At 46.7% G+C, this 117,659-nt stretch overlaps 2 protein-coding genes across 4 annotated transcripts; both read left to right on the forward strand.

The window, feature by feature from the left end:
- Nucleotides 1-2,549: 2,549 nt before the first annotated feature.
- Nucleotides 2,550-53,258, forward strand: TMEM87B (transmembrane protein 87B). 3 transcript variants are annotated; one of them, XM_036315849.1, is made up of 20 exons: nucleotides 2,551-2,826; nucleotides 6,318-6,378; nucleotides 13,493-13,584; nucleotides 17,126-17,257; nucleotides 18,104-18,157; nucleotides 19,523-19,613; nucleotides 21,018-21,079; nucleotides 21,304-21,487; nucleotides 24,145-24,244; nucleotides 26,948-27,041; nucleotides 29,048-29,119; nucleotides 33,521-33,629; nucleotides 33,712-33,770; nucleotides 35,260-35,363; nucleotides 44,369-44,442; nucleotides 45,574-45,647; nucleotides 48,465-48,517; nucleotides 49,101-49,131; nucleotides 50,244-50,335; nucleotides 52,691-53,258. In XM_036315849.1, exons 1-19 carry the CDS (start codon nucleotides 2,698-2,700, stop codon nucleotides 50,301-50,303), a joined length of 1,635 nt encoding a protein of 544 aa, XP_036171742.1. In that variant the 5' UTR covers nucleotides 2,551-2,697; the 3' UTR covers nucleotides 50,304-50,335; nucleotides 52,691-53,258. The 3 variants fall into 3 exon arrangements, with proteins under 3 accessions (XP_036171743.1, XP_036171742.1, XP_036171741.1); XM_036315850.1 differs by lacking the exon at nucleotides 29,048-29,119 and adding an exon at nucleotides 31,499-31,570 and having other exon boundaries at nucleotides 2,550-2,826; nucleotides 50,244-53,258; XM_036315848.1 differs by having other exon boundaries at nucleotides 50,244-53,258.
- Nucleotides 53,259-73,010: 19,752 nt separating this feature from the next.
- FBLN7 (fibulin 7) lies at nucleotides 73,011-109,554 on the forward strand. Its single transcript, XM_036315871.1, has 9 exons — nucleotides 73,011-73,588; nucleotides 89,026-89,058; nucleotides 90,032-90,191; nucleotides 93,924-94,094; nucleotides 98,151-98,276; nucleotides 100,127-100,261; nucleotides 101,131-101,268; nucleotides 103,366-103,504; nucleotides 105,152-109,554. The coding sequence occupies exons 1-9, from the start codon at nucleotides 73,505-73,507 to the stop codon at nucleotides 105,522-105,524; spliced, it is 1,359 nt and encodes a 452-aa protein (XP_036171764.1). The 5' UTR covers nucleotides 73,011-73,504; the 3' UTR covers nucleotides 105,525-109,554.
- The last annotated feature ends 8,105 nt before the right edge of the window (nucleotides 109,555-117,659 follow it).

The raw sequence follows: 117,659 nt of genomic DNA on the forward strand, positions 1-117,659 counted from the left end.
TTTTGCTAATTTCTTTTCACTCACTCTGAGACAGTAGGTTGCAATTTCAGCTCTTTTGTGGGCACCTCTTTCTGGCATGCTTTCATTCTCTGAAGGAATGCATTGTGCTCCATATTCTCTTTTATCTTGTAATAACTGTACACACACACACACACACACACACACACACACACACATATAACTTCACTATTGCTTATCTTATGTGAAATTAATTTTCCTGAACTTTTAGGAAGTACTGAACGGAATACAATTTCTAGCTTCATGCTCTACAGCTCCCTCTTGTTTTCATGAACTACTTTAAGAAAATGGCCTTGAACTTGCTCAGATCTCTTGGCTCTGTTCATCTCACCCACTTTTATCTGGACCTTCTCTTTCTTTTTCCCATATTGTCCCTGTCCTGCTGAATTTGAATTCTGCTTTCAACCGTTTGTCTTCTTTGTGGAGCATTGTTTGGGATGAAAGCGTCCGTTTGTTAGATTCAATGTACAAGACCCAGAGTCCTGCAGGACCTTGCAAACCTTTGCCCTCACTTGCAAATCAGATTCGAGGGAGCTCCCTGTCTGCTCTGGCTCTGTTCTTGGATTGGCAGTGAGTACCTGCTGGAGATTTGGGATTTTCCTGTCTCAGGTCCATCTGATATCCCATGGTTTCCCCTGCTTCCTCCCGTCCAGATGATGATAGCACCTACGTGTATTTGGAGTTTTATGGGGACACTTTGTCCTGATTGTGTTGTGTATACTGACTGTGCGTTTTGGGTTATACTTCCTTATGAGGAAAATCCAGGTAGACTAATAACTGCACCATCTCCACTTCCACCATCTTTCCAGAATGGTGACTGGGTCTTGTGTGTAGCTCTTCAGTGACTTTCCAGCACAGCCAGGGTTGAGTCCCAATTGTTCTGATGACCCTTTCATGACCCTTAATTCCTCAGGATTCTGCCTCCACTGCTCCTTTCCTCCCACTGTTCTGGTCTCCCTGGGCAGTCTCAACCTCTTCAAATTCTATCCGCATGAGGATGACCACAGAATCCCAAATGCTTTTCCTGACATCAGACTCATATCCGCTATATGGACATCCCCGGGGGAGCTTGAACCTAACTTGTTCACATTCTCTCCTCCTTCGGGTGTTCCACAGTTCTCTTGTGCCAGCCAGAAACCTTGATAGCAGGCTCAACCCCCCTCCTTCCTAAGCCCCAATATCTAATCAATCATCAGGCTAATCGATCCTCATGGCTACTTCTGAGGATACTATAACTTATTAACTGGTCATAAAAAAAAATTACAGTATTCTTAACTAGTCATTCCATTGCACACCTTAATGGCCTTTCTGGACACATCCTCTTCCTTGCTTAACAACCATGACTGCCTGTCTGATGTTCTTAGACCAAAGCACTATCTTCCTGACATGGCTTAGGAGGACCTGTATATTCTGGTTGTTTAAATATTGTCTTTCCCATGTCCATCTCACACCAAAATCTAATCATCTAGAAAGTCTTTCAATTCCCCCACGGCCTTGGCACAGGCTGTTCTTAATTAAAACATCTTTAAACCTACCCCTGGCTTCCCACAGCTAACTCACCTTTAACTTCTGTTGGTTTCTAATGTCACTTCATGTTCTCTCTTCCCACATCACCTACCCTCTAAACCTCTGACACCATTATTCCCACCCACATAGAAATGATCGCACTGCTTGCTGGGAAAGGAGGATGCATGTGCAATCTCAAGTACAGACTAGAACCTCAATAATTACGAGCTAAAAGTAGTTGGGGTGACTGATAAGGCAGCTGGGAGCTCTTGACTATAAATCAATCCTAGGTTACCTTAATGACTATGTTAATCGAGTTGTATTCTTCCTCTTGACGTATCTACATTCAATAATAATTTTTAAAAAATATTTACTTTTATCGATTTCAGAGAGGAAGGGAGGATAGACAGAAACCTCTATGATGAGAATCATTGATTGGCTGCCTCCTGCACACCCTCTACTGGGGATCAAGCCCACAACCAGAGCATGTGCCCTTGACTGGAACCCAATCTTGACCTACTGGTTCATAGGTTGATGTTCAATCACTGAGCCACACCAGCCTGACCAATAAGAATTGTTTAAAAGTAGTTCCCTTTGACGGCGAGACAGCCAAAATGCTGGGCAAAGTACCCAAGCCCAGCAACTTTATATGTTCTGGAAATTAACTATTCTGTACACAGCACAATGCCTTGGGTTCAACTGACCCTGACCTCAAAGTACTTTTTATGAATTTACAGACCATCTGTTTCCCCTAAGCTGAGAGGGTCAGGGTCGGGGCACGTGCAGAGGACTCTAGAAACTGAGACATCCACAGCAGACCTTGAACTTGGGACTCCGCCCCGTACACCCACTGGGAATCTTACCACAGCAAGACCGAGCCTGGGACCTGAGTTTTCCTCCTCCGGCCCCGCCGCTCCCGCCCTCCTCCCGGCCACGCCCCAACCTGGCCCCGCCCCCACGCTGCCTCTCCCCGCCCACCCCGCTTCCCACGCTCCCGTTCTTCCTCCAGCCCCGCCCCAACCTGGCCCCGCCCCACGCTGCCTCTTCCCCGCCCGCGCCGCTTCCCAGGCTCCTGCTCCTCCTCGGGTCCCGCTTCCCGGTCGGAGCAACGTCGCCTCCGGGCGGAGCGGCCGCCCAGCGGGCGTCCCGGACCCAGGTGGCTTCCGTGTCAAGATGGCTGCCGCGCGCCGCCCGCCGGCCGGGCCTCTGCTGCTGCGCGCCGCGCTCTGCCTGCTGTGCTGGGCCCCCGCGGCCGTGCGCGCCGTCCCTGAGCCCGGGCGCTGGACAGCGACGGTCAGCGAAGTAAGTGGCGCCTCTTAGCCTGGCATCCCCAGCAGCCGGTCGGGGAGTGGGGACGACGGGTCCGCCCGCGCGGGGTCAGCTGCCCTGGGGCCCCGACAGGCCTGGTTCGCCGACCGCGCCCTGCCGCGGCGACCCCACGGTCCCCGGGCTGCACCACGGAGTATCCCGGCTCAGTTCCGGGAGAAGGGGAACGTGCGCCACTTCCGCTTTTTCTGTAAAGGGGAGGGGGCCGCGCAGGGGCCGCCCACCTTCCTTCCTTCTCGGCCCGGACTCGCGCAGCCCTGGCAGCGTTAAATGGGGAGATGGAGCCTTTGTGCTGCCGGTCTGCGGGCCACAGTCCGGCCGTCTGAGCGCTTGCGACCCGCAGACAGAGGACGTGATGTGGCGGGATGGGCACGGGGAAGTGCCGGGGTAGCATTTTGGGAAATAGGGCCGGGGAAGGGAGGAGAGTCGTTACCTCCAGATGAGATGACTCGTCCCGTGCAGATTGACTTGAGTATTTTCCACACCAGGGGATGAGGCCCAAGTTCTAAAGGCAAAGCTGCTGTTTTGATGTTCTCAACCAGAAAAAGAAGGCAGTACCAGAGGCTGTGCTGCCTGTAACATAAAAGCTGACCGAGGCACGGAAGGCGCTATTTTTCTGGACCTTTACGACCCAGGGCAACCGTTTCTTCCTGGACCCTTGTGGTTGGTGCCCCCGTATGTGCGGCACATCCCTTGTATTGACTTTCTCGGATCGGTAAGAAGCAAAACTCAGAGGACCACACTCGGGGCTTCTGTAGCGAAGGGGCAGCGTCACAAACTAAGTAAACCAGTGGCTCTCAACCTTCCTAAGGCCGCGACCCTTTAATACACTTCCTCCTGTTGTGGTGACCCAACCATAAAATTATTTTCGTTGCTACTTCATAACAGTAATTTTGCTACCGTTATGAATCGTAATGTAAATATCTGATATGCAGGATGTATTTTCATGGTTACAAATTGAACATAATTAAAGCATAGTGATTAGTCACAAATACAATATGTAATTATATATGTGTTTTCCGATGGTCTTCAGCGACCCCTGTGAAAGGGTCGTTCGACCCCCAAAGGGGTTGCGACCCACAGGTTGAGAATGGCTGCAAGTAAACGATATTGGAAGTGAATCAGCTGCGTACAGGTGGTTATATGACCTGACCGTATCTCTAAAGATCTTTGCCACGTGTACTTTGGATGTGGAGACTCCAAAGGCTTTTTCCTTGGGTCCCATATAGTTTGTTGTCCTTGATGACACAGGCCAGGAGAAGTCCAGAAAGCCCTTCTTTGCAAAGAATGGGCTGATTTTTTGGTCCCCATTTCAAGTTGTCAGGACTTGTCCTTCAGATCAGGAGAGTGGGCTTTCTTTCATTTGTACTACAAACCCACCAAGAGACGGTTGTTTTGATTGTAAAGGTCAGCAAATAGTTTGAGCACCTACTGTGTGCCACGCACTGCACTGGCCATTGCCGTTGCAAAGGTGAATTTCAGACAACAGCCCCTTCTCTCAAGAAGCGTAGGCAGTAAGGACAGCAATTACCTACTGGCAGCATTCTTGGGATATTACTGGAGCTCTGAGGAGGCCCCCAACCCCACTTTCTGGAGTCCATGGCTGGCTGGGTCTTAAAAGATGAGTGGGTGTTACCTTGGTGAAGAAGGAGGGAGTAGAGCAGCAGCAGAGAAGGAAATCTGTAGTGTTTCTGCTGAGTGGTTCTGTCAGGAGTGTTACAGGGGACTCAGGCCACCATAAGCCTTCTGTCTGAGCTTGGCCTTGGGCCTGATGCCAGGGTCTAAACTCAGGACGTGTGGGGTCTGGGGCAAGTCATATCAGTGAGTGAAGTGAGCTGGGTTCCGGACTAGAGGGGGTGGTGGAGGGTGCAGTGGACTACCGGTTACGTGCCCTTTGTGAAGAGGGCAGTTGCCATTCGGCTCTGCTGGTGGATAGTCTAGGCACAGAATTGCCAGGTTTGCTTTTTTAAAAGTCAGAATCCATATTTTTATTATGTCATTTGGTTTAAAACTTAGTGGGCTAAACAAACCCCATTTATAAGTTGGATTATACCCCCAGGCCACTAGTAGCAACTTTTGGGTGTGAATAAGGGAGAGCCATTGAAGGATTTTAGACATAAATGCTAATCACTGTGGCTAGTATCTAAGGATGAATTCTAGGCTCAGATCTGGAGGCAGAGGTACCATTAAGTTATTGCAGAGATGTGGGCAGAAAACGTTGAAGGCCTGAATTAGGGCAGTGGTAGGAGGAATGGAGAGCAAGAGCTAAGTTTGGGGAGTGTTTATGAGATAAAGTAGGCATGTTTTGGGGGGTAGGTGATGGAGGGGAGAGGAGGTGACTGGAAGGAGCCGTGGCTTGGGTGACTGGATGGCATCACCTACAACCAAAGTGGACAGAGCAGGAAGAATTGGTGAGGAGCAGAGAGGAATGTGTCTGATTTAGGGAATGTTGGTGTGGAATGTGCATGGGACATCCCGGTAGACATGACCTTTAGGCAGTTGGGTATGTGGATCTGGCGCTCAGAGGAGGATCTGGGCTGTGGGTTTTATTGCTGATCCGGCCTGGGGGGTCTATTATTTATAGTTATTGTTGTTGACACTATGTTGGGGAGGGGGGAAGGGTTTTCAGATTGAGCTGCCTGCCCTATCTGCTTTCCTTTCATTCCTAACTACTTGTTCTTTAACACAGTCCCTTCACACAGCATTTTTATTCTTGGTTCATAGTAAACATATAATAACTAATTAATACATTATTTTGTTTTAATTGTGGGAAAGGCTGTGAAGAAGAATAGGTTCCAGAGACCCCATAAGGGAGGGTCTGGCCTGGTTTGGGATATGATGGAAAACTTCGCGAGGAAGGGACTTTTGAACTTGGCTTTAAAGGGTAAGAAGGAATCGATGAGGAGAAGACAAAGTAACAGGGATAAAGGCTTCTAAGTAAGTTTTCGGGTGGCAGGAGTATCATGAGGGCAAGGAGGAGTACCATGCTGTGGCAGAGCTGAAAGAAAGGTTCTAGAGAAGCAGGTGGCCTTGAGGATGGAGGGTCCTGTGAGCTGCAGTGAGAACTGGTATGCGCGCAGTGGTGAACCATCACAATGTAGAGAGAGGGCTGGTTGTTTTATCAGAAGCACATTCACAGAGTACCAACTGCAGGTGTGCAGGCAGGTCCTGTGTTGGGGCAGCATATGGTGCAGTGCAGCAGCCCTCACCTCCTAGGTATTGCTGGCCCCTGGCTAGGATGCTGGTGGCAGGGACAGTCTGGAGCCTCATAACAACTACAGGGAGGCAATACATAGGAAAGGGTTTAAGCAAATGAGTGATGTGATTAGAGTTATGGTTTTAAAAGATAATCACTCTGGTCAGAGGGAGGACAGCAAGGATTAGAGCTGTATGTTTTACAGGGTAAAGCTATACTCTTAAATAGTAGAGTATAATTTAACATGGTTTTTCTATATTTTTCATTTTAGAAATCAGGACCTTTGATATTTAGGAAAATTATGTTTAATTCCACTGACATCAAGTTTTCTGGTAAGTCTTATAAACTAATGTAATACTACCATAACAACGTATCATAAACGAGTAACATGTTATAAACTAATACATTAATTGAATGTAAGCTAATGTAACATGGTATTATATTTTATAAAACAGGAAAATGATTTTCAGTGGTTCTAACATATTAAGGGTTTCTTTTGTTTCTGTCAAGTCTTGCTTATTTTCAAGAATGGCTTTTTCTGTTTCAGAAAATGTAATATAATCATTCTTTAAAAACTATAATTAAAGTCTAATAAATTAGGCTTTAGCAAAAGGTATTTGACTTCTGTAAATTTGACTCTAGCTCTTAGCTTTTAAAACTAGATAAATTGCTTTTATGAATATATGAAATGTCATGATTGTGATAAAAACTTTTATGTCCCTCAATTTTCTAAGTATACATATGATCATAGTATAAATAAAAATTACAAGACACTAACATTTTAACTAATATTTTAAGGCTTATGAAAATGAAAATATCTGTTAGGGACTATGTTGTCCATGTAAATACTGCTGTGCAAGGATGACCAGGTCATAGATCTTGAGGTTTTCAATATCTTTAATGGGTTTACATTGGATCATATTTACTGTGGTCCAACTACTCTTGGTGTTTCCAGTAACTTGACTGGGTAAGTTTTTTGCCAGGGTTAAGTTTTGAGATAGGGAGTATTTTTTTGTTGGGTAACACAAATTGGCTTCCTGAGGATCCAAAGCCAGGACCCCATGCTCTGTCACCCCATGCTCTGATCATTTGTTGGGTAAGGGCCATACGTGGGTCTTTCCTGAGGGAACCGGGCCAGCCATCAGCTATAAAGCAGAGGTGGTTCAAAGCAGCCTGGTGATATCAGATCATCAGTGGTGATAAGAGCTTGTAAGAGGAAATTGAAGTGCAAGGGTGGGTGAGGAAAAAATTTTGGCATCTGATTGCTTTAATGAATTCATGTCTCAATGTCTAGACAAATAAGAAATTACGTGGGGGGGGGGGGAGTTACATGGACCAGTGAAACACAGAATTTTATTTATAAAAAAGACAATATGTAATGTCAGAGATCAGCCTAAGAGTAGACAGACACCAGTCAAGACATCTAAAGAAGGAATGAGCAGCAGGAGGAGTTAGGAGCAAAAGCATAAGAAAATGAGGGTTTAGTCAGGCAAAAAACCTGACAGTGTCCAATGGTATCAATGGAGAGAGGTCTTGGTGAACTCTGACTACAGCTGTGACATGTGGCTGGCAGGTGTGGATGTAGCATCCACCTGAGCCTCCTGCTCTGGTGCCATGCTCATCAGGACGCTTTCTCATCACCATTGGGCATCCAGGAAGGCATGCTGAAGGGAGATAATTAGTTGATTATTATCCATCCATTTTCAGTTACTATTCAGTTACCATTTTAAGTGAGTTACTGAACATTCTAGTTCAGCGGTCGCTAACCTTTCAGACCTCACAGACCACCAGTGGTCCGTGGACCACTGATTGGCGACCGCTGTTCTAGTTCATACATCTACATTGGTGGTGTGGTGAAGGTGTGAGATGAGACTGAGTCTGTGTTCTCACAGAGCCAGATTTTAGTGCCTGCAAGCTAAGAATTGGTACCTTTAATATGTGGCCATGCAGTTTGGTGGATCAGATGTCTGACTTCCCTCAGGTGACCACTTGTGTTGCTTTATTCAAGATGTAGTCATGAAGTCACTGTTGAAAATCTCTCAATGTTATTCACCAAATTAACAGAATGAAAGAAATACACCATATAATTATCTCAATATATTCAGAAGAGCATTAGAAAAAACTCAGTACCCATTCATGATTAAAAACTCTCAGAAAACTAGAAAAACTTCCTCAATCTGATAAAAGACATTTATGAAAAATCTATACCTAACATACTGTCAGTTCTTCCCAGATTGATCTATAAATTCAATTAATTCTAATCAGAATCAAAGTTGACTTTTATGTAGAAATCGACTGTTTCTAAAATTTATATGTAAATACAAAGGGCCTAGAATAGCTAAAACAATTTTGAAAAAGAGCAAAGTTGAAGGGATTTTACTATTCGATTTCAAAACTTACATAAAGCTACAGTGATCATAACAGTGTGGTACTGGCATAAGGATAGAACAAGGAATCGGACTAGAGGCCCAAAAATAAACCCACATGCATAAAGTCCATGGATTTTCAACAAAGGTGTAAAGATAATTCATTAGAGAAAGGATAGTCTTTTCAACAAATGATGCTGGAACAGCTGAGTATCCACACTGAAACACAGACCTTCGATCGTGAACTTAGAAGCTCTATCCCCATCTCTCTCCTCCCCTCCTGGTCCCATTTACAAATGTTAGACTGTTGATACTGTCCCACAGGTCACTGAGGCCCTGCTACATTTTTTTCTTTCTATGCTTCATTTTGGATATTTCTGTTGTTTTGTCTTCAATTTCAGTGATCTTTTTCTTCTGCAGTACCGAATCTGCCGTTAATCTCATACAATGAACTTTTTATTTTGGATATTGTATTCAATCTCTAGAAGTTTGGTTCTTTTTAAAAACACCTTATTTCTCTTATCGGTATTTTCATGTTTTTCTTTATATATTTGAGCATGTGGAACATATTTATAGTAGCTGTTTTTTACATTTTTATCTGCTAATTCTGTCATTTTTGTCATTTACATCATCTTTGTCATATGGACTGATTCATACCATGGATATGAGTTGAATTGTCCTGCTTTTTATATCTAGTGGTTTTGTTTGGATGCTGGATGTTGTGAATTTTGCATTCTTGAGTGGTGTGATGTATTTCTTGAACAACTTTGTTCTGGCAGAGAGTTAAGTTTCTTTTGGGTCAGTTCTATCCTTTCCAATTTTATTTTTAATTCTTTCAGGATGGGTCTGGAGTAGCCTTTACTTCAGGGCTGACTTAGCACCACTTCTCAGGTGTGACCCTTCTATGTCTCTCCCTGGTGCTTGGCGTATTGAATGAGGCCTATGAACTCTGGCTCGTGGAAACTCAAATAGTGCAAGCCCTATGTAAACTCAGAATTGTGGGACTTCTCCCTGTGCATGGGCAACTGGTATGCGGCTAGATCCTCAAGGGGATATTTGTGCAGAGTTCTTTTCTCCTTCTCTGAGTAGCTCCCAACTCTTGGGTGCTCTGCCCCAGAAATTCTACCAACCTGAGCCTCTGGAAGTCAGTTTCTGTATCAGTTTGGGTTTCCTTTGGTTGCCTTCATGAGGTTCACAGTGGTACCTGCCTCCTGGTATTCATGACCTGTGTAATCCTTGCATTATATCAATGTTGATCTGACCAGTAGAATATGGCAGAAGTAATGGCATGTCACTTATGATGCTAGGTCATAAAAGACACTGTGGCTTCTTTGCCCTCTCTCTGGTGATATGCTGCCATGTTGTGACAAAAAAGAGCTTTGTCTTATTCTAGACTTAATTCTTTTCCGTCTGTGTAGTATTGTTATCTTCCTTCTGGAAACTATATATATATAAAAGGCTAATAGGCTAAGTGTCCAACTCTCTGACCGGTCGCTATGACATGCACTGACTACCAGGGGGCAGACGCTCAACGCAGGAGCTGCTGTGATGTGCACAGAGAAACGACACCGTGGACCTGGCGCTCACAAAGCAACACTTGGCTTCCCCCAACTGGGACACAGGCCCCGCCACTACCCCAGAGCGACAGCCCACCAAATCGCAGCTGATGCTGCCAAGACCCCATGGTGCAAAATGCAGTCCACAGCACAGCACAGCCCAGAAATGGTGGCTGTGGGCACCAGGTAATGACATCACGTGGCAACACCCAGCTTCCTCTCCCTAGCGACAAGTCATTTAACAACAAATGGCACTACGGACCTGGCGCCCACAAAGCAACACTCAGCTTCTCCCAAGTGGGACACAGGCCCTGTCACCACCCCAGAGCAACACTCCACCAAATCACAGCCAACGCTGCCGAGACCCCATGGCACAAAATGTGACCTAGTGGCTGTGGGCGCCGGTAATGATGTCACGTTTTTGTTGACATTCTGAAGCCGAAATCATCAATAGTATATGCCTGAAGACCAACTATTGCCACAATGTATCTCTGAAGCCTAAAGAAGCCGGAGTCATCAACAGAATGTATCTGAAGAACAATTATTGGCACAACGTGTCTCTGAAGCTGAAAGAAAGCTACCTTTGGAAATAATGTATCTGTAGGTAATATTAAAACTAGAGGCCTGGTGCATGAAATTCGTGTAGTCAAAGGGGGTTCCTAAGCCCGGCCTTCGCCCTCTTGCAGTCCAGAAGCCGTTGGGGGATGTCTGACTGATGACTTAGGCCTGCTCCCCCAGACATCCTTAGTGCTGCCGTGGAGGCGAAAGAGGTTCCTGCCACCGCCACTGCGCTTGCCAGCCGTGAGCCCGGTTCTGGCGCACTGACCACCAGGGGGCAGCTCCTGCGTTGAGTGTCTACCCCAGCCGTGGGCAAACTATGGCCCGCGGGCCGGATTCGGCCCGTTTGAAATGAATAAAACTAAGAAAAAAAAGACCGTACCCTTTTATGTAATGATGTTTACTTTGAATTTATATTAGTTCACACAAACACTCCATCCATGCTTTTGTTCTGGCCCTCCGGTCCAGTTTAAGAACCCATTGTGGCCGAAACCGGTTTGGCTCAGTGGATAGAGCGTCAGCCTGCGGACTGAGAGGTCCCGGGTTCGATTCCGGTCAAGGGCATGTACCTGGGTTGCAGGCACAGGATGTGCAAGAGGCAGCTGATTGATGTTTCTCTCTCATCGATGTTTCTAACTCTCTCTATCTCTCTCCCTCTCTGTGAAAAATCAATAAAATATATTTTAAAAAAAAATAAAAAAGAACCCATTGTGGCCCTCGAGTCAAAAAGTTTGCCCACCCCTGGTCTACCCCTTGGTGGTCAGTGCACGTCATAGCGACTGGTCATTGTGCCATTTGGTCGATTTGCACATTAGCCTTTTATTATATAGGATATATCTAAATGTGCGATTCTTTGTCCTAAAAATGAGCATGTTCATAAATTAACTGAAGAAATTTTGGATATACTCAGTGGAGATTTTCACACCTATTTGAGTGGTGATTCCATCGATTCAACAAATGCTAAAAAGGAAATTTTCCCATCAAATTTCTTTTCTTTTTCTTTTTTTTTTTTTTACAGAGAGGAAGGGAGAGAGAAAGAGAGTCAGAAACATCGATGAGAGAGAAACATCGATCAGCTGCCTCCTGCACATCTTCTACTGGGGATGTGCCTGCAACCCAGGTACATGCCCTTGACCGGAATCGAACCTGGGACCCTTCAGTCCTCAGGCCGACGCTCTATCCACTGAGCCAAACCGGTTTTGGCAACCCATCAAATTTCTTAATACTGTTACTCCTTTGGGAATGCTGTATCATAAATTAAAGTTGAAATAAGGTGCAATCATCATGCTACTGAGAAATCTTAATAGTAAATGGGGTCTTTGTAATGGTACTAGATTTATGATCACAAGATTGTGACATAATTGAGGCTGAAATATTCACAGGATCTGCAGAAGGAGAGGTTGTTCTGATTCCAAGAATTGATTTCTCCCCATCTGACACTGGCCTCCCATTTAAATTAATTCGAAGAAAGTTTCCCGTGATGCCAGCATTTGCAATGACTATTAACCCCTAGGATGCCGGGGAGCACAATTGCGCTTCTCCTGTCTTTCGCCAAAAGTGCTGGGAGCGCTATCAGAGCTTCGAAATGGTGTCCAGTTCTAAGTCAGCTTTTATTAGTGTTGATGATATTGCTAAATATGTCAATGTAGTAAAGGTTTTCTTAAGTTTTTGAATATGTAACTTCATTTACTTGTGATTCATAATTTTTTTCCCTAAACTGCTGTAAAATCAGCAAAAATGCCTTGGCAATTTTAGCATAGTTCCTAGGATATTGGTTGGCACTCAAAGGGTTAATAAATCACAAGGTCAAACTCTAGACAGTTAGGAATATTTCTACTTGAACCCTTTTTTGGACATGGTCAGTTATATATTTCTTTCTCTCAAGTTCGAAGAGCGCGTGACATTAAAGTTGTAAATACTTCATCACAAGGGAAATTAGTCAAGCACTCTGAAATTGTTTTTACTCTTAATGTAGTATGCAGGGAGATATTAGAATAAGTTTAATCAATTTAGCAGTCATTGTATCAATGTTTTTATATTTTTGTTGTTTTTATATCGTCTTTTTGTTGTTTTTATATCATGCTTTTGTTGTATTTATGTCATGTCTGTTGTTGTAGCATGTTGTTATTTATTTCATAATCAGTTTATATATTATTTTCATGTACATTTTATTAATTTTCACCTCTGACACTTCTACTATAGAGAAAGGGCCAATAGCAATATTAAAATATTTCTTTTAATTTCCTTTCAGTGTGCACGAATTTGTACACCAGGCCACTAGCTTAAAAATAAAGGAAAACTCCCTAGCAGAACATAGGAGCCCTTATGAATTTTCTCCAGTTTCCCCAATCTGCACTCTAAGCATAGCACACTGTTTTTAGATGGGCCTGCTTATGCCATTCACTCACCTTTCCTGAGCATTTGCATGTACTCTCTCATCCTCCTCCTCACCTGGCTAACTCTGGCTACCCCTTCACATTACAGGCCTTCTCCTCCAGCAAGCCTGCCAGCACCCCAGTCTTCATACTCTCCTGGAGCCTGTTTAATTGTTAATCTGCTGTTTCCCCAATCCTCTATGTAAAGGAGAGGAACTGTTCTAGATTTTCCATTATGTCCCTTCTTGGCACACAAGGGGTGCTTGCTCAGTATTTTTTGAATTACTCAGTGAAGAGAACACCTAAAGTGAAGTAAGCAGTGTCAACATGTCTGGCCACTTGGTTGATTTTAACACCGGACTTAACATATAGATGAAATGAACAGTAGTATAGCAACTTTTGACTAACTGTGATAATTTAATTTAATGAATTTACTCTTTCATTTTGCAGTGACTTTTGGAGAAATTAAGTAATGTTTTACTCATTGTTTCATTGAAGTAGCCCATTTTAAATTATATTCTTAAAACCTGAAGTTTACATTGGAGTATGTATATTATTATTGAAAAATGAGACTTGTCTTTTTTTCAACAGTTAAATCATTCAAATGTCACGAGCCTATGAAGTTTACCATAGAGTGGTATTTGAAGCATTATACCTGTCAAAATGAATATGCTAAGCTGGATGTAAGTAAAACACAATTTTAAAAAAATTATATTTATTGAGGTAATATTATTAACATTATATACCTTTTAGGTATGCAACATTATAACTCGATATCTGTGTACTCTATTGCATGTTACCACCAAAGTCTGGTCTCCTTCCATTACCATATATTTGACCCCCTTTGCCCAATTTGCTCCTCCCACCCTCTTTCCCCTGTGGTAACCACCATACTGTTGTTTGTCTATGAGTTTCTTTTTGATTATTTTGTTAGTTTATTTGGTACTTTTTGGGGTTTATCCCATATATGAGTGAAAACATACAGTTTTTTTGTCTGACTTATTTCACTTAGCATAATACTGTCAAGATCCATCCATGTTGTCACACATGGCAATATTTCACTCTTTTTTATGGCTGAGTGGTATTTCATTGTATATACATACCACATCTTCTTTAATCAAATCATTCATTGAAGGACACTAGGTTGTTTCCATATCTTGGCTATTGTGAATAATGGTGCGATGAACACAAGGATATCTTTATGAATTAGTGTTTTCATATTTTTGTCAAATTACCCAGAAGAGGAATTGCTGGGTCATATTGTAGCTCTATCCTTAATTTTTTGAGGAACCTCCATACTGTTTTCCATAGTGGCTGTACCAGTTTAAAATCCCACCAACAGTGCATGGGCGTTTCCTTTTCTCCATATCCTTGCCAACACTTGTGGCTTGTCTTTTTTATAATAGCCATTTTAATAGGTGTTATGTGATATCCCATTAACACAAATTTTTGATGTATGTAAAGCTATGAAGGAAAATTATGAGTATAAAGATTTATTAGCTCATCAGGTGAAGAGGCTAGAAATATAGATTATAGTCTTAGAAGTGCCACAGATTAAATTTGGGCCTTAGGTAATACATGCTTTAATTCTATCAAAGCATATGCTTTCTGAGAAGAATACAGATCTTTTCATTTACTTGTATCTTATGAAAATGTTAGTAAATTTTAAATCGAACATGTAGGGTCACATGTAAACAAAAATAAATTTAGGAAAGTAATATAAAAGTTTCACTTCATTAAAAAATTAATAATAGGGCACCTAGAACTTATGTGAGTTACAGGTAGATTTAATTTGAGCAGATCTCAGAAAGAAGTGAGGAAGGGAAGGAACCATCAGGAAAAGGTGGGGGGAAAGTCAGGGGTGGAGGGAGGTGGTGGAGCTGTGAGAGAGGAAGAGAGGCCAGGCGGGATTTGTCCTGCCCTGGCCCTGCAGCCTGAGCCCCTGAGCCCTCATCCAGGTGTTTCTTTCAATGATGCCCTCCATGGTTTCTTTACAGATCTATGTGCTGTTGGCTCCTAGTTTTTTTGTTTTGTTTTTGTGGGTTTTTCTGTTAATCTTCACTGAGGTTATTTTTTCCATTGATTTTTAGAGAGAGTGTCCCAGTAACATCCTTTTTAGCAGGCTTTTTTGTTTGTTTGTTTGTTTGTTTCTGGTACAGGAGCCAATCTAGGATTGTGTTGCATTTCTGTAGCTGTGGTGTTTTTTTTTTTGTATTTTTGTTTTTTTAAAAAATATATTTGCATTTATTTCAGAGAGGAAGGGAGGGGGAGAGAGAGAGAGAGAGAGAGAAACATCAATGATGGGAGAATCATTGATCAGCTGCCTCCTGCACACTCCACCCTGAGGATGGAGCCCACAACCCAGCATGTGCCCATGAGGGGAATCAAACCCAGGACCCTTGAGTCATCAGGCCAATGTTCTATCCTCTTGGCCACACCAGCCAGGGCTAGTTGTGTGTGGGGTTTTTTTGGTCTTCCATGACGTGACATCAATATATTTGAAATGTACAAGCCATTTATTTTCACCAAATGTCCCTCAATTTGACTATTACTGATGTTTCCTCATGATTAAATTCAGGTTATTTTTTTGGCAGGCATACCAGAAAATCCTGGTTTGTCCCATTTTTTATTAGGGAGTTCCTGCAAGGTTTCTCCACTGTAAGATTACTACTTTTCCTTTTGTTATTAACAGTAATTTGTGAAAAATACTTGTATTTTTATAATATGTTTATTTATATAAATACTAGAGGCCCAGTGCACGAGATTTGTGCACTGGGGGGCGGTCGCTCAGCCCGGCCTGCGCCCTCTCGCAGTCCGGGACCCTTTGGGCGATGTCCACCTGCCAGCTTAGACCCGATTCCCCCAGGGATCGGGCCTAAACTGGCAGTCAGACATCCCTTTCACAGTCTGGCACTCTCATAGTCCAGGACCCCTCACTCCTTACAGCCTGCCTGCAGCAGAGGTGGGAGAGGCTCCCGCTACCACCACTGCACTCGTCAGCTGTGAGCCTGGCTTTTGGCTGAGCAGCGCTCCCCCTGTGGGAGCACACTGACCAGTAGAGGGCAGCTCCTGCATTGAGCGTCTGCCCTCTGGTGGTCAGTACGCATCATAGTGACCGGTCGTTCTGCCGTTTGGTTGATTTGCATATTAGGCTTTTATGATATAGGATGTATCCTCTTTCTTCATCAATCCTGGTTTTCACATCCTTGAGTCTTACCTAATAAATGGATTATTACTCTGATGTTTGCTACATGGTGATTTTCTGATCCATGTGTTCGTCTACGTTTATTATCATTCTGCTATGAGAATGAACTCTCTTTTCTCCTATCTTACCTATCTTTCAATGGGCTATAACCTATTATTTTGCTCAAATTGTCCCATATTTTGCTAGTGGAAGTCCACCCACCCTTTTCTTGATGACTGGGAGCTGCCATTAGGTTTTATTCCTACATCTAGGAGGGAAGAACCCTAGGTCCTGATGAGTAAATGAGTGTGTCCCCTGCACTCAGTCAGGTTTGCACCTTTGCTCTGTATTGCTAAGTGTCTGGTTTGTCTTTCCTCCTGATTAAATGCTGCTTTCTCTCTCTGAGATCTTTAACACTTGGGATAAGATGGAAGTAGCCCCAGGACAAAGTAATGTTGTGTATTTCAAAACACCTTAATCATCTTCATACTGTAAGATTATGGTTGTATTCTGTATTAGTATCTCTGAGCAAGCACATTGGAATGGCTAAGATATTATGATTCGTCAATTTTACTTAAAATTATATTCTGTATTTTGTTCTGCATATTTTCAAGTGTTCCAAACTGAATATATTTTAGTATTATTTAAATATTTACACTAATAAAAGAGAAAGATGTAAATTGACAGTATCTTTGCAACACCCACCAGCCAGTCAGGGGTGAGTATGCAAATTAACCCAACAAAGATGGCGGGTTAATTTGCATACGCAGGTGCCAAGCAGTGGGGGTGGGGGGGACGCTTGCATCATCGCCATGGCGACGGCACAGGCATTCCACACCGCCCCAGCCGCTCCAGGCCTCTGGGCAGCATGGGAAGGCGGAAAGGCGGCTCAGACCGGAGTAAAGGCGGTGCTGGCAGCCAGGGGAAGGAAGGCCCATTCTTGCACGAATCTTCATGCATCGGGCCTCTAGTTAAATTTTATTTGTCTTCTTGGTTAAGGAGTGTGGAAATAAATTATAACAAAATTTTACCTTGGGTAGGAGCAGTCACAAAAGCCTGAAAGTATTGACGAAGACTTTTGTGGTAATTATTTCAAGAACATTGAATGTTGGACAACAAAAAATGAAAACATAGATTGCAACAGCGACTTACAGGTGTTTCCCTCATTATATGTGAGTATCTTGTCTTGCCATGTTAACACAGAATTTATTTTACTCCCAGTGCGTACAAGTATCAGCCTAAATTCTGTTTGACCAAAATTTTTATTAAGGTGCTTGATTTGTTAAATTTTGGGCTTGGCTCTTTGTGAATGTGGTAGCACTTAGTAAGATGTAGGCCCCATTTTCTGTTTCTTTGTTCCCCCTTACAACAACGTCATTTCATGATCTGCTGTCAGTTCATCTCTTTTCTCTACACTCCATTGTCCCACCAAAACCCCACCAGTCAAGGTTACCAGTGACCACATTGTTCAATCCAGTGGTCTGCTCCTCTTACCACAGTCTGTCAGCATTTAACACAAGGGAATACTCTCTCCTTCTCTATGCACTTGCTCCCTCCCAGTGTGGAAGATCAGATTCGAAAATGTCACCCTCAATCATCTCTGGGAGACATTGAGGCTATGGGTCATTTTAACTTATTTTTTGCTCTGTGAATTCTGAAATGAAAATATGTCTAGTAAAAATTTTAAAGGGATTACTTAAAAATTTTATGAAGTGTAATAAACATACAATAAAGTGTGCTTATCAGAAGTATATGGCTTGACAAATATATTAGCACCTGGAGCTTCCTTTTAAGTTCCTAGTTCTGTCCCCTACCATGGCCACTATCCTGAGTAAGGGAGTAATTTTTCCAAAGCTGGACTTTGTCACTCATGTTTGGGCTACAGTGAAATTTGTTTTTTGATGTTCTGCTTTCAAATTTTTACTTTTTTTATAACACTTTTTTTATTAATTATTAAAATTATTTATCCCCATAGAAGTGCAGTAATATAAAATGGAATTATTTATTCTCCTTTCCAGAATAAAGAACTAATTTCAAATATCGGAAATGTTTCAAACCAGGAGGAACAAATGGTAGGTCATTTTATTTGTCTTTAAATCAAATTATATACATAAGCTATAGAGTAAGACTGGAAGAATCTGCTGATGGATGGAGCACTTGGAGAGTGATATAAAATAGGGTTATTAGAATTGGTAAAGGAAAAAGAACCTTTATTTAAAACAGTATATTTCCGTACATAGATCTATATGAATTTTATACAGACTTACTTCTGTGTTTGTTAAAAATCTCTTTAAAGTTATAATTTAAGCTTAACTTCTATGTAGCCTTGCTTTTTCTTTAAAAAATAAAATTTGCTTTCAAATGCCCAAGACAGCATAGTAATGGGCCGGTATGTATCGTCATTAAGGATGCAAAGAAATAGGTAGAAACCATGAGTAGGATGGAGGGGAGAGAAAATGTGGTCTTTTGGGAAATTGCTAAAAGTCAGAAGACCAAGAGGCCAAGAGGGTTAGAAGGAGTTGTGTATAGGAACTGAGCAGATTTAGGAGAGCTTAATGGCTGCTCACATTTCTTGTTTTCTTGCACCATCTTAAAAAGTAGCCAGATATTCACGCTGCAGGGCACACACTTGGCACTAACTGCCTCAGGAGAGGAGGAAGTGAAAGGGAAGGACAGGAAATGGTCAGCAAGGAGGAAGGTGAGAAGTTTGGCCCGGTTATGTGGGGCTTTGAAGGGGTCATAGACATTACAGCAGCAGTCATAGTCTCCAGTGGTACTGCTAGTAACAGTACCTTGAAGAATTTAAATAATTTAGCCTGTATATGGAATCTGAGTCATTTCTCATGATGTTATCTGACTTCTTCCTCCCACAGTTAATTAAAAAACACATTGAAAAACTGATTGGTGACATTTGGATAAAGTAAGGGAAGAGAAACTATTTGGATGGTGATAGTAAATAACCATAGAGTGGTAATATTAAGGGAAACCTGTAGAAATATAAAAAGTAGAAAACATTAAGGAGTGGAAATGACTCCTTTTTCCTCTTCCATCCCTTTGGGTCTGGAAGGATGGTGGTAGAAAACGGGGGATTGTTCTGGCCAGTGTGGCTCAGTGGGTTGGAGCACCCTTCCATACACCGAAAGGTGGGGAGTTTGATCCCTGGTTGGGGCCCATGCTTGGAGGCAACCAATTGATCTCTCTCTCTCTCTCTCTCTCTCTCTCTTTCTCTAAAATCAATTTTTAAAAAGCAGGGAGGGGGGATCCTTCCACTGCCCACTATTCCTTTTCTCTGTGTTACCTATTTGTGTTTTTTAAAAATGATCCATTTCACTTATTAAAAGTTATTTTAAAATATGGTAAACAGTTGTTTGGCTCTGTCTCATGGTATATAGCAATTTTAAAAAAATAACATAAAGGATATTTTTTTCCTGTTTCAGGATGTTGTTGCAAGAACACATAGAGATGGGTTTCACATCCTTATTGTTTCTATTAAAACGGGAAAACCCAATGCAAAATGGAATTTGAATGGTACAGTTAAACTGCATGCATGTTTATTATCTAATTACTGTATTCTGTATTTTTGTCATTGACCCAAATCTACATTCTCTGTTAAAACACATTGAAAAATGAATTTCTGTTAATCTCAAAAATGAATAATCTGTTTATTTGGGGGACTTAAAACTTTGTACTTATCTTAATGGGTTGGAAATTTTAAATTAAGTTAAATTTTAAACTTAATGGTGGGATAGAAAACCATTGTTCCAGATGTTAAAAAAAAAAACAAAAAAAACAAATGGGCAGGCAACATCTTAATTGTATTTGAAGTAAATTATATTCTGTTTGTTGAAAATGGCCATCGTCAAGGTTTGAAAATTATTGTTCTTTGAAAAGTTTTTTTAAAACATTAGTTTATAACTTAGGAGTAGAAGTAGCATATCTGGCAGCTGTGGCTGCTGGGGTCTGTGAGCTCCCCTTCCCCCCACACGCTAGCCCTTCTGTGGCTCATTAAGCCGTAGTTCTCTGTGCCCAGAGAAAGAGCATCCTCACAGCAAGCAGTTTTCAAGGGAATGAAGGCCTTCACACACCCTGCAATTGCTTTTGCTGTCGTTTTCCAGAGCGGCTGCTGGGCTGACAGGAGCCAACAGCCTGTGAGGGTCCTGAGGGTCATTCTGCTCTGCTTCATCCACTGGGGACACAGAGGGGAAGCCAGGCTCTGTCTCTGAGAGGCGCCCAGTACAGGGGAGGGGCAGAAAGCAGTGGGGTGAACAGGTATCACTGCAGAGAGGCACAGACTGGTGTCTTGTGGGGGAAGCTAATGACCCCTGGGGAGGGTGGTGGAGGGGCTCATCTGGAGGAATGTGAAGCAGGGCCTCCTCCTAGAGGTAATATGTGGGCCAGGCCATGCCACATAGAGGGAGCAGGGACCTTGCTACCATTCTGCTACCTTGCCGGTTCCCCTTCCTTCCAGGTGCTAGAGGCAGGGTTGAGGCCCTGCTAGTTAGAAACTGGAGCAGTTGCTAAGTCCAGTGAGTTCTGCACGGTTCTGGACACTCTGTTTCTTCTTAGACACCAACCCAGACTAGGTGCTTGAGGTCAGTCGTTCATCCCAGTTAGTGAAGGGAGACAAAGTCCTCAGGAGGTTGGTAACTCAGCAGGGGCCAGACTGTAGCCAGTGCAACTCTGCTCTCTGCATGAGGCGAGATTTGGCCCAGGTTTTACAACCGAGTGTGTACTAGTGAAGGTATTTTGAAAAGATCACATTATGTAACTAGCAACTATCCAATATCTGTGTGTGCTAGGGAAAGATTCAGCATTTGTTAGCTTGCTTTGTATTTTTGGAGTCTTCTGAGGAATGAGCTTACATTTAAAACTTAAGAGAAAACTGTTAATTTAACTGTTTACTTTCTTTATCCCCACCCTCACTTTCACCAGTTTCTCTTTCTATGATGGGGCCGAAAGGATATCTCTCTGCATCAGATTGGCCTCTCATGATTGTGAGTATGTTTTACCATTTAAAAAAAAAAAAGAATTTTGTATCCTAATTTGAAAATTAAAAATTCTGAGAGCTCAGTGATGGTAATCCCTTAGTAGCTAGTGCCCTGACATGCCCTCTTTGTCCAGAGTGACTGGAAAATAAAGGATTGAGAGTTGAATGAGAAATACTGATTTTCAAATGATAGTAAGTCTTAGGTGATTACAATTGCTTCTCTCCCTACAGTTTTACATGGTGATGTGCATTGTCTACATTTTATGTGGCTTGCTCTGGCTGATGTGGTCTGCTTGTTATTGGAAAGATATATTAAGAATTCAGTTCTGGATTGCAGCTGTCATATTCCTGGGAATGCTTGAAAAAGCAGTGTTTTATGCTGAATACCAAAACATCAACAGCACGGGGCTATCAAGTAAGTTGTGACTTTCCCCAAAAACACAGTATGATCTACGGGGCCTCGGTGTCTGAGCCCAGCTGTGAGAACAGCCACGTGGTAGGTGAAGAGGAGGGAGGCCGTGGGGAGACCAGGAGTGTGATTCTGATCTGGGTCAGCATGTGTGTCGTCTTCATTCTTTATTTTTCTTCTTGTTGCCTTTCCCTCCCTTTCCTCCGGGGGAGAAGAAAATCTTGTTCCCTTATGGCCAGTCACCTTGACCGGATTAAAAACACAATGTCTGGATGGGAAGCTTTGGGTGCTGTCAGTTTTGTATCATATTTCTCTGTTTCCCTCTCACCCTCTACTTTTTTCCTCCTAAAAAAACAAAACAAAACAAGAATATATGCCCCTGGCGAGTAAAATCAGTGGTGCCTGCAGCCTTCTTGCATTGTCCTGCCTCTTCTCGCAGGCAGAGGTCTCCATGTGAAGTTTGTGTGTGCAGCAGCAGGGGCGTGTGCTTGGGCATCCGCAGTGTATACCTAGACTTCTAGAAGGTAGGTAGATGTCAAGAAGCCAGAGAAGTCAAGGAACAGTTCATTCGGTTGCTGAGCCTGGGAAGGGAGAGGCCCCGAAGGGCTGACCGCGCTCAGGGACGTGCTGCTGAGGCGTCAGGGGATGAGCGTGGCTCAGATTGTCCAAGGGCGTGCTTCTGTCTGCTATTCATTTAAAATACTCTAGGGGAGAAAAACAGTTGGAATACAGATAAAACAAATTTGGCGTAATGCTGATAATTATTAAAGCTGAGTGATTGTACATGGATTTCATTTACTGTCTCTGCTAGGGAATATTTGTCATTTCCCCAAGTAAAAAGTTTAAAAGGACTCGTACAAGAGAATAAAGAAAGGACAGCATCCAGGGAGGCACGTGGGAGGTGCTATTAGTCCACAAGGAGTTCAGTGACATTTTTGTGTCTCTTACCTACTGGTAAAGAAGGAAGGAAGGAAGGATGGGGCTGCTGCTGATGGCTGGGATTGAAGTGTTCCTGAATGTTAGAAGAGGCAGGTGGTCATCTCTTACCTGTGGAGTGGACTGCGGCAAGGGCAGCCAGAGCCTGCGCCCCATCTGCTGTCCTCAAGCCCTCTGTCTGGGACGACACCAGCAGGGCTTGGGAGACAGACCCCAGACTGCTGTCAGTGTTGAGTCCTGTGGAGAGGAGAGTGCCAGGAGGCTGGGCAGGGGCTGATGTGTGGTTTCCCAGATGGGAATTCTGTTACCAACGCTGTCTTGCTCGCATTGATCCTGGAAGAAGAGACTTTAAAGGGGTGGGAGCAGTGATGGTTAAGACCCAAGGTGGGTTTTAACAGTAAGAATGGGTCATATCAGGTGGACTTCCTTCTGTTGTGCTTCTAGATTGGTCGTGGGAAAACGTATTAAACTGCGTGTATCTGTACCTCTTCAAGGTACTTGACAGGTCTCTTGTGATTTCTTGTGGACAAGGTGGAGAAAGGAGCTGAAAGAAGAATGAGGTGGTTCACACCTGGTTTCTGAATACTTTCTAATTCTCTCCATCTGCACTGCCAGCACTCTTTCCTGGACTTCGGGAATAGCCCCAAGCATTTCCTCACCTGCAGTCCAGCTCCTGTCTAAGCCATTAAGTACAGCACTCCTGTACTTATAAAGAATAAAGCTATCCATTTTATTTCAAGGGTCACCAAACTACTCTGCCGTATAGTAACTATTTTAGGCTTTATGGGCCATACAGTCTCTGTTGCAGCTGCTCAACCCTTGTTACATGAAAGCAGCCACAAACAAGAGCATGGCTGTGTTCCAATAAAACTTTATTTATAAAAACAGGCCTAGGAGCAGATCTGGCCCAGGGCTGTAGTTTACTGGTTCCTTTTTTACTCCCTCATTTATTATCGATTATGAGCTGCCCTTCGCTTCAGGTTGAGACTCAGAACGTGGCCTACAGCCCTGTGACTGCTTCTTCCTGTCCCGGCCTATTTCCTCGGCACCCTCCTTACTTATGCTCTGCTGCAGATAGGCTGAATTTCACTTCCCAGAGCACATTTAGCTTTTTTTCTTGTCTCCTCTCTGCCCTTGGATGTGCCATTCTTTTGCTTCTCCTGTCTCTCTCCCAGATAGTTTACTTCGCTGCGCCTTCAGATCCTGATTTAGATGTCACTTCCTCTGAGAAACTTATCTGGGCTCACATGCACCTCCCCACGAGTGGATTAGCTTGGCTTTCTTCACAGTCCAGGAGAGTGTGTTATCACTGTCACTTACCAGGCTGGGTTTCATCTGTTGACGTGTCCTAACCAGAGTACAGGCTCCTCGAGGCAGGGACCATGGTATCTCTGTTACTGTTGTAGCCACACATGAATAAATGAGGAAGACATCCTAAGAAAAGGCTAGGGGACAAGGGGAAGATTGACCATGGAGGGAAGTGCAGGGACACAGGTTTCATGCTGGTACAAGAAAGCTGTGCCCAGCAGAGCCGATGGATAGGAGTGAATCCTCCAGCAGGTCGTGAACCCCCTTCACTGAGGTTTCCGACACCAGCTGGGTTAGGTACCTTGGAGATCAAATGTGGCTAATCCACCTGAGGTCAGAGGTCGCTGTATGTGCTACATGTTTAGAATTGGTGGCCAGCCTCCAGATGTACACAGAGTGAGCTGATTTCTTCTCCTCAGCCCAAAGTTTGCTGATATTTGCGGAGTTGATATCTGCGATCAAGAGGACACTGGCCCGCCTCCTGGTGATCATCATGAGCTTGGGATACGGCATCGTGAAGTAAGTCCTGCTGTGCTGCGAAGTCATGGTGTCTGTAGTCCTGCGGCCAGCCACCCCCACTGTGACCTGTGAGGCTGGACACCTCTCAGTATCATTACACAAACCCCCTAGGAAGTCTCTGCAAGAACGCGTTCCTCGGGGATGGCCACGCACTAACTATTGGATATGGTCTTAAAATCAAGGCCCCGAGTTGGAATTCCAGTAGCTTTTTTCTATAGCTCAGTGAATAATCAACTTTGAGGATATGGAAAAATTCAAATAGTCCTTGAAGTTCAATCCATTTTCTATTTTCTAAACAGCATAGTTACGCTTTTATGACGATTTGGTCATCTTAAGAGAAGGATCCCCACCAAGTCAGCAAGATTTCTGACTGAAATCCTGTCCTCTCAGCCCCAGCTTCTTCCCAACCCTCTCAAGCAAGTCTTGCCTCTCATCACTGTGAGTCTAGGGGCCTGAATGTGAAAGAGCTTCTCCTCTTGATCCTCTTCAGACCATTCTTCCCTCTTCCCTAAAACCCCTGACCCCGGAGCTCAGGCGTTCAGGCTGGACCGCCTGCTCCATCTTGCTTTGGCCCTTGTCACTGTCCAGGTTTCTCCTCTCATCCCTTACCTCCCTGAGCCCTTATTCCCTGTCTCCACCAGAATTCCCTGTGTGTTAAGTAACCTGATCTCCTCACCTCATCACCTCTGCTGTCTTGCCCTTCACCTCACCTCTGCTGGGATTCAAGATTTTATGACTCTGTGCACCTGTACCCTCATCATCATCATCATCATCACAGTTTTAAATAATCCATCATTCAGCTCTCACTGCCTCTCTCCAGTTCACTTTCTCTGATATGTCAGCTCCAGTTACTCTTTGATCCTGGTGCGGCCTCTGGCCTTTGGCCCTCACCTTCCACTGGCCCTCCCCTGTCACGTGTCACCTACCCTTCAGCTGTACATTCCTGACCCTGCAGGGCACTGACATCTTGCAAACCCCTTGGGCCCTTGGCCTGGTCTCCCTGCCTCTGCCATGGCCTCCTGTCAGTCTGTTCAGACAGCCGCGGCTAAGGCAGTCCTTTTAAAATGTAACTCAGGTCTCATTATTTTCTGCTAATTTTTCTCAGTAAAACCCAAATTCCTCCTGTGGCTTTTCTGACGGCTGTCCTCCTCTCCTGCCTCCTCCCTTTTGAACATTGCTCAGTCCTCTCTCTGTATTGCTGTTGCTGTTCCTTAAACACGACACACTTCCTTGTAGTGGAGGGCCTCTTCCCCGACCCAGGCATGGTGTGCCCCCTCTCTTCCCTCAGTATCTATTCCTCTGTCATCTCCCCAGGAAGACAGCCCTGCCAGGATTCCTAACGCGGCACCCACCCTCCATTAGAGCCCCACCCCTATACAAGACCACTCGATGCATACGTTAGCATTGTTGTCTCCCCTGACAGGAGAGGAGTAGGAGTCTTGCCTGTTCTGTGTCCTGTGTTCCCTGAGGCCCCAGTGCCACCCCTGACACAGGTCATGCAGTAAATACTAGCACTGAATGTGCACATGCATGTGTGTGAGCTCAGGATTGGTATACTTAGCGAGATTTTAGCCAGGAGAGCTTCTTTTCATTGGGCTTTTATTGAGATTCCTTCTCAGATGCTTTGCTTTGAGGCTGGGGGCGTGATACAGCATACAGAGCACAAACCCCCCCGGTTGCATCTCAGGCACCTCCTTGCTCTCGTTATGAACATCAGGTGCCTCGGTGTGAGGTGAGCTGCTTCCAGGGAACAGGACGCTGCACTGTGTGTATGGGCATAGCCCTTGGTGAGCGCATCCCTTCATTGTCAGCCTGTTGTGTCAGCTCTCACAGAGTGAGGCCTAACACTCTGGCTGTTGGAGGGTTCCAGTTAGCTGGCTATCACGAGTCAGAACTCAGAGGACCTAAGTTAGATAGCTAGTCTTACATATGAGCTGTGGATGCTAGGTTAATTTTTACTTAGATAAAGGACAAATTTAAATATTTTTTCAAAACCATTTTTTTCTTCTAAACCCTGAGAAGAGGGTGTTTTGAGCTAATAAATTCTGACTTGCAACTGTCATGAAATTTCAGTTCTATTTTCACATTAATTGCAGAAATCACCATCTTTGCATTTTCCTAATTCACTTATATATTGAAAGACTCAGGCTGTTATTTTAGTTCTTTTGCAATGAAAGAATAAAAATTAAAATCTTAGCATTCTGGTTTCAGGTATTGAGAGAATTTGATCTCCGAATACCCTGCTCTTTCTCTGCCCAAGCCATAAATCAGCAGATTATCTCTACCAAAGCATATCCCTGAACAGTTTTTAATTAACATCAGTTAAAAGAGTTATGATTTCTGCCAGTGACACTCAGGAGTTGCCCTTTAGCTTCCCGGGTTTCTTCCATCTGCTCTTCTGCTGTGAACTCATACCTGGGCTGGGTGATAATGTGCGGCACACGCTGCCTTCTCGGCAGCACAACCCTCTGTCACTTCCAGTGCCAGAGAAGGAAGCCTGTTTTCTGAGCCCGTTGCTGCCTTGCTCCCAGGGAATGTGGTGTTTCCTAAAGCAAAGCACCTCAGGTGGGAATAAGACTGACCTGATTGGGCAGTCACTTCTCTGTATTGAAATGGGGCCAGTGACTGTGCTTAGATGCATCCAACTTACCAATGGTTTGTTTATTTGTTTGCCTTTTTCCCCTTTTCTCCTCCTTTTTCCAGGCCTCGCTTAGGGACAGTCATGCACCGGGTGATCGGACTGGGGCTTCTCTACTTCATCTTTGCAGCAGTCGAAGGCGTGATGAGAGTCATTGGGGTAAAGACTGCATAATTCACTACCACCCCTTTTGTTTTTGCTATGACTTTCTATCTCCCCAGATGACTTTTTTTTTAAATATACTTTTTATTGATATCAGAGAGGGAGGGAGAGGGAGAGAGAGAGAAACATTAATGATGAGAGAGAATCCTGCACGCCCTCCACTGGGGATCAAGCCTGCAACCCGGGCATGTGTCCTTAACCAGAATCAAACCTGGGACCCTTAAGTCCACAGACCAACTGAGCCAAACCAGCTAGGGCTGAATTTTTAAAGATAGGAAATTTATGAAAAAGGCCCAATTTAAGCTTTATTTTCTATGGAATATTTTCCTTGTTAATACTTCCTGGAAGTGAAAGGCAAGGCAGAGCACTTCCTAGAATGATGTGGGACTGGCTGCATCTCGAAGATGTTCGTAGTTACTCCTTTGGAGAGCATTTGTCTCTGTCGTTCAGTCTGTACACATTCATTTCTTCCTTACGCCTGGGCTTACACATGTATCAAGTCAGGAGAAAGTCGGTTGTAGCCCTTACGCACAGAGACTATATATCTCACTGTTAAGTCCCATTTGGTTGTAAGTTTTCTCTGACTCTGTAGATGTGCTATTTTGGGGATTCAGCAGAGCCCACTCTTTGAAGAGACAGAAGCAGATAGTGTTCAAGGGAACGGCTGGTGCTGCGGCAGCAATGCTTTCCTCTCGAGAGAAGTTATGTCTGTGATGAACCTTAGATTTTCGCTCTCAGTTTTTCTCACTATAACTGACGACTGAGTAATTAGGAAAGTTATTTTGTACTTGATTTAAAGAGCCTTGTAATTTTTGCCTGCAGTATTTTGGCTTAGATGTATAAATCAGGTTACTGCACAGAGCGGTTTATCCATATATTGTCTGTGAGTTCAAGTCACATGTTTGCTCTGACCCTTAAAACAGGACACTTGTCCTATAATGTTAAGTCTCATTCTTCTTCCTGTTGTCTTGATAGTCTGCATTCTGTGTTATATACCCCTGCTGTTTTCATCTTTAATTCTTGAAAGGGGTATTTATTTTTACCTTTATATAACAATGAAGAACTCTGCATTTATATATCACTTATGGGAAACTAATCTTTATAGGGGAAAAAACAAACAAAAGATATTCCAATGTAGATATAGTATATCCTATTTAATAAAAAGGTAATATGCAAATTAACCCTCAAGCTGTAATGCCATCACAAGATGGTGGCGCGCATAGCGGGGGCGGGGCTGGCTGGCGCCTGCTGCTGCAGTTCCCGTGGCCCTGTGGGGGGAGCAGGAGGCCTGGCCGCTGCTCTGTGCACCTGCCGCCCGAGTCCCCTCAGCCCCACCGGGGAGGTGGGGAGCGGGTCCCCACTGCTGCTCCCTACGGCTTCCCTGGGGAGTCAGACATCCCCCAAGGGGTCCCAGATTGGAGAGGGTGCAGGCTGGGCTGAGGGACAGACACTCCCCCCCCCAACCCACCCCCCACCCCCCCAGTGCATGAATTTCGTGCACTGGGCCTATAGTATGTTATATTTCCTTAAAACTTCACATAGTTAACATTGTAGATATGTGATTTGCATACACTTCTCTGTCAGCTCTCGATTAGAGTAAATGGCTAATAAATGGTTTGTTTTCCCCTTCCACTCAGTTCCTTTTCCTTATTTTACTTTCTCCACATCCTTTGCATGCCGTAGGAAAGAGGAGGGTCCATTTCCCTAGTAGCTGTGGCTGTAGGTTTGGTGTGGAGAGGAGAGGTTAACAGTTGCCCTGGAGGGCTGGGGACATGTACCTGCTATTTGCCATTCCATAGTTTAGTTGGACCTTGTCCTCAAACAAGTTGGTGACAAAACATCATCTTCATGTGCTTAAAGACAATTCTGTTGGGAAGTAAAAATCTTTTATGTGGCCTTTATAAAGTGATGCTATAAGCTGAATTGTTTTTTTCATCAGATAATTCCTGTAATATAATGAAACTTCTACTTTCAGTTTTTTTCTTCCCATTTTTATCTTTCAGGGTTCTAACCATTTAGCTGTTCTTTCTGGTGACATTATTTTAGCAGTTATCGACTCCATTTTTGTATGGTTCATATCCTTTACTATGTCCTTCTAAAATAGTTTATTATAGCATTAAAATCATATTACTTTAATTTGTATTATTAATAAGAGAAAGAAATATAGTTTTACATTATTGTTACCTCAACATAGGAATTTAGTTGAAGGGGAAAAAGTAACAACTCCCCCAAAAAGGAATATCTTGTTTTTTTCTATTTAGTTCAGCAAACTTAACGTACTTACTGTGTGCCCCATACTGAGGAGGCCTGGAAGAAAAAGGTATTATCTCTGCGCTTCAGAATCCACGGTCTGGTAGAAGAGACAAAAATAACTACGAGGACTATAGCAATAATCTTGGCCATTTAGGGGGGTGTCATGCAAACAGAAGAATGAGAGAAAGTAATTCTAGCTTGAAATCAGGAAAGACTTTATAGAGATGGTGATGTTTACATTGAAACTGGGAGGACAAATAGGTTTAGAAGGAAGAGAATTAAGAATCAGGGAAGAGGCATTCTGGGAAGAATTGAAGGGAACACATAGTTGGAATGCATGGACAGTGGCAGAGTGTCCCAGAGTAGCTGCCTGTGGGGAACGGGTGTGGGAGCCATGGAAAGTGGGGCAGAGGGAAGGGTAGAATGACCTGCTCAAGCAATGAGAGTTCCTTCTGCAGGTAGAAAGTAGAGGGAATCGAAGCTGCACAGGGGAAAAATATGAAATGTGTGTTAGAAAGAACTCAAGATGACCTAAAAAGATGACTTGGAAAATAAGAGACTAGAGACAGGAAGTCTAGTAAGAAGTCTTTTGCAGTGGTCCAAGGAAGAGACGGTGAGGGTTAGAAATAGGGCAGAGGAAATAAAGAAAAACTCCACATGATAGAGTTGGAGAAGAAGAGGAGAAGGCTCCAGAGAAGTCCTACGGGTCTCGTTCGGGTGGCTGGGGCAGTGTTGCCATTCTCAAGGTGGTGCCTTGGAGAAGGGACCATATGAATGCGGTTTGAGCTGCCGGGGAATAAGTATGAGAAAGAGAGTTGGAAATCCCAGCCTGGGTTTGCAAGAGGAGTCAGAACTGGTGGGGAAGGTTGGAAATCACCTTTGTTCGAGAGAAGGTTGCAACGTGCAAGTGGCCCAAGGAGAACACACAGAACAGCGAGAGGAGAGGAAACGGGGGGGGGGGGGTGCTTGGTGGGCGGGTTGTGCGCAGGAGGACCACCAGGTAAAGGGAGGTGGAAGAATCAGGAGTTGTTAGGGAGTGGAGATTGGGAGAGCTTCAGTGAGGGCGGGAGGTCTACATCGGCCTCAACAACAAATCAACAAACGACAAGTGCTGGAGAGGATGTGGAGAAAAAGGAACACTTGTGCACTGCTGGTGGGAATGCAGACTGGTGCAGCCACTATGGAAGACAGTATGGAGTTTCCTTAAAAAACTGAAAGTGGAACTCCCATTTGACCCTGTGATTCCACTTCTAGGAATATATCCCAGGAAACCAGAAACACCAATCAGAAAGGATATATGCACCCCTATGTTCATAGCAGCACAATTCACCATAGCTAAGATCTGGAAACAGCCTAAGTGCCCATCAGTAGATGAATGGATTAGAAAACTGGTACATCCATCTGGATTTGAATGAGGGTAATTTCTCACCTTTATGGACGGCATTGGCTTTGGTCTGTTCAATCACAGGAGCCAAATTGGGGTGGGGAAAAAGGAAAACAAGGTAACAAGGTGAAAGATTAGTAAGGCATAATGTTAATTATTCATATTTAGAATAAAAGTGAAATGAAAGTCATGAAGAAATCCATGGGGTGTTAATGTTTCATGGTGAGAGAAGGAAATTTACCTAAAAATAAAGGTGCTTTCTTTTAGAAGGCTGTTTGGTGATTTTTTTTTTTTTAATCCTCACCTGAGGATATTATTCCATTGATTTTTAGGGAGAGGGAAAGACAGAGAGAAATATCGATGTGAGAGAAACACATCGATTGGTTGCCTCCTGCACGAGCCCCGACCAGGGCCTGGTCCTGGAAGGAGCCTGCCTCCAAGGTATGTGTCCTTGACTGGAATCGAACCCGGGACCCTTCAGTACGCAGGCCAATGCTCTATCCACAGAGCCAAACTGGCTAGGTCTGTTTGGTAATTTTTATTACTGAAAGGTCTGCTTTCTCTGTACAAAAAGAGAGTGGGTTTCCCAAATGATACAAGTGACGAGCAAAGAAGCAGAGCTGCCTAGAGACTTGGGTGCTTGCATAAGGACCCTTGCTTCCTTTGCTTTTGGTGAATTCATTGCCGCTAATCCTGTACAAATCTAACTCTAAAGTGACAGCAGAAATAGCCTAAAAAATTCAAAGCCACAGGCTTTCTCACGAATCCCCCTCCTGTTTTTTCTGCTCGTTTTATTTTCTTTGCTGTTTTGCTGCAGGCCAGTGACTCTGATCTTGTGCTTCTGGCCAGCCTCCCTCTGTCTCTTCTTGACTCTGGCTTGTGCTGGTGGATATCCTTTTTCCTGCGGCCGTGGGCCCCCTGGATGCTCCTTCGGGATGGATGCTCCTTCAGGATGGATGCTCCTTCGGGATGGCGCCATCCGCTTTTCTAACACTTGGCTCTAATGTGCGAAATGGTTATGCTTCCCTCCTTTAGCAGTGTTTTGGTAAGTGCAGGCTTAGGCAGTTCTGAATTTGCCTTTGATCTTTTTGTTCCTTGGCTTTTAACCCTTTGAGTGCCAACCAATATCCTAGGAACTATGTTAAAATTGCCAAGGCATTTTTGCTGATTTTACAGCAGTTTAGGAAAAAAATGATGAATCGCAAGTAAATGAAGTTACATATTCAAAAACTTAAGGAAACCTTTACTACATTGACATATTTAGCAATATCATCATCACTAATAAAAGCAGACTTAGAACTGGACGCCATTTCGAAGCTTTGATGGCGCTCCCAGCACTTTTGGCGAAAGACAGGAGGCGCACGATCGCACTCCCCGGCACTCTAGGGGTTAAGAAGCACTTTTGAATTATTAAATGACACCAGATTTTTGACATAGAAAATTAATTTTAGTCAAGAATTTCTATAGAGTATTTGTCTTGATAACGTTTAACCATTTGTACGCCATAAGTGTCTATAGATGCAAGCAGCAGAACTTTTTAAATTCAGAATATCGTGGCAGTTAATTGGTTAAGGAATACAGCACACTTGCATGTTTATAAATTCTGAGAGTAGCTTAATTGTTTGGATTGTTATTTTAGACATTGATCTTTTGCAACTTTTTGCTCATTTAGAAAAGCAGTTTTGTTAGTTTTAGCTGCTAAAAAGAAGTTTTTGGTTAGTAAGTATTTGGAAAAATAGGCATAAGTGGGAATCTCCCGCTTGCATGCTCTTGCTCAGCGCTGTGATTTCTGGGTGTGGTTCATGGACAGCTGGTGCTGTGCTCCCGAGGAGCGGCTCCCACTTACAGACGGACTCTGGCTGCATCTCAGCCTCGCTGCTGAGAAGCCTGTGCAGAGGCCCTTCTCTGCTTCCCACCTGAGAGTGTGAACTTCACAGGAGCCTGAGCTCCTGGTGAACCGCTGTGGTGAGGAAAGCCCCGCCCTTCCACCTTCCGGGAATAGGCTACTACAGAGAACGCCCTCTCCCGTAGGACTTAGATGAGATTCCCACGCCCCCTGGCTTACCTGTGACAGGGCCATACTCAGACCTATGTACTGGCTGGCCCATGTGGACCACACTAAGCTGTCGCCTTCCCCCAGGTTCCTGAGCTTTCGTCCCCCCAAGGCCTCTGGAAAAGCCCCTCCTGGGAATCTGCAGGCCCCAGGAAAGTCGTTCCCTGATGCACTGTCCCATCACGCCACCCACTTCCCCACACCTGAGCACTCTAGTCCTGTTTCCTCCTCCCCGGAGAAGCAGAGCCCTCTCCTGTGTGACCATTGGGACTTTAAAGATCTTACAGTTGGAACAGTCTCTCTTTTGCAATCGTCCTTGAAAGGAAGTCTGTCCTTACCTAAGTCCAGATTTGTTTTATTTGACATATTTCAATTTTTAATTGATAAAGTGGAACTGCTAGATGATCCAGTTTCTTAATTACGGTCAGGGAATCGACTAGAGAGAGAGAAAAGCACAAGCCAAGTGGGAATCCCAGGGGGACCTGCAGAGCGGCTGGCCGGCAGGTCGTGTGCTGCTCTGGCCTGTGGGCTGGGACTCAACAGTGAGGAGGACGCCATGGGGCTTCTTGCTTGTGTGTTTTCCTACAGGTTCAGAAGTGGATTTTAAAGCAAAATCTGCAGTACCTCAGTATCATGATTATACAGCACCGGCTGAAATTCCATTTGCTGTGTTTCTGTTACCTTTCAGTTAATGGAACTATATTCAGCAGTACCAGTTTTGGACATGTAAAAGATTCTGATTTTAGTTTATTACTATTTTAAAATGTTTTTCCTTAACTTTTTCACATTTTTATAAGTGTGGCACAAACTATGAAGACCCTGAGGCTAAGAAAGAACATGGTGAAATTTTCTTTATACAGGCACTTTACAAATACGCTGATCTTTGCTGTGCTGGGTAAGTAATGAACTTCTCTAATTATAGCAGATTATTTCAGGGTCACATTTTCTTCAAAGCTGACTTTTTCGGTGTGTTTCAGCTTCTGTCGTGTTTATGGTGTGGACAACTACAACATTTAGATTTGCAAAATGTCGATCAGTAAGTACAATCTAAATAGATTTTGTTTTTATACTATTTTGTGTACTTTTGAAGAATTTAGTCTGTAAATCAAGGTAATTTCAGGGGAGATTTTTCTGTTTACCTTGAATTATTTGGTATAGAATTATATAAACTTTGGCCTCTTCCAGTGAATCTGAAAAAGTTTCTCCTAAATCTGCTTTTCCAGTTATGCCCTTTTCTCAACTTCCTTTCATAGATTTTGAATTATATATAATTCTCTCATATATAATTTAAGGTAACAGGAAATTCTTTTTTTCCTGCACACCATGAACTTGGGCTGTTTATATCTAATGGGATTGATTGTAAGCCTTAAGTCTGACATGTTTCTAGGGCGCTACACCCATTATGAACACTCAGGAGATGCTTGCCGTGAGTTCTTGAGTTGGAAGATATGTTTCTTGGACTGAAACCCTAAAAGGCCAGGACCTCGTCTCTAGTTCTTTATGAACAGTTACAACAGCCCTCTGACAGGCCTGGACTCTGGACTTCCGTTGCCTTAGGGATGAGATAAGAGACTGACTTTCTGGAATTTCTTTTCTCTCCTTCCCTCACCTTTGTTTTCTAAATCTTGCAGTTAACCCTAACATTTTATGGAAGGGAATGTTTATAATGTTAAACAACAGCCCTTCACAAACATTTCAAACAACATGATAAAATCCCCTGTCTCACTAAAAGCAGAACAACCTATTAGGAGAAGTACTGCATTGAGATTTTTGCATCAGAAATTCTGTCAAAAATACAGCAGCCCGCCACCCGACCCCTTACTTGAGGGGGATATATTCCAAGACCCAAGTGGACTGAAACTGTGGATAGTACTAAACCCTATATGTATAGTGTACTATGTTTCTTATGTTTTTTCCTATACATATATACCTGTGATAAGGTTTATAAATTAGGCACAGTAGAGATTAACAAAAATAAAATAGAACAATTATAACAGTATACGGTAATAAAAGTTATGTGAACATGGTCTCTCTCTAAATTTCTTTTGAATTGTTTATTTCTGGGCTTTGCCATTTAATATTTTAGGACTGCAGTTGACCATGGGTAATGAAACCATGGACAGTAAAACCATGGATAAGAGGGGACTACTGTACCCATTGTCAACTTGATTCTAATTCTGCAGTTAACCTGTCACATGTCTGTTCTCTTAAAGAAAATACATTAAATGATCTCTGAAGTGTCTTTAAACTAATTCTTCTTCTGACATGATACAATATAATTTATGTTAGGGTTTTATTCATCTGATTGGCTATAAGGCTAAAGTAAGCATTAATGTTGATTTTATAAAGATAGCATTTCATAGTTTTATGTTTTCTTAAAAAATGTGTACTTATTTATTTGGAAGACTTAACTGATTGGAAGGATTTCATTAGGACTTGTCATTGCACACTATTTGAATCGAAAATCTATATGTTTAAGTTTAATAGAAAATTAACTTTTCATGTTTGAATTGTTCTTACTGTAGGATTGGATGGAAAGCTGGGTTGATGAAGCATTTTGGAGCTTCCTTTTTTCACTTATCCTTATGGTAATAATGTTTTTGTGGAGACCATCAGCCAATAATCAAAGGTACCTAACAGAGGAAAATCCAGGTTTGGCAAGCATTTGTTGATAACCTGCTACCGTGTTAACACGTCTGTAGAGACTATGGGAGAGTAGTCCATGCTTATCAGGAGTATACGGTCAGGTGGGGAGACACCCATCACAGATGCAAGACAGTAAAGTCAGGCATGTCAAGTGAGTCCAGGGGCAGATGGAGGCAGGTGAGGAAGACTCCAAAGGCAGGATTCATGTTTCATCCTAAGGAAAGGAGCAGACCAGTGAAGGCCTGAGCTGGGAAGGAGTATACATTTCTGGGTAGTGGGGAAACCAGGTATGCTTTGGAGGTCATCAAGGCATGGAGTTTGGTTCATGCTACATACACTGGAGGAAGGCAAAGACTTGAATGCTAAGTTCAGAAGGTTGTGCTTTAGACAGTATGTGATGGGGAGCCCCACCTCCTCCACCTCATTCCTCTTCCCCAAGAAAAGCACTATGAGGAAAAGTGTATAAGTAGGTACCAGTGTGCAGCGGGGAGGGAGGCTATCTCTCTTTTTGAAATTACACAGTAACAGTAATACATATTTATATGTATACACTATTCTGCACCTGCTTTTTAAAACGTGTCCACATTAAAACAGTATGGAGTTTCCTCAAAAAATTAAAAATGGAACTCCCATTAAAACCCAGTAATCCCGTTTCTAGGAATATATCCCAAGAAATCAGAAACACCAGTCAGAAAGGACATATGCACCCCTGTGTTCATAGCAGCACAATTTACAATAGCTAAGATTTAGAAATAGCCTAGTGCCCAGCAGCAGATGAGTGGATTAGAAAACTGTGGTACATCTACACAATGGAATACTACGCTGCTACAAAAAGGAAGGAACTCCTACCATTTGCAACAGCATGGATGGAGCTGGAGGGCATTATGCTAAGCGAAATAAGCCAGTCCAAGAAAGATAAGTATCACATGATCTCATTTATGGAATATGATGAACAACATGGACTGGTGAACAAAAATGGATCCAGAGACAGAAGCACCCAACAGACTGTCAAACCTCAGAGGGAAGGCAGGGGAGGGTGGGAAGGGGGTGGGGGGATGTAAGAGATCAACCAAAGGACTTGTATTCATGCATATTAGCATAATCAATGGACACGGACATTGGGGCGCTAGAGCTTGTCCGGGGGGGTGGGAGTGGTCGGGGAGGGGTCAGTGGGAGAAAAAGGAGACATATGTAATACTTTAAAAAACAAACAAAAAAAACGTGTCCACATTATCTGGTGTGGATCTTCCATTCTGCCATGTTACTTTTTTTTTTTTTTTTTTTATTGCTTAAAGTATTACAAAGGGTATTACATATGTGTCCATTTTATCCCCCCGCCCTAGACAGTCCCCTAGCCTCCCCTATCCCCCAATGTCTTATGTCCACTGGTTATGCTTCTATGCATGCATACAAGTCCTTTAGTTGATCTCTTACCCCCCTACCTCCTGCCCCGCAACCCTCCCCGGCCTTCCTGCTGCAGTTTGACAATCTGTTTGAGGCAGCTCTGCCTCTGTATCTGTTATTGCTCAAAAGTTTATAATGATCTCTATTATCCATGAATGAGTGAGATCATGTGGTATTTTTCCTTCATTGACTGGCTTATTTCACTTAGCATAATGCTCTCCAGTTCTATCCATGACGTTGCAAATGGTAAGAGTTCCTTCCTTTTTAGAGCAGCATAGTATTCCATCGTGTAGATGTACCACAGTTTTCTAATCCATTCATCTACTGATGGGCACTTAGGCTGTTTCCAGATCTTAGCTATGGTGAATTGTGCTGCTATGAACATAGGGGTGCATATATCCTTTCTGATTGGTGTTTCTGGTTTCTTGGGATATATTCCTAGAAGTGGGATCACTGGGTCAAATGGGAGTTCCATTTGTAGTTTTTTGAGGAAACTCCATACTGTCTTCCATAGTGGCTGCACCAGTCTGCATTCCCACCAGCAGTGCACAAGTGTTCCTTTTTCTCCACATCCTCTCCAGCACTTGTCGTTTGTTGATTTGTTGATGATAGCCAGTCTGACAGGTGTGAGATGGTACCTCATTGTTGTTTTGATTTGCATCTCTCGGATGATTAGTGACTTTGAGCATGTTTTCATATGTCTCTTGGCTTTCTGAATGTCCTCTTTTGAAAGGTGTCTATTTAGGTCCTTTGCCCATTTTTTGATTGGATTGTTTATCTTCCTTTTGTTAAGTTGTATGAGTTCCCTATAAATTTTGGAGATTAGGCCCTTATCGGATATGACATTGGCAAATATGTTTTCCCACACAGTGGGTTTTCTCGTTGTTTTGTTGATGGTTTCTTTTGCTGTGCAGAAGCTTTTTATTTTGATGTAGTCCCATTTGTTCATTTTCTCTTTAGTTTCAAGTGCCCTAGGAGCTGTATCAGTGAAGAAATTGCTTCGGCATATGTCTGAGATTTTGTTGCCTTTGGATTCTTCTAGAATTTTTATAGTTTCCTGTCGTACATTTAAGTCCTTTATCCATTTTGAGTTTATTTTTGTGTATGGTGTAAGTTGGTGGTCTAGTTTCATTTTCTTGCATATATCTGTCCAATTTTCCCAGCACCATTTATTGAAGAGACTATCTTGGCTCCATTGTATGTTCTTGCCTCCTTTGTCAAATATTAATTGAGCATATTGGTTCTGGCCGATTTCTGGGCTCTCTATTCTATTCCATTGATCTATATGCCTATTCTTGTGCCAGTACCAGGCAGTTTTGAGAACAGTGGCTTTGTAATACATCTTGATATCTGGTATTGAGATCCCACCTACTTTGGTCTTTTTCAGGATTGCTGCAGCTATTCGAGGTCTTTTTTTATTCCAGATGAATTTTTGGAGAGTTCGTTCTAGATCTCTGAAGTATGCCGTTGGTATTTTAATGGGGAGTGCGTTGAATTTATAGATTGCTTTGGGTAGTATGGACATTTTAATGATGTTGATTCTACCAATCCATGAACACGGTATGTTCTTCCATCTGTTTATGTCTTCCTCTATATCTTTTTTCAACGTCCTGTAGTTTTCTGAGTAGAGGTCTTTTACCTCTTTAGTTAAGTTTATTCCTAGGTAGCTTAATTTTTTTGGTGCGATGGTAAACGGGATTGTTTTTATAATCTCTCTTTCTGAAAGTTCACTATTGGTGTATAGAAATGCCTCGGATTTCTTGGGGTTAATTTTGTATCCTGCTACATTGCCAAATTCATGTATTAAGTCCAGTAGCTTTTTGATGGAGTCTCTAGGGTTTTGTATGTATAATATCATGTCGTCTGCAAATAAGGACAGTTTTACTTCCTCTTTTCCAATTTGGATGCCTTTTATTTCTTCTTCTTGCCGAATTGCAATGGCTAACACTTCCAGTACTATGTTGAACAGGAGTGGTGAGAGGGGGCATCCCTGTCTTGTTCCTGTTCTTAGGGGAAATGGTGTTAGTTTTTGTCCATTGAGTATGATGTTGGCTGTGGGCCTGTCATATATGGCTTTTATTATGTTGAGGTATGATCCTTCTACTCCCACCTTGCTGAGAGCTTTTATCAAAAATGGGTGTTGAATTTTGTCAAATGCTTTTTCTGCATCAATTGATATGACCATGTGGTTTTTTTCTTTCAATTTGTTTATGTGATGTATCACGTTTATTGATTTGCGGATATTGTACCATCCTTGCATCCCTGGGATAAATCCTACTTGGTCATGGTGTATGATCTTTCTGATGTACTGCTGGATCCGATTTGCTAAGATTTTGTTGAGGATTTTGGCATCTATGTTCATGAGGGATATTGGCCTGTAATTCTCTTTCATTGTGTTGTCTTTACCTGGTTTTGGTATTAGGGTGATGCTGGCTTCATAGAATGAGCTTGGAAGTGTTCCTTCCTCTTGAATTTTTTGTAGTAGTCTGAGGAGGATAGGTTTTAGTTCTTCCTTGAATGTTTGGTAAAACTCCCCTGTGAAGCCGTCTGGTCCTGGGCTTTTGTTTGCTGGAAGCTTTTTGATGACTGCTTCAATTTCTTCCATAGTTATTGGCCTGTTGAGATTTTTAGATTCTTCCTGATTGAGTTTTGGAATGTTGTATTTTTCTAGGAATTTGTCCATTTCCTCCAGGTTGTCTAGTTTGTTGGAGTAGAGCTGTCCATAGTATTTTTTAACAATCATTTGTATTTCTGTGGGGTCTGTTGTTATTTCGCCTCTATCGTTTCTGATTTTGTTTATTTGGGTCCTCTCTCTTTGCTTCTTGGTGAGTCTGGCTAGAGGTTTGTCAATCTTGTTTATCCTTTCAAAGAACCAGCTCTTGGTTTCATTGATTTTCTGGATTGTTTTTTTGGTCTCTATGTCATTTATTTCTGCTCTAATCTTTATTATCTCCTTCCTTCTGCTCACTCTGGGGTTTTCTTGTTGCTCTCTTTCTAATTCTTTGAGTTGTAGAGTTAGATGATTTACTACCATTTTTTCTTGTTTGTTGAGATAGGCCTGTAGAGCTATAAACTTCCCTCTCAGGACTGCTTTCATTGTGTCCCATAGGTTTTGGATTGTTGTGTTTTCATTGTCATTAGTTTCCAGGATGTTTCGAATTTCTTCTTTGATTTCATTGGTAACCCAATCAATATTTAATAGCATGCTATTCAGCTTCCAGGTGTTTGAGTATTTTGGGTTGTTTTTATTGTAGTTTATTTCTAATATTATGCCATCGTGGTCTGCGAAGACGCTTTTTATGATTTCAATTTTCTTGAATTTGGGGATACTTTGCTTGTGACCCAATATATGGTCTATTTTTGAGTATGTCCCATGAGCACTTGAGAAGAACGTATATTCCCTGGCTTTGGGGTGAAGTGTTCTGAAGATGTCTATTAAGTCCATCTGATCTAGTGAGTCATTTAGGATTGCTGTATCTTTGCTGATTGTTTGTCTATAGGACTTATCCAGTGCTGTTAGTGGTGTATTAAAGTCCCCTACTATGATTGTATTGTTGTCGATCTCTCCTTTGATATCTTCCAGGAGTTTTTTTATGAATTTGGGTGCTCCTGCATTGGGTGCATATATGTTTACCAGGGTTATATCTTCTTGTTGTATTGATCCCTTTAGTATTATGAAGTGGCCTTCCTTATCTCTTGTTATGGCCTTCACTTTGAGGTCTATTTTGTCCGATATAAGTATTGCTACCCCAGCTTTCTTTTCCTTTCCATTTGCCTGAAAGATATTTTTCCATCCTTTCACTTTCAGTCTGTGTGAGTCCCTTCTAATGAGGTGGGTTTCTTGTAGACAGCAGATGTATGGGTCATGTTTTTTTATCCATTCAGCCACTCGATGTCTTTTGTTTGGAGCATTTAGTCCGTTTACGTTTAAAGTTATTATTGAAAGGTAGTTGTTTGTAGGCATTTCTGTTTTTGTGTGGCTGTTTTCTTTCTGAGCTTTTTATTTCTTATTTTTATACCAGTCCCTTTAGCATTCCTTGCATTGCTGGCTTGGTGGTGATAAACTCCCTTAGCCTTTTTTTGTCTGTGAAGCTTCTTATTTCCCCTTCAAGTTTGAATGATAGCCGTGCTGGATAGAGTATTCTTGGATTCAGTCCTTTGCTTTGCATCACTTTGTAAATTTCCGTCCATTCTTTTCTGGCCTGATGTGTTTCTGTTGAGAAATCATTTGACAATCTAATGGGAGATCCCTTGTATGTAACTTTCCGTCTCTCTCTTGCAGCCTGTAAGATTCTCTCTTTGTCCTGAACATTTGCCATGGTAATTATGATGTGTCTTGGTGTGGGTCTTTTTGGGTTCACCTTGTTTGGGACTCTCTGGGCTTGTGTGACTTTTTTCTTCCCCACCTCAGGGAAGTTTTCTGATATTATTTCTTCTAATAGGTTTTCTAATCCTTGTTCATCCTTCTGTTGTTCTGGTACCCCTATTATTCGTATGTTGTTTCGTTTCATGTTGTCCCAAAGCTCCCTTAGGCTCTCCTCCTGTCTTTTCATTTTTTTCTCCAATTGCAGTACGTTTTGGGTGTGTTTTGCTTCCTTGTCTTCTAAATCACTAATTCGGTCCTCCGCTTCTCCTAGTCTACTGTTGATACTTTCAATGGAGTTTTTCATTGCAGCTATATCACTCTTCATATCTTCTTGGGTCTTACTTAAGTTGTTGATTTTTTCATCTGTTTCTTCTAGCTTCTTCCATATGTTATCGATTTTTTCATCTGTTTCTTCTAGCTTCTTCCATATGTTATCGATTTTTTCATCTGTTTCTTCTTGCTTCTTGCTGAGGTTGTCGATTTTTTCCTCCATCCGGTTTATGCACTCTAGGACCCTTATTCTGAATTCTTTTTCTGTCATGTTGCATGCCTCTGTATTACTTAGCTGCTTTTCTGGAGAGTCCTCCTTCTCTTTCCTTTGGGGGTTTCTTTGTCTACCCATGTTTGATCTCACTGACATATCTAGACGTTGAGTCGTTCAGTGGCTGCTCCCTTGGTGGCAGTGACTCCTTGGTCTGCGGTTCCTCTTCGGGCGGTTGCGGTAGCAGCTGCTCTTCAGTTGGCAGCAGCTCCTCTGGTGGGTGCTGTTCACAGCTGTGGTGGCTCTTCTGGCTGGTGGGGCGAGGTTTCATGTACAGCTGCTGTTCCTCAGCAGAGGGTGTGGTGCTCAGGAGGTTGCTGTTGCTTGGATCTGCTGCGTTGATTTAAAGGCACAAAATACAACACAACAAGGCACCACGTACCAGGCACTATACACAAATATATTCACGATATTAATAACCCCAAATAAAGGTGACCACCTGAATTAAGAGAATTAGGGGATAAGGAAGAAGGAAGAGAAAAAGAGAAAAGAGAAAAAAGAAAAGAAAATTAGGGACCAAAAAAAGGAGTGCAAAAATGAAATTGGGAAAAAGGAGGGGGTAAAGTAAAAGCGAGAAAAGAAAGGAAAAGAAAAAAAAAGAGCGAAAAGAGAGAATGAAGTGGAAGAGGGGAAGAGACTTTTTATATGAGGAGAATACTCCTATAGAACAGCCATTAATCCCAACAAATTCCAGCAACAGCTCCCTGGAGATGAATGCAAACTAGAAACAACCAATAATATAACGATGAAAATAGAATGGAGAACACTAATCCCAAAATAAAATAAAGAGAAAATAAAATGGCACTTTAAAAAAAAATGGTAAAATGGTAGCAGTAATAATACTGGTTAAAAATAAGAAGGTAGTAATTAAAAGGGTAAAATCAGGTGATGGAAAAAAGAAGAAAAGAAAAAAAAAAAGAAGAAAAGGAAAAGAAAAAAAAAAAAAAAAAAAAAGAAAAAGAAAAAAAAAGAAAAAATTTGTTTCTTAGTTAAAAGGTGAAAAAAGAAAAAAAAAAAAATATTGCAGTAGTGAAGGTCCTTCGGTTCTTCTATTCTTCAGTGTGGCTCGCCTTAGACCTGCCAGGTATTCAGGAGAGTGTTGAGTTTCCCTGCGATACACTGTTCCTCTGTGTTGTAAACCACAGTCCTTATTTTAAAGCAAGCCGCATTTGTTTCCCAGACTGCCTTATTTTGTGTTTAGCAAAGAGTCAGTTTGTGGGTCAGCCTCTGGGTGGCAGTGTTCTGGGGTTGGCCTCTGAGGCTACAGGGCCTCTCTGTCCAGTGGAAGTTCACTGCCCAGAGCTGGCTGCGTAAGAGTTACCAGTGCTGTGTTGTTGCTGGGATTGAAAATCCCTCTATAGGCCAGACCCTGTTAACTCCCAGGGACTGATCAGGTTATTTTAATCCTTGATCTCCTAGAGGGTGGAATCTGGGTGTGGCTGTGCGCCTTGCCTGGGGGCTGGGGGGAGGAGTCTCACTCTCCGGAGAGAATGGCTGCCTCAGACGTGGGCTCAGGGGTGACTCAGCACTCAATTCGCTGTCACCTCTCCCGGCCCCCCTTCTCTCCTCAGTCTCTCCCCAGATTCCACTCCTCCGCACACTCTCCCTCTCTTCAGCACAGGTGAGTGTCTGTATCCGAAATGTCCCATGAACAGGGTTCAGTGAAAACAAACAAACAAACGCCGGCCGCGGAAACGGGGAAGGCTTGGTTTCTGTAAGCTTCTTCTCTTACCGGGACTGCATGGTCTGGTCAGCTCTTCAGGCTGCCCCCTTTAGGCTCAGTCCTCTGTGATCACAGACCGAGCTCTCAATTCCCCCGGAGGCGCCAGGAATCCCGCGGTTCTCCTTTCCCCCGTCAGGGGCTGTGCCTGTCCCAAGGGACGCGGCTGTCTGCCACGCGGTCTCCCTCCGACTCTCTGGGCTCAGAGGTCTGGCAAACTTTCCTGCCCAAATCCCTGGTTTTTTTACCTTTCCAGGGGAGTTCTGCTCTTCCCGGCTGTAAACCGTCTCGCCAGCTGAGGAATTTCGCCAATTCGGGGTGGATGTTACTAGTTTCAGCTGCTCACTCCATTTGCTCAGGGACACGACCTGGGATGCGTCTGCCTATACCGCCGCCATCTTCCTTTTTCCTGCCATGTTACTTTTAATGGCTATATGGCCTTCCATGTTATGAATGTAGCATAATTTATGGAAGCAGTCCCTGAATATTAAACATTTTGTTTCTAGGGTTTTTGCCATTATTATCAGCAGTGTTTTGTGAATGCTGTTGGACCTAGTAAATGTGGCTCACTCGTGTGTTTTATTTTCACCAATCATGTTTAATAATTATTTGTTATCTATAATTAGCAGTTTCTCTTTTGTTAGGGCAGGAATTAATCGTGTGAGCAGGGAGGGAGACCTGGCATGAGCAAGAGTCCCTCCCTGAACATGACACGTTGCCGGACTGCTCTCCAGACAGATCTCACTCATTTCTGCTCTCACCAGCGGGGCTGGGGTGCTCAGGTCCACGATTTCTTCACAATAAAAACCTCCATAATTTAAGAGTAAAAGTAATTAAATTTTTAACTTACGCGAAACTTTAAAAATTGTAGATGTTTTTATGTGTAATGACTCTTAGCTAAAAGCTGAAAATTGAACAGGCTTAAACACACTAGTAAAACATGTTGTTTTGACACAGGTATGCCTTCATGCCCTTAATAGATGATTCTGATGATGAAGTTGAAGAATTCATGGTAACATCTGAAAATTTAAGTGAGTGATATGTTTTCTTACGGAGTGATAATTGTATATATTTTAACAAAGAAGTATTGTATCTTTACCTGTGATGTAAGGTCAGATACATTTTTTTCTTATAAAATATTTTAAAAATTATACCTGTAGAAACCTTTATTATGCTAGATTCTAATAAAAGAGGAATCAGTAATGAAATTTTCAAGATTATTAATGTAGTTTGAGCTTTGTTACTGATTTGCTCTAAATCAGTGGTTCTCAACCTTCCTAATGTCACGACCCTTTAATACAGTTCCTCATGTTGTGGTGACCCCCAATTTCATTGTTACAAATTGAGCATAATTAAAGCATAGTGATTAATCACAGAAACAATATGTAATTATATATGTGTTTTCCGATGGTCTTAGGCGACCCCTGTGAAAGGGTCGTTTGACACCTAAAGAGGTTGCGACCCACAGGTTGAGAACCAATGCTCTAAGTAGTGAGGTAGGTATACTGCTTTTCACAAAAATGATTTGGTATATATTCATCTTCCTGGTGATTACTCAATAGAGTCACCTCTTCTTGCTCTTTAAAATTAGGCACATCTGTAATTTCACAGTCATGCCCAAAACATTTTAGTGCTAATTTCATCTTTCTATTAGTTTCTACATAGCATTTTATTAATTTTAACATAATACTCTAATCAATAATTTGAGTAGAATACAATGGAACTCTTCCCAGAGGAAGATGAGAAAACCCAGAGTCTGTATGATACATTGTCAGTGTCCAGTATGCAGTGGTAAATTACTAGATGTGGGATGAAACTGGAAACGGTGACCCATAGTTAATGGAACAATCAGTCAATAGAGATCAGGAGTGGCATAGATATTACACTAAGCAAGAAAGGTTTTAAAAGTAATTATTACAAATATATTAAAGAATCTACAGGAATAGATTGGTGAAGACAAGGTAAATTTCAGAAGAGATGAAAACTTAGAAAAAGGATGAGAAGGAGAGAGACGAGGAGGAGAAGGAAGCACAACCAAATAGATAATACTATTAATTCTTCTTTTAAAAACATAGTATTATTTCTTGTTATTAAATATGAGTCTATGAAGGAAAATATTATATAATTTTATGTACTTGTCTCTATAACATTTCTCATTATAGCTGACGGAATAAAATTAAGGACCTCAAAAACGGTTTCCAATGGAACAGCTAAACCACCTACTTCTGATAATTTTGTGAGTAACATACATGTTTAATAGTTCAGTCTTTAATACTTAAGGAATTGTCACTTTTATTGACCACCAGAAGAACATTTCTTTTTTTAATACTCACCTACGGTTATTTTTCCATTGATTTTTTTAGAGAGTAGGAGGGAAGGGTTGGGGGAGCGAGTGAGAGAGAGAGAAACATTGATGTGTGAGAGACACATCAACCAGCTGCTTCCCGATCAAGCCAAGAAGTGAACCCTCAACCCAGATACATATCCTTGACCAGGAATTGAACCTGTGACCCTCTGGTCTACAGGCCAGTGCTCTAACCACAGAGCACACCGTCCAGGGCAAGGAAACATATTTTACTAATGTTTTTTGTATGAAAATAAATGTTAGCAAGTAGCAGCAATATTGGTTAAGTCTATAATAGTGATGGCAAACCTATGACACATGTGTCAGAAGTGACACGCGAACTCATTTTTTTGGTTGATTTTTGTTAAATGGCATTTAAATATATAAAATAAATATCAAAAATATAAGTCTTTGTTTTACTATGGTTGCAAATATCAAAAAATTTCTATATGTGACACGGCACCAGAGTTAAGTTAGGGTTTTTCAAAACGCTGACATGCCGAGCTCAAAAGGTTCGCCATCACTGGTCTATAACCATAACTGCTGTAGATCCTGCTTCTCATGTGCTGTTCTCCGACCAACAATAGCAGGAGCATCACCCAGGAACTTGTTAGCAACGGAGACTCTCAGATACCCCAGAGCTGCTGAGTCAGAATCTGCTCTCTAGCTGGGGCCCATAGATGATTACCCTGCCCATAAAGGTGGAAAAGCTTTGTTCGAGCAAAAGCTTGTGTTAATTTTTCAGCATTTGAAAGTGATTTTGAAGACATTTTGGTAACATCTGTTATCTGTTGGAAAGGGACTTTTACTATATTTACTGCCTATGCAGTTACAAAAATTATCATTTTTTAAAAAAAAGACGGTGAAAGCTTGAATAAAACGGCAAAATATAGAGCAGAGATGAGTTTTAAAGTACTTTCTGTATATGATTTATGCAGAAAAGTGATAATTATTAAAGTAATTAAGCAAAATTGAAATGCCTATCATACTGTTTTTGTTTGTTTTTTTATTCTCACCTAAGGATATGTTTTTATTGATTTTATTTATTTGTTTTATTTTCGTGGGTATATAAGAGTCTTTATTGTAGCCCAAGTAGCCATTGCTACTAATGAGCCATTAGACAAAAGCAGTCCAGTAAAGTAGTCCTTGCTAATGCAGTAGCAGACACAGGAGCCATCCTGGCAAAAAAAGCACTGGTCGGTCAGTAATTCATCTTCTCCACAAGGCAGCCTCCAACATAGGAGCTCTACAAGAGCTAGCAACAGGCTGGTGAGTGGCAACTTAAGTTCAAACCAGTCAAACAAAAGAGGCTTTCTGCCAAATAGTGTTTTTATTGATTTTAGAGAGGAAGCCGGGGAGAGAAAGAGAAATATTGATGTGAGAAACATTGGTCGGTTGCCTCCTGTACATGCCTCTCCTGGGGATCGAACCTACAACCTAGGATGTGCCCTGACTGGAAATCCAACCCACAGCCTTCTGGTGCATGGGACAGTGTTCCAACCAACCGAGCCACCTGGGCAGGTCTATTATATGGTTTATATCCTTTCTTACAATTAAAAATGTTCTGTTAATACGGTGTAAAAATTCATGTATGCACATAAGTTCTGACAGGATCGATGACCTGTGAGAACAATTTTATTTGCTGGATTTAGTAAATTCTCTAAGTTTCATTTTTGGTAATTAATAATTATAATGTATTCTTTGAGTAGTTTTATGATAATTTAAATAAATTTAAAGAAATCACAACAGTTTTAATTATCTAGTGTTATAGCTTTTAAACTTTCAATACGTTAAGGTATTGTCCTCTTGTTTTAGGAATATATCTCAGTTTGTTTTAAAGCTCAGTGTTTGCAAACACATCAATGGAAAGCCTTTTCATTTCTCTAAATTAAGTGTATTCAGCTCTTGATCAGAAGCCGGGGCCTGATCTCTCATTGACTTATTTCTATTTGAGACTCAGAATTGGGGTTCCTATTAATACTGGCTCAGTTGCTTTGTCTCTCTCTAGGTAAGCAAGTTATTATTAATATTAGGACCAGAATATTTCATGTAATTAATACTAGAACCAAAATATGTCATGTATCCAGGTAGATCACAAAGAAACATTTTGGTTTATTTTACATTATAAACCAAAATATGCATTATACCTTTTATTTTTATTTCTCTCAGTGAGGTAACTATAAGCAAGTTTCTATTTTTTTAAAAAAAATAGTCTAAATGACCTGCTTTCTTTTTTTTATCTATGGAGGAGAGCATAAATATAAGTGATAGATTTTTGTAAAGTTAGAATATTTGTACCATCCTCTTTTTCTTTTGAAAAAAATAAAACTCATAAAACTTGAACAAATTAGGAAGCATAATAAATGCTGGGGGGAAAAATCAATACAAATCAATATTTTTGTTATTTTCTATTGTATAAATCCATTCTTTGTACTTTTATGTGTGTGTTTCTTCTTCAGGACAAAAAATAGCTGCACAGCCAACTAAAACCAAGAATATAAAAATTAAAAATCCATATTTTTGTTTGCCTGTTTAAGAAAATACTGGCATAATTTTTGTAGCATTAGTGCCATATTTTAGGATATGTAAAAATTAAAAGAATGTCATGCATTTTAATTAAATGCTTAAATTTTATACACATTCTGTTTAAAAATTCTGCTTTCAAATAATATTAAGCAAGTATGAATATGTAAATGTTTGTTTCTCCAGGATGAAGATTTGAAGTGGGTGGAAGAAAATATTCCCTCTTCATTCACAGACGTGTAAGTATCCTGTTGGAGCTTGAATCTACATTTTGGCCCGGGTGTGAAGGGATGAGTTCATACTTTGTCATGTGCTTTTCAGCCTCACACCTCCATGTTTTTATAGCCCCCTTCACTGGTCAGTTACTCGTTTACTTCATATGGAATCGCAAAGAAAACGCAGCCTTGCCTTGCTCTGTCTTTCTCCTTCCTTTTACAACAACTATTTTAATACTTGTCCCTTATTACCAATTCCAGATCTATGTTTATAGGATCAGAATCATTTGGTTTTAACTTTTTATTATGGAGAAGTTCAAACACATGTAAACCACATATAACCACATGACCTTGTATGGTGAGGAAGCTCTTGGAGGAAAAACAGGGTGCAGAGGAAGCCCCTCGGGGAACTCTGAGCTGTTCCTGGTCTTCTTTATCGTATTCTGTTTGACACTAGAATTCCAGACCATTTCCGCAGTGCTGAGCCCAGGCATTCGTCTCTGTGGCTCTGTCCGTCCAGGAGAAAAATTGGTGGAGCGTAGTGTGCTCATCTTCAGCTTTCGTAGAGACACTGGCCTTTTAATAACATTTCCCCTTTTTTTTTCAGAGCTCTTCCGGTATTGGTAGATTCAGATGAGGTAAAGTATTTTTGCTGACTTCCTTGGGGCTATTATTTTCACAAAGGAGAAATGCATTTCAGTTGAAAGTTACTTTTTAAAATGATTGCAGAGTGAGCAAGCTGAAAGGTAATGCATTGACTTGTGGGTAAAGTTTAAAGGAACTGGATCCTCATTGAAAGCAGGAGCAAGATAAATGCTTGTTGGAATAAAAGAAGGGAAGAATTCTTTTATGGGATTTTAAGTCTTTGATTTTCTACATCTTGTGTATAGGTAGAGTTTAAAAGATGGCAGTTTGTCTAAGTTAATCTCATACTTGAAGATACTGTGTTGGGGTGTTAAATAAAGTTTCTGACTGATTTTCATTTACTAAGGAAATTTGAATAAAGAATGCGGATTTAGGAAGGTGTTTTGTTTTGTTTTTTGCAGGGCGGCAGGTGGGAGGTGGGGTAGATTAGTTATGGATTATCTGGACCTTGGAAGGTGGCCCAAGACAGGCAGCAGTGTGAAGTGTAAGAATGAGAGGAGGGATGCGAGACGTGAGCTTATGTGAAGAGTTGAAGGCGGTCAGTGGTGCTGAGGAGTAACTTGCGTGGTGGCTGAAGAACGAGGGACCCTGCAGTCTGTTCTGTTTACTGAGAGGCAGGGCCGGTACTTTGCCATCAGCCTGGTGACTCTCTGTCGTTGGATGGGGAGTTTAGAAAGGCTGCAGTGTACTTGTACCCAGATGCAAACCAGTCAAACTTCAGGGTTTATAACTCTACCATGGAATTATTCTTAAAAGAGCATTTATAGTATTCATTTGGTAAATCATGATTTCTAATTCAAAAGTATGTTAATTGGTAAAGAGAGGTGAATTGTCCCTGCCTCTCCCTGGTGACTCTGAGCTCTCAGGATGTGTTCTAGCTGGTGGAATGTTGACGTTCCCTGTACTTCTCAGTGGGTAACTGACTAGACATACCAGGAAGTATGGGTTATGTGGTTTTATTTTCTATACCTAATATTTCTTTGTATAATGTGGAATATACTCAGTTCTCCACAAAAGCCATGACTGTTGAAAGATTAGAGAATTTTGTTAGGTTCTGGAAGAAGTATCAACATTTTGATGAAAATCTTTTCTTTTTCCTTTTTAGGAAATTATGACCAGATCTGAAATGGCAGAAAAAATGTTCTCTTCAGAAAAGATAATGTGAAACCTATTTAACGACTCCCAGGACTAAAAGAGGTCACACAACACATATTTATGGCGTTATCTTGGAAATCTATATATTCAAATTAAGAATTCAGTGGGTGGATGGGTTCTGTACCCTTTTTAAGCTGGCTCTTGAATGTCAGTTTAATGCCCATTAAATTGCCCTACTTGGAAATAATCTTAAAAAAGTATTTTGATAAAACATATGCCCAAAATCCCTAAGCTGATGAGTGGCAGATGTGTGGATTGGGTTGTCTCTTTTCTCTGAAAAATATGGCAGTTCCAGATTTAAGCATTATTTTTACATAAACACCCCTACTATTCTCCCACTGACCTTTGCGGCAAATAAAGCAGGTCAAACACTGCCTCCATCTCTGGGGTTTTATAGTCATTAGATGCCATAGTAATTTCCTTTGACTTTTATACTGAAGTAACTTGATAATAAGAAAATGGTTAACGTTGGGACATCGGATATCTCTGTGGCTGGGAGCTGTGTGTGAGAGGGTGCGCACGTTTGCACAAGCCCTGTTTGTCATTATCACTGTGCACATCAAATCCTGGACGTCTTCACTCTCTGAGCTCAGTGGACACAATACATGGAGAGAGTGGTCCTGAGGGTCACTTCCGAAGATTTGCTCTGCCACTGTCCCCTCACTCAGGCTGTGCGTGCATGTGCTGCTGCTGAACCTGCTGGGGCAGGAGGTGGACACCTGGCTACGTGGCTCCCCCAGAGCACGTCCTCCCGACCAGCTGGGTGTCCCTATAGGAAACTAGAACCTTATCTTGTATGTCATCTTGCATAGTACTTCCTGGTACAGTACATCACGGTTAGTCTTGTAATTAATGTCTTAACCTTCAACCATGTTTTATTCATTATTTTATGTGTAACTTGAAAATTTTCTAATTTTTCTAATGCAGAACATTCTAAATCTGAAAGGCCATTGGAAGTTGTCTGATGGAAGTGTGAATATTTGCTGCTTTCCTGATCAAAGCTGTAGGGCTAGTAGTGGACATTTAGAGTAGGACTTAAAGCTAGAATCAAGCTTGTCTTTCTTATGAGTGAAGAATGATCCCAGAGATTTTGATTGAGAAGCTTTACAGTACAAACACTTAAATATAATCTTTCTTTTTAATTTCATTGTGAAGCCACAAGACAACCTTTTTTCTTTGGAATTTACTTCTCATTTACCCATTTCACAGGGGCTAGTAAAAGAGATTCATTTCCACTAGTAATGTCTCTTGAAAGATACTTTCAACTTTGTTTTCAGTAGTGAATATCACACAGTGTTGTGCTGAGCAGGATGTGGTGGTCAAGGTGCCATCCCTTTGGGACATTCTTCCTAGGAGAGTGCCCAGTTTCAGTGTGGGTTCCATTCCTCTCTCAGTGTCTGCCTCAGTCGTGGGCACCCACCTGTACATTTCGCAGCATTCATGTCCTTCCCGGGGGTGTATTTCACCCTTACCCCAAGTTGTTTGAGACCCAGAGGTGACCACTGTCCTCTTGTCCCTAAAATTTTACCTAATGCCACTGCCCAGATTTCGAGTCAGGTTCATTCCCAACTCCTACGGTTGTAGCAGAATTCTGGATGCAGAATCCTGGGCGGCCAGCCAGTAGGAGCTGCCAGCCAGTTGGGTGGGAGTGGGAACAATGGCCAGTGTGAGACAGGAAACTGCCTCTGACGTAACCCCGATAGTGTTTATAAAAACCCTGTGCTCTGTAGCTGGAAAAATAAATGTTGGACCCTGGATGGCTTAGCCTGAGGCTGAAATGCAGGCTTTCCTCGTTACCCAGAGAAAGTAGGTTCCCTCCTGATGGCCGGTCAGAAATACTGTTTTCAAAGGCATCCATTGTGCCTGTCACTGTCAGTGATCATTGTGTCCTCGGTTGATACCTTATGTCCTGAATAGAGGATTCCTGTGGAGGGCCTTCTGAACCCCCTCATGTGAAAAGGAGGGGGCGCCGTAGGGTTGAGTAGTTCATACAGAGGACCTGGGGAGAAGTGACACCCATGGCTACCATGCAGCTGTCATCCTGCTTCTGCATGAAGGTTCCAGAAACTGGCCATCCCAGTCAGATTAATTTCTTAGGATGCCGTCAAGATGGGTCTTCCTATTAATGAAGGATCTGAGGGCCAGAGTCCACTTTTGTTTTTCTAGGCAAAATGCTTAGAAAAGCATTTGCAATCCATGTTAGATGTATCTGCTGTGTAAAATTACTTAAAAGGGAATTTTTGTGATTTGAGTTCATTGGTAGCTGCTTTAAAAGATAAGTTAATTTATTTCAAAAATAAAAAATAGATGAGTATGTGAATTTTTAAGGCTGAGAGGTAATGTTTCCATACTTTTCCTGTGAAGACAATAATTTTTTTAATCTTTCATGTCCTGTAGAGAATATCGACTTGCCCCCTGTAATATGGTACATTATGTTTGCACTACTAGAATATCGAGACTGAAGTGTGAAAAAATGTACATACAAGGTGATTTTTATATCCTTTTCTAAAAAGGGGTTTGCATCTACTGTGCTAGGCTGCACATGACTGGTCTAAAGTTGAGATGTGCTAGTTTATAAGTCACTGGTTTTGGTACTTGTGTCTTTGCATGATCAACAGCATGCAATAAACAGTACGAAACACCAGGCCTTATACTGATAATTAAACTCCTCAGCACATCAAATGTATATAAGTGACAAATGAGACTTTTAAGGACGTGTACATATAACACAGGAGCTCACTATACACTAAGAAGCTTCCTTAGAACTAGGAAAACATGTATTTGGGGAGAAAGGTTAGGGGCTTAAGAAGTTATATTTTTCTATTTTAAATGGTTAAATTATTGTATAATTTGGAAAAAGTTGCTTTGAATGTAGGACAAAACTATTTCAAAGATTTTTGTTTGAAAAAAGGATATATTTTGTGCCTTAATATTTGTTGTGACTTTTAATAAATTGCTTTCTGAAGTTTTGGGTGATTGGTTCTTGATAATATCTATTAGTGCTAGATTGTGTAAATCTACAGACTCCAATTGATGGCAGGACATGAAATTTTTAAAAGAGGAGGTACAACTGTCAGTGGAAGAAACGTCCAAACCTGTAAGGATTTGTATGAGTTTATTTGACCCAAACTGATGACAGTTGCTGGGAAGCAAAATCTCAACGGATTGAGAAAATGCTCTGGAAAATGGCAGTTTACTACCTATTTTATACATTATAATCAAAGGAGGAGGCATAAGGGTTTACATGAAATCCACTGGTGATAGATTAGGGAGGCGGGAGAAAGCAAAGCAGGGAAATCTCGGAGGTTGAATAAAAAGTAAAATGATAGACACATCTTTTACATGGGTGGGTATAGGATAGTTAACAATTAACATGATAACAATACAGTGAGGGGATTTGTGGTCTCTGCTCTGCTGTGGTTGTGCTTCCAGAAAAAAATTACTTTGAAATTCCGAAGATATATTACCAGGTATGTTTATCATAGATGCAAAAAGAAAACAGAGAGGCTCAGTTAAGGTAAACATTGACCTTTGTCATGACTCCCTGCCATGAGCGGCTTTTAGTTAGAAAGTTTTAATGTCCGACCATCCTCTGCGGTTACTTTAGGTCTCTGTGTTTGTAAGGCTGCCACGCAGACCTCCCCTGAGCTTGTCAGGTTTAGTATGTGGCCCCTCTTTCATCCACGCAGCTAATCAGCAAACCGGGAAAGGTTCAACCTCAGTAGTGATCAAAGAAATGCAAAATAAAAGATGGGGAAATTTTTTAAAATCGACCTAAGTGTATACCATTATATATTTGTAAAATCCTTTTGCTTTCAAAGTCTGATGAAATGAGCATATTAAGATGGTAATGTAATCGATTCAGTCTTTGTGAAAAGACGTTCAACAGTGTGTTTATAACCTGTGAATAATGCCAATTCTGATGTTTTTATATATATGTTTTATTGATTTCAGAGAGGAAGGGAAAGGGAGAGAGAGAGAGAAACATCAGTGATGAGAGACAACCATTGATTGGCTGCCTCCTGCATTTCCTCCATTGGGGATCGAGCCGCAACCCAGGCATGTGCGTTTGACTGGAATCGAACCTGGGACCCTTCAGTCCATGGGCCAACGGTCTATATCCACTGAGCCAAACCAGCTAGGGCGATGATGTTTTTAAAAACGATTCAAATATAGAATAAGGTTTCTGCACATTGTAGCATTATTTAGAGAGTGGAAAGTGACTTACAATTTATGGAATAATGCTACTTTATGGAATAGCCTGCAACCATTAAATTATTATGAAGAATGTAAAATATACAGAAAAGTACTTAATGTAGAAATACATTACAAAGTCACATATGTGACTGTTGTCTGTATGAACAGGAAGGACTGAGTGGAAAGGCCTCATGGCACCATGGTTAGTGTTTAGGTTCAGCTTGGCTGTGGTCACAACCTGATCACAACATTTCTGTAGTTAAGGCAGAAAAGTGTTTCTTGACTGTGTAGCAGTTGTAAGGTGGGTAGAGAGGGGTGCAGGGCATCCCTCTCCCTCAGCCCCCCAACCACAGTGCCTCGGGAACCCAAGGTTTATTTCCGTCTGCGGGCCACCATCTCCAGGGCCTGTCATCTGCATCCATCCTGCAGGAGGGGACAGTTCATGCAGCCTGGGAAGTTTTGTGGGGCTCAACCTGTACATGGTGCACATCACTTCTCAGCATATTCCATTGGCAAAAACTTCGTCACATGGCCACACCAGACTGCCAGTTAGACTGGGAATGTCAACAGCTGTGTGCCCGTCTGCTCTTCTCGTTCCATGAAAGGAAAGGATGGATGATGGATTTGGGGGACAACCAGTGGCTTCTACCACAGATGATTTTTGGGTCAGTGGACAAGGGGAGACTTAAAAGCCTATGTCTTCCCAATTTTCTCAGAAATAATTATGTAAAAAGTGATAGTGCCATAACGAGGCTATTTGATATCAGAAACTCTAGAAATAAGTGTGATCTCAGATCACAGCTTAATCCATTAATAAATAAAATCTAGTCTTAAGTAGATGGAGCAAAGAGTTTTCTTCCTGGAAATTCTGCCAGTCTTAGGAGTATTCCCAGAGGAAAAGCAGGGTGTGTGGGAATAATAGTGATGGTAACTTAGGGGGTGCTTAGTGCCAGGCTTTGTTAACCATTGTGGTCTCCTAGTACCAATGTAACAGGTCAGCCAGCTAGTTTATAGAGGAGAAGACAGACAGTGGTTAAATTATTTGCCCAAGGTCACCCTCCTGGCAAGTGACAAGCTGCTGTAATGGTGCTGGGAAGCATCCTTGAAGAGTGGTCCAAGTCCTGGGAGGCCGGAAGTTTCACGTAACAAGTGTTTGCTTGTTAGAGCGTTAAGTATGTAAATATGTCTCAGGTGCCTGGTGCACAGGCCTTCAAAGACAGCCCAGGTTGTCGAGAAAAGTGCAGCAGTGGTTGTCAGGTGCTGCTGAGACTCAGCTGAACAGGTGCCACACATAAAATCCAAACGCATTCTAAAACTTAGTACACATGCTAGAATGAAGTTACCCAGGACAAGTTCTGTGCCCCTTAAGTGATGCTGAATTTACACATAAATTCCTACTAACAAAGGCTGCTGGGATACTCAGGTCAGGTGTAAATGATGGACAATGTGTCCTTTAAATCATTTTGGGAAGGTAATAAGAAATTTATGTGCAGGGAAGATTTTAAAAGCTCCCCAGCAGATGGTGCCAAAGTAACATTTCTGAAGAGATCTAATCTCAACATTTTTTGGTCTCGAATTCTTGCATTTAAAAAACTTACAAATTTACATTTACTTAGATACCATTAAACAAATTTAGATATGAAATAAAAATCCAGAATGTATACACGGAGTCCCTCCATCCTGGCACAACACTTACCGTTTTGGTATTTTTCCAGTCTCCCTCAGAATTAGAACTTGAAAGCTGGAAGGTGCCTCTGATAGCATCTTACAGACAAGAAAATGGGGAACCACACAGCTGCTTTGGCCCCAGGTCCCTCAGGCCAGAGTTGAAGCCTGTCTCCTAGATTGCTCTTCTCACCTTTGGGTTCTTAGGGCCAGAGGAAGAGAGATACATGTTGGTCCATGAACTGCACACCAGAACTTGAAATACACTTTATATGCTTTGGTTATCTGTTGCTGCATGAATTTATGTGACTTTGTTATCTTTCAATCTAGCCTCCAAATTCCTGTTTCCGTAAACAGTCCTAATTCGGATTCTCTGTTGTTTAATTTGATAAGTGGAGATTTCTTTGGGGAAGAGTAGAGTCCAGAGAGTTAGGGGCAGTGTTTATTTTTAGCACTATGAACATACTGAAAATAAGACATTCTATTCCATATATTTTCCCTTAAAAAAAAAAAAGCTTTGGGTATTAACATACCTGCTTGCAAAGACTTTAGACATGTTAAGATGAGAATGAGCCTGGCTGGAGTGGGTCAGTTCATTGAGCATCGTCCTGTGCACTGAAAGGTTTCCAGCTCAATTCCCAGTCAGGTTGTGGTCATTCAAAAGGCAACCAATTGATGTTTCTCTCTCGCTCCCTCTCTGTTAGCAGACTCCACATACCCCTCTGAGGCTGAAAACAGAAAACTGAGATTTCTGCTAAAAGGGGGAAAAGTTTAGATTGAACTCAACCATGTAAACTTCTTGTTTAAAAAGTATTTTGGGGGTAACATCAGAGAAAATGGGGGACTAAGGACCTCTGAAAGCTATTTCCTTCATAAAAATAATAAGAACAGTTGAAGATGTGATGGCTGAAAACCTCTCCAAATTTGTTTTAGAAACCCTCAATCTATATATCCATGAAGGTTAGCAAACTCCATGTTGAATAAACTAGAGACCCATAAATCATAAACTGTCAAAAGTCAAAGACAGGCCCACCTGGCATGGCTCACTGGTTGAGCACCGACCTATGGACCAGGAGGTCATGGTTCGATTCGATTCCCGGTCAGTCCATATGCCCAAGTTGCGGTCTCGATCCCTAGTGTGGGTGTGCAGGAGACAGCCAATCAATGATTCTCATCATTGATATTTCTCTCTCCCTCCCTCCGTCCCTTCCTTCCTCCCTCTCTTTTATTATATAGCCTATATAATAAAAGGCTAATATGCAAATTGACCGTCAGTCGGACATCTCCCAAGGGCTCCCAGACTATGAGAGATTGCAGGCCGGGCTGAGGGACCTCCCCCCTGAGTGCATGAATTTCGTGCACTGGGCCTCTAGTATACATATATTTTAAAAAGTCAAAGACAAAGAATTTTTAAAGAACAAGGGAGACGTGACATATAAAAGGGATACTCAATAAGGTAAGCAGATGTCTTACTAGAAACTTTGGTGGAAAAATACAATGGGATGACATTTCCAACGTTCTGAAAGGGGGGAGGAGGGGAACTGTCAACCGGGAATTCTATAGGTAAACTATCAATTAAAAAATGAATAAAAAAAATAAAGACACTCCCAAACAAAAACAACCCAGAAAATTTTGTTGCTAGCAATCCTGCCCTATAAGAAATATTAAAGGGAGCCTTCCAGGGTGAAACAAAAGAGCACTAAACAGTAACTCGAATCTACCTGAAGAAATAAATAGGTAAATATAAAAGACAGTGTAAATGTTTATTTTTTTGTAACTACTTTTTCTTTCAGATTTAAATCTTTATTGAATAAATAATTATAAATCTAGGTTGATGGGCACAAAATGTACAAAGATGTAATTATTTTGTAATAACGCATAAAAGTAGGGGGAGAAAGGAGCTGTATAGAAGCCAAGTTTTGCATATTATTAAAATTCAGTTGGTATTAATCAGAACTAAATTGAATTAAAATGTTAATGGTGCCTGGCCAATGTCTCAGTGTTTGAGAGTCAACCTATGTACCCAGAGATCCCCAGTTTGACTCCCAGTCAGGGCACATGTGAGGGTTGCAGGATCAATTCCCAGAGGGAGGGCATGCAGGAGGTGGCCGATTGATGTTTCTCACTCATTGATGTTTCTGTCTCTCCCTCTCCCTCTCTCTCTCAAATCAATAAAAACATATTTTTAAGAAATGTTAATGTAAACCCCCCAAGGCAATAACTAAGAAAATATATAAAAAAATATGTAGTACAAAAATGGCAAGGAAACTAAAATTCAACCAGGACTTATCCCAAGAATAAATGGATGGTTTAACATCTGAAAACAAATATAATACATTATATCAGTAGGAGAAACTAACAAACATATCATAATCATCTTAATAGATGGAGAAAAAGTATTAGCCAAAATTGAACACCTGTATCATGTTACACTCAACAAACTAGGAACTTTCTCAACATGATAAAGGCCATCTACAAAAACCCACAACCAATATATTCAATAACCAAAAAAACTAGGTGCTTTCCCTCTTATGATAGGTATAAGACAAAGATGGCCATTCTCACCACTTCTATTCAACATAGTACTGGAACTTATGGTCAGGGCAACCAGACAGGAAAAAGAAATAAGTTTGAAATTGGAAAGGAAGAAGCAAAAGTATGTTCATACATTACATGATCTTGTGTTTAGAAAATTCTAAGTAATCTACTGAAAAAACTATTAGAACTAGTAATGAGTTCAGAAAGGTTGCAGGATGCAAGAACAATATACAAAAATCATATTTCTAAAAACTTACAATGAACAACGTGAATGTGAAAATTTTCATTTACAGTAGCATCAAAGAGAATAAAATATTTTGGAACAAATCTGACAAAAGAAGTACAAAACTTTTATACTGAAGATTACAAAACACTGTTGAAAGAAAGTAAATAAGATATAAATTGGGGGGGGGGGAGGGGGGATTCCATGTCCATGGACCAGAAGACTTAAGATGGCAGTGTTTCCAAAATTGAACTATAAATCCAATGCAATCCCATTCAGAATTCCAGAAAACTTATTTGTCTAAATTGATGATAAAATTTATATGGAATTTCAGAGGACCCAAAATAGCCAAAATAATCTTGAAAAAGAATAGGAGGACTCACGTTTCTTGATTTCAAAACAGTATAAAGCAACTGTAATTAAGTCAGTGTGATACTGGCACAAGGACAGATGTATATCAGTGGAATAAAATGACAGTCCAGAAATAAACCTCTTAATCTATGGCCAATTCATTTTTCAACAAGGGCACCAAGGCATTCAATGGGGAAACAATTGTTTCCTCAACAAATGTTGCTGGGGAAGCTGGATAGCCATCTACAAAAGAATGAATTGGGACTCCTACTTCACAACATATGTAAAAATTAACTTAAAATGAATCAAAGCTATAAAATTCTCAGAAGAAAACATGGATAAATCTGCAGGAACTTGGATTTGGCAAAGTAATTTTAGATATGACATAAAAACCATAAGCAATGAAAAAAATAGACTTCATTAAAACTAAAAAATTTTGTGCTTCAAAGGATACTATCAAGAAAGTGAAAGTTGCCAGGTCCAAGATGGAAGCATAGGTGAACACAGTATTCGCATCCCCCCACAACCACATCAAAATTACAACTAAACCACAGAACAACTATCATTCAGAACCACCTGAAATCTGGCTGAATGGAAGTTCTACAACTAGGGAAATAAGCCACTCTGAGACTGGGGTGTCTCCTGCACAGCAGCTCTTCCACTGTAGTCATAGCTGGCCTGCACAGCCAATTGGCCTGTGTGTGTGTGGGGGGGGGGGTGGGGGGTGGGGGGGGGGCGGGGGTCAATCCCTCCCAGTGACATCAATAGCAATCAAGGCTCACCGACAACAAGACAGTGCGCACAGCCCACACGGGGACAACTAGAACTAGAGTGCCCAGCTCAGGTGACGGGAGAGGCTGAGCCTCTGAGCCCTATAGAACACTTACTACACAAGGCCACTTTACCAGTTCCAGGAGACATAGCAGCTCTACCTAATACACAGAAACAAACACAGGAAAGCAACCAAATAGACAAAGAAGCATCACAAATGAATGAACAGAAGAAATTGCCAGAAAAAGAACTAAATGAAATGGAAGCAAGTAAACTCAGATTCAGAGTTCAAAACAATGGTTATAAGGATGCTCAAGGAACTTATTGAGAACTTTGAGGAACTTAGTGAGAACTTCAAGGAACTTATTGAGAACATCAACAACGTAAAAAAAGACCTGTCAGAAATGAAGGATACACCAACTGAAATAATAATTTACAGGGATTCAACAGTAGAGTAGAAGACACTGAGAATTAAATCAGTCATTTGGAATATGAAGAATCAAAAAACACCCTATCAGAAACAGAAAGAAGAAAGAATCCAAAATTATGAAGATATCATAAGGAGCCTCTGGGACAACTTTAAGTGTACCAACAGTCACATCATGGGGGTGCTAGAAGGAGAAGAGAGGGAGCAAAAAATTGAAAACCTATTTAAAAATAATGACCAAAAATTTTCCTTACCTGGTGAAAGAAATAGACATACAAATCCAGGAAGTGCAGGGAGTCCCAAACAAGATGAACCCAAAGAGGCCCAAACAAAGACACATCATAATTAAAATGCCTTCCCTAGCTGGTTTGGCTCAGTGGGTAGAGTGTTGGCCTGCAGACTGAAGGGTCCCAGGTTCGATTCTGGTCAAGGGCACATGCCTGACTTGTGAGCTTGATCCCCAGTGGGGGGTGTGCAGGAGGTAGCCGATCAATGATTCTCTCTCATCATTGATGTTTCTATCTCTCCTCCCTTCTTCTCTGAAATCAATAAAAAAAAAATTTAAAAAGAAATGCCAAAGGTTAAAGACAAAGAGAGAATCTTAAAAGCATCAAGAGAAAAGCAGTTAGTTATCTACAAGAGAGCTTCCATACGACTGTCAGAAACTTTCTCAACAGAAACTTTGCAGGCCAGAAGGGAGTGGCAAGAAATATTCAGAGTGGTGAAAAGCAAGGACCTACAACCAAGATTACTCTTCCCAGCAAAGCTATCATTTAGAATTGAAGGTCAGATAAAGAGCTTCACAGACAAGAAAAAAAAAAACCTAAAGGAGCTCATCACCACCAAGCCAGTATTACATAAAATGTTAAAGCGTCTTGAGTAAGAAGAAGAATAAGAACAAAAAAGATAAAAAATATGAACAATAAAATGTCAATAAATACATATCTATCAACAATTGAATCTAAAAATCAAAATAAATGAAAAAGAAATCTAATGAACAAAATAAACTGATGAATAAAGTAGAACCAGAGGCATGGAAACATGGAACAGACTGATGATTCTCAGAGGGAAAGGGGCAGGAGATGGGACGGGAAGAGATTAATAAAGAACTTGTATGCATACATGCATTACCCATGGACACAGACAATAGGATGGTGAAGGCCTAGGGTGGGGCAGGATCTGGTGGAGAGGGATAATGAGGGAGGGGGGGCGCATGAGGGTGTCACATCTGTAATACTCTCAACATAAAGATTTTTTTTAAAAGAAATTTTTAAAAAGAAAAGAAAAAGAGTGAAAAGTCAACCCACAGATATCCATTTTCACCATTTTTACTCAACGTAGAAATGGAAGTCCTAACCACAGGAGTCAGACAAGAAGAAACAAAAAGCATCAAAATTGGAGAGGAAGAAGTAAAATTGTTATTATTTGAGACATGCTGACATGATACTGTATATAGAGAACCCTAAACATTACACCAAAAAATTATAAGAACTGATACTTGAATTTAGGAAAGTAGCAGGATACAAAAGAAATATCCAGAAATCAGTTGCATTTTTATACACCAATAATGAATTAACAGAAAGGGAAACTGAGAGAACAATCCCATTCACATTTGCTTCAAAAAAATAAAATACCTAGGAATAAATTTAAGCAAGGATGTAAAAGACCTGTACTCAGAAAATTCTAAGACATTGAAGAGCCCTGACTGGGTAGCTCTGTTGGTTAGAGCATCATCCCAATATGCCACGGCTGTGGGTTCAATCTCCAGGCAGGGCACATACAAGAAGCAACTAATGAAGGCATAAGTAAGTGAGACAATGAATCAATGTTTTTCTTTCCTTCCTTCCTTCCTCCCTCCCTTCCTTCCTTCCTTCCTTCCTTCCTTCCTTCCTTCCTTCCTTCCTTCTTTCTTTCTTTCTATTTCTCTTCTCTCTCTAAAAATTAAAAAAAAAAACAATTTTTAAAAAGACACTGAAGAAAGAAATTGAAGAAGATACAAATCAGTGGAAGCATATACAATGTTCATGGATAGGAAGAAATGCATCATTAAAATGTCCATACTACCCAAAGCAACTTACAGATTCAACGCAATTCCTATCAAGATACCAATGGTGTATTTCACAGAACTAGAACGAATATTCCAAAAATTTGTACAGGACCACAAAAGATCTTGAATAGTCATAGCAATCTTGAGAAAGAAAAACAAAGTTGGAGGAATCACACTACCTGATATCAAAGTATACTTTAAGGCCATAGTAATCAAAACAGTATGGTACTGGCATAAAAAGAGACATATAGATCAATGGAACAGAATAGAGAGACCAGAAATAAATCCATGGTCAATTAATATTTGACAAAGGAGGCAAAAACATAAAATGGGGTAAAGAGCGTCTATTCAATAAATCGTGTTGGGAAAATTGGACAGATATGTGCACAAAAATGAAACTAGACCACCTTCTTACAGCACACACAAGAATAAACTCAGAGTAGATTAAAGACTGTAATGTTAGATTTGAAACCATTAAAATCATAGAAGAAAACATAAACAATGAAATCTAGAATATTTGTTGCAGCGATTTTTTTTCTTATATATGGCCTCAGGCAAGGGAAGCAAAAGAAGAAAAATAAACAAATGGGACTACATCAAACTAGAAAGTTTTTGCACAGCAAAGGAAACCATTAAAAAAATGAAAAGGACCCACTGAATGGAGAACATAATTTCCAATTATATATCTGATAAGGGGTTACTATCCACAATCTATAAAGACTGATAACATTTAACACCAAAAACACAAAACATAATCCAATCAGAAAATGGCAAAGAATCTCGATAGACACTTCTTAAAGAGGACATACATATAACCAATAGACATGAAAAGATGCTCAGTGTCACTAATCATCAGATAAATTCAAATTAAAACCACAATGAGATATCACCTCACACCTGTCAGAATGGCTATCATCAATAAACCAACAAACAAGTGTTGGTGAGGATATGGAGAAAAGGGAACCCTCGTGCACTGTTGGTGGGAATGCAGACTGGTGCAACCACTGTGGAAAGTAGTAGAAGTTACCTCAAAAAATTAAAAATGGAACTGCCTTTTGACCCAGTGATTCCACTTCTAGGACTATATCCAAAGAAATTTGAAACACTAATTCAAAAGAATATACGCATTCCTATGTTCATGGCAGTGTTATTTGCAATAGCCAAGATTTGGAAGCAGCCCAAGTGTTCATCAGTAGATGAGAATATAAAAAAGCTGTGGTATTCCATTTGCACAGTGGAATAGAATATTATTCAACCGTAAAAGGAAATCTTACTCTTTGTGTCATCGGGATGGACCTAGAGAGCATATTTTTAAAGGTTTTAGAGAGAGAGAGAGAGGAAGGAGGGGGGGGGGGGGAGAGAGAGAGAGAGAGAGAGAGAGAGAGAGAGAGAGAGAGAGAGAAACAGAAACATTAATGTGAGAGGGAAACATGATTGGCTGACTCCTGCAAGCCCCCTACCAGGGATCAAGCCCAAAACACAGGCATGTGCCCTGACTGAGAATCGAACCAGCAACCTTTATGTGCATAGAACAACACCCAAACAATGGAACCACACCAGTCAGGACATGAAGAGAATTACTCTAAGTGAAATAAGCCAGTTAGAGAAAAGTACCATATGATTTCACTCATATGTGGAATCTAGTGAATAAAAACTAACAAACAATATAGAAACAGAGTCATAGACAGAGGACAGACTGACAGCTGTCAGAGGAGAGGCGGTTGGGGGCTGGGTGAAAAAGGTGAAGCCATTAAACAAAGAAAAAAAAACAAAACCTCAGACCCAGACAACAGTATGGTGATTACCAGAGGGAAAGGCAGGTGGGGGAGGTAGAAAAGGGTAAAAGGGGGATAAATTGTGATGGAAGGAGACTTGACTTGGGGTGGTGAACATACAATGCAATATACAGATGTTGTATTGTAGAACTGTACACCTGAAACAATTTTATTAATCAACGTCACCCCAATAAATTCAATAAAAAAGGAAAAGTCAACCCACAGATGGGAGAAAATATTTTCAAATCATATATCTAGACTATATAAAGAATTAATTTGCTAAACCATCATTGGAGAAACTAAGTGTAACAAACATCAAGTAGATTTTTTGTAAAAAAATAATAATAGTAAAAATTTTAAAGTAATGAACTCCTTTAACTCAATAATAAAAAGACAAAAAAAACACACAACAAAGGACCTAAGTAGACATTTTCCCAAGGAAGATGTGCAATTAATCAATAAGCATATGAAAAGATGCAATTTCATACTGGTGTGCCCCAAGAATTTTTAAAGCATGCAATGCCTGACTATTTGGTTGGGGCACCCACCCCTTTTTACTTAGATTATAAAAAAAAGAATTACAGCAACCAACACAATAGCTGTCTAGTGTGAATGCCCTGTCCTGAACCATAAATATGTAGATCATATAATAGAGTTGCATCTTATTGGTCATGTCACATAATAAGATTGCGTCTGATCAGTTAATTCCTGGTACCAGAAATCCTTATATATATAAGTACTAGAGGCCCAGTGCATGGATTCATGCACCAGTGGGGTCCCTCGGCCTGGCCTGCACCCTCTCGCAATCCAGGATCCCTCAAGGGATTTCAGAAAGCTGGTTTCAGCCTGATCTCCACAGGCCAGGCTGAGGGACCCAGTGCATGAATCCGTGCACCAGGCCTCTAGTATGCATATAAGATCTTTGGTTAATCTCTTGCCGCCCTCCCCACTTCCCTCTGAGATTCAACAGTCTGTTCTGTTTCCATGTCTGTGTGTTGAGTGTCTGCCCCCTGGTGGTCAGTGCACGTCATAGCTACCAGTTGAATGATTGAACAGTTGCTTAGGCTTTTATATACATAGACTAGAGGCCTGGTGCATTAAATTCATGCATGGGGGTGTCCCCTCAGCGCAGCCTGCACCCTCTCCAATCTGGGACCCCTCGGTGGATGTCCCTCTTGCAATCTTGGACCACAGGCTCCTAACCGCTGGCCTGCCTGCCTGCCTGCCTGCCTGCCTGATCGCCCCTAACTGCCTCTGCCTTCTGGCCTGATCATCCCCTAACTGCCCTACCCTACCAGCCTGATCGCCCCCTAACTGCTCCCCTGCCAGCATGATCACCCCTAACTGCCCTCCCCTGCCGGCCTGTTCGCTCCTAACCACCTCTGCCTCAGCCCCCGCCACCGTGGCTTTGTCCGGAAGGATGTCCAGAAGATGTCCGGTCTACTTAGGATATTACCCTTTTATTAGTATAATAGACACCTGATTTTTTAAAAAAGTCACTTTGTAGCAAAAAGGGTAGATAATTAGTATATCTACTGGCCATTTGCATGTCCTCTTTGGAGAAGTGTCTGTCGAGGTCTTTTGCTCATTTTCTAATTGAATTGGTATTTTTTGTAAATCAATCAAAATTATAGCTATTTTTTTTGGTCAAAAATTATAGCCCACAGAATTTTAGTAATTAGTTTATGCATGCCATGAGATGAAAAAGGTTGAAAATGTCTGTTCTACATCATTAGTCATCAGTAAAATGCAAATCACAGCAACATTATAACTCCATGCCCACTAAAATGGCTATAACAATAATACTTATTTTTATTTATTACGAAAAAGGAAAGAAAACTAGTGTTGATAAGGAAGTAGATAACTTAGAGTCCTTATAATTTACTGGCACGAAGTTAAAATGGCACAGCCACTTTGGAAAGCAGTTTGTCAGTTCATCAAATAATTAAAGAATTACCATCAGTAATTCCACTCCTAGGTATATACTTGAGAGAAATGAAAACATTTATTTACACACATGCAGCATTATTCATAATAGCCACAAATTAGAAACAACCCAATTGTCCATCAACTGACAAATAAATCAATAAAATATGGCATATCCATACAATGGAATATTATTCAACATAAAAAGGAATGAAGCACTGATACATGCTACAATATGAAATGAGCCTTTAAAATGTTACACTAAGTGAAATAAGGCAGTCATAAAAAGCCACATATTGTATGATTCTGTTTTTACAAAATGTCCAGAGTAGACAAATCCATGTAGATGAGAAAGTGAATCAGTTGTTGGCAGGTGTTGAGGTAATGAAGAGATGGGGGATAGCTGCTAATGGGTATGGGTTTTTTTGTTGTTGTTGTTTGTTTTCATTGGGGGGGGGGGGTATGGTTTTTTTTTTTAATTTTTATTTTTTGTGGTTATGAAATGTTCGGGAATTAGTGGTGATGGTTGCACAATTTTTTGAATATACTTTAAAACACCATGGTATTATACCCTTTAATGTGATTGATTTTATAGTCTATGAATTATATCTCAATTTTAAAATGATATTCAGAGTAACATAACAGGAAAAGGAGTATCTATAAGATATTACTCACAATCCCCAGATACAATCCAAAACAACTAGGCAACCAGTAAACCAGAAAAAATGATCCACGCTCAGAAGACAATCAATGGTTACTGACCAGAGAGCAAAACAGATGGTGAATTATCAGTCAAGGACTTGAAAACAGCAATTAGGTCTGTGCTCAAGGACCTAACAGGAAAAAAAGAGTCTATACTAAATGAATAAATAGGAAATCTCAAAGAAGCCCCACCCAAATGTGTAGTTCACTTACATCTCATTAGCCAGAAGCAAGTCACACAGCCAACTGGGTCTGAATTAAGGGAGTCTAAATTGCAAGGAAGTCTGAAGAGTTTGGGGGGGCATTTTAAAAGTAAATATTTTTTATTGTTGATAGTATTACAGTTATATCCTGTCTATTTCCCCTTTATCCCCCCTCCCAGCCCTCATCCTTTATATCCCCCTTTATACCCCCCCAAAGTCCTCACCACCTATTGCCTATGTCCATGGGCTATGCATATAATTTCTTCGGTTTATCTCTTCTTGTCCCCCAAACCCCTATATCGAGGTATGTCAGTGGTTCCATGCCTCCATGCTTTGTGTCTTATTTTGTTGGTTAATTCATTTTGTTCTTTAGATTCCACAAATAAGTGAGATCATGTGATATTTGTCTTTCTCATATTGGCTTATTTCACTTAGCATAGTGTTTTCCAGGTCCATCCATGCTATCCCAAAGGGTAAGCGGTCCCTCTTTTTTACAGCTGCATAGTATTCCATTGTGTAAATGTCCCACAGCTTTTTTATCCACTTATCTACTGATGGGCACTTGGACTGTTTCTAAATCTTAGCTTTTGTAAATAACACTGCTATGAACATAGTGATATATTCTTTCTGTTTGATGTTTTGGGGTTTTTAGGATATATTCCCAGAAGTGGGATTGCTGGGTCAAATGGCAGTTCCATTTTTAACTTTTTGAGGAAACTCCATACTGTTTTCCATAGCGGCTGCACCAGTCTGCAGGGGTGGGAGGAGGGACATTTTTAACTGGGTATATTACAGCCCTGAACAAAAATTGGATTGTGTTGGTAAAGGAGAAGACTGGATATTAGTTAGTCAATATCATCTCAGTGCTTTCCCCAGAGAGAGTGTGTGTGTACAAGCTTAATCAAATGTGCATTCCACCTCATTTCCTATTAGAGGCACAATTCCAGAGGCAAACATATTTTCTGATGCTCACTTTATCAGTCAAAAGCCAAGAGATGTGAGGATAATGTGAGAGGACCTTTTTGCAAAGATATGGACAGGACCACATCTTTGGTAGAAGTACCGACCAGGAGGGCCTTATCCCAGGGCTCTTAAGGCAGGCGCTGTTACTATGCTGAGGCCCAGAATCCCCCGGGAGAGAGATTGTGGAGAACAGGTGTCCTTGAAAAGAGTAGTAACCTTCCATCAAGGGACCCAGCCAGCTTGACTCAACCATATGACATCACCCTTGTCCAACTGTGCTCTCACTGGTCACACCCAACCGGAGGGCACGATCACCTGATGATGTCCCCACAGGCTGGCCTCCGGGACAGACAGCCGGTGGGGAAAGGTGCAGAGTGCATCTGAGGGCCACATAGAGGCACCTGGTGAAGCCGTCTGTTTTGAACACTATTGAAGATGAAATGCTAGACCCAGGAATTACTTTCGACAGTTCCTTGGAGGTTACTGTCATTGGGCCTAACCCAAAGAGCTGTAATCTCAGTTTACAGCAACAATATACCCTGGAAAGTTTTTTCAGAAGCTAATCTTGATACATCTGCCTAGAAACTATGGGCCAAGGGCCAAGGAGCACATGAGCAGGTCCTTGTGTGTGGACCCTGCAGCATGGTCAGCGGACAGCAGACTCCCCGGCACCGCATATCCAAGCGTAAACCCTGTCTCTCCCCATTATGTCTCTCCCAATGATGTTTGGAGTTCTGGCAACTTACAGAAGCAGCTAAGCCTCAGTTTCCCAATCTGCAAAGTGGAGTAACAGTGGGACCCATTTTGCTGGATTGTTGGGAACTGCTTAACAGACGGCCTCGCCTACAGTGGGCGCTTGAGATATTGGTTTCTTTCTTATGTTGTCCCCAAATGAGGGACACTCAGAGTCAGTTTAGACAATGCCCCACCCTTAAGTAAGCACCAACTATATGCCAGGCACTGTGTGAGACACTTTATAGTCATTACTTTGAAACGTCATAATAACCCTTCAGATAAATACTGTTCCCAATATATGGATAAAGAAATAGGCCTGGCTGGCAGCATGGAGGGGTGAGGTTGGCGTGCGTGTGTCTCATTTCTCGGGCTGTGTCCTTCAGTGCACCCACCACTCAGTCCCTTCCAGAGGCATCTGGAATGGCATTAGTGGATTTGCAACGTTTTCCTCCTTCTGGCAGGTGGCAACAGGGTTTGGTCTTTAATCATAGCACAAGCAAATCTGTTTTTCCACCGATTTTCACTTTATTAAACTGGAGACTGTTTCTAGGGGGAAATGTCTCTCCTCGCTGTCATGACATCATACATGGGCAGACAGTCTCCTCAAAGTTCAACACAGGACTCATAGTTTTGTTGGCTCCGGCTCTAGATGTGACAGGATAATGTAGCGCCTGGCCCAGGGCTGTGCCTGCCTTACATTTCATAAGTGTTTGTGTAATGAAGGGACCTCGGACTGCTCACGTACTGCCCTGTTATCCTGGGTCAGGCTCGCACACCGGGCTCTGTTCCTGTGACCCTCGTAGTGGCCAGTGGGGCTGGTGACTTTTAGAAGCACAGATGAGTGTGGGGTGAAGGAGCTAAAGGCAGAGAAGCAGCCTCAAATGAGCCGGCAGGCAGGGTTCGGCCACAGGTAAGTGGATAAGAAGCCCATGAAACCCAGAAAATGAGCCGGGTGGTGTGGGGCCCCTGGAGGGACCAGAGGGCCCTGCAGGACAGGCTGTTCCACCTGGTGCTGCTTCTGGTCAGGGCCTAGACTTCCCGCAAACCCTCCTGTCTTGCTTTGCATTCCCACATGACACTAGGAACACACGTATCCAAGAGAGCACCGACCTCAGGAGATGGCAATTGATTTTGCCCAAACCTTTAAAAACATTTCCTTTAGATGTTATAAACCCCCATCCACCAGCCACCAACACTCAAGAATATCCTCTTGAAAATGAACTATAGAGGAAACGGAAGTATGGACAAAAAAATGGCCACATACTAAAGTTAACAAGCTCAGGGGAGGCCTGCATGGCGGGCCTTACGCACTCAGAGACCAAAGAAACCATATAGAATGGTCTGAACATAAAAATCCATAACTAAAAAGGAGTCATGTCCTAGGCCTGTAGCTTCCTGGACAAAGGAAAGTCCTTACCTCAAGTGAGCCTGTCTGTTATCTCTTTGCATCTAAAATATTGTAGCCATGAAATGTCAGAGTCATCTTCAGACCCCCCGGGGCAACCCAATGCACCAGAGCACAAGACCACAGAATCTTTCATTGTTATCTTGTTCCCTGAATACCTTTGTGCTGTGACTGTTAACTCTCCTGTACCTACCAATGTCAAAGAAGTGTCTCTCTATTTTATTTTTTATCTAATCCCAGAGGTTTCCCCACTTTGCTTTCTCTCGCCCCCTTAATCAACCACTAATGGATTTCATGTAACCCTCCTTACATATCCTCTTTTGATTTTTATGTCTAAAACTAAAGGCCCGATGCATGAAAATTCATGCAAGAGTAGGCTTTCCTTCTCCAGTCTGTTGGCACCGGCTTTCCTCCAGCACTCGGAACCTGGGCTGGCTTCCCTCGGGCCGCCCACAGGCACCCAGGACCCAAGCTGGCTTCCCCCTGGCCCTGGCTTGTCAGGAAGGACGTCTGTAATGACGTCCGGAAGACATCGGGTCTAATCAGCATATTGCCCTTTTATTATTATAGACTAGTGGCCCGGTGCACAAAATTCGTGCACGGGGGGTGGGAGGGTGTCCCTCAGCCCGGCCTGCACCCTCTCCAATCTGGAACCCCTCAGGGGATGTCCAACTGCCAGTTTAGGACCCATCCCTGTGGAATGGGGCCTAAACCGGCAGTTGGACATCCCTCTCGCAATCTGGAACTGCTGGCTCCTAACCACTCACCTGCCTGCGTGCCTGATCACCCCTAACCACTCTACCTGATGGCCTGCTCGCCCCCAACTGCCCCCCCTTGCTGGCCTGATCACCCCCAACTGCCCCCTCCTGCCAGCCTGCTCGCCCCCAACTACCCCCCCCCACCAGCCTGCTCGCCCCCAACTGCCTCCCCCACTGGCCTGCTCACCCCCAACTGACCCCCCCCCCGCCAGCCTGCTTGCCCCCAACTGTGGTTCCCCACCCCCCCACCTCCCGCTAGCCTGCTCACCCCCAACTGTCCCCCCTGCCGGCCTGATTGCCCCAACTGTCCTCTACTGCCAGCCTGCTTGCCCTCAACTGCCCCCCCTTGCTGGCCTGTTTGCCCCCAACTGGCCCCCCCACCAGCCTGATCACCTCCAACTGCCCTTCCCTCCTAGCCTGATCACCCCTAACTGCCTCTGCCTCAGCCCCACCACCATGGCTTTGTCCAGAAGGACATCCAGAAGGTCTCCCAGTCTAATTAGCATATCACCCTTTTATTAGTATAGATAGCTGTAAACTTGCCATTTACTGGAGCATTTTTCAATCTGTTGTGATGTTGCTTTCTGGCAATTGTCATTAGTTTGGCTCAAATAAATTCTTATAAGGCATTTCCCTAGGCTGGGCATTCTTTTGTAGACAGAAGCAACAAGAGAGACAACAGGACCATTATATTAAGATAAAGGTTAATTTTGGGAGCCCTGAATGCAGGACACTTGGCTTATTGCCTTGGTCTTTGCTTTCAGACAAACTTGACAAGGTCTGGCTTTGCAGGGCCTGCCTCCATCACCAAAAATCGAGGGAGGTGAGACAGAGAACCAAGCCCCTGCGACCCAGCCTCTGGCCTTCTTTATTCTTCTCTTGCTCTCTCTATGGGTTCATCAAGCTCAAAGAGACCACGATTCGATTCCCGACTTCGAGGATGAAGAAAGTGAATGGAGTGTGGTTGAGTGACTTGCCCCAGAGACAAACTCAAGTCTCAGGGCTCCTCCCAGAGCCACCTGTGCTGGCCGAGGACAGGCTGCCTTGTGCCTCATCCCACCTTTACTTACATACACGATCACAGGACTTCAGGAACTTCGTTTGCAGGAGCCGGGTTTTGGCACTTTTGGAGGGTGGGTGGTTGTTGGTATTTTTTCCTGCTTACTAATTTCCATTTGCTACCTTTGTCCTATGGTCGCCTTCCATTTAGGGCTCTGGCATCTGATCTGGATCAGCCTCCTAGGGCCTCCCTGCCCCAGCAGTGCCGCCCCTTTTAGGGGGTGGAGGGGAGTGTTGCAGCGCAAACACAGGTGGGATAGAATGCAAAATGAACAAGACCACATTGACCAGAATGAACCTTTCACTAGTGGGTGAGGGGTACAGAGGGAACAGGGGACACTGCGTGGGCACAGACAGCAAACACATGACAGATGAAGCAGTAAGCCAGTCTCCGCAGGCTGCCTGGCCCCTTCCACCTGGACAAGGGAGCAGCGAAGTTGCCCAGGTCTCTCCTCAAGATGTCTCACCAGGGATGCAACATGTACTTACATGGGCAGCTCCACTTCCTCTGGCAGGAAGGTGGCCAGAGAGGCACCCTGGGGTTTTCTGGGTAGTGAACGCTCAGGTGGCCGCTGGCCTCTGCCCCAAGCTTCCCAGGGGACTCCCCAACCCCTTCTGCCTTCCAAGGAAAACACCCCTTCCCGGAGGCGCAGCTTGCTGAGCTCCGAGTGGGCTCTGCTAGGTGAGGTGCGGAAAAGGACTAGATGTGGGGCTTGGCACACGTGGTGTGCACCGTGCCATCTGCAGCGCTGCCTCTGAAAACATTTTCCAGTGAGAACTTAGATAATGTTTTCCAGGAGTGGGGGAGGCCATCTGCTTCCTCCTACAGAACTGGGTGCAAGGGACCTCCGCGAATGGAGAGCTTGGTCGGCCTCCTGTCGAGTTTCTGCAGCCCATCTCCTCGCCACACTGCGGCGGAGGACGGTGCTCGTGCGTGGCTTGTGGAGAGGACAGAACTGGGTGGGAGTCGCACTGTGCGTGGGGAGCGGGGGGTGGTCAGCTGCAGTCTCCCAGCCGCGAAGGGGCCGGTCAGGAGGCCTCGCGCGGGTGCGCGCCCGGCCTGGCCTCGTGCTCCTGCTCCGCGCGGACCCCGCGCCTTCCCCGGGGTCCTGCACACTCCCCACCGTCCAGGTCCTGGCGTCGCGCCGCCTGCGGCTCGGGCTGGGCGCGCTCCAGGCGCATTCCTGGCCGGGCGGCCCCTCCTCCTTCCCCCGCCTGGGGGCCGGCGCCTCCCTCCCGCGCCCCCACCGCTGGACCACGGACGCTGGTGGCCGCAGGCGCCCCAGGCGGCGCGCACCGGCTTAACTGCGCTCCCCTCCCAGGCGGCCGGCCGCGCTTCCACCGCCGGGACCCTGCGGGCTGGACGCACTGGGCATTGGCTGGATACGCTCAGCACCAGCGGGACACACTCGGCAGCAGCCGGACAGCGTCGTTCCCTCCCAGGCAGAGCGGTCCCCGCCGGCGAGATGCGACTCCCCGGCCCCCGCGCGCTCCTCCTGCTGCTGCTGCTGCTGCTGCTCGTCGCCGGCCCGGCGCAGCTCGGCGCCCAGGTCAGTGTCCCCGGACCTGGGCCGCCTCCCTGGAGGCACGGGCGGGGGGGTGGAGCGACCTGGGGCTGGACTGCTTTTCAGGGACAGGCGCCAGACCCACCCGTCCTCCCGCTGGTCACCGCGCAGCCCCTCGCCCTGGCCCTGGGGGTTCCGCAGGGGTCGGGGTACGGGAAGGTCTCCCTGGGCTATGAAACGGTGGTCTCCACCGGGTCCCCAAGAGCAGGGCCGGGTACCAGCTGGGTCAGAGTCCCCGCCCCCCCACTTCCCATCTCCGTCTGAACAGCCGCGGCGCTTCCCGGGGCCCATTCTTGCCCCATTGCCGCTGACTTTCCCACGCGCGCGGGCTCCCGGTTCACTTTCCCTCCTTGTTTGTATGCGATGGCGTCTCGCTGGGTTTATTATTGGACCAGACTCACTTTTGTATAAAGCAGTGATGTTAAGATAAGAATGCGCACACTGGAGAGGGAAATTAAGGTAAGAATGCACACAATGCAATAAACAGCAGATGATCATAGAAGTGTACACCTGAAACTCATATGTTAACCAGGTCACCCCAATAAATCGAATTAACCGATGCCACCCAATACATTTAATTTTTTAAAAAGCCCCTTCTTGTCAGCACATCTGTCCAGATAAAAATGCACCTTTCGGCCCTAGCTGGTATTGCTCAGTGGATAGAGCGTCGGCCTGCAGACTGAAGGGTCCTGGGTTCAGTGGGCTCCATCCCCAGTGCAGAAGGTGGCTGAAGGGTCTGCAGCAGGACCTCGTGGGAATGGATCAATGACTCTCTCTTATCACTGATGTTTCTATCTCTCTCTTTCTCTTTGAAATATATATATATAAATGCATCTTCCAAAGGTGGACCTGGAAGTGTTGAATTCACAGCCAGCACCACCAGGTGAGCTCTGGGTCAGAGCCCCTCCCGCTCTGTGGAGGCCCAGCTTGTGCCCCAACAATACCGCCCACAGCAATAACAGTGACGGGGAAGGAAAGCCTCCACATGCCCACTGCACCCCAATGACGTTTATAATGACTCATTGTGATAGGTTTCATGTTTATTGTCAGCCTTTCCCACTGCAGGGGCAGGCACCAGCTTCCGGTAGGAGCTCTGTGGAATGCATGGAGCGTGGGCATGCTGGTGGTGGTCCGAGCAGGACCTGGCTGGGCAGCTTCTGGGCAGACCTTGGCCGCACAGGAGGGCACCTGGGATCTTCTAGAAATCCTGATGCCTGCCTCCCCAAGAGATTCTGACTCAGTTGGTCTGGGTTGAGACTTAGGCATCTTGACTTTCCCAATTAAAAAAATTGTTCCTAGTGATTTTAATCAAGCAGGTGCCTGAAACCCAGGGAACCCCAGCTTTCAGCGTTAAAAGCTGTGGACCTAGGAAGGGGTTGAAGGCAGAAAAATTTGATTGGACAGAGGGTTGGACTCATGAGGACCTGAGGTGACTTGTGTACCTGGAGTTCACCTGATCTGAACACAGGATGAGCCACGGGCCAGACCTGTTGGCTGGTGGAGTCTCAGCAAGTTTGGAGAATGACTTGCATCCCGTGGGACCATCTCCCGCCACAGAGGAGACAGGCAGGGTGCACACAACTCAGGGACCCCTCGGGACAGGCACAGGAGCTCCTGGCAGCAGCCCACGGGCGTCTGGAGTGCCTGATCCCCGTGTGCTCACTTTGTTGTATTAGGTGACAGCCCACGGGGGACCTGGCGTGTGTATGTGTGTAGGTGCCTGTCACTGTGTGCGCACGTCTCTGTGTCTGTGTGAATGCTTGGTTGTATGTGTGATAGTGCATTTGTGCGCACCTGCGTTTGTCCGTGCTGTGCCTTTGTGTATGTGTGCGTGCATGCGTGTTACGGGGTAGAGGGGAGCTGCTTCTGCAAGGGTCTGCAGCAGGACCTTGTGGGGACAGACAGTCTCATTTGCTCTTCTCTGGATCTCCATGGCTTTCCTCTCGTGTCCTTCTTGTCAGCACATCTGTCCTGAGCCACTTTGCAGGTGACCTGCTGATGAGAACAGGTGGTTGTGGGGAAGGAGGGAGGCTGAGCAGTGTGGGGATCACACGCGTGGGTGGGGGGCCCTTTCGCAAAACTGCTGTCCACTCTGAAAGGGAGAACATTGCACAGCGCCCTGCGCTGGGCTTGGGGGTTCAGGGCCTCAGCGTGCGCCTTGGCTGGGGGTGGGTCTATGCGTTCAGAAGGCTTCCCCCTCCCCAGAGCCTCTCTTTATGATCAGATGTCACGGCTCCAAACTCCTCCACGGGAGGTTCATTCCCGGTTGCCTCCGTCCATTTGAGATGCTGCCTTTTATAGCTTAAGGGAAATGTGTGTGGTGCACATTCCACAGTTTTAACCGCAGGACGGTACTCTGTGCATGGTAACCACCACCACAGACAGGACACAGGACAGCGCCCCCCAAACCGACCTGCTTTTCACGGGACAGTTTGTCTTCCCCACGGTGTCACGTGAATGGAATCGAAGAGCGCACAGCCGTTGGTCTGGCTTCGCCCATTTAACACAACGCAGCTAAGATTCTTCCATGTTGTCCTGAGTTCCCATGGTTCTTTTACTACTGCTGAGTAGTATTCCACTGTGTGGACGCACACGGTTTTTCATGTGTTTTGTTTTTTTTTTAATGTATTTTTATTGATTTCAGAGAAGGGAAGGGAGAGGGAGAGGAAGAGGGAGAGAGAGATAGAAACAACGATGAGAGAGAATCATTGAACGGCTGCCTCCTGCAACGCCCCACACTGGGGATGGAGCCTGCAACCCTGGCATGTGCCCTCACTAGGAACCAAACCGTGACCTCCTGGTTCATAGGTTGACGCTCAACAGCTGAGCCACGCCGTCCAGGGTCAGTTTGTTGATCGATGTCCCTTCCCCCCTCCCCCGCCCCCCGAACTGAACGACACCCGTGGTGACAGTTCCCGTTTTTGGGCGATTATGAATAGGGCTGCTATGAACATTCCCACACAGCTTTTTGTGGGAATGTAAATGGTCGTTTTTCTTGGGTAAACATCTGGGAGTGGGATTGTTGAGTCATATGGCAAGTGTGTGTGTACTTCGGAAGAAACTGCCAAACCGTCTCCCCTATTAGTTGTATCATCTTCTGTTCCCACCAGCAGTGCATGAAGGAAGGCTCGGTTACTCCGCGCCCTCGCCAGCACCGAGTGCCGTCTGGTTTGTTTGCTCCGGGTCATTGGAATAACGCATCTGAGGTTTGGATTCCCATTTCCCTAAGGACTAATTACTTTGGGAAGCTTTTCGTGTTCTTATTTGTCAGATGCGTAGTCTGTTGAGTGAAGCCTTCTGCCCAATTTAAAAACAGCTTGTTTCCTTACCAAGTTTTGAGCATTCTTTGTATGTTCTAAACACAGGTCCTTCTTCAGATCTGTGAGTTACAAGCATTTTCTCCCAGTCGGTAGTTTGTCTCAGTGTCTTTGCCAGAGCAAAGGTTTTACATTTTGATGAAGTCCAGTTGATCAGTTTTTTATTTTTATGGATCACGCTTTTGGTGTCAAGCTCTTAGGAACTCTTTGCAGCATGCACCAGACCTCTTGAGACCCTGTCCTAGCTCGGCCTGGGAGTTGGGTCCATCCAGGTGTGGTGAGGCCAACAGATCAGGAGACGCCTGTCATGGAATAGGCAGTTTGTTACAGTTCCCAGGAGGAGGGGGCACGCCAGGCTGCAGGGGGGGCCACGGGCAGAGAGGGGGAGGGAAACTTCGGGAAAGGTTGAGGGAAGGAGTGGGTGAGACAGGTAATGAGCTAAGGAGGTGACGATCGGCCAGCTGGAGTGATTTCAGCAGGTCACAGTGTGGGGTGCCCTAGCTGTCTGTGCCTGACCCGGGCTGTTGGGGCGGATGGAGTGGGTGGGTGGGTGTGGGGCACTGGTGTCTCAGGAGTGTAAGGGTAGGAAAGGCAGGGGGATGGGCTGGTTTGCATGTAAAAGGTGTGCTGGGGGCAGGGAGGGTGTTCCGTTGTCCCAGGGCTCCAGCAACTGGCTGGCCTGAGTCCACAGGCCCCAGAAGCCAGGACATCAGACACAGAAACCAGACAATGTGGTTAAACAGACCCAGTCCTGGGACTGGTACTTCGCTTCCACTGCATCCTGTTGGCCAGAGCAGGTCACAAGGCCAGCCCAGATCCGAGAGGTGGGAAAACAGATTTCCCTCTCTATGGGAAAAGCGGCCGTTTCTTTGCAGATAGTGTGGGAATGGGCAGGAGGCCTGGAGCTATTGCCACAAACCTTCCATCACGGGACCCAGAGATTCACTCCCCGCAGGCCCCTGTGTTTGGACGAAAGGGTGCTGTCAGGGTGAGGGTGGGCAAAGGGAGGCCTTGCTGGTGTGATGGCTTTCCAAGCGCCTCCCCCTTTCCCGGCACCTTTAGGCAGGGCCTCGAGCCCTGTCCCCGGTGCCCTGCTGCAGAGAAGAGTGGAGGGTGTGGACCGAGAGTAGCAGCTGCGGCTTCCTGGTCTTCCTGGGTCTCTGAGTCAGGCAGGACCCAGTGCGCTCCCAGACCCACTCGCCCTGGAGGATCCTGTGGACACAAGACTGGATCCCAGGCCCACCAAGCCACTGTGGTCTGGGAGGCTGCTCCCTGCACCATGTGGACACTGTCTCCCCTCCACACGCCTGCCCAGACCTGCGTCCCGGCAGCTGCCCCAGGAGGAGACTTCCTCTCCTGACTGCTGACAGGCCTGGCTGTGCTGGTCGCTCTCATGACCCCCAGGGCAGCAGCAGGGCTGCTGACTCCTACAGATCTGTCCATGGGCTGTGCAGCCCTGGGGACACCGGGCAGACTCCCTGGGTGGTAGAACTTTCTAGATCCTTTCAGACCTTCTGCCAGCATCGTCCATGCTTCTCAGAAACTTCCTGGGACCTAAATGCAGGCCATTACATGCATTTTCATTCAAGAAGTAACAGCACCTGTCACCTGATGGGACCCAGGCCTACCCACTTCAGCACGTCCACCTGCACCTCAGGGAAGCGATGACTCATGTGCCTGTGCCTGGGACAGTGGACGCCTCTGGCAGCCTGGCCTCCAGGACCTTCCCAGGGAGAGTAAGGCCCGAGGAACTTGTCCTGTGGAGCCCCAGGGCCTCTGCGTCCCCAAGCTGCCCTTTGGTCCACTGTGGCCATCCGGTTGGCCACTGACTCAGACCTTTCACTTTCCACTGGAGATGATGTTATCTCATTAAAGGGAGGGTGCACTGCAGCCTGGGAGGACCCTTCTCTTTGCTCACCCACCTGTGCAGGGGGGGGGGGGGCAGGGCCGGGCCCGAGAGCATGACTGGCACCCGCTGTGCAGCCCAGGGAGCTGAGTGAATCACACGGCTTCAGGCTGAGAGGAAGGAAAGGGAAGCGCCCAGACCTCCAAGGCAGGGTGTCTGTAGAACCCGAGCAGCACAGAGCGGCTGCCTGTAGGGAAGGACAGACACCAGGCAGTCATTTACACGGTAGCGAGCACACACGTGCACATGTTCCTTCACCTGACCCCTCGGGGCTCCTCGATCTAGGCCTTTTCTCTGATTGCCTCATTAGAGGCTTCACCCTCCCGGAAGGAGCCCATAGTAAGATGACACACTCATTCAACACCTGTGACCTGAGGCTGTCCCGCTGCCGGCCCGGTGCTGCTCTGGGCCTGGGAGGCAGCGCAGCAAGTGCAGAAGGTGCCCGTGCCGGGGCCTGGCCTGCCCCCTCTTCCTGCTGCATGCCCTGCGGCCAGTTCCTGCCTCTTGTGACTCAGTGTCCTGCTCTGACCAGTGGGGATAGTAGACACGCCCCCTCATGGGGTCCTGCGAAGGAGGAAATGAATGTCAGAGAACTGGGTCTACAACAGTGATGGCGAACCTTTTGAGCTCGGCGTGTCAGCATTTTGAAAAACCCTAACTTAACTCTGGTGCCGTGTCACACATAGAAATGTTTTGATATTTGCAACCATAGTAAAACAAAGATGTATATTTTTGATATTTATTTTATATATTTCAATGCCATTTAACAAAGAAAAATCAACCAAAAAAATGAGTTCGCGTGTCACCTCTGACACGCGTGTCACAGGTTCGCCATCACTAGTCTACAGGGAAGCTGGGGAGAGAAGACGAGGCAGACCCAGGCCCTGCTGTCACATAGCACCAAGCAGGGAGAGAAGACATAAACCTGAGAAGTATCAGAAGCAGACAGACAACTGGAGTGGCGTGCTGTGTTGCCGGGAGGCGGGGTTCCTGTTACCCAATGGGCAGGGCAGGCCTCTGAGAGCAGGACTTCTCGTGGAAGTGGTCAGGGAGCCTGACTTTGGAGGACGGGGCAGACTTTCTGGGCAGAGGAAGAGCCAGTGCAAAGGCTGTGCAGTGGGAAGGAGCTTGCTGAGATGGAGAAACAGAGGGTCCCAATGCTGAGCGCAGACAAAAGGGAGGCAGAGTAATGTCCCTCAAAGACACCTGTGTTCCCATCCCTGAAACCCGGGAGTCTTGCCTTGAATTTAGCCCAGTGTCAGACTTCTGACCTACCGACTGTGAAGTAATCATTTGTGTTGTGAGCTGCCAAGTTTATGCCGATTTGTTACAGCAGCAACAGAAAAGCGTACGCCGTCAGCCCCACGTTGCGGAGTGTGCCTGAATTCTCCCGGGTGGGGACCCCCTGCGGGGTTTCCACAAGGAAGCGATGCCGCCTGGGCCTGGCCTCCGGCCTCAGAGATCCCAGGAAGGAGAGCGAGGACATGGAGAGCAGATGGGCCACACATGCCGGGTCCAAGACAGCACAGGAGCATTGCACCCAGAAACACTGGGTGCGGGGGGGGGGGGGGGCAGGTTCTCTAGAGTTTAGGACAAGCTGAAAGCACCACCTGTTTCATTTGCCACAGCTCCAGGCTAGTTACCCTAAGAGTAAGGACTCCAGGCCCAGAACCCAGGCCACGGCCAAGTGTACAGCGCTCATTGTTCCTCCTTTGGGTTTGCCCATACTTCCTGCCGGGACCAGGCCCTTGGCCCTGCCCTCTCACCCCAACCTCCTTGGAGCCGACAGTAGAGGACAAGCCTTTGGTAGATGTCAGTTCTTAGTAGTCACGTAAGTCTTGGATCATGTGTGGATGTGCACACATGTGTGTTGCACTGAAACAACCAGCACCAGTGCAAATACTCCTGGGAGGGTCTATCTGTGTTGGGGGGACCATGGGGAACTCAGAGGGGCTGCGAACAAACTGGGGGACTTCTCTGAGCCCCTCATCCTGGTTGCCATCAGTGAACACACTCTCCGAATGGATGGACATCAGGGGAGATATTGACTGAGGACAACACTGATGCTATTAAAGGCACAACTGGCCTGCAGGTGAACGTGGCAACTGGGCAGGAGTTAGCTGGGCAGCAAGCAGGCGAAGGAATCAGCTGGGTTGGGGAGTGAGTCGAATAGTGAGCCTGGGCTCACACTACCTCATTCCTGCTCCTCCTTCAGTCTGTCGTCTGGTGGTTCATTCGCGTGGGCGTCGCGTGTACCCAGATTTCAAAGTTATCTGTAGCTTGTTTGCTGCCCTCAGGCATGCAGAGGGGCCAGGGGTAGGTGACCAGAGGTGGCCCTCAAGGGAGCTAGGGGTGCGGCGACACAAGATCAGGAGGTGGGCAGAGGTGGGCTCCTGGGGTTCCCGAGGGACTCCTGTAAAGTGGGCCCAGCCTTCCTGTCACTTCAGGGTCTGGAGAAGGTGCCGTGGGTTAAGGTCTTGGGTGTGTCGCCATGACTACTTGGCTTCCTGTCTGTGAAGTGGGCACAATAATGCTGCCACCTCCTGAGGTTGATGTGAGCATCTCGTGAGTGACTCCTGTGAAGTGTGGCCATAGTGCCAGCTCTTGGCACCCACTGTGGCCCCTGCTCCCATGGCCGTTTTGAAAAGCAGACAGGAAGGGGGCTTGGGTGTAACTATACAATTATGGGCAGCGGGACGGCAAAAACCCAAAATGCCCTGAGCACCCCGGGCCCAGACCCTAGAGGGAGGCTCCGTCTGAAGGAGACGGTTAATTTTATGTGTCCGCTTGGCTGGGGCACAGCACCCAGGTAATTGGTCAGTCACCAGTCTAGGAGTTGCTGTGAAGGTAATTTTTGGACGTAAATAGCATTAAAGCATAAAGCAGGTGTGTGGGTCTCCGTCCAAAAGACCGACATCCCGACAGAGATGGCAAGAACGCTTCTCACACACCTCGGGCTCGAGCTGCAGCCCCGCTCCTCCCCGGTGCCAGCCTCCACTCCTCCCCAGTCCCAGCCTCCACTCCTCCCTGGTCCCAGCCTCCGCTCCTCCCCAATCCCAGCCTCTGCTCCTCCCCAATCCCTGCCTCCGCTCCTCCGCAGTCCCAGCCTCTGCTCCTCCCCAGTCCCAGCCTCCACTCATCCCAGGTCCCAGCCTCCGCTTCTCCCCAGTCCCAGCCTCTGCTCCTCCCCAGTCCCAGCCTCCGCTCCTCCCAGGTCCCAGCCTCCACTCCTCCCCGGTCCCAGCCTCCACTCCTCCCTGGTCCCAGCCTCCGCTCTTCCCCAGTCCCAGCCTCCGCTCCTCCCCAGTCCCAGCCTCCCCGCTCCTCCGCAGTCCCAGCCTCCGCTCCTCCCCGGTCCCAGCCTCCGCTCCTCCCCGGTCCCAGCCTCCGCTCCTCCCCAGTCCCAGCCTCCGCTCCTCCGCAGTCCCAGCCTCCGCTCCTCCTCAGTCCCAGCCTCCGCTCCTTCCAGGTCCCAGCCTCCGCTCCTTCCAGGTCCCAGCCTCCGCTCCTCCCCGGTCCCAGCCTCCGCTCCTTCCAGGTCCCAGCCTCCGCTCCTCCCCGGTCCCAGCCTCCGCTCCTTCCAGGTCCCAGCCTCTGCTCCTCCCCAGTCCCAGCCTCTGCTCCTCCCCGGTCCCAGCCTCCACTCCTCTCAGGTCCCAGCCTGCCCGGCCCTGCGGGTGTGGACTTGCAGACCCGCAATCACGTGAGCCAGTTCCACACAGCAAACTTCTCTGCCTCTCACTGTCTCTCTCAGATGTAAACACGTGCCATGCACATTCTCGTGGTTCTGTTTCTCTGGGGAACCCTGACAGCCACAGGGCCTTCCCCCAGGAGCACCCACTTTCTCTCCTCCTCCGTGTGGGTGCTGGGCAAAGACCACTGGAATAGGCAACATCAAGGGGGTTAGAACCCATCTCTGACTTGGTCTGAAATGGAAATAACTTCTGGAGAACACCCGCGCAGATCCGACATGACTCAGACGCCGAGGGCTCGAACTTGGCTAGCAGGCACCCGCTTGGCAAGTGTGCTGGGGCCTCTCGCAGACCCACCGGCATCAAAACATGTGTTCCCATTAGCAAACGCTGACAGGGCGCATAGCTGTGGCTCACGCGAAACCAGCTCAGGGGACGGCACCTCGAGGTTCCAGGGGTCATCGGTGGTTGCTTTGGGGCCACTGGAATGGTTCTCAGAGAGAGTCACTGTCCCAAGACTGTCACAGTGGGGAGACCATCGAGCCAGGTCATGTGAGAACAAAAGCCTCAAAGAACACCCCCCCCCCATGTACCCCACGTGTCCTCGGAGTTTCACTCCCTTTGGTGTCATGAGAACAGACTCTGTGTCTTAAACGTCGTGTATTTATATATTTTGTATTGATTTCAGAGAGGAAGGGAGAGAGATAGAAACGTCAGTGATGCGAGAGAATCATTGATCAGCTGCCTCGTGCACGCCCCACACTGGGGATTGAGCCCGCAACCTGGGCATGTGCCCTGACTGGGATTCAAACTGACCTCCTGGTTCACAGGTTGACACTCAATCACTGAACCATGCTGGCCAGGCTAAACTTCATTTATGAATTGAGCCCAGAAGTCCAGGAGGCCTGGATGGGGTGGGAGGGGTCAGGCCTACCAAGTCTGGCAAAGTGATGGGGTGAGCTGGAATTGGGGGGGCACTCACATCGTCTGCGTCATGTATGCCTGGGCCAGCTGGTAGGGTCCTGTCTCGGCTCCGAGGGAGGGAGTGCCGTGAGCTCTGGGCAGCTCCCTTAGATCCGCCACAGCAGAAGCTTGTGAGAGAGCATTGGGGGAACATGGACACGACTTCCCTGTGGGGGGTGGCAGGAGGCAGGTGGAGTGTAGCTCTGTGGCCTCATGGCTCCCCAGAGCCTTAGGGCTAGGCCCCACCCTCCCAGTTCTCAGCACTGGCCTATGCTCAGAGCCACCTCTGCCACCCCTATGTATCAAATAAGTTTTTAATTCAAAGAAATGGAAACTATTTTTCATTATTTACCATTAATGGTGTAAGCCGGTAGTAGAGCCAGGCTTTAAAGGATGGACACCTCCACCATCTGAGGGGATCTCTTTAAAAATATTCAAGATGAGGGTCCCTCGAGGCTCTGGAAGAGGTTTGTGGAGGTGGGGCCCTGACACCAGCCCTCTTCAGTCTCTGGGACGCCTTCCTCCCGGGTGTGGACTTGACCTTTGCCTAATCACAGCGCAAGGAGCCTTTGCTGGAGTGGGAGGTCAGCTGTGGAAGGGTGAGTGAGCCTGTGGGTGATTTGAACAGTTGGAGTCTGGGCCCTTGAGATGGAGGGGACTGCCCGAAGCCAGCCCTTGCTGTGGCAGGGCCAGGCTGAAGTGCAGGTAGTGACACCTGACGGTCCAACTTGCTCCTGTCCCTGAGCCTCGGAGGCCCCGCGTGCCCCGATGACCTCATCAAGGCTACCTTTGCAGAGGAAAATGGTTTGTTTTCAGTCCAGGGCTCCTCGTGGTCCAGAGTAGGGATGCGGTGAGTGTGGGAGGTAAGAGGGCAGGCAGATGGAGGGCGCAAGGAGCCCCTCCCCAGACTGAAAGAGCACAGAGGAGCGGAAGTGGTATCCAGGCCTGGGTCCGACAAGCTGCTCTGCTTCTCGGTGTGAACGATGCCACGACCCAGTGTCCACAGGAAAGCTGACCACAGCCCAGTGACACACAACCCAGTGTCCACAAGGAACTTGTGCCCTGTGGCCCAGTGTATGATGATGACCCTCGTGTGTGTGCATGTGTCTGCCATCCAGCAGTGAAAACTGACAGCGGTTAGCAGGGGTGCCTCTGGTCACGGGATTTGTTCTTTGTTTTGATGTTTTGTAGGGAGTATGCTTTACGATCAGGTGACATGATAAAGGGGACACACTCAGGTCTCCAGTGCGCTCTGGGCCCCATTTGTGCCCATAATGCAGACCTCTTGAGCACCTGGCTCTGCAGATGAATTGAGGTAACGACAGGTGACAGATTCTGGGCATAGCTCCCAAGGGCTCCATTTAGCATTTTGGGATCAAGGCAGTGATCCCACCCTTGTAATAGCAGCTGCAGCCAACTCATCAGATGTCACGTCCGCAGCCACTAAATCTGTTTCCCTGGTACCCGGCCCAGACCCCGCACACTGGCTTGCCAAGACCTCAAAGACCTTCCTCTCTCTTTTTTTTTCCCCTCTTGGGGACTTTCCTTTTTGTTTCTTCTAGTTGTATTGAGCTATAATGGACATACAGCACTGTATTAGTTTCAGGCGTACAGCTTAGTGATTTGATATATGTCTATATTGTGAAATGATCACCACCATAAGTCAGTTCATATCTATCACTTCACATAATTACAAATTGTTTCTCTTGTGATGAGAACGTTTGTGATCTACTCTCAGCAACTTTCAATAGGTCCCAGGACCTGTAGCTGGAACTTTTTATCTTTTGATCACCTTCAGCTATTTTCACCACCACCCCATCCCCACCTTCTGGAAACCACCAATTTATTCTCTGATCCAGGAGTTTATTTTTTACATTCCACATGCAAGTGAGATCATACAGTATTTATCTTTCTCTGTCTGACTTACTTCACTTAGCACAATGCCCTCAAAGTCTACCCATATTGTTGCAAATGGCAGGATTTTCTTCATTTTTTATGGTGGAATTGTATATACAGGGTGTCCCCCAAAATATAGACACAATTTAACAGCTGATAGCTCAGTTATGAAAATGAAATGTACTTTAATAAACACTGCCTTTACAACTATTCACACCTTGAATATATATATATATATATATATATGTCATAGCATACCTTTTTTCCATTTATCCATCTGTGGACACTTAGATTATATCCATGTCTTGGCTATTGAGAATAATGCTGTAGCCCTGGTCGGTGTGGCTCAGTTGGTTGGGCGTCGTTCCATGCACCGGAAAAGTTGCCAGTTCAATTGCTGGTCAGGACACATGCCCGGGTTCCGGGCTCAATCCCCAGTAGGGGCATGTAGGAGGTAGCTGATGGATGTTTCCCTCCCACATCAATGTTTCTCTCTCTCCCTCTCCCTTCCTTTCTCTCTAAAAATCAATTTTTTTTTAAAGAGAAAAGAATGCTGTAGTGAACATAGGCGTGCATTTTTTAATTGCAGTTTTCATTTTCTTAAACAAATACCCTGAAGTGGAATTGCTGGGTCATAAGGTAGTTGTGTTTTTAATTTAAAAATTAAATTGCTTTTTAGAGAGAGTGGAAGGGAGAGGGAGAAACATTGATGTGAGAACAAAACATTGATTGGCTGCCTCCTCCACATCTCTTATGAGGAATTGAACCCAAAACCTGGGCATGTGCCCTGACCAGCAATTGAACCGGCAATCTTTTGGTGGATAGGATGATGCCCAACACCAGCCAGGGCTATATTTTTAATTTTTTGAGGAACCTCTATACTGCTTTCCACGATGGCTGCACCAATCTGTATTCCCATCAACAGTGGGAGAGGGTTCCCTTTTCTCTACATCCTCACCAACATGTGTTTGTTGATTTATTGATGACAGCCATTCTGACAGGTGTGAGGTGCTATTTCATTGTGGTTTTGATTTGTATTTCCCTGATGATTGATTAATGATGTCACTCACCTTTTCATGTACCTGTTAATCATGTCCTCTTTGGAAAAATGTCTATTTAGATCCTCTGTCCAATTATATATATACTAGAGGCCCGGTGCACGAAAATTTGTGCACTGTGGGGAGGGGAGGGGGTCCCTCAGCCCAGCCTGAGCCTCTCACAGTCCAGGACCCCTTGGGGGATGTCCGCAGTCAGAGGTGGGAGAGGCTCCCGACACCACTGCTCCGCTCACCACTCCCCATCCGTGAGCCCGGCTTCTGGCTGAGCGGTGCTCCCCCTGTAGGAGTGCACTAACCACCAGGGGGCAGTTCCTGCGTTGAGCTTTGGTTCGCAGTTTGGTCGGTTTGCTTATTACCCTTTTATTATATAGGATTATTGATTTCAGAGAGGGAGAGAGAGAGAGAAACATCAATGATGACACAGAATAGTTGATCAGCTGCCTTCTGCACACCCTCCCTACTGGGGATCAAGCCCTCAACCCAGGCATGTGCCCTGACCGGGAATGGAACCGTGACCTCCTGATTCATAGCTCGATGCTCAACCACTGAGCAACACCAGCCAGGCCTCAGCCCATTTTTTAATAAGATTGTTTGGGTTGCTTTGCTGTTGTTTTGTGTGAGTTATTTATATATTTTGAATATTAATCCCTTAACTGTGGATTAATTTTTCTTCCATTCAGTAGGTTGCTTTTTCATTTGATTGATGGTTTGTTTCCTTTGTTGTGTCAAAGCTTTTTCGTTTGATGTAGTCCTTCCTGCTTATTTTGCTTTTGGTGTCAAATCCAAAAAAATCATTACCAAGACTGGTGTCAAGGAGTTTTCCACCTATGTTTGCTTCCAGGAGTTCGATGGTTTCACGTCTCACATCCAAGTCTATTCCAGTTGGAGGTGATTTTTGTGTATGGTGGGTCCCACTTCATCCTTTTGTCTGTGTCTGTCCTGTCTTCCCGACACCATCGGTTGAAGAGACTGTCTTCCTTTCCCATTGTATATTCTTGATTCCTTCACATTAATAATTGACCATCAGTGCATGGATTTATTTCTAGGCTCTCAAGGACCTTCCTCTGTTAGCATCACTCCTGCGATGCTGGAGGCAGGAATGAATGGGCCGGGCCTTCCCAACCTTCCCTCAGCAAGTCCACCCACAACTCTCCCCTCTCCCTCCCGCCTGGGTTGTGGCCTTAGTGTGCTTGGTCTGAAGCATTTCCCATTATGACTGGATGAGGCCTTCTCACGCCTAATGAGCATTTAGGTGGAAAGCAGCTGGTGCTCATTCTCCACAGTGCGGGGGCAGAGGGTCCCGGGAAGGGTACCTAGACGCAGAGGATAGCTGTGCCCAAACTTGCACTGGGCTCAGACACACTTGGCTGCTGCGCCTATTTCCCTCCACACTCGCTCCCCTTCTTTCTCTACTTTCTGGGGCTCCATGCCACCCCCAGGTTCGCGACAGCAGTCTTGGCACCGATCTCCTCTCCCCAATTTTAAAACAGCCCTCCCGTGTCCCTTGGGGCAGCCCCAGCCCAGCGAGCCCTCTCCCAGCTAGGGAGGCAGCTGCTGGCTTGGCTCAACGTGGGGAGGGATGTTGCCTCCACTCCCTCTCCCCTTCCAGCCCCACCATTCAGGCCCCGCAGCCTGAAATTTGCAAAGAGTTAGAAATTCACTCCTGTGGGCTGTTTTGCTTGGGCCATCGAGTTACCAATGTCTATTGCAGATGCATCAAGAAGCCCACTCACCGTCCAGGGCCTGTGGGGGACAAATGAGGCTGCACAAGACAATGCAGAGGGTCGCTGACGGCTTAGGGTGGCAGATGGGAGCCAGCGGGGGCCCAGCCAGGCTCCACAGCTCCTAAGCCCCATGATCTGGGGAAAGCTGCTTGGCTTTCAGCCTCTTATCTTCATCGGTGACAGACGCCATCCCAACCCTTGCTCCAGCCACTAGTACTCTCTGAAGGGGCAGTAGCTTTGTAAATTGTGAACTTCTCAATGTCCGTCACACAGGAGCCACGAAGCCATCTAATCAAAGCAGCTTTTTGAAGGGAGGGGCGTGGGTGTGGGAAGTGAGGCCTGGGTGGGATGTCTGGGCAATGCCGGGCAGGCAGGGGCTGCCAGAGGCGCTGCCGGGGCGCCCAGGCCTGAGTGGGAAGGACACGCGGGGGAGGAAGAAGGAAACAAACAAAACTTCTCTTCCCAGCAGCTGCCTTAGGGGCCAGGCCCCGTCAGGCCCTGGTCCGGGCGGAATGAGCCAAGGATGCCCCGTGGGTTAACGAGTTCCAGGGCAACTGGGGATTCAGCTTTGTCAAAAGCGCCCATTGAGTCAGGCCGCTGAGTCATCTGTTGGCCAAACCTCCGAGGGGCAGCGGCCTGGCAGGCTCCCTGGGAGAGCCGCGGCGACTCTGTTTCCACCGTGGTGGCCAGAAGCCCCGTGACTCCCGCCGCCCTGCTGCCCTTTTAGAAAAAACTTAAATTATAAAACTAATAATCATTGTGGAAAAAAAGTAAGTATAAAAAAAGTAAAATGAAAAATGATCCATAAGCCTATCCCTACAGAAAACAGTCGTTTATCGTCTAATGTTCGCCTTTGTTTCATGCAGGTAATGGGTCAGGTCAGACGCGGCCACACTGAGGTGAGCCCCACGTCCTGTCACCACCCACTGTACTTACCCCTCCTCCAGCCCCCCTCCTCATGCCCTGGCTCTTACGCACAGTTGAGATTGGGAACCTTAAAACTGTTATCACTAAGTATGATGCAGGTGTGGCTTTAAGTTAGTCTTTATCATGCAGAGCACAAGCCTCCTTTTTCTATTTGTTATTTTAATAAATTTTCACTGATTTCAGAGAGGAAGGGAGAGGGAGAGAGATAGAAACATCAGTGATGAGAGAGAATCATTGATTGGCTGCCTCCTGCACGCCCCACACTGGAGATTGAACCCAGGCGTGTGCCTTTGACCGGAATTGAACCCAGGACCCATCAGTCCGCAGGCCAATGCTCTATCCACTGAGCAAGCTGGATGACTGGAGGGCTGGAGTTCTCCAGCTAGGGCCTTTTTCTGTTATTTTTTTAAGCTTTTAAAACATCATCAGAACTGGGCCTTGACTTTTGTTGAATGCTTCTCTAACTCTATAGTTGTTTTCTTATTTGCCTGTTACATTGCTAAAAGTATGGGGCCCATGGAGCCTTCCTGTTTTGCCTGTTTTGTAGGTCATATTGCCCACCTGCTTTTAAAAAGCCCAAGGGACAAAGAAAAACTTGGCAAAGGCGCAGATTTAGAGCATTAATTTAGAGTGCAGAGTGGGGACATCTTGGAGTGAAGGCTACTGAATATAAAGCACTTTGGGTACAGACCAGGGTCTACCCACCCAGTCATATAGAATCATCCGTTTTGCCCTTTGCTCTGAAGGTGGGCGTTTTGCTTTTGTTGAAGGGTGCATGGGGCTACACTACGTGTGGTGGGGGCGTCATTTGGTCCAGTGGGAACTCTGGGCAGGGTGCCCACGAGGCCACTTTCACATCCCCCTGTTGGGCCAGGGGTCTGGGTGGCTTTGGAAGCTGAGAGCGAGTGAACCAGCCATCGTGAGTGATGGTCCTTTTGTCCCCAGAGCTGCCTCAACAAGCAGCAGGTCCTCACGGCCATCCGCCAGTTGCAGCAGCTGCTGAAGGTCCAGGAGACCCGCTTCGCCGAGGGGCTCCGCAACGTGAGGAGCCGGCTGGCTGCGCTCCAGAGCTCTGCCAACAGAGTGGGTCCCGACAGCCCCCCAGGTGGGTCCCCAAGTCGGCAGGACTTGGCACAGGGCACTCAGGCCCTTCACCTGTGACACTTTACCGTGCCTCACCGTGGGTTCCCAGGCCTCTCCCGGCCTCACCTGCTGGCTTCCCCTCTCCCCCCATCCCCCACCCCCCCACTCTCCCACCCCCCTACCCTCTACCCCCACCCCCACCATCTGAATGTCACCTACTCCCGTGTAGATCTTTCCATTCTGCAGAATGCTCACATCTGCATGTTAAGGTCACAGACCTCAAAAGGCACCACTTTTAGAGCAAGAGCTGCTTCTCCCCCCTTCCCTCACCCCCATCCCCACCCCCACCCAGGCAGATTCCAGCTGGCTGCAGTGTTTTAACACTAATTTTTAGAGCACTGTTAAGAGCACAGCAAAACTGAGTGGAAAGCCCTGAGTTCCCACATGCGCCCTCCCGAACACACACGTCGCCGCCACCACTGGTGTTGGCACCAGGGCAGCGCTCCTGGCCCATCCAGGAACCAACACTGGCTGCGGTGTGTCAGGCATGCACTCCAGTCCTCCAGCAGGAGGGCACACTCGGCCCAGTGGGAGGTGAGCGTGGGGGTCTGGTGAGCACAGCGGGTGGGCTCTGACGGACACCAGGTCTTCTCCCGCTTGTCCCAGGAATGGCTTTCACGTTGCCACGGCCCAGAAGTGGTGGCTGGATTTCCTCTGGTCTCTCCTCAGGGTGATGGGGTCTGGGGAGTGGCGGTGGGAGGGGGGGAGTCATGAGCCTGTGGCGTATTTGATGTCATTCACGCACTTAATGCGAATTATCAAGGACCTTCTTGGTTGTGTGAGATGAAGTTTCCTGGGGAAGGTGCTGGATTGTGTACCTTTTGTCAAATCCAGAGTCTCAATAGCACCAAGTCGACTCCTGATTTCAGCGGCTCCCCTGAGCAGAGCCAGACCTGCCAGCCAGACCCCCTCACCCTTTCCCAGGTGCCAGGGCCTCCTTGGGCGGGCTCATCACAGCCAGGCTCTGAGAAGAGGCAAGGGCATCTATCCTTCCTGCCTCAGGTGGGAAGTCGCGGCCAGGAGAAGTGAGGTAGCAATAGCAGGTCCCAGATCTTTCCTCTTTCCGCGGGGTCAGAGCTGCCTGCAGCCACTGGGAGTTTCAAAGGAGAAAGTGCAGCTGCTCATTTATAAAACTGCCAGCCATGCCCATTAGTGCACACAGAACAGTGTATCATTAAATTACTAACCCTCTTGTCTCCAGTTCTGGGTCTTTCTTCCTTGAGCCATGCAAGGATTTTTTAAGTGGTCCATTCTCTCTCTCTCTCTCTCTCTCTCTCTCTCTCTCTCTCTCTCTCTCTCTCTCTTTAATATATTTTATTGATTTTTTTACAGAGAGGAAGGGAGAGGAATAGAGAGTTAGAAACATCGATGAGAGAGAAACATCGGCCAGCTGCCTCCTGCACACCTCCGACTGGGGATGTGCCCACAACCCAGGTACATGGCCTTGACCGGAATCGAACCTGGGACCCTTGAGTCTGTAGGCCGATGCTCTATCCACTGAGCCAAACCAGTTAGGCCATTCTCTTTTTTTAAAAAAAATGCCACCGTGCATTCTACCTCTTCTGTGTGTGGGCATGGGGTCTGGCAGCTGTCAGGACCCCCACCTCGGGGTGGGGTGACTGCACCTGGGCCATGGGAGCCAGACGCTTGCCCCAAGTCAAAGAGCAGGTAGTGGGAAATTTGCTGTTTTAAAGGGCATTTGGGGGGAGTCGGGAAGAATAATTTCTAGTCCTGAGGACTCCTAGGTCTTCCTCTTTGGCTTCTGTCCTAAGTATCTCCCTGCTGCTTTCCCAGCCGTTCTTTCCTGTGAGCATCACAGCCTGTCGGCGTCGGCGTCAGGGCCTGCCCAGGCAGCCTCATCCCATCCACATCCATCGCCCGGGTGGCTCCCCCCGACCTCACTCCTGCACATGAAGCTTATTGTGGAAGCAGCAGGGGACGCCCCTGTGGCTGCAGACTCACTGGGACGGGCTCGGAGTGAAGTGAGCCAGCCATGGGCACACCATCCACAGGGCACCTCGTCCACTGAACAGAGGCTGCTGGCTCACACTGGGGAAGTGACTGCACATGGATTTTTCTCTCATTTACTCCCACCCCGGGGCAAAAGCAGCATAAATGCTGCTGTCACCCTCCCAAATTTCTTCACAGATTAATTTCTTGTCACTATTTTTATACCTACTTGATGCTTTTAAGAAGATTTAAGTAAATATTTTGTCCAGCTTTTTGACTGGATCATTGCTGCAAATTGATTTTTTTATTAAACATTTTTAATATGTTCTTAATTGGTTGATTTTGTTTTGTTTTGTTTTTAGAGAGAGAGAGAGAGGAAGGGAGAGAATAGATAGAAACATCAATGATGAGAGAGAATCACCGAGCCCACAACCTGGGCACGTGCCCTGACCGGGAATCAAACCCTGACCTCCTGATTCCTGGGTTGATGCTCGCCCACTGAGCCATGCCGCCTGGGCTGCAAATCGATTTTTCATTGATCTGCATCCATTCTTTCATTCCACTAACATTTACTGAGCACCTACTGTGTGCCAGACACTATTCCACCTATGCAGGTCTGGTTAACCTGTGAGTTGCTCCAGCAGTTGGTTTTCCTTTCTTTGAGGTTTTTAAAGATTTTTCACCCCAAAGAGACCCCACTCCTTTCCCTCTTGACAGTGGTCCCCTTCACATTCCTCAGGCCTGCCAGGCACCGGCACGTCCCCTCTGTCCTGGATTCTGCGTGGTTATGCCTCCATCGTCTTCAACTCTTGGCTCCAGTGAGGCCTCCTCTGACCACCACATTCACGACTTCCCCCCTCACCGTGCAGCCCCCAGGATTCCCTGCTCTATCTCCTGCATGGCACTCTCCGCTCTCCCCTCACTCTGCCGCTTGCTCGTGGTCTGGGTTATCCATAATCTCTCCCCTGCTAGGAAGGGCTTCAGAGAGCAGGGTTTTGTTCGCTGATTCTCCCAAGGGCCTATCTAGTGCCTGGCACATAGTAAGAACACAGTAGGTAATTTTTCATTTACTCGTGTGTTCAAGGATTAGGTATTGGGTGCTCACTGTGGGGCGGGCGCTGGGCTGGGCGGGGCTGGGCATGCAGCAGGGACTCAGGCCAAGCATAGTCCTCCCTTGAGCTGCTTCCTGGGGAGAAAAGTGACAACAGATGTGGAAACAAACTCAGCGGTAAGAGGCCTCCAGTGGTCACACATCTAGGAGGGAAGTGCAGGGAGCTCACAGCATAACAGGTGCCCTGGGAGGTTTGAGCGAAGCGTGGTGGTCAGAGAACATTCTGGGAGGGGGTTGCATTCAAGCAGAGGCCCATGTGAGTGAGAAGGAGCCAGAGATGGGACGTTCTGTGGAAAGAACATCCCAGGCAGAGAGAAGAGCAGACGCCAAGGCCTGGACGTAGGCCAAGCCCTGCCTGAAGCTCCGAGAGTGTCAGGTGTCAGCACGGCTGTGGGGAATCCCACCCTGAGCTTCCCACGCGGCCAGGCCCACGCACAGCACTCGGCGTCTCTGAGCCGCAGTCCTCATCTTCCACTGAGTGGGCAGTCCTCCCCTCTGGCCACATGAGCTCAGAGGAGTTGATGAGACATTTAAGAGGTCCAGCCTGGTGCACAGCCTGGAGGAGGCACTCAGAGGAGCCTGGTAGTGGATGGTGATGTCTAACTCTCTGCGGTCCTTCCTTTTCTCCTACAGTTTCCTGCCCCGCTCTGAACGCCCCTCGAGACGGCAGGAAGTTTGGAAGCAAGTACTTAGTGGATCACGAAGTCCATTTTACCTGCGACCCCGGGTTCCATCTGGTGGGGCCTAGCAGTGTGGTGTGTCTTCCCAACGGCACCTGGACTGGGGAGCAGCCCCACTGCAGAGGTCGGTCCCTCCTAACGGTCCCCGGGGCTGGGGCCTGCTGGGGAGGAAGGCTCATTCCTCAGGACCCTTTCCACCTGATGCCTCCACCATTTTCAACCGCAGGAAAGTGGGCACAGTGTCTGATGACTTAGCGCCACCTGTCCGAGCTCTCTAAATCCTCCCTACAATTTAGTCTTGTTTTGCATATGGGGAAATTGAAGCACAGAATGCCCAAGACCACAGCGCCGGGGGACAGGCTGAGCTGATCCACGCGCAGACACTCTGACCCCAGCGTCGGTTCCTCAGCACCTCACTCTGCTCTTACCAACAGGGCCAAGACGCCTTCTGGGGGTTGTGGGGAAGGACAAGCGGGAGACGCTGCACAGAAATGCTCCTCTTGTCTCGTTCGCTCTGGGCTGCCGTTTGCTTGTGAGGCTGCGGGTGGCCTGTGGGTTGAAGAAGTCCCTCAGGTGTCCTTTGTATCTGATGTGGGACTTGGTGTGACCGGCTCTGGGGAGACCGCTGGGTAAGAGGGAGGCATGAAAGCCTTCTCTTCTCTCTGTTGGGCTTGAAAACAGTACTTCTTTGATGCTGAGAGAAATCAGACTTGGCACGCATCACGTGTTGGCTTTTAAAAAATGTATGGCCCAATCTTCATGCATACCAGTCATTTTCAGGGCCAGGCTCAGAGCACATCTGCCGGGGCAGAATGTCCATGATTGTAGCCCAGGAAGTGCAGGGGAAACGCAAATAGGACATGAACAAGTAGGTTTTGAAGAACAGCATCTGAACGCGTGAGTAGCTCGCAAACATACAGGAGCGTCAGCAATGCACCATCTCTCCCGACGGGAGGGTTGGCCTGAGAAGCACAGGCAGCAGCGCCACACTCGTGGGTCCAGGCTTGGGTTCCCAGCTCCTGGGAAGAACACGGTTTGCAGGGGGATTACAGGTACCAGCTCTCAGACCAGTCAGCAGCTAGCCAGGAAATGCAAGGGGTGTCACAGGCGGACACACAGGGGACCTGCATCTGGATTTCCCTTGACCCTGAGAGATTTCCATCATCTCCTATAGAGACAAAGAAAAGAACAAAAGGTTTTTTCCCTGGTGATGAGCGCTCTTAGGGTTTACTCTCCTCACCACTTTCCTGTGTGTCCTACAGCCTTGCAGCTACAGCCGCCAGGCTTGGCACTTACTATAACTGGGCGTTTGCACCTTAGCACTTACTTATAACTGGGCGTTTGCACCTTTGTCTCTGTATCCCTTATAAACCGGGAGGAAACTCCAGCGGCCTGGCCAGCTCAGGGCAGAGTTTTGTTTTGTTTGGGCCGGACAGCACTCTAGACATCTGTTGGGGAGTCCCCGTCGTGGTCCTCTACCTCCAGTGACGCTGCCCCTTGGTGACGTCGCCGTCCTCATGCAGTCATCTCCCCGTTTGGTCCCTCCTCAGGGCAATTCCCTGAGTTCTCCAACGTTCCCCAAAGGTGCAGCTTTCCATCAGGTGTCATTTCAATGGGACATAAAACACCCGTGAGATTCCTCTCCTTGAGCACCTTCATTATGTTCCTCTGTGTCTTCTGTTTTCGCGATGCTGTTGTTGCCATCATGACTGAGAAATCTCTTGAACGCACGGTAGCCTGTTACTGGCCTTCCTGGGCCAGGTCCCTCGGGTGTGGGCTCGTGTGTGCCAGCGGGAGTCTCTGCCTCTGGAGCAGTCTGGCCACTGGCAACGCACAGGGCGTTCCGGGACAGGCCCCGATATGGTGGAGCCTCTGCGGGAGGAGAATCCAAGTGGAGCCCAACAAGGAAAATCGGTGCAGATGGAAGGGATGGTCCAGACAAGAGTGGGGGGGATTGACAGGGCAGAGCTGAGCAAGTGTCCAACGCGGAAAACAACGGGCCTGTGACCTGGAGTGAGGGTGCTCGCAAAGCTCCACAGGAAAACTTACTGCCCTGAGGATGAGTCATAGGAAAGGACTTGTCAAGCCCATACAAATTATGGTAGGAAAACAGAGAGTAAAGTCGACAGCCAATGGAGAAATGCCAGAAAGACATGCCCACAGAACTGATGAAAGCTATGACTAATATTTCCGAACAAGCAGCAAGAAATTTTAAAAAGATAAAAACGGTGAAAGGACGGCATTCATTAAAAATTAGAAAACCTCAGAAACGAGGTGATGGGAGAAATTGGAAGTTTGAAACTAGATGACAGAACACAGGAAAGAATGAGAAATAAAGGGACAAGAGGTCAGATCATGCGTGTGAAACACAGCTCAGGTCCAGGGACACAGTAAGTGCTCACTTCACAGTAAGTTGGGCAACAGAATCATCACAGTGCTTTTTGCTTTTTGATCCTCACCCATGGATATGTTTTTATTCATATTCGAGAGAAAGAGAGAAACATTGATGTGAGAGGGAAACATCGATCGGTTGCTTCCTGCACCCACCGTGACCGGGAATCGAACCTGCAACCTAGGTATGTGCCTTGACCTGAAATTGAACTCGCAACCCTCTGGTCAATGGGACGATGCCCAACCCACTGAGCCACGTGACCAGGGCTCATCACAGTGCCTTTGCCTTCCCAGCCTCTCCACAGCTTCTCCAGTGCCCCCTTTGCAGCTGTGAAGTCTCCATGCACTTAACGAAGTGCCCCTGCCTGGGACAGGCACGATGTGATGACAGCGGAACTTCAGTCGGGACCTAGATGGCACGCCATGGCACGCCTCCAAGAGTGGATCAAGATAAGAGTCTGTGTGGGTCCTGTCTAGAAATGAAAACCTGGGGCACCTGGGTACAGTCGCCACCCCACCTGCACCCCATTGTCCAGGTGCGACCGGGCTCGGTGCCTCCTGCTGGAGGCCTGGCCGGGGACAGGCCATGGCGCTGGTCCCGCCGGGGCCAGAATGAAAGACGCCCGTGTTCAAATCCTGGCTCTGTGCCCATGACCTCATGGCCTCGAGGTCTGCTGCTTTCAGACGTTGCTGGTGAGAACCGATGGGCTGGACAACAGGTAGAAACGGGAGCTCTGAGCCCGTGGCTTTGTGTGCAGTGTGGCTCCAGGCACATTCCTGGAAACCCCTCATCTGAAAACAGAGCCTGTGCGGGGAGGACAGCCAGGTTGAGGTCGCTGAGAAGTTGAAATGGCTTCTCCCAGCATCTGGATGGTCTGGGTCCTTCCGTGATGGAGACAAACCATGTCACAGTCTACACAACACCCCAGTCACAAGGAGGCCAACCCGCCCCACAAGGCTGCAGCTCTCATCAGGAGCGAAGACCTTCCTTTCCTCTCAAAGGACATGGCAGGGAAGGATGCTCAGGTGCCTCTCAGGGCGTTTCGGACCGTCCCCAGGACGCGGTGGTCAGCCCGGGAACCCCAGACCTGCCCCTGGTGCCCGAACACCACCACCGAAACTGGGCTTACGGGATTCACAACACGCAGATGGGGCCTGAGGGTTTCAAAATATCATTTTCCCCCCCTGATTTGGAAATTTACAAATGTTCATTGTGGAAACACAGTGTAAATAAGAAAAACTACCAACAGAGGAAAACCTATTGCACTGTTAAACATACATCTCTCTATGGAGCTTTTCCACCAGACTGTGCGTAGATGAACAAGGAACCGTTTCCTTTTCCAGCATTAAGGAGAGGTCAAGGGTCAGGAGAACTGACGGGAGGGCTTCTAGGTGGGATTGGAAAGTGCATTTCCCCATTTCTGTACATTCCATGGGCCATCCCTCCCTTCCTCTTATAACTCCCCCAAACCAAGTTCCTGTCCTAACGGTGTTCTACCTAGGAGCTGGCTGATGGGCAGCGTTGGGGGCAGTTCTATCTGGGAGCTGGCTGACAGGGGCAGGTGACGGGCTATACCCACCAGCAGAGCTCCAGGCTGGCAGGCACGTAGCCTGCAGAGGGAGGGTGGGCTGCATCTGAGCTCCTGCAGCAGGTGGTGGCAAGGACAGAGGGGGAGGCAGAGGCCCGAGGCAAAATGCAACGTAAAGACGGTTCATCCATCTTGTGTTTTGTTTGTTTGTTTTTGAATCAGAACTCAGACTTGTGATTGAAAATGATTTATCTTCCTAGATATCAGCGAGTGCGCCAGCCAGCCTTGCCAGCATGGCGGGACGTGCTTAGAAGGAGTCAACCAGTACACGTGCATCTGCCCTCCAGGAAGGACCGGGAGCCGCTGCCAGCACCAGGCCCAGACTGGTACGTGGCCGTGTGGGGCTGGGCGAGGACATCTGCTGCCAGGGAACCCTGGTCAGGGGCCGCCAGACGCACCGAGGCAGGTACTAGGGACGGAGTTTAGCTCTTTTGTGTAACCCGAGTTTTGAACCCTTTTATGGAAGAAAATTCAAGTGGAAGGACCGATTCACAGCCTGAAAAGTCCCCAGGTTGGGGCTGGGCTGAGCTGTTTCCTTGCGGCCACCTTCACGTGTCATTGTTTCCCCTGCAGACCTACAGAGTGACTTCCTATCCCATCACACCTGCAAGTCCGCGGCTGCTGTTAGAGGCCAGGCGTCTTTAGAGCTGGGCGACTATTCATCTGAGTGGTGGGGAGGTTGTCTGCACAGAGTCCCCGCATATTCGCCAGCCAGAAGGCCTGGGAGACACACAGTGGCTGCCGTGCAGATGGCAGGAAAATGCACTACGGAACCGATAGGGGTGGATGGGGTTCCCACACTGCGGTGCAACCAAAATGACATAAATAGGTCAGATCCTAAGTATATCCTGCTCCTTTGCCCCCAAAACCTGGCACGTCCTGTGTGATTTCTGTGTGGCATCTCAGTGTGGGGGGAGGATCGGGCGGTTGGCACAGTATCCGGAGAATAGGAGCTTTGTCAAGACTCAGTGTCCTTGCACTGGACTCAGTCCAAGGCCACCTGTAAGTGTTGCCCCCAGAAATTTGCTGCTTTACGTGTCCTGATTCCATCCAGCCTGCTGGGAGTTTTCTCAGGACGAGGCTGCCCTGCCAGGAGCCCTGAGCCCCTCCAGCTGGTCTCCAGGAAGCTGCTCTGTCAAATGGAGGTGGGAGGCAGGCCCTTCTGGGCAGCCCCACTGCCTCTCCTTACAAACAGGACAGAAAAGGAAATGGGCCCCTCGCAACCGGAATGTGCTGGTCCTGGAGGCTGACGGCTTCTGCCATCAGGACCTCTAGGCAGCTGTTCCTCAGGCCCGGGGGCACTTCATGTATAAAGTATCCCATGATGGGGACCCCCCACCCAGGAAGGGAAGGAGGGCGTGACGGGTGCACCAAAGCCAGCTCCTCACAGCATCATGGACCCTCTAGCAGACGCCCGGGACCTTACTCACCTGTCTGTCAGCCCCGTGGGGGGAGTCTCCCGCTCAGTGCTTTTTCTTAAACCCAGTCACCTGCTTTTTCTGTCGTGGTGAAATGCAAACAACATAAAGGTTGCCATTTTAAGTGTAGGGTTTGGTGGCAGGTTCAGTGGCACTAAGTGCGTTCACGTTGTCCTGCAGCCACCCAGCCCCTCAGCCTTTTCACGTGTCAGAGCTGAGACTCTGCGCCCAGCACCTCCCCTGGCAACCCTGCTGCTTCTGGCTGAATCCGACTCCTCTCGGGACCATTACGTGGCAGGAACCCCACAGCCTGTGTCCTGTTGTGCATCCCCTTACTCTCACCCCCATTCCTACAGCCTCCCCCAACCTTCGACAACTTCCAAAAACGAACACTTTTTTCTGATTAGAAAGTTGGTTTCTGTTCTTGGTTCAAAAACAAAAAGAAAAACGTAGAAAAGAAAAAGAATACAGCACAAAAGAACCCTCCAGAAGTGGATGCGAACTGCGGTGCCGGCTGGGCTGTGGGCGCCGGGTGTGTGCCACGCCTTTCTGAACGAAGAGGCGGTTTCGCCTCGCCCTCCGCCTGGCCTCGGTGCAGCGCGTGTGCCGTCCGCGGGGTGGGCCGTCTGCGGGGGTTTTGGTGACTCCCCCTCCCTCCTCCTCCCTCCGCCTGCAGAGTGAGCTCTCCTTCGAGCTCCTCGGCCTTTCCCGAGGTCCGCGGGACAGCGGGGCGGCTCTGACTCGTCTTCTCCCTGCAGCCGCCCCCGAGCGCCAGGCCGACGACCCCGCCTTCAGCCGCGCGCCCCGCTGCGCGCAGGTGGAGAGGACCCGGCACTGCAGCTGCGAGGCGGGTTTCCAGCTGAGCGGCACGGGCGGCGACAGCGTCTGCCAGGGTAGGTAGGCGGGTGCGCGGAGAGGGGACTTGAAGTGGGGGGGGGGACACAACGGGGTGCCCACCTGCCAGACGGGCACAGCAGGGGGGACGCAGGAGGGAAGGGGCACCACCACCGCCCTCCCACCTATGGGCGCACCCAGTCCCCACCCAGAGAGCAAAGGAGGAGCGTGGCCTCAGGGATCCCAGCCCCAGTGGTTTTCGGTTCCTGCTGACCTGGTGGCTGCTGAGAAGGAGCTAACACCTAGACATGGCAGGAGGCGAGGGCTGCCATGAGCAAGTAGCCAGGGGTCCCAGGCTCACCCCCAGGCAGAGCGTGGCCTTGAGCCCCTTGTCCCTGCATGGTGGCTGGAATCACAGGGGTAGGGGTGGGGGTGGGGGTTCGGAGCTGGGCACGTGCCCGAGGCTCCTCCCTGCCCCTCTGGGCTTAGCTGTATGGACAAGGCCACTTCTAGGGACCATCTTGCCCACCAAAGCTCCTTCTGAAAACAACTCAGGCCAGTGGTCCAGACCTGAGAATCGGTCAGTTGGTGCCAACACCCTCCTTTTACTGCAGCAGAAACAAGACCCAAAGAGGGGGCCGCAAAGTAGGCCGGGAGTCTGGGGTGCAGCAGGCACTGGCTCTCTGGGCTGCCCTGGGGGCCTGCTTGGCCAGCCTCTGTGGGGTCTCCCTTTCCAGGGTCTTCAGCCTTAGATGGAGGAGCCTTGGAATCTGTCTGGTCAGCTCCCGCCCTCCTCCCTATGCCCTCTGGCCCTTGGCTCCGCAGAATGGGAGTGCCCCCCGCCTCCCGCCCCCGCTTTCCCATGCTCTGCTGGGGAAAAGGCTGACTTCATGGCCCCCCAAGTTATCCCAGGCACTTCTGTTCCCAGATGTGAATGAGTGTGAGCTCTACGGGCAGGAGGGGCGCCCCCGGCTCTGCATGCACACCTGTGTGAACACACCTGGCTCCTACCGCTGTGCCTGCCCCAGCGGGTACCGGACCCTGCCCGACAGGAAGAGCTGTGAGGGTGAGTGGACCTGCATGAGGCAGGTGCTGCGGGGCTGAGAGGGGCTCTCCGCACCTGGTCACTGCTGCTCCTGTGACCTGCCAGGACTCCGGAATGGGATGCAGTGGATGTTCCAGGGTCAAAGTTTCAGATATACTCAGTCTTTAAAAATCCACCAACAGCCCTGACCGGTTTGGCTCAGTGGATAGCGCGTCGGCCTGCGGACTGAAGGGTCCCGGGTTCGATTCTGGTCAAGAGCATGTACCTTGGTTGCAGGCACATCCCCAGTGGGGAGTGTGCAGGAGGCAGCTGATCGATGTTTCTCTCTCATCGATGTTTCTAACTCTCTATCCCTCTCCCCTCCTCCCTGTAAAAAATCAATTAAAAAATAAATCAAAAATAAAAATCCACCAACAGCCGGGCCGGTGTGGCTCAGTGGATAGAGCGTCGGCTTGTGGACTGAAGGGTCCTGGGTGTGATTCCAATCAAGGACACATGCACAGGTTGCAGGCTCAATCGCCAGTCGGGTGGGGGTGGGGGGCGTGCAGGAAACAGTGATCAATGATTTTCTCTCATCATTGATGTTTCTATCTCTCTCCCTCTCCCTTCCTCTCTGAAATCAATACAAATATATTTTTTTAAAAAAACAACAAAACACCAACAGCCTGGCAGGTGTGGCTCAGTGGTTGAGCATCGACCCATAAACAGTTTGATTCTCAATCAATGCACATGCCCGGGTTGCAGTTGGATCCCCAGTAGGGGGCGTGCAGGAGACAGCTGATCAGTGATTCTCTCTCATTAATGTTTCTATCTCTCCCTCTCCCTCCCTCTCTCTGAAATCAATAAACAAGAACAAAAAGACCACCAACAGAAGGACCTCTCATCAGGCTGCATTGGCATCACCATAAATAGGAAAGCAAGTTGCTTAGCCATCCTGGCAAATAGTCTCTTCCGACCTTCTGCAAGTAACTGCTCGCAAGGTCAGGCCATGTCCTCCCCTTCACGATTCCTTTAGCCAGGGTAGGACCCAAAGGAAGAGCAGCCAGTTGGTCCCCGTGCCCTTCAATCTGGAGGAGACATGAGGCTCCGGGCGTAACTTGCCTTCTCCATGGCTGGTGCAGGCCTGCATCTCCGTCTGAAAGGGAAGCACCTTACAGCCACTATGCCGTAGTGCGATCACCCCACATCTCAGCCCTGGAACCCCGATGCTATAGCAGGTCTCTGGGTTGCAGAAAACTGGGTCTGCTAACCCAGGCCTGCCTCGCATTAGAGGAGGGACAAATCCGTGTTCCTCAGCTGTCACCCATGGAGACAGGACACAGAAGAGAACCCAGCTGGTCCTGGACTGTGGCTCTGAGCTGCTGGGGGAGAAGGAGGAGGAGAGAGGGCAGAAGGCTCCATAGGCTGTGGAAACCGAGAGGAGGTGGCTCCCCAGTGACATCCTATTGAGGTTCCACTGCAGGACTCAGAGAAATGGTAACCTGGGGTTGGTGTAGGAGAAGGTATCCAGAGAGCCATCATCTGTGCATCCACCCATCATTCCCATCTCCATCTATCTCCTCCATCTCTCTCACCCATCTCCATCTGTCTCCTCCATCTATCCATCTCTTCTATCCATCCATCCATTCATCTTTCTCATCCATCCATCCATCCACCCATCCATCTCTCATTCATTTGTTCATCCATCTGTCCGTCCTACAGTGTTTGTGTGGGGTTAGGAAGAAACACTTCAGCGGGGAAACTCACCTGTGAAGGAAGCAGAGAACTCATACAGAGGAGAGTGAGGCCATCTGCTTTGGGCATGGGGTGAGGCTTTCAATGATTTGATCATACAGGGCATGATAACAGCCCTGGAGGGGAGACGGCAGGGCACCTTGGCTGAGGAGGCAGGTCTGAGAGAAGCATGGTGGCAGGAGCACTTTTTTGTGCTGTCCAGCCTCCTGTAAGCTGTCACACCCAGGAGGGAGGACAGGATCCCAGGAGGAGAGTTCCCCACTCTAAGAAACAGCATGAACGTTCGGAAAGCTTGAAACGTGTGGGACACCACACCCCAGTGGCCCTGTCAGCGATGGAGGGGGCGTCGGCGATCTCCACCCTGACTCGGTGCCCGTCTTCCAGATATCGACGAGTGCGTGAGCTCACAGCACCTGTGTCCCCGGGGGACCACATGCATCAACACGGGTGGAGGCTTCCAGTGTGTCAGCCCCGAGTGCCCGGAGGGCAGCGGCAACGTGAGCTACGTGAAGACTTCTCCCTTGTGAGTATCCCAGATGGCCGGGCTGGGTTTTCCCAGTGGTCTTGGGAGATGGTGCAGTTCATCCGAGGAAAGATGATCAGCGGGGAGCGGGGAGTCTGGGTTCTCCGAGCTCCTGTGTCCCGTTAGTGGTTGCAGAACATGCATCACTGCTCTGTGCAGTCAGAACCCAATTTGCCCTAGAGAAGTCATTTCCCAGGGCTGCCTGCGGACACGGAGGGTGAGGGCACTTAGCCTCCTGGGGCTGCACTTCAGGGAGGGAAGGACGCCGGGGGATGTGGCCAGCAGGAAGTGTCCATCACACTGATGTGGGGGAGGACCACCTTCTCCTGCTCACACAGCACATCCCGCACACTCTGCCAACCTGTCTCCCCGGCTTTTCCGTGGCGCTAGAAGGGCTCCTGGGGCCTAGCACTTTCATAGAGCTTTTTCTTTTTGAAAGACGGGAGACAGGCCTTTAAGGAGAATGACTACAACCACGACAAAGTTCGTGCATTTTCTTCTAAAAAGATCCCAAGGGCTCTAGCATTGTCGTAGAACGAACCCAGTTCCCCAGCTTAGATCCTTGAAGTGCTTTGGGAGCTACAGGCGAGTGGGAGCCCTGAGGAAGGCAGGCCCTGAGCGTGGCAGCTGTTGGTGAGAGTGAAGGGCAGAGGGACCTACACATCTTAGCCCTGGGGACATCCCCAATTAGCAGCCGGACATAGTATTCAACCTGCATCAATTCCCAGGATGATGAGACTCACCGAATTAGCTCACCTGCGTCTGTGTTTATGTGGGAAATGTCAGCCTTCCTCCGGACCCTGGCCCCGAATGGTTAAGGCAGACAGGGTTTCCTGCTTTAGGAGTGAATAACCCTTGGAGATGTAGGAAGTCCAGCAGTGGGGAGCGCCATGTCCTAGGAGGCCGCCGGCTACCTGCCTGGGTCCCCACCTTAGATGGAGGTCTCAGCACGTGCAGAGGGTGCCTGGTCTGAATACAGCATCACCATTGCTATTGAATCTTCCCTGGCTTTATTTTTCTGGAACAGCTATAGTAATAGCATCCACGCACCCCCCTACACACAATGCACACACATGCACATGCACAGGAACACGCACATGCATACACACACAGGAACATGCACATGCATACGCACACCGGAACACACATGCATATACACACAGGAACACACACACACACACACACACACACACACACAGGAACACACATGCATACACACAGGAACACACACATGCATACACACAGGAACGTGCACATGCATACACACACAGGAACATGCACATGCATACACACAGGAACACACACAGGAACACACACAGGAACACATGCACACACACAGGAACACGCACATGCATACACACAGGGACACACACATGCACGCACACACAGGAACACACATGCATACACACACAGGAACACACACATGCATACACAAGTGGGTTAGGGGAGTGCCTCTTCCTTGGCCACCTTGACGCCAGCCACACTCACTTGCCTGTAGCTCCAGGCACCTGTGGTGAGGGGCCCAGTGGCTGGGAGAGGTCACTCCAATGGCCTTGGCAAGAGGGCAGGCAGGGGCCAGGCCAGGCCAGGGCAGCCCCCCTGTGTCTCCCCGAGGCTGACTGCCTACATCTTGCCTCTCTGATCCAGTCAATGTGAGCGAAACCCCTGCCCCATGGACAGCAGGCCCTGCCACCACCTGCCCAAGACTATCTCCTTCCACTACCTGTCCCTGCCCTCCAACCTGACAACGCCCATCACACTCTTCCGCATGGCCATGGCCTCGGTGCCCGGCCGACCCGGACCCAACAGCCTGCGGTTTGGCATCGTCGGTGGGAACAGCCGCGGCCACTTCGTGATGCAGCGTGCAGACCGCCAGACAGGGGAGCTGATCCTCGTCCAGCCCCTGGAGGGGCCGCAGACACTGGAGGTGGACGTTGACATGTCAGAATACCTAGACCGCTCCTTCCAGGCCAACCACGTGTCCAAGGTCACCATCTTTGTGTCCCCGTATGACTTCTAAGGGTGCTTGAGCACGGGCTGTGGAGATCTGGGCTCATGTCTCTTCAAAGCCTCGGCTGTGGGCATGACTGCGAGACACTGGCCCCACTGCCCACCTGCTCACCTGCCTATGCACCAGGTGTCCCGGGCAGTGCTGCACGCTGGCCCACAGAGTTGCACAGAAGGGCAACCACAAAATCCAAACTGCTGCCATCGCTTCTGTTTTCTGCTTTAAGGTTGTTCCCTTTGATTATGCACTAATTTTCTGAAATCTCTTTTCCAGGGGAATGGGCAGCTTTTGAAAATGCTGTGTGAATGGCACTGTGAGTCTGAACTAGCTGGGGAGGGGAGGCTCATGTCTATCTGAGGTGGTTGCGAGTCCTGAATTATGACAGTCACGCTGAGGGTCAAACTGTGCCCTGTGTGCGTGGCACAGGGTGGGTCCTCGGCCACAACCCAGTGTTCTGCTGTTGTCTGTGTCCCCTCTGTGACATGCCTGACAGCTTTCTCACCAGAGAGGGATGCAGGGCCCGGGACCCCCATACTGATTCTTCTAGACCAAGAGACCACCATTAAAGAGTAGATTCTGCCTGAATTAATTCCTTTTGAGAAATCCTATCTCAAAACATAACCTGGTTTTCTAACTGAGTAAGTAAAGGCTTTTGCTTCTCCTGCTCACCTGGCCTGCCCCTGAACATGAGCTGGCCCCGTTCCTTGTAGGAGGGAACCTCTAGCTCTCTCTCTGTCCGGTCGCACCCACTAAGATGAATGACTTAGAAAGAACACACAGGTGAATGTGGGGTTGCTCCCCCAGGGGAAATCTGGCCTGGACACATGGGAGATGGGTCAGCAACACCTGGCTGTGGGGAGTTTAAGAAGGTGCTTGAATTCCATTGGTCCCAGGCCTTCTGCTTCTGATGAAAGAGCCAGGGGGAGATGCCCTCCAGTGGCCGGCTAGGGGGCGGGGCGTGGGGCAGGATAGGGTGGGAGACACCATTCAGTTTAAAACTTAGAAGTTGGTTGAGCTCTGAGGAGGTTACAATATCCAAATACACGTTAATCTAGGTGAGATTTCATCACAGGTGCGTTATTCAAAAACACTTTGTATTTGCCTTGGTCTGAGATGGAGCCAGAGGACGTATGTTGCCAGGTGAGTGGTCCATCCCACATCAGGATGTTTCTGGGACACTATCCTTGTCTTCATTTGTCAGACGAAGAGTGAGTGATGTTTTTCTCCTCCCATGGGTTTAGCTGTCATCTCTGCCACAGCAGAGCCAGGGCCTGCAGATCTGCCTCCCAGGTTGTTACAAGAACTATTGAAACTGTAATCCAAGCTTTGTATTTTCCAAGTGGTGCTGTGACAGGTCAGAAGCCTGAAGGCCCCTGGGCGACACGCCAGGTGGGAGAGCCCAAGGGCCTGGCCACATTCCTGAAATTGAGGCGTCACCGCGGTGTGCTCCTGTTCCTTGCCAGGGCGGGGGTGGGTGCAGGTGAGGCGCGTGGAGGCTCCCCAGGACCGGACGCTCCCGACCTGCACTGTGTGACGATGACCTGATGACTGGGATGCCACACAGGCCGGTCTAAAGCAGTGGTTTGCATCCCGAGATCTGCCCTCGCAGAATCACATAGGTGATGGCTGCTCGGGCCCCCCTGTGGATCATGCCTGGGCCTTCTCCGGGGGTAACGCCTGACGTTCTCTCTTCTCTCTCACCTCACATTCCCTGTGGAAGCCAACTCTCCTTTGTCCCTTCACAACCTGTGCCAGGCCAGAGTAGCTAACAGTTCCAGCATTAATTTGTACCCCTTTCCAAGAGACCTCGTTTCCTAGTATTTGGCAGTGGGGTTTTTAAACTTTGTATCATGCACAGTTGCAAATACGTACAGAAGCATGTCATGTCATGAGCCCATGTCCGAATCACCAGCCTCAGTGATTAACACACAGTCAGTCTCTTCCATCTCTACTCTCACCCCGCCCGCCCCTCCCCCGCCCCCCCATGACGATTCTGAGGCAGACCCTGGACATCACTCGTAGCATTTCATCTGTAAGCATTCCAGCATGTATTTCTAAACCCTACGTACTTTTAACAAAGCACAACTTCAATTCCAGTCATACCTAAAAGTTAGCAATACTTCCTTAATGCCTTCAAATATTTCTGAATGGCCCATGATTTTCTGTTTCTTTGAATTGGGTCCATGATTTATAATTTGTGGATATGCCTCCTTAGTCTCCTTTCATCTGTACATCTTAGCATATGTTTGGAGAACCTGGAGGCCTATTAGAAGACAGTGGACTGGGTCATTTGTCCTGTAGAATTTCTCACAGTCTGGGTTTTCTTGGATGCATCTCTGTTACGTCTTTTAACGTGTTCCTCTGTCCTCTCTGTTTTTTATATATCAACTAGAGGCCTGGTGCATGAACGGCCAGGGGTGGGGGGTGGGGGGAGGGAGGGACTACGAGAGGTTGGCTAGCATGTGGGAGCACACTGACCACCAGGGGGCAGCCCCTGTGTTGAGCGTCTATGGTCGACCAGTCATGACAGTTGCTTAGGCTTTTATATATAGAGATGTTTATAGAGAGAGACTTAACCAGGGTCCTGTTAGGTTTAGTTTTGTAAGACTGCTTTTTTAGTTTTGCAAGATTACTTCCAGTGGGAGCTATAGAAACTCTTGTTGACTCTTCTTTCCTGATGTTAGCAGCCATTGATGTTTATTGACAGATCCATGACTCCATTAGGCATTGCAAATAATATTCTGGTGCTGTTGTTTATTTTGTATTGCTAGCTGGCACACTTTGTAAAGAGAAACCTCTTTTCATCAATTATTTAGTTGTCCTGAGGTTTGGTCTGTATAGGAAAGGCAGGCAAATTCCTTGACTGTTTCTTCTTTGTGAGTGTCCCAGGTGGAGAAAGCGAGAAGTGTCTTGTATGCTGAGTCGGTGATAAACTCATGGCGTCAATGCATTGCAGTTTCAGTCTTCCTGTTGCTCAGATGGTGCTGCTCTGGCTTGGGAACTGCTTCAAGGTGGCTGATTCCTTGTGACACGACCCTGGTGCTCTTTGATAGTTTTGTAATGATCTTGACAAGATGTTTCAAGCTCATCTAGTCTCTTCTGTGCCACAGCCCTGAAGTCATCCATCTCCCCTGGGACTCTGGTTCCTTTCGGTGGGGAATGATAATTAGAGATCAAACTCTGGTGCTAGGGGTGCTCAGCGGTAGTGGTTTGGTCATTGTTTCTTGGTTTTGTGGACAGAACGAGGAAATATGTACTCTTAGGTGTGTTTTTTAAGAGAAAAACACTACATGAGTTTATATTGGTATTCCCAATTCAAGTCAAGACTGTAGCGTTTTTAATGTAACTTCATTGACCTTATACCTGCTCTTTTTTCTCTCATTTAAAAAATCCTTCTCAAAATTACCAAAATAATTACACATTGTCTTAAATCTTCAGAATGACAATGCCAAAAGTATCACAAAAAATAATTACTGAAAACAGTTAAAGTCTTCTTTTGCAATTCTTATTGTCCGAGGGTCTATGCCGTTAGGGATGTCCAGTCAAGTTACTGTTTTAAAATAACTCGGAACAGTTCCTCTCTCTGTGGTTATACCCCAAATTTGAATTAGGGTTATGGTTATTCACTTGGTTTTGCTTAAATTTTTAGAGACTGCTTTTTAATTTTAATTTTTTTTATAATTAGGTAAACTATTTACATGGTTCCAAAGTCCAATTCACAACATGTGCTGTATTCAGAGAAGTCTGTATTTTATATTCCCTCCATCCTAGTAGCCTTTTCTGCCAGAGATAATCAATATCTTTTCCCATTTTACCCCTCCACTTAAAACACTGTAAGCAGATGGTGAAGGACAGCATGCTGCTTTACACTTTCCTTGGTCCTACTCTTCCCCTCAATCGTATATATGGAGTATATTAACACCCCACAGCACCTGACAGAACGTTCTCCTATAAAGTGCTCTGTTGTAACGACAGTGTTTATCCAACCAGCCACCCTTGATTGACATTGGCGTTGTTCCCAGTCCTTTCATATTAAAAACATTGCAGCAATATGCATTTGTCTTTCTGTATTTTTGCTTTTGTATCTCTGGGGCCAGTTTTCCCCCCATAAGGATTCTGTTCTACTTTCTCTCCCCAACAACAATGCATGAGAGTCATGTTCCTGAATCAAATAAGGCCCAGGGGCACCCCTGGTTCTCACTTCTGCACAAAGCTCCCCGCACCCCCAGAAGGACAGAGGCCTAAATGGAGGCTGCTCTACAGCCAGCCCGCCCACCCGCTCGCACTGGGCTCCTGAGTGGCGGTCCACAGCCACCAGGTAGCAATGAGACAAGCCACGGGATCCCTGGCTCCTCAGAATGAAAAGTTAGCTAGGTTTTGGATAACTTCTAAAAATCACCTTATTTACTTGTTCTTTAAACTAAATTTTAAAAACATGTTTTTATTGATTTTAAAGAAAGAGGGCAGAAGAGAGAGAAAAACATCAATCGGCTGCCTCTTGCACACCTCCTACTGGGGAGTGAGCCTGCAACCCAGGCATGTACCCTGACCAGGAATCGAACTGTAACCTTTTGGTACATGGGATGACACTCAACCCACGGAGCCACACCAGCCAGGGCAAAACAAACTCATCTTCTTTTCAAAGTGTAGCACCTCCAACACAAGCAAACAGAAAGGGAAATACATTTAAAACAAAATATCGCTGCAGAGTCACAGTAAACTTGTGCGGTGACAGTTAGATCCTGGCTCCTGGTGTTTGGCTGTGGCTCAGAACGTGGAGTGTGGGAATGCAGTGGTGATATGAGGAGGCCCGGGGCGACCACAGTGGGTTCATGTGCACAAAGCAAAGGCAGCTTCATGCAGGCACAACGATGCTGACTTGGAAAAGAAGGGGAATGAGGCCCTGGGGGACCTGCAGGGACAGAGCCTCCTTTTCCGTTCGGTTATTGCTGCTGTGATAAAATATCCCCAAACTTAGCAGCTTAAAACAATTATTTTACGCTCAGGGACTCTATGCATCAGGAACTCGATGGAGCGCAGGGAGATGGTTCACACTTGCTCCACAACATCTGCTGGGAACCCTCAGAGGCAACCACTCCTGGTCGGGGGCCAGGTGACCTGAAGGGTCATGCACGCACTTGCCTGTTGCCTGGATGGGAAACGTGCAGACAGGACTGGCAAGCAGACCCCTTTCCATGGGCTCTCCACGTGGGTTAGTTTCTTCACAGCCTGGTGGCCGCAGAGGGTGGGACTTCTGACATAGCAGCTCAGGGTTCCTAGTATGAGTGTCCAGAAAACAAGGTAGAAGCTGCATGGCCTTATGACCACCGGGAAGTCACACAGGGTCACCTGTGCCGCACCGTGTTGGTCGAAGTCATAAACCCCACTGAGTCGAGGGAAGTGGGCGTGGGCCCGCGAGTCCTCGCTGAGTTGGGTTGATTTGAATTGAGACGTTCCCAAGGGCCTTCGGGCCGTTTTTACACGGCCACTCCTGCCTTCTGTGTGGGGCCCAGTGTCCCGTGAAACCTCGCTTCCCGTGGATTCCCAGAAACTCCGCGTCCTTTCCTCCGTGCTCAGCTCTGTGGGTGTTCTGTCCGGGCAGACAGTCCCTGCACGGACAGGGTTTGCACTCAAGTTGGGAGATGAGATCTCCCACCTGTGCCTCAAAGGGGTACCTTTGACAACAGTGAAAACAGTCAAAGCCCAATGGGCTGTAAGCTCACCAGGGTCAGAGATCGAGGGAAAGAGACCACTGGCAGGGTTGGCACCAATGCCTGGAGAAGTTGTCTCTTAAAGGGTTCTGATTGGAGGAAGTCTCATGGCAAAGGCCACGTCTGGGCATCCTCGCTCTCAGAAGGATTTCCAACAAAACCCAGCGCTGGCAAAGCCACGGAGATGTCTGCTGGCTTGCAGACCAGAGAGTAAGACTTGGTGGAACATGGTTTTGGGCTGAGTTTTCTGAATCTGACCACCTTTAAGTGAAGCATTAGATTGTTCCCATCCAGTTCTTTATCTCCAGGAAGCTTTTTAGATAGACTTTTGAGGGGAAAACAGGCTGTACGGCATGCATACCTGGCTTACCTAGACAGGAGTACAGCGGCTGAGCAGTGGTCCTTGTATGAAAGCCAGCGCCTGCCTTTCACAGTCGCTGAGTCGTGTTTCTGTTAAGATCTCTGCGTCGTAAACCCAGGTGTCCTCCCTGCCCATCCCCCGGGCTCCATTGCAGAAGAGAGTGTTCCTCACCTAGCCCAGCAGCAGGGATGCCAGGTGGGGCTGGGCGCTGGGCTCTGGGCACCTGCGTCTCTCTCACTCCAGTGCTGGACCCTGCCCAGGGGATAGGTGTCAGCGATCTTAGAGTGCAGCCCGACCCCCAGAGCCTTGAGTCATTCAGCCTCAACCCACCTGGCTCACACTGAGGGCACTGCCACGCGCACTGAGGGCGCTGCCATGCACACTGAGGACGCTGCCATGTGCGCCAGCCTCCTTTCTGCCCCTGGACTCCACCAAGCTCATCCCACCTTGCTCAGCTCTTCCCTTGGGGTGGCTCACAGGTCCTCTTCTCGGGCAGTCCAGCCACCCTTGCCGATGCTGCTGCCCCCCTGCAGTGCCCCTGATCACCATACCCTGTTTCATTTTCTTTAAAAACACGTCTCACTCTCTGGACTGAATGTGTTTCCTTACCTGGTGCTTTCTGTCTCTCCCCAAGTCCCGGATGCTGTTGGGTCCCCATCCAGGATCCAGGTCCTCTCCCTGCCTTCCAAAAAAGAAGGCTTTCCTCCTTGTTATGGGCTGAATGGTATCTCACCCCAAGTTCCTATGTTGAAGCCCTGACCCCAGGACCTCAGAATGTGGCTGCCCTTGGAGATGGGGCCCTTACAGACCTAAGGTTAAAGTGAGCTCATCAGGATGGGCCCATCTCCAATGGGAGTGTGCCCTTATAGAGAGAGATTAGGACACAGACACACACAGAGGGAGGGCCCGTGGAGGAGGGGAGGGGAGGCCAGGCCTCTGCAAGCCAAGGAGAGAGGCCGCAGAAGAAACCCACCTGGCTGACTGCCGCCTGGACCTCAGGCTTCTGGTGAGCACAGCTCTGGAACTGTGAGGAAATAAAGGTTTGTTGCTTATGTCACCCCGTCTGTGGGACATGGTTATGGCAGCCCCAGCAAACTCATACACTCCTCATTCCAGCCGGTGTCTTAGGAGAAGGGGACCCCCCACCCCCACCCCCCAGGCTCCAAGGCAACCAAAGGGCATCATCCTGGGCCAGTGAGTGTCAGAGACCAGCCCGAGGCAGCCGTGCATGGTGCTCCCGGGGGCAGCATGTCCAGGGACATAATGAAAGCACAGTGATTTATCACAAAAACAACATGTAATTATATATGTGTTTTCCGATGGTCTTAGGCAACCCCTGTAAAAGGGTCATTGGACCCCCAAAGGGGTTGCGACCCACAGGTTGAGAACCGCTGGTCTAGATGGAGTCTTGCTATTATAGCCCAAGCATCCTGGTCTCCCTGGCAGGAACCCAGCCCCATGAGTGCAGGCATCTCGGTTGCATGGTGGCTGATGCCACCCTGGCACCAGCCTGCCCTGGTGCATGCTCAGGACTCCGCCATGGACTGGTGACTGAACACCCTAACTTCATGAGAACCAACGTGAATGCCTTAGGAGGGGCCACCCGTCACTGCCACCAATTTGGCTTTAATTCCGTTTTAAGAGCAGGGCCCTGCGGCAGTTGGGGAAGGGAATATTAGAAAGACGCGTGTGAATAAAACGGGCAAGGGCCTCCTCAATAAGCAAATGCTTCATGGGAACCATGGGCAACGCGATGGACAAGCCATAAACAAAACCTGGTGTTCCTGGCAGATGTTGGTGAATTTGGCCACATCTTTCCTGTTGTCCCCACTCTGCGCCCGAGGTAGGCCGGCACTCTGCCCAGTGGCTGGCCTGATGTGCTGAGTCCTGGCTAAGACGGGGTGCAGGTCTCTCAGGGCCAGCACAGTGGGTCCTCACTACACTGACATGCGTGCTGCAACTTTAAATGAAATGACATATAAGGAAACCAGTTTCACCACCGGCTGATGGGCATAAACGGGAGTTAAGTTCCCACAGCATCTCACCAATCTCAGGACCTGCTGTGCTGTGAGCTGTGAGGTTGGAGCCCCGAGGCCCCGCCCCTCCAGCATGGAAGTGGCCCCCTCAGGTGAGGCCGCCCCGTCAGCTCTGGTGCCCGAGGGACACCGGGAGCTGCTGACCACGATGTGGCCAGAAATGAGCAGAAATAATCCTTTGTTGTTTTAAGCCATGGAGACGTTAGGGTTGTTTGTTACTCCAGCATTACTATCCCGGGTGATTCAGGGCAGAAAGAGCAAACAATGAGAGAGACCCCCTCATCATTGGTGGTGAAGTCACGCTGTGGCCTGAGGAGCAGGAGGAACTCGGCTCCCTGTGCCGGCTTTAAAACACACACGCGGGAACCAGCCAGGTGAGAAGGGTGAGGCCGCCTTCCCTCACACAGAGGGGTGTTCAGTCCTCAAGGCAAACCCAGTGCTATCCCAACCTCCTGGCTTGGGAGCAGAATAGGCCTGGTGTTGTTGGCTGAACGGTGTCCTCCAAAAAGATACGTTCAAGTCCTAACACCTGGTGCTTGGAAATAGGTTTTTGCAGATGCAATTAGTTAGATGAAAATGAGGTCCTACTAGGTTAGGGTGGGCCTTAAGCCAACGACTGGCATCCTTAGAGGAAAAGAAAGCTGAAGACGAAGGCAGCGACTGCATTATGCTGCACAGCCGAGAAATGCTGACGATTGCCAGGAATCACCAGAAGCCGGAAGGGGCAGGAAGGACCCTCCCACCGTGAGCTGACTTCTGGCCTCCAGACTGTGAAAGACATTTGTGGCTTTTAGGCTCCTAATTGGTGCTACTGTGACAGCAGCCCCAGGGAACTAAGGTGCCCTGTACCCCAGCCTCCCTTCCAGAACATCTGTCAAAGGTCAGTCACCTCCATCCGGGAACATGGACAGCCAGCAGCTGCTGAGCACACACGTCGGGCCCAAAGCCCCTGCCGCTGCAGCCCTGCAGCCCGTCGTCAGCACCCTGCACTACTGTACCGGTGTGCCGGCTGCTGCCTTCGTCAGGGCCACCTCCCAGAGAGTGCAGGGTCACCGGGGACACTCTGGGGGCTGATTTCCAAACATGGTGGCCGTTTTTCTTTTTTGAAAGAGAAGTTGGCTACTTTTATAACAAGTGATGAGATCAGTCTTCTTGTTTCAGCAGTCACTGCTGAAACAAAGGGTCAATCAGCATGTTTCATGAAGATTCCCTGACTGTGGGGATAAGGAAGGATTAGCCTGGAGGACTGGGGACAGAATGGGAGCCACTCCCTGCTCAGGCTCTTCAGGGTCCAGATTCCTGCTATCCTCCCCTCACCCTCTCTGTACAGCTTTCAGTGGCTGCCTCAGGGCTCACACACCTGTCAACTGTACCCTTCAGAGCACTGGTGTCACAAACGGCTAAACATGGACATCTGACCCCTGCTCACTCAGAAACACCAGACCACGCACCCTGCCAGTAACTCTCCAGTTGACACAACCTGACTCACCACTGCCAAGACCCTCCGTGACTTCCTCTAGTCTCAAAAGCTCCGTAATTCTTTCCCTGAGGCCCCCCCGGTGAGATGTCCCAGGACCTGGAATGCCATCTCTCTCTGGCTGCAGCAAGCGATAAACCTGGCTCTGTTGCCTGCAGGTGGGGTCCAAGGCCCAGCTCGAGCAACCAGCGGTCCCCACCATGGTCCCTGGGCCCACTGCTGGGTGGTGGGCACTGTGAGGTGTGTGCTAGGTAGTTGGAGACGGGACTTGGAAATGAGAAAGGAGGAGGGCTGACTCGGGAGAACTGTGCGAAGCCTTGCAGGACACCTCACACACGTGAATGTCAGAGGGAGGCGTGTGTGCACCTGGCTGTGCATGGGGATCCACAGCTGCTTACTCAAGTTCTCTCTCACTTCCTCTCATTCCTCTCTTTTTGTTAATCCTCACCTGAGGATATTTTTCCATGGATTTTTTTTTTTTTAGAGAGAGTGGAAGGGAGGGGGAGAGACCGAGAGAGAGAAACATCAGTGTGAGAGAGACACGCCAATTGGTTGCCTCCTGCACGTGTCCTGACCTGGGGCCAGGGATTGAGCCTGTCACCGAGGGACATGCTCTTGGTCGGAATCGAACCTGAGAGCTTTCAGTCCGTGGGCCGACGCTCTAACCACTGCACAACCGGCTAGGGCTCTCAGTTCTCTCTTACCTCCTCTCCTTTGCTTCCACCCATGTCTGGGCAATTCTTGAATTACTTGAGCAGAATGACACACATTCCCATCTGTGCTGTTTCTTTGTTTGGCCTCTACCACTGCAAGGCTTTAACGTTAAAAAGTCCTTTTCATTCTTTCACCCGAGGCCCACCATTTTCCATTCGGCCGGAGGAACAGAGCAGCTCCCCTTTAATATTGAATACCTGAATGATCTCATGACAACCGAGTGAGGGCCTGCCATGTGCTCGATCCTCGCAGGGACACAGCCTTGAACGAGACAGAATATCCTTGTGCTGTTTCCAGACAGTGAGGGGGGGCAACATGAGACAGGGGCATAGGACTGCTGAGCCCAGGAGAGGGAGGGAGAGGGTCCTTGCCTGATGTTCATGACAGCTGCCTGACAGCAGAGGACGGGGGTGAGGCCTGGAGGCCAACATGCGACTGGGCTGTGGGCCCTGCTGTCCTGAAGCCCCATTTCCCAATCCTGTGACTTGGCCCTGCTGATCTGTGGGTGGCCCAGGAGGCCCTGTCATGGTCCTGAATGTAGCCGCACGGCCTCCTTACAGCGACAGTGTTCTTGCAGAGACATCACCGGGCACCGGCAGTGTCTTCCTGGCTGAGTATCTCCCAGGTCTCCCCATTCCTCACAGGCTCCCCGTTCCCTGTCTTGCCTTGTGGCCCCCAGATGGAGGGTCCTGCATATCCCACTTTAAATGTCAAGGTCACTTTTCCCCTCTTTCCTTTTCCTGGTACAAATCTAGCTGTAGGATGTGTCCCAAAGAACACAGGGCCTGCAGAACTGCTGGCAGCCAGAGCCACGGGCCGGGATGCAGGCCTCGGCCCCATCACCTCCCCAGCTCCTGAGAACACAGAACCCTTCACGGCAGCACAAGGACAGGCATTCAGCCCCCGAGACAATCAGGAATTCACTGGGACCAGGTTTGCCTTCGTCGTGGACTGAAATGGCTGTTTTATGTGCGTTTGGCTGAAATAAGGGGCACTTCTGTTGACTCGGGCTTACCTAACTAAGTTCAGCTGCAGGGGGAAGTTTAGGTTGGCGCCCAGTCCGCAGGCACATGGAAAGCTGAAAGGAGCTGGTGTGTCAGCAGCCGTGGGGCTGAATCACAAATTTGTTCAGGAAGTCCAAGATTAAAGTCCAGTTTATATCATTATATAACAGAGATGCCCGCCAAGCAACATATCCAGGCAAATAAATTTGAAATATTTTTTAATACAGCTGGCATACAAAACTCATTTAAGACTTAATGTGAGTGATAAATAAGGCCACTTCTGTGGAACCTCTTAAGAAGGTAGTTTAAAAGTTTGGAGCTGAGTGAATGTCCCCAAACCCCGGAGCGAGGAGCATCCTGCCAGGAGGATGAGCCCCGCCAGCCAGGCAGGCAGGCGGCTGAGAGAAAGGACCCCAGGATGGCACCCGTCCGTCTCCCTACCAGCCACAAGCAAATGTTTCCAAAGCACGGATATAAATTTAGAAAAGAAGGTATTGTGATGTCAAACAATACCTAGAGTGCGCCAGGTTTCCGCTTCTGGGCCAGTGCCCGAGGATCTCTGAAAATGCACTTCACAAATCACGGGAGCACTCTGGCAACACCGGCTACAGCCATTTATTTCAGAACTCTGGGAATTAAGTTCAAACAGATGAATTCAAAGAGAATTTACTCAAGAAAAACAGCTGAGTCGTAGTAAATGCCTGGTGGCCATGACTTGCCCCAATCTCACCCCCCTCCCCAGCTCACGACGACAGTAATTGTCAAAAGCCAGCACCCAGGGGTCACCAGTGAGTGGAACAGGTTTGGAGCTCCTCAAAAGCCCCCAAAAGGTTGCACTTTAAAA

This window comes from Myotis myotis, unplaced genomic scaffold (assembly GCF_014108235.1).
Source record: "Myotis myotis isolate mMyoMyo1 unplaced genomic scaffold, mMyoMyo1.p scaffold_m19_p_62, whole genome shotgun sequence".
NCBI classification, from domain to species: Eukaryota; Metazoa; Chordata; class Mammalia; order Chiroptera; family Vespertilionidae; genus Myotis; species Myotis myotis.

What these genes read in the sequence shown, in the direction of transcription:
- TMEM87B (XM_036315850.1), top strand. Translation starts at nt 2,698, where the DNA reads ATGGCTGCCGCGCGCCGCCCGCCGGCCGGGCCTCTGCTGCTGCGCGCC. An exon ending in CAGATTGGCCTCTCATGATT is followed by an intron (nt 21,080 to 21,303) that starts GTGAGTATGTTT and finishes CTCTCCCTACAG; the next exon opens with TTTTACATGGTGATGTGCAT. An exon ending in GCTGATCTTTGCTGTGCTGG is followed by an intron (nt 33,630 to 33,711) that starts GTAAGTAATGAA and finishes GGTGTGTTTCAG; the next exon opens with CTTCTGTCGTGTTTATGGTG.
- FBLN7 (XM_036315871.1), top strand. Translation starts at nt 73,505, where the DNA reads ATGCGACTCCCCGGCCCCCGCGCGCTCCTCCTGCTGCTGCTGCTGCTG. An exon ending in CGGCGCAGCTCGGCGCCCAG is followed by an intron (nt 73,589 to 89,025) that starts GTCAGTGTCCCC and finishes TGTTTCATGCAG; the next exon opens with GTAATGGGTCAGGTCAGACG. An exon ending in CGACAGGAAGAGCTGTGAGG is followed by an intron (nt 101,269 to 103,365) that starts GTGAGTGGACCT and finishes CCCGTCTTCCAG; the next exon opens with ATATCGACGAGTGCGTGAGC.